Source organism: Bos indicus, chromosome 21 (genome assembly GCF_029378745.1).
Source record: "Bos indicus isolate NIAB-ARS_2022 breed Sahiwal x Tharparkar chromosome 21, NIAB-ARS_B.indTharparkar_mat_pri_1.0, whole genome shotgun sequence".
Classification (NCBI taxonomy): Eukaryota; Metazoa; Chordata; class Mammalia; order Artiodactyla; family Bovidae; genus Bos; species Bos indicus.
This window is the reverse complement of record NC_091780.1, coordinates 26,399,841-26,523,496: the sequence shown is the minus strand read 5'-3', so window position 1 is coordinate 26,523,496 and position 123,656 is coordinate 26,399,841. Positions and strand designations below refer to the sequence as shown.

Sequence of the window (123,656 nt, the reverse complement as noted above, 5' to 3'; positions counted from 1 at the left end):
TCGGAGATGGCAAATGCATTATTAAACTCTTGGAAAGTATCCGCCATGAGGATATGCACTGAAGGTAGAGGAAATTGGTCTCTTGGATGAAAATGAGCAATGATTTCAGAGAGGACCCATAATGTGTTATGTGGTAACAGCCCATTTATCAGGGAAATAAACATTTCATTGGAATGAAAAGCACTGTAGCTCTTCCTTCTGCATTTTCTTCAAATAGTATTAACGTGTGAATTTGGGGACACAAACATTCAGATCACAGCATAAGGCAACCATAGTCCTGGTTTGCTGGTAAATAAATGTGAAATTTGTTTCTGTCTCTGTAAAACTTCAACACTTTAGCTGCTTTCAAAACTGTAGTTTGCATATTGGCCTGTTTATTTGAGTTTGTCTCTGTTGAAATAGAAGTATGTTTGACTACAGCATAATGACTTTTTAAAGAAACATAGTAGAGGAATAATAGAAGGATTTCATAATAGACGAAGTAGACTAGGAAACACAAGTCAGAAAGGCATTACATGGACAAATCAACAACATTCTTATTTATTTTAGCATACACGTATTTTATCCACCTGGAATTAATTCTGATATATATGTCAGAGTTTCTAGCTTTGTTTTTTTTATCTCCTCATTTGCTTACATTACCAAAGGTATCTCTCATTAAAAATACTTCCAAGTTTAATTTATGTTTGTGGTTTTTTGCATTTAAGGGGGAAAACTCTGGCTCCAGACGTAAGTCCTAAGATTGACGATGGAAACAACCCAATTTAAATCAGTATTTCATTGGGACTTCCCAGTGGCTAAGACTCCATGCTCCCAATGCAGCAGGCCCAGGTTCGATCCCTGCTCAGGGAACTAGATCCCACATACCACAACTAAGAGTTTGCATGCTGCAACTAAATATCCTGCATGCTGCAACTAGGAGCCAGTGTAGCCAAATAAATAAAGATATAATCAATCAATCGATATTTCACTGAGCAGCATTTAAGGCTGAAATCCATTTTCATTCATTCCTTTCTTTAGGATGCACTTACTGAGCACCTACTTTGTGTTGGGTACTTTAAAAAAATTTTTTAATTAAACCTTTTTTTAATTGGAGTTGATTTACAACACTGTTAGTTTCGAGTGTTCAGCACAGTGATTCACTTTTACATATGTGTATGTGTGTGTGTGTGTATGTGTGTATACTTTTTCAGATACTTTTCCCTTATAGGTTATTACAAAATATTGAGTAGAGTTCCCTGTTTGTTATCTATTTTTTCCAGGGTGTGTGTGTATGTGTGTGTGTGTGCGCATAGTTGCTTTACAATGCTAGTTTCTTGTTGTCTAGCAAAATGAATGTGCTGGGTACTTCTTGTGCACCTGTTTTGTACAAAAGAATTATCAGAAGCTAAGACATACCTTTAAGGGGCTGAAGGCCAGGGCTCACCAGAGCCCAAGCCTGCCCAGAGCGGACACAACCAGGAGAGCGCATATTGACAGTCAGACTGGAGTCCCCTGCCGAGGCCCCTGAGGCCCCAGACTTGCTTCCGTGGCATGTAACGTCCCTTTGGTGCTTTCCCCAGGTTTAAAGTCTTGGCTGTAGCTTTTTAAAAAAATCTGTTATTTTTCCTTTTTACCTTTAACCCACGTCACTCATTTCTCCCTGCCCCCCAAGCCCCTGCCTCTGGCAACCACCAGTCTATTCTTTGGTTCTATGAGTTTGACTTTTTATTCTTGTTTTACTTTTTAGATTCTTCATAAAGAGAGATCATGCAGTATTTGTCTTTCTCTGTTTGATTTATTTCACTTAACATGATGCCCTCAAGCTTCATCCACATGGTTGAAATGGCAAGATTTCATTCTTTTATGGGTGAATACTATTCCATATACCACATCTTCTTTATCCATTCATTCATTGATGGACACTTAGGTTGCTCCCGTGATTTGCTATTGTAAATAATGCTGCAGTGAAAATGGGTTACTGTTTTCTTTTTCTCCGGATAAATACCCTGAAGTGCGATTGCTGGATCATATGGTAGTTCTATTTTTAATTTTTTGAGGACCCTCCATAGTGGCTGCACCAATTTACATTACTACCAACAGTGGAACTTTTCCTTTTTTAAAAAACTAACATTATTTTGACCACTGCTATGAAATGCCATCTTTCTCAATACTAATTTCCTTGAAGCATTTAGTTTCTTTCTGTTTATCTGCCTATTTCTGAACTATAACCAGACTCATTTAATTATCATAGCTTTCAGCCAATGCTCATAGCACAAGCACTGGCATTTTTATTTCCTCAAGAATGTCTTGGCTCTTTGTGAGCATTTATTCCTTTAAATGAACTTAGATCTACTCGACAAGTTCAGAAATGATCTTGTATTTTCATTAGAATCAACATTAGATTTATAAATTGGTTTTGAGAGAATTAATATCTTGGAATAACTGTTTCACTGCCTAGGCATTTTGCTTCAGTTATTCAAGTTGATTTTTATGTCCCTCAGTGAAAAACACAACATTATTAAAAATGAAGACCCAGCCAATTTCATCCTGTTTCCTCTTAAGCATTTTATAAATTATGTTGTTATTTGCTCAGAGTCCATGATATTTCTTATCTAATTATTACCAGGACAATTATGGATTTTTGAATGTTTATTTTGTAGTCAGCCACTTTAAATTAATTTTTCCAGTTTTTCGATTTCTTCTCTCAGTTTTCTAAGTAGGCAATTGTATTACCTGTAAATAAGTCATGGTAATTTTTCCTTCTCCTTCCTCAAGATCAAGCTTCTTTCACTTCTTGGGACTTCCCTGGTGGTCCAGTGGCTAAGACTCCTCACTTCCAATGCAGAGAGCCTGGGTTCAATTCCTGGTCGGGGAACTAGATCCCACATGCCACAACTAAGATCAAAGATTCTGTGTGTTGCAACCAAGATCCAGGGCACCAAATAAATAATAAATAAAAATTTTTAAAGTTTTTTTTCTTCCTTGATTGTCAGAGAACTTTCAACAGCGGGGTTATATTGAGAGCAGTGTGTTTTTAGTTTTCCTGGTTTTCAGGAGAAAGCCATCACACACTGGCCCTTGTCCTGGGAGTTACTCCCCATCATGGCAGAATTATGTTAGCCCAGGTGAGTCTCACCTTGGCCCAGCTAGCAGAGCTTTCCCATGGAGGCAGCTCTGAAGACAACGTGTCAAGACTGGTCTCCACCCACTGTGCATCCTGTGTCTCCTTGCAGGCATCTGTGGTCACTGGGCCTGGCTGGTCTTGGAGGGATGTGACTGGACAGCACTGATCCTCACTGGAGGTCTGCAGGCCATGGGGAGCTCTGCAGGCCATGGGGAGCTCTGCCACGTCTCCTCCCTGGGACCAGCAGGTGAGCCAGGACCTCTCTTCCCCTGCTGGGGCCCAAGGGGCGAGAGGAGAAGCAGAAGAGGGAAGACTTTTGAAGTCCAAACTCAGAACTGATATTTTTTGCATTTCAGCCACTGTACCGCCAGCCACGACAAGACACACAGCAAAGCCAAGGTCAAGGGAAGGAGAATGACACTCCACCCAGGTGAGCCACAACACAGGTGTGAACATAGGAAGCACCGTGCAGCAGTGCACAATCGATCCACTCCCCACATCCCCTAAAAAGGGTCAGAATGAAGCCCGCAGGCACGGAGGAGACAAATTATAAAAGACATGATGTATGAAAGCTATAAAATGTGTAGTTAAGTTTAAAACCACCCATTAACACGAATATTAACTTAATGCAGACATTATGCTGCTGCTAAGTCACTTCAGTCGTGTGCGACTCTGTGTGACCCCACAGATGGCAGCCCACCAGGCTCCCCCGTCCCTGGGATTCTCCAGGCAAGAACACTGGAGAATGCAGACATTATATACATCCTCAAAAAGTTTTAGGAAAAAAGAGGCTGTTAATAATAACCTGGGGCTAAAAGAGTAGATAGATTATTCCAAGAAAATATCATGTTAAATGTTGGGGGAGATAATGAGACATTTAAAGGCATATCAAATTTCTTATTTTACTTAGAGTTATTTTTCACTGGAGTAAAGACAAGTTCAAATGTGTTTTTTCCTTAAACATAATAACTAGTGTCGTAAATAAGATACATAGCTTCTAATCTGCATAAAGAAAAAAGCAGCAAGAAAAAATATTAGCATTTAACAAATAACAGTTGGAAAAGAGAGGAAAGCATAAAAGAGGAAGTATAAAATAAGACAGTCATGATACAAATGAACTTATTTACAAAACAGAAACAGAATCACAGACTTAGAGAACTAACTTATGGTTACCAAGCAGGGAAGGGTGGGGGAGGGATAGGGAGTTTGGGATGGACGTGCACACTGCTATATTTAAAATGGACAACAATAAGGTCTTACTGTATAGCACAGGGAACTCTGCTCAATATTATGTGGTAGCCTGGATGGAAGGGGAGTTTGAGGGAAATGGATACATATGTATGCATGGCTGAGCCCCTTTGCTGTCCACCTGAAACAATCACAATATTGTTAATTGCCTATACTTTAATAGAAAATAAAAAGTTGAGGGGAAAAAAAGATCGTCACTTTTACCAAATCCCCCTTCTCTCACTTTCCAAGAAGTGAGACTGCTTTGATGTCAAAGACGGGCGTGCAGGGACCAGGGGCTCCCACTCAGACCAGGCCTCCTGCACGTGGAGACTCAAAAACTTCCTTGGCCTTTAAACAACTCAGGCTGGCTGCAATCATGGGGAAGCGAAACAGCACGGTGGGCCAATGACAAGTGCTATCATTTGGTTGAAACTTAAAACAACAGGGCCCATATGGGTAGGAAATTATTTTTAAATGACTGAAATGTCTAATTTGCATAACTTATATTTCTCGCTCATATTTGCACCCAGTGGGTGTTATATGAATATTTGAATACTTGATGACTGATTAATATAATTTGGGAGGACCACTCATTGTTGAGAAGGGTTCAAACCAATTGCTTTTTTATTTTTTAAAGGCTGCCAGTATCTGGAAAAAAGTGAAAAAGTATCAGAATGGATTCAGGGAAATTATAGTCTACCTTAAATGTTTACATTTAATGAAAACATTTTAAAACATGTACACAAAAACACAATGCATCTGTGTACGTATCTCGTTTGGCAAGAATATGCCAAGTCATATTTGAGAAACGTGGTGACCCTGATCCCGTGTGTAGCCCCCACTCATGCTCCACCCCCACGCCCACTCCGTTAGGTCCTGGAATTGACATCACACATGATTCAGTTGATGGGGTCACACTTCCAATGCTAAAAGTCCTCCAGATGAACTATTACTTCTCAGGGTTCTTGGCCTCCTTAATCAATAGAAATTGACTACAGGCAGAGAAGAAACTCGGGCGAGGCTTTATTGGGGTCCCTGCTGCGGCTGAAAGTAGGGACAACAAACAACAGGGTCCTTTGCTTGCTTGCTCCCCAAGAGGAGGGGTGGCGAGCTTGTTTCTTATATAGGGTGAGGGTAGGGGTGTATCCAAGGATCAGGCTGGAGGAGTGACTTAGGTGGTCTGCCCACCTCTTAGGTGGTGCTATGTGTACAGCGGGCATGTGCAGTACCCTGCTTTTGCTCCTGGCTCTTCAGAAGTGACAGTTGGGTTTTTTGGTCTCTTTGTATCTTTGCTGCTGCTACTGCTGCTAAGTCGCTTCAGTCGTGTTCGACTCTGTGTGACCCCACAGACGGCAGCCCACCAGGCTCCCCCGTCCCTGGGATTCTCCAGGCAAGAACACTGGAGTGGGTTGCCATTTCCTTCTCCAATGCATGAAAGTGAAAAGTGAAAGTGAAGTCGCTCAGTCGTTCCCGACTCTTAGCAACCCCATGGACTGCAGCCTACCAGGCTCCTCCATCCATGGGATTCTCCAGGCAAGAGTACTGCAGTGGGTTGCCATTGCCTTCTCCGAGGTGCAGAGTCTGCCCCAACTGCTCATGCACATGGTTATTTTTAGTCCCCTACAATTTCTTTCTATTTTATTGCTGGAAGAGAGGTGTGTCTAGGTGCAAACATTGCAGTGAAGGATCCCAGGTCTTAGGTTTGTCTCAAAACAACTTCCTGGATCAATTAGAAGACCAAGAATCACCCCCGACCACACTTGTCACTCCCTCCAAGTCACTCTGGGCAGCACCTTCCCAGGACCTGGATGAATAACAGAGTAGCCTCTGGGGCCTTTCCGAGCCCTGACAACGTGACTAAGTTCACTTCAGACTCCTGATGGTTTTTTGTGTTTTTTTTTCCCCAAGAATTTTGACTTGTGGCACTCCATAGATCTGGTGCTATTACATCAAACTAAACCTTCAGGCTGATGGTTTATCCCTCTCACCCACATAGATGGCCTCACTGTACCTGGTTCTCTCGCTGCATCTATGGTGGGTCCACTGTGGGTCTCAGCAGCTCTCTACAGATACTGATCTGCAGCGGAGAAGGGGATGCACTTCCTGAACCACAAGAGGGGCGTGCAGGTCTTCTGGACCATAGGCTGACGGGGAGCCAGATGTGGTGCCTTCATAATCACAATCAAGAAATACTAGGTCCTGGACCTCCCTGGTGGTCCAGTGGTTAAGCATTTGCCTTGCAATGCAAGAGACATAGGTTTGATCCCTTGTCCGGGAAGATCCCATGTGTCTCAGAGCAACTAAGCCCATGAGCCACAACTACTGATGCCCAAGCACTCTAGAGCCCGTGCTTTGCAAGAAGAGAAGCCACTGCAGAGAGCAGCCCGAGCACCACAACTAGAGAGGAGCCCCCGCTCCCCACAACTGAAGGTAGCCTGTGCAGCAATGAAGACCCAGCACAACCCAAAATAAGTAAATAAATAAATCTTGAAAAAAAAAAAAAAAGAAGTGCCAAGTCCTTCAGGATGTATCCTGATGGGCCCCAGATGCTAGGCTTAGGGGATTCGAAGACGAAATCACAAAGATGCCCAATTCCAGAACACAGTGGGCACTGGCCTGCTTCGACTGCTTTCCTTTGTGTCTGCATGTTCTCACTTCTCTGATTAAGCTTATTCTTTGGCTAAAGTTTTTCCACGGGCAAAAGGCAGACGTAAGACATAGGAGGAACAAGGACCGCAGGGTCCTACTCTATTTCAAGGCCACATGGGGTCAACTGCCCTGAAGACTTGTCTGGAGGATGACACCTCTCCAGCCCATGGGGGACATTCAGAAGAGGATATCCTGGAAGAGATAGGGTGGCCCCAGGCATCTGTGGGATAGCTGACCCCTCACCCCACCTCTACCCACCGCCCCTCTACCGCCAGGCTTCAGGAAGGGCAGGGCCAGGGCAGTGTCAGAAACCTGAGACCCAGAAATCTGAGATTCATCTCAAGGCCACTGCCACAGACAGACCCCACCTGTATCTCTTTGTGTCTGCGTCCCAGACAGACACTCAAATGCCCCGGCTGGGGTCGGTAGTGACTGCAGACCAATCAGCTCGTGGCCAGGACCCAGGGCCCATGGACCCGCACACTGCTGGGATCCTTTCAGGGAAGAAGAGCTGTGACCCAGGCCACCACCCAGATGGTGTTGACAGTACAAGCAGCTGGGGAATAATCCATCTTCACGAGGACCATGAGCATGGAGAGGAGTGAGTCATTTCTCAGTGCCTGGGACGCCTCTTCAGCTGGGCACATGGCAGAGGGTGCTAAGGTCAGGACCAGGAAGTTCTCCAGTTCACTAAGCATAGAGGTCATATCTTTCATCCTGATAAATATGGTCCCCACCTCCTCCCAGTCCAAACCCAATCCACACATCCTGGCCAAGAACATCCTGCCAGGACACAATCCTACCCCAGCCACCCACATAGTCAGAATGTTCCAGGTCTCCCCACAGACTCCCCCCACATCCTACTCACTCTTCTATGACTTGGTTCAACACTGTCCCAGTCACTCTTTTTATATATATAACTTTGTGTGCATGTGTGTGTGTGTGTGTGTTGGTCGTTTAGTCTTGTCTGACTCTGTGATCCCATGGACTATAGCCCACTGGGCTCCTCTGTTCATGGGATTCTCCAGGCAAGAATACTGGGGTGGGTTGCCATTCCTTTTTCCAGGGGATCTTCCGAACCCAGGGATGGAACCCAGGTCTCTTGCGTTGCAGGCAGATTTTTTTAACACTGCCCCTAGGAGATGTAATTTACATACCACAAAATTCCTCCTTTTTTAAAATTTATAAAATATTCCTTTATTTGGCTGTACCAGGTCTTAATTGCAGCATGTGATCTCTCAGTTGTGGTATGTGGATCTAATTCCCTGATCAGGGATGGAACCTTGGCCCCCTACATTGAGACTATGGGGTCTTAGCCACTGGACCACCAGGGAAGTCCCTCATCCTTTAAAAGTATACAATTCAGTGGGTTTCAGTATGTTCAAAGTTGCGCCACCATCGCTACTTGTTTACTTTCAGTATATTTTCATTATCCCCCCAAGAAACACCATACCCACTAGCGGTCACTCCTGATTTTCTCCTAAGCCATCCCCTAGCTCCTGGAAACTACAGATTTGCCTGTTCTGGACATTTCAGATAAATGGAATCATACAACACGAGGCCATCTGCCACTGGCTTCTCTAACACAGCAAAATGTTTCCAAAGTTCTCCCATGTGCTTCTTGACCATCTTGAACAGAGAAATGGTGATGAAGACTGACAGATAGATAGACAGATAAATATTCTATCTTGCACATATCTTTGCTGAAAAGTCTATTCAGATTCTTTGCCCATTTTTAATTGACTTCATTGTCCTTTTATTGTTGAGTTGCAGGAGTTTTTTAATATGTTCTGGATATAAGTTCCACACTGGCCATAGGATTTGCATCACATTGTGTTATTGAACTTGAACAAGCAATGGCAAGATAAGTGTAAACTTCCTCAGAAAAGGTGTATTTCACATACTACAGCAAACAGAACATGCAACGTTTAAAATTTTCTTTGTGTAGAAATCATGCTTTCTGTTCACTGTCAATCCTAGGACAAAACCCTTCCCACTGAACCCCCTGGTATGAAGTCAGGGAGGCTGACCTCCGATTATCTCATCTTAGATAATCAACGATTTCAGCCTCAGGGGAAGTGATGAAGGAGCTAAAATATCCCCTAGCTTGGGGGCAGTTTTCCAGCTGTAGGCAAGGCCTTCCAGGAGGGACCATCCTCTTTCAAAAAATATATGTGTCCAGAAATTCCCAGATTATAAACAAAAATCCACCAGACTGAAATCAGGGTGAATAACATCTGAATGGTGTTTGATCTTGCTTCTAGTGGAGGGTGAAGAGGTGGCAGGGAAAAAAAAGAAGCTCTTCTCTAGTCTCAAGTCTTCCAGTCTTGAAATCCTCTCCTTACTTCTATGCTGTAAATAAATTGAAATTTCCTCTGGGACCAAGACAGAACTCAATGTGGATTTCAGTAAGGTCCTAAAATACCTCTATAATAATAGATTTTGCTTTACTCCAATGGCAATTGGAGCCATTTAAAGGACTTAAGCAAGAGAGTGAAATGATTTGATTTATGAAAGATTATTTCAACCACATGATGAAGAATGGGAAGGGCCAACCTGAAAATAAAAGTTAGGAGGTTGCTGCAATTATCTGGGAGAGAGAGGATGACGGGCGGACAACAGGGATGGAGGGAAATGAGCAAATACCCAGGCTTGATTGTTGAGAGTGAGGAGTAGAGTTGAGCTCACGAATGACTTCCACATCTTGGATTTGAGAAGTTGGGTGGGTGTGGTGCCACCAACAAAGACAAAACACTTGGGAAGAAGAGAGGAGCTGGGGTAGGGAGGGTAAGTATCAGTTGAGTCTTAGACACGAGGCGATAGAGTGGCCTTATGTGCAGCCAGTGGTGTTTGGAGGAGTGGGTCTGAAGGTCGGGAGAGAGGGTAGCTTGGTTGTTGGGAGCTGTCAGCACGGAGATGGTCATTGGAGCCTTGAGAGTGAGCAGGATGTCTAAGGGATGGTACATGAATGAGGCAAGGACAGGGCCCCGGACTGAGCTCCCGCCCAGGGAGCTTCTGTCCCTAAGAAGGACACACCAACTGGGCAGCCTAGGACAGTTACCGCAGAGGAGGAAAGCCACAGGAGATGGACAACGTGGTCAATGGAAGAAGGAAGGTGCTATGACCTGGACATTTGTGTCCCCTCAAATTCACATGCTGAAGCCCTAACCTTCAGTTTGACTAAGGGCTGGCAGACACCATCTTCTTCCTGTGTCTTTTCTTGGGAGAGGAAAGTGAGCTCTGAGGTCTATTCCTCTAGGTATAAGCGTGCTAATCCCATCCTGGGGACTCTACTTTCATGGCCTCATAAACCTAAATCTCAGACTTCCGTGTAGAATATCAACTTGATAATAGTTTGAGGTGAGGCCTTTGGGAGGTGATTAGGTTTGTTTTTTATTCTTAAGTGCTTTATTTATTAATTTTTATTTTTGGCTGTGCTGGGCCTTCGTTGCTGCGCTCCGGCCGTCTCTAGTTGCGGTGATGGGGAGCTACTCTCTAGTTGCAGAGCAAGGGCTTCCTATCGCGCTGGTTTCCCGTGTGGAGCATGGGCTGTAGAGCACAGGCTTGTAGTTGTCATACACAGGTTTGGTTGCCCCAAGGCATGTGGGATCTTCCAGGACCAGGGATCGAAACTGACCCCTGTATTCGGCAGGCAGATACTTAACCTCTGGACCACCTGAGGAGTCCAGGAATTAGGTTTAGATGAGGCCATGAGAGTAGAACTCCCAGGATGGGATTAGCAGCCTTATAAGAAGAGGAAGAGACCCCAGAGCTCACTCTCCACCAAGGAAGGACACAGGAAGAAGGTGGCGTCTGCCTGCCCAGGAAGAAGACCCTCGCCAGAAAGAGAACCTGCCAGCACCTTCATCTTGGAGTTTCTAGTCCCCAGAACCACGAGAAAGAAACGCATGTTGTTCAAGTGCCCCAATCTACAGCATTTTTTTATAGCAGTCCAAGCTGGGTGAAACAGAGAACATGGAAACTGAGCTAAATGTTGACAGAAGAAAAGAAAGGAAGAGGGAAGGAAAAAAAAACATTAGGGCTGTTGGATTTAGTTATTTAAGGTCATGGACACCATAGGTGAGATAAGCCTTTTGGAGAGTTACGGGTGGGAAGTCAGATTGCAATAAATAGAGGGAAAGGTATAGAGAGAAAGCACAGAGAACACACGAGAATGGAAGCGAGTGATGGAGAGGTGCCTGGAAGACCCAGTAGAGGGTTGGTGATGTAATCTTATGCTCCGTCTTCTCGGTCATCCAGAACTTAACGCCCTGTTGTTGAACATCACTTGATGATGTGTCTGCCTCCCCAATTGGTTCCTTAATTCCAGGGACAGTCTTACTTCTGTCTATTGCCCCAGTGGTGTCTAATACAGAAGAGCTGATCAATAAAACAGGGAGGATTTTAGTTTCTATTTGTCTGTATGACAGGTAGTGTCTTTGTGAGAGGACCCCTGCCCACTCTCCAGGGCAGAGTACACGCTATGTGGCCTGTTTCCATGGCATTTGGAAGGAGGTGGCTATGTTCCTCCACTTAACAGAAAAGCACACTGAACTAGCTCAGCCACACGGGGAATTCACTGTTCTTCCCACCATATGGCCTGGTGCTGACAACAACCGGGGGAGACTCTGCTGGCTCCCACGAGCCCCAGGATGTGTGAGAAGTGATGTAGAGCAAGGGTAATAACACAGCAAGATCGAGAAGGAGCCTAACATTCTTGCTAAGTCCAGACCCCAAAGATCCAATCTTTGCTGCCATGGCAACAACTGTCACAGGCCCTGGGGCTGTCTGTACAACATTCTCTCAAGGATGCAGTTGCCGGAACTTCCTGGCGGTCCAGCAGTTAAGACTCTGCCTACTTTACTTGTTTATTTTTATAAAGAGTCAGACAGGACTGAGCGACTGACAAACAACAGTTAACTGTATTCCGCATGCTATACATCACATCGCGTGACTTCTTTCTTTATTTTACAGCTGGAAATTTGAACCTCTCCGTCCCCTTCACCTATTTTGCCCACCCTCACTGTCCTCCCCTCTGGTAATCATCAGTTTGTATCTCCGAGTCTCAGTCTGTTTTGTTCATTCGTTTTGTTTCTTAAACTCCACCTATATGTGAAATCATACAGCGTTTGTCTTTGTCTAACTTATTTCACGGAGCATAATACCTTCAAGGTTCATAAAACTCTTAGAAGAAAACACAGGCAGTTAGTTCTTTGACATCAGTCTTAGCAATATATATATATTTTTTTGATTATGTCTCCTTGGCAAGGGTGACAAAAGCAAAAATAAACAAATGGAACAGCATCCAACTGAAAAGCTTTTGAATTTATACTTTAAGGCAGGACAAAGAAAAATTAAGCATAAAATTCTCTGTGTGTGCCTGTGGGCCTCTGCCCTCCCTCCCTAATATGCAGTGTGCATCTATGTTACACATTAACCAGACCTCCTCAGAGATGGGAGTGCCTGCTCAAGCTTGAAGATCAATTTTCTTCCTTCCTTCTGATGCCAGCAATGAACTTCTGAAAAGAAAGACATTCTTTCCCAGCTCTGTAGGGGGTCATGGTGACTTGCTGCTCGCTTGAAATACCCATGCTTCCCTGGACTATGAGTCTTTGGTGAACTTTATGTAAATATCAGTATGTCATCTTGATGAATGATCCTTTATCTAGAAAATGAACATTTTGTGCTTTTGACTTTTAACAGGCACAATAGTTCTAAGAGCCTCTTGAGAGTCTGTCTCTGGCTTATCAACCTCAGGCAGGCCTGAACAAATTTCCCTGTTTTTATTCTAAACTTGATTGCTAATTGAGTTTTTGAGAACAGCAAAGGAAACCGTCAACAAAATGAAAAGGTAACCTGCTGAACGGGAGCAGATACTTGCAACCAAAATCTGATGAACTGATACCCAAAATAGACAGGAACTTCCCTGGGGGTCCACTGGTTAAGACTGGAAGACTTTGGACATTGGAAGACTTTGGACATTAGAAGACTTCCCCTGCCAATGCAGGGGTGTGGGTTCAATCCCTGGTTGGGGAGCTAAGATCCCACATGCCTCATGGTCAAAATATAAAACAGAAGCAATATGGTAACAAATTCAATATAGACTTTAAAAATGGTCCACGTCAAAAAAAACTTTAAAAAATTAAAACAAAACAATAATAGAAATATATAAAGAACTCATACAACTCAATATAAAAAAAAAAAAAAACTATTTTTAAAATGGGCAGAGGATCTGAAGGGACATTTTTCCAAAGAAGACATACAGGTGGCCAGCAGGCACATGAAAAGATGCTCAACATCACTTATTATCAGGGAAATGCAAATCGAAACCACAGTGAGGTACCACGTCACCTCTGCCAGCCTGGCTATCATACAAAAGACAAAAAATAACAAGTGCTGGGGAGGATGTGGAGAAAAGGGAACACTGATGCACTGTGCCTAGGAATGTAAACTGTGCAGCCACTATGGAAAACAGTATAGTTTTCAATAAACTAAAAACAGTACTATATGATCCAGCAATTTTACTTCTGGGCATTTATCTAGAGAAAATGAAAACAATGATTGAAAAAGATATACGCACCTCAACATTGATTGCAGCACTATTTACAAAAGCCAAAATATGGAAGCCACTTAAGTACCCATTGATAAATGAATGGATAAAGAAGATGTGGTATATATACACAATGGAATATTGTTGTTTAGTTGCTAAGGCATGTCTGAATCCTTTGCAACTGCATAGACTGTAGCCCGCCAGGTTCCTCTGACCATGGGATTCTCCAGGCAAGGATACTGGAGTGGGTTTTCATTTCCTCCTCCAAGAGATCTTCCTGACTCAGGGATTGAACTCTCATCTCCTGCATTGGCAGGCAAATTTTTTACTGCTGAGCGACCTGGGAAGCCTGGATGGAATATTACCCAGTCATAAAAAATGAAATTTTGCCATTTGTGATAACAGGAGTCCTTTCGTTATCCCTAAACCTTGCTTATGAAAAAGCTGAAACTCACCAGTTTCATACTTTCTTTATTCTTTAAAACCTCTGCCCCCTCCTCTGTCTCCCCCACTCTTTGAGTATCAGCTGGCCTCAGTTTTCACAGAGAAGACAGAAGCCACCAGACAGGAACCTCCTTGGCATCCACAGACTTGCCTTCATCTGCTCTCGGGCTTTTTCCTCTCACCCTGATCCCATAGGGGAGCCCCCTCAACCCCCACCTCCCAGTAGCAATCAGCCCCTCCCCCTGCACCCCACTCCCAGCCTTCTCAGGGTTCTAGAATCCCCCATTATCCTCACCAGCCTCTCCCTCTTTGTTGGATCCAGCCTCCTAACTGCTCAGATGAAAAACACACACACACACACACAAAACAAAAATCCAGCAAGTGAAATGAACAAGAAGCCTTTTTCCTGAAGTCCTTGTGCTCCCCCACCTTCATCACTTCTGGAGAGCTGTCAAGACCTTAGTTCCTCCATCCACACCCTCCTGCTCACTCCTCTGCCAGCTCCAGCCTTTGTTCCCTCCATTACCCCCACCACACTTGTTCTAGCGGAAATTCAAGACTGTTCACAACTCTGACATGCTGAGCCCCAGGCTTGCTTATCCATCTACACTGACTTGCTTTTCCAGGCTCTCGATGGCGTCCAACACATCCTCCTTCTTGAAAGAACTTCCCTTGGTGTGGTTGGCACCTTCCCCAAGATTGCCCTCTGCCACTCTATGCCCCTCTTCTTAGCCAGTTCATCCTCCTCCCTCAGGAAGTAAACCCTGGAGCCCTCTTCTTGAAGTCTCTGCTGTCCCCCAGGCAGTCAGTCTGCTGCAGGACTTCAGTTACCCACATATCCCCACAATTTTGCCTCTCTTCTGAGCGCCTGTTCCGTGGACCTCACAGAAATCCCCACTTGAGTACCCCACAGGCACCCTAACATGTCAAGTCTGAACCAATGATCAATTGTCCCCAGATCCACTCGTGACCTCAGTGAAGGACTTCTCGGCCCGAACCTAACCTGATGGCTCAAGCTAAAACCCTGAGCACTATCCCTGGCAGGCCCCTCTCTCGAAACACCCAAAACTAGTTCCCACCGAGTCCCATTAGCTCTACTCAAGCATGTCTGAATGTCCCTCTTCTCTTCTTCCATCCTCACTGCCACCTTGGTCCCTCTGAATGGACACCTGCGTCTACCTTGCTCTCCTGTAGTTCTCCCCAGGCGGCTTTAAGATGCAAATATGGAGACTTCCCTGGTGGTCCAATCAATGGTAAGGACTTCCTGCTTCCACTGCAGGGGTTCAGGCTCGATCCTTTCTCAGGGAACTAAGATCTCAAATTCAGTGTAGTATGGCCAAAATAATAAAATAATAAATAAATAAATAAATTTTCTTAAAAATATGCAAATCTGACCAAGTGTCCCTCTTCCTAGAACCATGCTCAGGCCACCCACTGTTCTTAGAATGAGGGCAAAATCCTTGTGGGGCCTCCAAGGTCATTCGTGTCTGACCTCTGCTCCCCGTTCTGGCTTTATTTCCTGCCATGCCCACTTCTACCCTAGCCCTCCTTCAGCTGCTTCCCTGCCACGTGGAGCTCATTGATACCTCAGGACCTTCACATATGCTGCTACCTCCCTCTCCCTAATCCTTGTCTTCTATTAATAACTCCTTCTCATTGTAAGTGTCCACACAAATGTCACTGCCTCCAGGAAGCCTCCCCAAGTGCCCACATCCTGTTAAATTCTCTTAGACCTCCCTGTGATGCTCCATGATGACACAATACAATTGCAAACTCGTCAATGGCACCCCACTCTAGTACTCTTGCCTGGAAAATCCCATGGATGGAGGAGCCTGGTGGGCTGCAGTCCATGGGGTCTCAAAGAGTCGGGCACTACTGAGCGACTTCACTTTCACTTTTCACTTTCATGCATTGGAGAAGGAAATGGCAACCCACTCCAGTGTTCTTGCCTGGAGAATCCCAGGGACGGGGGAGCCTGGTGGGCTACTGTCTATGGGGTTGCACAGAGTCGGACACGACTGCAGAGACTTAGCAGCAGCAGTAGCAGCTGCTTGCCGCACAACAGACCAATAATCAAGAGATGAGGTGCTGAGACAAGGAACAGTGACTTTATTTGAAAAGCCAGGCGTCTGAAAAGATGGTGGACTAGTGTCCTAGAGTACCATCTTACCAGGGTCTGGATTTTTTATAGAACAGAGAAGGGCAGGAGGTGAGGTGGTAAAGTAAAATGGTCGTTGAGTCTTACAAAACATGTCCTGGCTTGGCCAGCACTGGGGACAGGATGTGTTAAATGGGGATGTGTTAATTCCGTCTTTCCTGTAGCCACTCACAGATGGGCAGGGTCAGGGTGTCTCCCTGGGGGCTGAACAAAGGCACTTTAGTTTAACATCAGGCAGAGCAGCAGGGTTCCCTGAGGCAGGCCATTATATGTGCTTAGAGCTATAGACAGCATCCTTTCAGTGCTGAGAGGACCAATAGCAACAGGAAGCTAAGGTTAAAGTAGAAGAAACAGACCCAACATGGGGTCAGGTTTTGTTCTTCTCTGTGGCATGTACACATTTCTTTAATGCAACTGTAACCACTGGATTATACATTTTGCGAGAACACAGACTCTGTCTTCTTCATTCACTGAATCTACGATGGCAACCTGGTAGATACTTGTTATATGAGTGTGTGTATGTATGTGTGTGTGAGAGAGAGAGAGACAGACAGAGGCAGAGTCAGAGACAAGAGGGAAGAGGCATATGTGTGTGTGGATAGGGAGGGAGAGACAATGAGAGAAATATTTGTCATTCTTTGGCAGGCTTGCGGGGAATATGAAATTACCAGGCACAGGATACAAGAATAGCAGACACAAACAACTGGGGTCCCCTCCTTCTTCTGTAGCTAGAGACGGCAGGTCATTGCCCTGCATTCTGAATGTTCAGGCTCTCCGGAGGCAGGTCATCGAAGGGACATCGGCAGTGACCATGGTAATAGAAATTACAGTAAAGGGTACCCAGAACTCTCGCTCTACTACTGTCTGGCTGACCCTTTTCAATGACAAATTCATCAGCCTTAGGGGAGAAGATAAGAATTGATGACAGACAGAGATTTGAGTGGCCTTAGATTTCATTTCAGCCTCTCTCCTTTCCTACCTCAAGCTCAAAGCTTTTAAAGTCTTATCTCTCAGTTCTTCCTGTCTTCCGCTGGCTCATACCTTCATGGGGGCACAGCTTACTTGAATTAGAACTGCGCCCCATCTGGCAGAAAATGCTGAGGTTTGGAACCTGGAGTCAGAGGATCTGGGGAGATGCCAGTGGTGCCTGGCACTGAGCCCTCATACCCAGCCCTGAGGGGACCAGGATGCCTGGGGATTATGAGGCAAGTGGTCCATTTGGGAGCGGGGATCCTTATGGCTCTGCAGGAGACTGTGGGCTTTTGAGGGCTTCCTGGGAAGCATCTGTCCAGACCCACTCGCAGGAGAGTCAGGAACCACAGACCTAGGATCCGGACTATAATGAGAACTCTGTGAGTCCCGGAAACTCTGCACTCCACCCACCCCTAGCCATTTGTCATTGCCTTCTGCTTGCCCAGAGCATCCGAGGAGCCCCTTAAAGCAACAGTGTGTGCCTGTCTCTGGGGGTAAAGCAGAAGGGAAGCTGGGGCTCAGTCCCACTTCAAGAGGACTTGAATGGGATGAGGACGCCACGTTCTCAGAGGAGGAGTAGCGCCAGGCTTCAGCAAGGATGGGAAAGAGGGTTCACAGTAGACGGGGCTTTGCAGCACCAACTTCGTCCTAATCTTCTTGGGGGCAGGAACACACCTCAGTACCAGCTCTCAACACACATACATACACACATATACACACACAGACACATATAGTTACATATACACATACACACACATATGCATACATGGGCTTTTCTGGTAGCTCAGCGGTAAACAGTCTGCCTGCCAATGCAGAAGACTCATATTTGGACATTGTATGGGCTGGGTTATGCTGTGCAAAATGTAACTAACAAATGTCAGTTGTTGAATGCTACGAAATCTTTTTCTTGCTGAAGTTGTCCATGACCAGTAGGGGTCAGCAGGGAGCTCTGCTCCACATAGACCTTCAAGGAGCCTGACTGATAAAAGTTCTACCCCATTGTGGCTGTAACCATTTGGAGTCCAGGCTTTTCTTTTTTTCTAATTCCCTTTTATCGGCGAATAGTTGCTTTACACTGTTGTCTTAGTTTCTGCTGTACAGCAAGGTGACTCAGCTATGAAAGAAAGTGAAAGTGAAGTAGCTCAGTCACTTCCAACTCTTTGCAACCCCATGGACTGTAGCCCACAAGGCTCCTCTGTCCATGGAATTTTCCAGGCAAAAGTACTGGAGTGGGTTGCCATTCCCTTCTCCAGGAGATCTTCCCAACCCAGGGATTGAACCCAGGTCTCCTGAATTGTAGGCAGATTTACCGTCTGAGCTACCAGAGAAGTCCAGCTATATGTATACATATATCCGCTCGTTTTTAGATTTCCTTCGCATTTAGGTCATCACAGAACACTGAGTAGAGTTCCCGGTGCTATACAGTTCAGTTCAGTCGCTCAGTCGTGGCTGACTCTTTGCGACTTATGGACTGCAGCACACCGGGCCTCCCTGTGCATCACCAACTCCCAAAGTTTACCCAAACTCATGTCCATTGAGTCGGTGATGTCATCCAACTATCTCATCCTCTGTCATCTCCTTCTCCTCCTGCCCTCAATCTTCCCCAGTACCAGGGTCTTCTCAAATGAGTCAGTTCTTCTCATCAGGTGGCCAAAGGATTGGAGTTTCAGCTTCAGCATCAGTCCTTCCAATGAACACTCAGGACTGACCTCCTTTAGGATGGACTGGTTGGATCTCCTTGCAGTCCAAGGGACTCTCAAGAGTCTTCTCCAACATCACAGTTCAAAAGCATCAATTCTTCAGCACTCAGCTTTCTTTATAGTCCAACTTTCACATCCATATATGACCACTGGAAAAACCATAGCCTTGACTAGACGGACCTTTGTTGGCACAGTAATGTCTCTGCTTTTTAATATACTGTCTAGGTTGGTCATAACTTTCCTTCCAAGGAGTCAGCATCTTCTAATTTCATGGCTGCAATCACCATCTGCAGTGATTTTGGACCCCCAAAAAATAAAGTCTGACACTGTTTCCCCATCTATTTCCCATGAAGTGACGGGACCAGATGCCATGATCTTCGTTTTCTGAATGTTGAGCTTTAAGCCAACTTTTTCACTCTCTTTTTCACTTTCATCAAGAGGCTCTTGAGTTCTTCACTTTCTGACATAAGGGTGGTGTCATCTGCATATCTGAGGTTATTGATATTTCTCCCGGCAATCTTGATTCCAGCTTGTGCTTCACCCAGCCCAGCGTTTTTCACGATGTACTCGGCATAGAAGTTAAATGAGCAGAGTGACAATAACACTACTATACAGTGGTTATCTATTTTATACGTAGAAGTGTATATATGTCAATCCCAATCTCCCAATTCCTCCCAGCCCCCTTTCCCCTTTGGGTATCCATATGTTTGTTCTCTACTATGCGCCTATTTCTTTTTTAAGATTTATTTTTTCTCTGCCTCACCAAGAAGATAACCACAGAGAAAAGTTGGGGCTCCCTAAAATTTCAAGTTGGCTACAAAGGTCTTCTTATCCTTTAGAGCCTCGCTCAGTTCCAGAGGAAGAGAAGCCTGCAGCATCTCCTTGGTTTCTCCCTGCCTTTCACAGGGAAAGCAGGCAGCAGTTGTTCATCCTTAACGGTCTCATTGGGGCTTCCCTGGTGGGTTGGACAGTAAAGAATCCGCCTAATGCAGGAGACCTGGGTTCAATCCCTGGGTCAGGAAGATCCCCTAGAGGAGGAAATAGAAACCCACTGCAGTATTCTTGCCTGGGAAATCCCATGGACAGAGGAGACTGGCGGACTACAGTCCATGGGGTCCCGAAGAGTTGGACACTACACAGCAACTAAATTGCTACTACTAGGGATCTCATTGCTCAGCCAAGACACACATCTATTGCAATGTCGGCGTCTTTCTGTGACTTTCCTCCAATCCAAAGCAAAGAAGAATGAAGAAGTCAGACTATAGAAGAGCAGCATGTCCCTCTTTGGGAGACTTTGGGAACAAGGAACAGTGCCATGGGCTGGCCTGATACCTCCCTCCTGCACTTCCTCCGAACTTTTCTCCCTTCTCTGCGTTTCAGGCCCTGAGTGATGCTGAGCATCAACACCCTTGAGTCTTCCCCTTCAAGCTAAACACCCTGAGTTCTTGACTTGGCAGAACCTAGGGAGGTGGTAGCCCGGGAGGTCTGGTGCCACGTGACCACACATTTGCAATGTCGACTTCAAGAGGAGGAACGTGACACTGGCAGGCCAGGCGGTTGGATGTGGCAGAAAGTGCCTCAGATGAAGACTCAAGAGAGATGCCCTAGTTCTGGGAGTTGAGACTGAAGTCTCAGTACTTTGGACCATGTACTTAACCTCCCTATACTCTCCATTTCGTCATCTGCCAACCAGCTCTCATTTCCTGCCTCCTCCACCCTGCCTGCACAGATTTCGTAGGAAAAAGGGCCCTGCGTGCCTTGAGCTGGTCTGGCTGACAGGACCACCATCTCCTTCCCTGGAGCCTCTTTGTTAAAGATTGGGTCATCCATCAGACCTCCGCAAAATGCAAAGAGGAAGGACGGGCTGGCACCAGAACCTGCTGCCCACTGCCCTTCCAGCTCGTTGAGGGCATGAATCAGCCTGAAGGTCCTGGCCCTGAAGCTCAGGGCTCGGAAAGAGGGCGGGGGAGCTGACCCCACAGGCAAGCCTCACCAGCAGCGGCAGAGCCCAGAACACAGACGGAAAAACTACCGCGATTCAAACAACAGCCAGCAGCTGCAGATTTTCCAAATCTTTCCCTCAAAAGCCGCTTCCTCCGCCCATCCAGGAATGGAACGTAAGAGCTGAAGCTCAGGGTGTTCTAGTCCAGTGGAGAAAAGGTGACCAGAGAGAGCAAAAGGCTGGTTCCAGGTCATGTGCAGAATCCTGCCCGGGAACCCTTTCCAAGCTCCTCCTGAAGTGACCCCTCTGGTCTTCCTGTGGGTCTTTAGGTCTCCTCTTCTCAGGTCTATGAGGCAAGCAGGCTTCCTTTGGGTGGCGACATGGCCAGACCCGGAGAAGCTCACAGCTGAGCTTTCACAGGCAGACCCTCCGCCAGTGCCTAACACCCAGCATGGGAGGCCGGGGCTCCCTCATCCTCACCAAGGCAACAGGCTCACCTCCACACCAGGCACCCCACCTGACCATACATGTCCTCAACTCAGGCCCATTGCTAAAGACACAGAACCTAAGAAAACAGTGTCCTGCCCATGTGAACATGCTCTCAAGTGAAGAGACAGACCACAAACAAATATACAAGTAAGGACAGCAGGGCTTCCCTGGTGGTGCTAGTGGTAAAGAATCTGCCTGCCAATGCAGGAAACCGGGGTTCAATCCCTGAGTAGGGAAGATCCCCTGGAACAGGCAATGGTAACCCACTCCAGTATTCTTACCTGGGGAATCTCACAGACAGAGGAGCCTGGGGGCTATAGTCCATGGGGTGGGAAAGAGTCAGATGTGGCTGAGCAAGCACATCAGGGATAAACGCTACAAATAAACAGAGCAAGGTAAGGGAGACAGTAGAAAGCTCCGAGTTCCTATTTTGCATACAATGGTCACAGGAGTTATCTTACCTTTGAGCAAAGGAAAGAGGGAAGGAGTTATTCTTGATGATCTCTGAAGAAAAAAATGTCCTAGTAGAGAAAGCAGGAAGTGCAGAGGCCCGTGGCGCAGGAAGGATCTGAGGATGCAGAAGAGCTTATTGACTCTCACGCTGAAGAAGCAGGAGCCAGGAAGGGGCTGGAGGTTAGGGTAGAGAAGGACCAGAAGGATCTCCTACATCAAAAGACTTTGACTGGTATGCTGAGTGAAATGGAAAATCCATGGAGATTTTTGCAAAGCAGTGGTAGGTTTTTCATCTGTTTGTTTTTTGTTTTGTTTTGGGTTTTTTTTGGCAGCACTGGGTCTTAGTTGCGGCCTGTGGGATCTAGTTCCCTGATCAGGGTTGAATCCAGGCCCCCTGCATTGGGAACACAGTCTTAACCACTGGACCACCAGCTAAGTCCCTGTTCCTTTGTTTTAAAGAGACCTTTTGTTTTATTTATCTTTAAAATATTTATTTACTTTTGGCTGCATTGAGTCTTAGTTGGGGCATGTGGGATCTTTCCTTGCGCTGCGGGCTTCTCTCTCTACTAAAGGTTCAGTAGTTGCCCCACAGAATGCAGGACCTTAGTTCCCCCACCGGGGATTGAACCCGTGTCCCCAGTATTGGAAGGTGGACTCTTAACCACAGGACCACCAGGGAAGTCCCAGCAGTGGTAGGTTTTTATGGAGGGTAGCTCAGACCGCTGCTTGGAGGGGTGGTCAAATTCTGAATGTATTCTGTAGATAGAACCAGAACTAGTAAGTGGAGAGTAAGAAAACATAATGGAAAATAACTTGAGGATTGAAGGCAGAGAGGAGTCTGTTTTCTGAACCTCCTCACCAACAGCAAAGCTGGTTTCTCTGGCTATGCTCCCTCTGCGGGACTCAAGAGAAGACCACAAGTCTACTGAAACCACCAAGCAGCCAGCCACAGATGGCAGGCTGCCTTGCCCTGGCCCGGGGCATTAAGGAACCTTGGGTAGAGAAGGAGCCTTGGAGACCAACCAGTACAACACTCCCCAGCCCCAAGCCTTTTTCTCCCCCAGGGGATCTTCCCAACCCAGGGATCAGATATGCATCTTCTGCATTGGCAGGCAGATTCTTTACCACTGAGCCACCAAGGAAGACTGCTAACAATGTTACGGGTGATTTCAAGCCACCGATGACTTACACACTGCCTTGAAATTTTCCAAAAATTTAAAATTGGCTCTTGCAAGCTAGTGCAGGCTTGTACTAGCACCTAGGATACCACTTCCCTCCGCTGCCTTGCTGAGCATCTGCTCAGATGGAAAACCTACTGCGTTCAGCCATAATCCATCCCACGCTGGGTTAGAGCCAGAGACTTTGGAAATATTTTCCAACTGTCTGCTTGCGAATCCCACCACTGAAGTTAAAGGATCCCTGGGCCACTGGCAGGAACTGGGAGCCAGGATGCTACATGCCTGCTTCCTGACGAGGCCATAGTGTTTGTCACCTGCTGCAGACAATGCATTGATACCTGTGAATTACTAGGCACCCAAGGAACAGACTCTGGGCTTTCAGTGGCATCACTGGGGACGGGGGGACAAGCTGATGCCAGTGATGACATCTCCAAGCAGGGAAGAGCAGAGTCTGCAGGAGATGGTTGGTGTCACCCTACTTGTCAAAGTTTTAGTTGATCAGTCATGTCTGACTCTTTGTGACCCCATGGACTATAGCCCGTCAGGTTCCTCTGTCCATGGGGATTCTCCAAGCAAGAATGCTGGAGTGGGTTGCCATTTTCTTCTCCAGGGGATCTTTTGCACCCAGGGATCAAACCTGGGTCTCCTGCATTGTAGGCAGATGCTTTCCCATCTGAGCCACTAGGAGGTAATCCTACTTGTAGTCTTTCCAAAGAAGGCAGGCTTCCATGCAAGCCAACTCCAGCACTCAAAGAGCCACCAAGTGATGTCCCTGTTGTTATTCTCTTGATTACTAAAGATAATACAAAACTGGGGCTGTGGGGAAAACACAAACTGTTAGGACTTAGATCGACAATGGTCAGTCAGCCTGACAGCAGATCCATCCTCAGGCTTTTGGAAACTATGATTACACTACAGATTAGCAGTTCCTGTGTCAGAAAGTGAGAACCAGAGGCTACTAGAGGTCAGAATAACACTAGCACTGGAAGAGGTTGTCAGGAGGCACCACTTATCCATTCTAGAAAACATGGAACTTCAGGCAAAATTGTCAGAATAAAAATGACCTGTGAGAGATAAGTGCTTTGGTTTCTTCCAGTATTTTTTCTATGAATTATCTGCGTAAGCATATTCTGTATGTTTTAATAAAACTAAAATTAAGATTGTACGATATATAGCTTATATGCTGCATTTTATCATTTAATATTAAACTAAAAGCATTTTCCATATTATTCAATATTGGCTTATAATGACTAGACTATCTAGCTTTCTCTATATTCTTTTGCTTAGTAATTTTTCAAGTTTAGAATGACATTCAGCTTGGTGAACTTCTAATCAGGTGCAAGTGAGTGACACTTAACTAATTTTGTTGATGACGACCTCTGAATTAAAAACTCAGCAGAAACTTGACATCCTTTTACGAGGAATGCCACTGATTTGCTCCCAGTAGATGGTGAGTAGGGGCAGCTGGGCAAATACCATTTTTGAAAGGTTAATTAGAGGACTGAACCCACTCAGTTACACCCTGCTAAATGGTTTACATTTTTATTATTTATTATTTTTAATGATATTATTATTATTATTATTTTAATTTGGCCATACCATGTGGCGTGTGGGATCTTGTTCCCCAACCAGGAATCAAACCTGTGGCTCCTGAAGCATGGAGTCTTAATCACTGGATCACCAGGGAATTCTGTTATTTGCTTTTTAACTCATTTTATGGTGCATTTTTTAACAAAGACATTTGGATTTTTAAATCACACCTATCAGTCTTTTATGTTTTCATGATATATTTAGAAAGAACTTCACAATCCCAGGTTTACGACAAATATTCACCTATATAGTCATCTAATTATTTTTTGGCTTCATTTTTTCACACTTCGTATTTGATGGATTTGGAATTTATTTGGGGCTAGGGAACTAGGTAGAAAATCGGCTTCCACTAATCCGATATCATTTTTGGAAAAATGTCTCTATTCTAGCAACTTGAAGCGCCACCTTTTAACACCACAGTTTCCTGTGTACTAAATTTAGGCTCTTCAACCTGCTCTACTGAACAGTCATCTCTAGGGCAGTAACATGCTGTTTTAATTACCGTTGCTTTGTGATAAAGGCAGTGTAGTGTGACAGAGGCTTAAACACAGATGCATAGGTTATGGAAGCAGGGTGTCTGCCTCACATCCATAATCCCGCACTTCTAGCTGTGTGATTCTGTTTATCCTACAAAGCCTGCATTTTCTTATCTTGAAGTGGCGGCAATATTAGTATCTGCATCACAGGTATGTTGTGAGCATCAAATTGCATTAATACATGTAAAGCACTTCCTTAAGTGGTAAGGCTTCAGTCAATGCAGCATTTTATTTATTTACTTATGCACATATTTATTTACTTATGCATTCTTTCATTTCAACATCCAACAGGCCTAGTTTCTCTTACTTTCTTTCTTATCAACATTTTGTTGACTGTTCTGTCTTTACACTTCCACAGGAGACCTAGAATCAGTGAAAAAGAAGATTCTACTTGACAAATAGAAGATTCTATTTGAAGACGACTGGATTGAATTTAAAGTAAAGAGAATTCGACAAGGTTACAATATTTGCTTCTTTTCATTCCAGAGTAAGCACTGCTCTTAACAAAGTAAAAGGTGTGTGGGGGGGTGTGTGTGTGGGGGGGGTGTGTGTGGGGGTGGGGGGGTGTGTGTGTGGGGGGGTGTGTGTGGGGGGGTGGGGGGGTGTGTGTGGGGGGGTGGGGGGGTGTGTGTGGGGGGGTGGGGGGGTGTGTGTGGGGGGGTGGGGGGGTGGGTGCGTGCGCGTGCGCACGCACACGCACCCACGCGCTCAGTTGCTCAGTTGTGTCCAACTCTTTTCGACCCCATGCACTGTAGCCCGCCAGGCTCTCTGTCCATGGGATTTTTCAGGCAAGAATACTGGAGTGGGTTGCAATGTCCTCCTTCTCCCCTACCCAGGGATCGAACCCTGCATTAATATTTCCTGTATTAGCCGGCAGATTCTTGACCACTGCACCACCTGGAAAGCCCAAGCAAAAGATATTCTTGTGCATTTATCAATACTAACCAGTTAGAAATGTCAGTGGGGAAAAAATCCCATTCTTACTACTAGCAAAACCATAAAAAGTTAAGAATATAAATTGACCAAGTAGGAGATATTGCCTGGTAAATTTATACTCCTAGCTTTTTACGGTTTTGTTAGTAGTAAAAATGGGATTCCCCACCCCCACCCCCACCCCGCGCCCCCAACCACCACTGGCATTTCTAACTGGTTAGTAAATACAGGAGAAGATTTAATTTGGTATCTTTACTTTGTAATCGGCCAGTTCCTTGGAAAAGGCGTCTATTTCATTCAATCTTCAGTTCAGATTTTTCAGTTAGACAATCACTTCTACTGCATATAGTCACTGTTTTTCCCTACCTCCCAGTATTTAAAAAGCTCCCCCTCCCATTTCTGGCTTGTTTACAAATGCACAACTTCAATGTTTTAACCCCCTTTTCCTTTTCTTGTCTAATTGCATTCACCAGACTTTCCAGCTGGCCTCCTGGTCTTGCTCCTAACTTTGATGCAAACGTTGGTCTCACTAAAAAGCATAATGCAGGAAGGAGGATGCCCTGAGAGAGGTGTTCGCTTTCCCATAAAGGAAAAATCTGAAGGGAGAGCTTGTGAAGAGCGTATCAGAAAAGCCTAGGCTGGTGTGTGCGCCGGCAAGGGGCTCCCGGGCCCCCTCCGCGCGGCCCACGCTCTGCTCTGCCCCAGGGGCTGAAGTTTCTCCCTGCGTTTCCGCTTGAACAGCATCCAGCTGCCTCGCCTTTAAAATGCCAGGACGGCCGCCGCTCCGCTCAGAGCCCCCTCTCGGCGGCTGGCCGGGTCTCGCCCGCGCCGCCGGGGCGCTGACTCAGCCGCAGCCCGCCCAGCCCGGCCTGGGCAGCGCCCCCCGCGCCACCGACCAGCACGCGCCGCAGCGAGCGCACCGGACTGCCTCGCCAGGTAAGCACTGCGGGCGCATCCCGGGTCCCTGCGGGGCCGGAGCGCAGCGCGGTCGCGGGACCGGGGCGTCGCGTGGGGCACGGTGGGGAAGAGGGGTGGTCCCCGGCCACGGAGCCAGCCGGCCGGCCGCGCGCAGAGGATCTGCTGGAGGGGATCCGCCGCCTCGAGGAGACCCGCAGGGCCACCCGGGGCCGGGACCCCTTCCGGTGGCACGGCGCCCTGAGTGCGCCTGGATGCACAGGGGAGGCCGGACGGCGCCGGCAGGTAGCAGCAGCTTGGGGCGGCCGGGGTGGGAGCCGCGCCGGCTCTGCGTTGCAGCAGTCCGTGTTCGGCTGCGGGGCTCGGGTCTGTAAAGCCTGGAAGAGCGCTGGGCTGTGTTCCAAGCACCGTCACTCCCTCGAGCTGTACCCTCTCCCTTCGGGGTCCTCGGCTCTTCTCCAAGGAGGGGTTTAGGGAGTCTGAGTTGAAACTGAATCAAAGTTGAAAATTTGTTCTCCTTAAGTTCATTGCTTAAAATTCAGTCCCTTCTTGTGGCTGACAGTAACCTGGAACAGATCCTTCTCAGTGTAGCTGATGAAGGTCATATTAGATGTAACTTTCTGGGGAAAGTTCTGTTGGCGGCAGCCTGTCTAAAATGTCAAGGCTCCCTCTGATTTTGTCCTCATCTGCAGCCTCATACAGAGTTTCAGATATTTTTTTTCCCACGTCACTGTAAAAGTGGAGAATGTGTCTGGGTGATTTGAGGGGGTGGGAGGCAGAACGCATTAGGGAACTGAATTTTATAATCGTCTCTTGGCCCATAAGGAACGTTCTGGAAAGGAAAACCTGTCAGGAAAGACCAAGGTGATCCACCTTCTCACTAGATGCTCAGTAAGGTCATCGTGTGGCTTTGGATCCAGAAATGAAGTCCCAGGCAGGGTCTCCAGTCTGTTTTCATGTTAGTCCACTTCTGCATTAACTTGCAGCGTCTTCTTCATCACCATGGGGGTTTAGCTGAGCCTCCCCAGAATCCAGTCAGAAAATCATTGTCTAGGATGCAATCTTACTGCTTTCCATGAAGTGTGGATCCAGTCAATTAGGGGTTCGATGCCTTGAGTCTCCTGTCCTTTCCCTCCTTCTCCTTAATCCACCACTTGAGATGAACTGTAATGACCTGATCTGTGGTCTCTGCAAAGCTGCACAGTGGATTTAGGACATCAGAAAGTCCAACATCCAAGGCCTTTGATGTGATTTACAAACTGAATTTGGATTACAGCTACATTTTCAGGGATGGCTCAACCTAAGACATGTAGTAGCTTTGAGGACACACGAGAAGAAGGAAAATTGTCAAGTGCAAACTTACCCTGGAAATCTATTCTAGAAGCTATGACTTCACATTTATCCGAAAGAGATATTGTGAGTAAGCTGTCAGTTGATGCTGTATAATCTTTAATATATTCTTATTCCAAGTGATTAATTTCCCACTTTTTTTTTCCAGTTGTGTTTAATATTTCTGAACGCCATTCAAGTAACGAATGCCTGAAGTATAATGTATCTCTGCACCCAAATATGTTTGGAAATTTACTGCAAATTTTCAGCCATTAGATCATTAAGATGTACATTTTAGATAGACAAGGTTATGGTAAAAGAAAGGGTTTTAAAAGCAGTACAAACCTGAATTAGCCCAAAAATAAATGTTCTATTAACTGCTTGAAAGTTGTGATTTAGAGGACTAGCTATCACTCCGGTGTATTTTCTTACAGAGTTAATGAAAAAGGCAGCCATTCCGAATATAATGCCCTGCTTGTTAATCTTTCTCCAACAAATATTTACACTACCAGGCCACACCATCACAGCACAGACTCAAAAGCTGCAGTCTAAGGTGGTTTGTGTAGTGTCATTTAGATTCGACAGTATTTCTACGATGTAAGTGGAAAATGAAATGGTATCAAGGAAAATGTCCCTAAATTATCCTGTCCAGCCACAATAGAGAGAACAGTGTTTATAAAATTGGCAAGGTTCCAAGACTCTGAGGCTAATGCTATAATAAGTCCTGATGTGGAGAAAGACCGGAAAGGTTCTGAATTTTGGCATCAGAGGCTCTGGAATTGGTCCATGTCAGTGAATTTTTTAGATAACTGAAGTTCGCATTAAAACATCAAACATGGCAACATTTTCAACTATTTGACTTGTTTTGGAAGGAAATATTCCTCAAGTGTGTTCTGTTCTTCTTACGATCAAAAAGCTTGATGGTTCTTGATGACTGGGGAGCAGTCCTGTGAAAATCAATTATCCTGTGTCCACACGGGAGAAGGAGCCCCGAGGTCTGTGTCTGATAGATCAGCATTTAATTCCTGCTCTGCCTCTGGTCAGATGACCTTAATTTCATCCAGATGCCTTTTTGAGCTTCTGTTCTCACATTCATAAAATCCCAGGAGAAGCCATACTTGAAAGTCGTTCCATTTGTTGGGCACTTATTGTATGCTAAGCATTTTCTACATGCTGTCATTTAATTCCCAGAGTAAGGATTACCATCCCCATTTTCCTGATGAGGAAACTTACGATCAGAAAAGCAACTTGAATTACTCAAGGTTAATTCAGGGTAGGAGAGCTGGTCTTCCAAACAGAGATCATTTGATTTTTAAACCTATATTCTTCTCACCTATCCTATGAAGTTGCTAAAAGGAAATCACTCCTGATGTAGAGTCAGCACTCACACACACACACACACACACACACACTATATGTGTATATATATATATATATCTTTATATATATATATAGTTGCACTTAACTCTGGTGACTGGTTCCACATTGTGACGATGTAGTTAAATGAGGTCATTCATGTTTCAGCCTGGGAAGTGGTCCCTCTGTAACCGGTTTCTACTACAGTCAATTATTACTCCAGGGAATCATCTAACTCGTTCTGAGACTCTTTCCCTGTTTCAAACTGAGGAAGCTATTGCCTTCTTTGCTGGGTTGTTGTGGAAATCATATTTGGTGATATATGTGAAAGAGCCTAATACATAGTGCGTGCTCAGTCACTCATTCATGTCCGACTCTTGGGTCTGGCGAGCCCATGGACTATAGCCCACCAGGCTCCTCTGTCCATGGAATGTTCCAGGCAAGAATACTGGAGTGCATTGCCATTTCCTCCTCCAGGGGATCTTCTCAACCCAGGGATCGAACCTGCGTCTCTTTCATCTCCTGCATTGGCAGGCAGATTCTTAACTACTGCACCAGCTGGGAAGCTATGCATCTGCTGCATTGCAGGGAGGTTCTTTTACCACTGAGCCATCAGGGAAGCTTCTCTAACACATAGTAGGTGTTTACAAAGGAAGTCCTTGTGGACCTCCCCTTCTAGAGTCTGCTTCTAGCTTCACCAAGGACTTCAGTGCTCCATGGATTTCCTCTGTGTGTTCTCTTTAAAAAAATTTTTTTTTTCTTTTTTTTTGGCCTCACTGTACAGCATGTGGGATCTAAGTTCCCCAACCAGGAATGGAACCCACACCCCCTGCAGTGGAAGCACAAAGTCCTAACCACTCGACCACCAGGGAAGTCTCTCCTCTGTGTGTTCTTGAACACATGCCCCATGCTGGCCATTCCTGAAGGTGGTCCCTCCAGGAATGATGATGCTTCAAGTCCTCCAGATGGAGCCCCCTCGGAAAACTTATTTCAACGGGAACATAGAGGGACAGCATTCTAGCTGGGAAGAGGTTAGGGTGGGATCCCTGATCCCAGCATCCCCACCCTGCCCCAGCCATCTAAGAGGCCCCTCCTGTAGCATAGCAGGGGCTCCCAGCCAAACAAGCATCCTTCGTGTGCCTGCAGCCTGCCCCCTCTAGTCATGTCCTGCCTGCCTGCTGGCCCAGGGACAGAAGAAGGAATGTGCCCCTATGTCTCAGTAAACAACTGGCCTCAAGGCACACATTTCATGTTCAGTATGTATTCTTGCCTGGGACATCCCCTGGACAGAGGAGCCTGGTGAGCTACTGTCCTGGGGTTGCAAAGAGTTGGACATGACTGAGCAACTAAACCACCGCCACCAAGTAATTTATACTCCGTTCTGGGAATTTTTAAATATTTTGAGATTCTTTTGGTATTTTTTATGGCTAAAGTATTTTTTATTAAAGCTTTCTTTAAAATATTTATTTTTGGGTGTGTCGGGTCTTAGTTGGCTCTGTAGTGTGGCTTGCAGGTGTCACTGGCACCCAGCATGTGAGATCCTAGTTCCCTGACCTGGGATTGAACCCATGTCCCCTACACTGAAAGGTGGAATCATAACCACTGGACCACCAGGGAAGTACCTAGTTTAAAGTACCTAGTTAAATACTTAAAGTTTTTAAGTATTTTATCCTACTACATAATGCAACTCTGTGTTACTATAAAGCAAGACAGCCCACCACCAACACCACGCTGGGAAGAGGTAACCTTCTGTTCTGGGCCACATTCTTACATCCTCTGTGGTGTGCATGCCCCAGGGAGGGAAGCCAGGCTCCAGAAGGGTTTGGACCCTTCCTCTAAAAGATCTCACTCCTAATGCCTCGGCTCATAGAACCCCACAGACTCCAGAACGGCATTTCGTCCTCAACCTTGGGACAGCGTGACACAAAGAAACCCTGAGGTTCCCCTTGCAGACTGAGCAAGATCCAAGAAGCAATCACTCCTTCAGTCCACATCCGTGGCAGACATGGGGCTTGAAATATTATGCTCTTTCCACGAACATGAACGTGGACATGAATTTTCATGCTCAGGTGGCCATAACAGATTGGCCAGAGGTGACATCTATTTGTCATCCAACAGTTGGCATTGACAGCCAACAGGTGTCCTGGAAGTGCATGATCTTCATCATCACAGCCAGCTCTCTTTGGCTACACTGACTTTTCCTTGGCTCAGGTTGAGATCCTTATGTTCTAGAAGCTGCAGATAGATTGGACACTCTGTCATGCCTCCTCTGCTTGCCCGGAGCAGACATTGCTGATCAATCATGACATCCTTTCCCACACAACCAGAATGAGGCCTCAGAATCCTCAACAACTGCCTGGAGTTGGCTCATAAAATGGTATTTCATTGGGCACTGTAGACAAGTAAAAGACCCTGAGGAGTTTTAAGACACAGCAGTAAGACGACGGGGCTTCCCAGGTGGCGCAGTGGTAAAGAATCTGCCTGCCAGTGCAGGAGATATAAGAGACACAGGGTTCGATCACTGGGTTGGGAAGACCCCTGGAGGAGGGATGGCTACCCAGTCCAGTATTCTTGCCTGGAGAATCCCATGGACAGAGGAGCCAGTAGGCTATAGTCCATAGGGTCTCATGATTTGGATGTGACTGAGCACACATACACAAAATAAGATGACAGTCCCCTCACTGTTCCTTAGGCTCCTCCTATATGCCCTGGGAACAGTGACAAAAATCTATCCCTTCGCAGCTCAACCTGTCCCCAGACTTGCTAAGACGGAAGTCCCAGCTCTAGGGGGCAGCCTATCAATCCTACCGATACAGTGTTGGCGGGGGGCCTTGGGGAGGTCACCTGTGCCCACCTTGGGCTGCCTGCATTGAATCAGTTGGTTCTTGTGCAACCAGGACACCTGTGTTAATTTCCTAGGGTGTCATGATAAAGTACCACAGGCTGGGGGTGGGGTTTAAACAACAAGAACTTATTTTCTCTCAAGGCTGGACGTGAGAAGCCTGGGATCCAGGTGTCAACAGGGCTGGTTTCTTCTGAGGCTTCTCTTGTTGGCTTGAAGACAGCTGCCTTCTCCCCGGGTCTTCATTTCGTCTTCCCTCTGTGTCTGTGTCCTAATCTCCTCTTCTTATAAGGACCCCTTTTGTGTGTGTTTGTGTGTGTGCACGCTTAGTTGTGTCCGACTCTTTGCAGCCCCATACACTGTAGCCCGCCAGGCTCCTCTCTCTGTGGGATTTCCCAGAAGAGAATACTGGAGTGGGTTGCCATTTCCCACTTCAAGGGATCTTCCTGACTCAGGGATCGAACCCTCGTCTCCTACACTGAGGCAGATTCTTAAGCACTGAGCCACCTGGGACGCCCTGTAAAGACCCCAGTCATATTGAATTAGGGTCCACCCATATGGCTTCCTCTTACATTGTTACCTCTTGAAAGGCCCGCATCCCCAAATACAGTCGCATTCTGAAGTTCTGGGAGTTAAGGTCTTGAACCTATGAACTGAGGCGAGCAGGGGACACAGTTAAGTTCATAACAACATCTGAGGGAATGATGTTTGAACTTGACCTGTTTGAGAGGGTGTGGTCCAGGCTGGCACAGCAGTGAGGCCCCATGCAGAGGAACAGCCTCTGTACCAAGCCCCAGGAGGGCATGAGTAGACCTGAATCCAGACCTCCATCAATACAACAGTTGCTCAGCTTCCAAGACAGCCCTCCTGGGAATTCCCTGGTGATCCAGTGGTTAAGAATCCACACTTCCAGTGCAGGGGTGTGGGTTTGATCCCTGGTTGGGGAACTAAGATCCTGCATGCCTCACAGCATGGCCAAAAAAATAAAAATATTCTTTCCAAGATGGCCCTCCTGTTGGAAATAGTCTGCTCCTTGTATTGTTTTTAAAGATAGATTTGATATAATTTTTCAAGATTTATTTATTTATTTTTGGCTGTTCTGGGTCTTTGTTGCTGCGTGGGGGCTTTCTCCAGTTGCAGAGAGTGGGGGTTACTCTTTGTTGCGGTACACAGGCTTCTTATTGGAGTGGTTTCTCTGGTTGTGGAACACAGACTCTAGGCAGGCGGGCTTAGTTGCTCTAAGGCCTGTGGGATCTTCCTGGACCAGGAATTGAACGTGTGTCTCCTGCACTGGGAGGCTGAGTCTTAACCACTTGACCACCAGGGAAGCCCTCCCCTGTCTTATTAACTAATGCTCAGGAGAGGTGCTCCTGTCCAGTGGACCAGTGGACTGGCCACATGGACATTCTAGACTCAACTCCCTGGACGAGACCTGGACTCCATCTGTATCAACCACAAGGCAGAATTGTTTGCTGATGATCAAAGCATGTGTCTCCCGTCCCTGGGACCCAGTTAAAACATTAAAATATCCATCTCAGTGTCTATAAAAGAATGGAGAAATGTGGGCACTTTTAGCAAGCCCAGCTTCGAAAATCCTGCCTCTCCCCGGTGGCCACATCTCCAAGCGAGCAAGGACATTATCATTAATCGATCTACATGCTCAGTGGATTCTGGTTCTCCTAAAACCTGTCTTCTTGTTCAGCAATTACTCTGATTTCTGAGAATGCTCCTTAGAAAATGTTGCAGGTTGCCATTTCCTCCTCCACGGGAACTTCCAGATCCAGATATTGAACTCATGTCTCCTGTGACTCCTTCACTGTAGGCAGAATTTTTACCACCTGAGCCATGATTTAAACCATGGACCCCACCAAGCCCCAGCTCATTCTGTCTGGACAGAAGCACAAACGTCCTCTCTTTCCTTCTAGACCCAGAGAGACACGTTCACTCCCACAATGGACATCACTCGAGGCATCTTATGATTTCCTGCTTTCCACTAAAGTCATGACACAGCCGATTGTCAGCACTGCCTGTAGCCAAAGCTTTGCTGTCCAAGCTGACATGGCCTCAATCTCCTCTGCCCCAGCCCTGGAAAAATCACAGAAGGACAAACAGTAGAGGCTGTGTCTGGAAAGAAATCTGTGTTTCTAGGTCTTAGATGACTGTGTCTTTGACCGTTACTTCTTTATCACCAAAGTCCTCTTTCAATCTGTTGCTCCCACATCAATCTATGTGTGTGTGCATGCATACTCAGTCATGTCTGACTTTTTGCAACCCCATGGACTGTAGCCCACCAGGCTCCTCTGTCCATGGGATTCTCCAGGCAAGAATACTAGAGTGGGTTGCCATGTTCTCCTCCAGGGGTTCCTCCCAACCCAGGGGTTGAACCTGAGTATCTTGTGTCTCCTGCACTGACAGGTGGGTTCTTTACCACTAGCACCACCTGGGAAGCCCTCATGATCCTTATTTTTTTCTGAATTAGAGATCCCTTAAGATCCTGCATGTCCTGCTCGGAGAGGCAGGTTTGGCTCTGCCCCACGTCTTACCTGGGGAGCAAACAGCTACAAGCCCAGCCTCTCGTAGTCAACCCTCCCTTTGTCAGGCTGCCCCTCCCTGTGGTTCAGTTTATTGGGACTAAAAAGAGGAGGAACTTTCCTGGTGGTTCAGTGGTTGGGACTCCACACTCCCATTGCAGGGGGCTGCAGGTTTAATGGGCTTCCCTGGTGGCTCAGTTGGTAAAGAATCCACCTGTAAGGCAAGAGACCTGAGTTCGGATCCCTGGGTTGGGAAGATCCCCTGGAGTAGGAAATAGGAACCCATTTCAGTATTCTTGAAGAATCCCCATGTACAGAGGAGCCTGGCGGGTTATAGTCCTTGGGGTCACAAAGAGCTGGACATGACTGACAGACTTTGCACAGCAGGTTCAATCCCTGGTCAGGGAACTCAGATCCCACATGCTGCGTGGCCAAAAAATAAAAATAAAATAAGAATAATTAAATATTTTTAAAAGAAATACTTAGAAAAAGAATAATAAAAAGATGGCTGTAGGGTCTATTGATTTTGACACATCATTCACCAGTGTGTCCCCCACCATCCTGAGCTTGGGTCTCACATAAATTTCACATAAATTCTCAGGCCTCATCTGTTCACTTGACTCTGGCTTGCTGGTCTCAGAGAAGAGAAGGCATTAGTAGGGTATGAGAAGATTGCTTTGTGTTCTGCAATGAACAAGGATTCTAAACAGAGAAAGGTAATTAATAATTAATGGTCTGGACTTATCTTCTCATTTCCCACCCCCTTCGTGACTGGGATGTGAAATTCAACCAGGTGCTGAATGGTGGTCCCTGCATGGACGTGGGGACCCAGAAGATGGACAGTGTGCGGCAATGCGCTCCCTCGAAGCCAGGCTCCTCCCACTCCCCAGATGGTCCGGAGTATCAGACTCCTCCAGCACCTATGGCTCCCCACCAGGAGGGAGGCGGTAAATTGTGCAAAGATGCTCTCCTGTGTTCCTGCTCTGTGTAAGCGGGCAGCTCTGAGAGTTGGGGGTCACCCACCCCATTCTTGTGAGGAAGCACAGAGACCCACCCAGGCTCCCTCACTGGTCACTAGTCGGCAGAGCCCAGTTTGAGACAACCATGTCTACATCCCATCTCATCTCATGGACTCCCAGTTGGGAGGCATTCTTTACCCCAGGGGCACAGGAGAGAGATGCTTTTGCAACTGGAATTTTGCAGGAAAGGAAGGAAAAGAGGTAATGACACTAAGGACTCTCGATTCTCTTTTTTATTAATTTTTAAGTGTATGTATTTGGCTGCTCTGGGTCTTAGCGGCAGCACGAGGGATCTTTGATCTTTGTTGTGGCACGCAGGATCTTTTTGTTGTTGTCGTTGCAGCATGTGGGATCTAGTTCCCTGACTAGGAATTGAACCTGGGTCCCCTGCATTGGGAGTGCAGAGTCTTAGCCACTGGACCACCAGAGAAGTCCTGAGTCTAGATTCTCTTAATATGTCACTGCCTACCTGGCCCTAGAGAATATCCTTGGCCTCTTGTCCAAAGTATTTACTGAAGCTCTTGGGCACTGACCTGTGAAGACTCTGCCATTGCAGGGTCCCACCCAGCCCACTCCTCTTCACTCACCCATCCAATGGCCACCCATGCCATCTCTTCTAGGGCTTCAGAGACATGCCCAGAGAACAAGCCGAGGTGGCAGTGAACCAAGGGAATTCTGTAGGTGGTGAAGTGTCTGCTACCCATCGGGTCGCTGGGACAAATATCAGCAGCCTCAGATATGCAGATGATACCACTTTAATGGCAGAAAGTGAAGAGGAACTGAAGAGCCTCTTCATGAGGATGAAAGAGGAGAGTGAAAAAGCCAGCTTAAAGCTCAATATTAAAAAAAAACTAAGATCATGAATTCTCATCCAATCCCATCACTTCATTGAAAATAGAAGGGTAAAAGGTGGAAGCAGTGACAGATTTTCTCTTCTTGGCCTCTAAAATCACTGTGAATGGTGACCGCAGCCATGAAATTAGAAGATGATTGCTTCTTGGCAAGAAAACTATGACAAACCTAGACAGCGTATTAAAAAGCAAAGACATCGCTTTGCTGACAAAGGTCCATATAGCCAAGGATATGGTCTTTCCAGTAGTCATGTATGGATGTGAGAGCTGGACCATAAAGAAGGCTGAGCGCCGAAGAATTGATGTTTTCAAACTGTGGTACAGCAGAAGACTCTTGAGAGTCCCTTGGACAGCAAAGAGATCAAATCAGTCAATCCTAAAGGAAATCATCCTTGAATATTCATTGGAAGGATTGATGCTGAAGCTGAAGCTCCAATACTTTAGCCACCTTATGCGAATAGCTGACTCATTGGAAAATACCCTCATGGTGGGAAAGACTGAAGGCAAAAGGAAAAGTGGGCAATAGAGGATAGGACGGTTGGATGGCATCACCAATTCAATGTACATGAACTTGGGCAAACTCCGGGAGATGATGAGGGACAGGGGTGCCTGGCTTGCTACAGTCCATGGGGTCACAAAGAGTCAGACATGACTTGGCAATTGAACAAAACCCATTGTATGGCTACTGCCACATGTGTAACTTCTCCAGTGTATGTTGGAGAGATCTAACTTAGTATTTACCAAGCTGGGAGCACCTCCTGCAGCCCTTGATAAACAGGCCACACGGGAGACCCTGGAGGGTCCTGAAGCCAGGCCTTGCTGACTCTGCTGACCCACACCTGTCCAGGGAAATGGGCAAGTGAACTTTACCCAGCCTCCTTCTGGAGTGAAGAGGAGGTGGCTGAAAGGAACTGGAGGATTGGTGGATGGAAGCTGCAGCTCCTGTGGTCACAGATGAAGTCTTTGCCAAGCCCAAGGCTCTTGACCTCACTGTGTAGCAAAGGTTGCATGTTCTGCAGGCTTGTGGACACAGTGGGGGAAGGACAGGGTGGGATGTATGGAGAGAGTAGCATGGAAACATGTGCATTACCATATGTAAAATAGATAGCCCGTGGGCATTTGCTGTATGAGGGACACAGGGAGCTTAACGTGGTGCTCTGTGATGACCTAGAGGGGTGGGATGGGGTTGGATGGGGTTGGGGGTGGGAGGGAGGTTCAAGAGGGAGGAGACATGTGTACACTTATGGCTGATCCATGTTGATGTATGGCAGAAGCCAACACAATATTGTAAAGCAATTAAAAATAAATGTTTAAAAAAGATTGTATGTTCTAACTCACAGTCTACTTCTTTAAGCAGCACGTGCCTCTCAAGAGCAAAATCAAATACCTCCAGAGGTTGGGCAGGAGACGTGATGACTGAGGGAGGCTGGGTCCAAGATGATAGGGAGTGGTGAGGACTATGGAAAATGAGACTCAGGAGCAGTCTGAAGGAGACACTGATGGGGGACTTCCCTGGTGGTCCAGTGGTTAGAATCTGCCTTGCAATGCAGGGGACAAAACTAAGATCCCTTACTCCATGGAGCAACTAAGTGTGCGCATGGCAAAGACCGAGCCTATAAGGAAAGATCTCGCATGACACAGTGAAGATTCTGCATGCCACAATTAAGACTCAAGGCAGCCAAATAAATATATTTTTTTTAAAAGGTGGGGGACACTGGCAACTTAGCTCTGACTACATGTTTGCAAGTTAAGAATCTGCCTGCCAATGCAGGAGCCTCAGGAGACATGGGTTGGGTCCCTAGGTCGAGAAGATCCCCTGAAAGCAGGCATGGTTACCCACTCCAATATTCTTGCCTGGAGAATCCCCATGGACAGAGGAGCATGGTGGGCTATAGTCCATGGGGTCGAAAAGAGTCAGACACAACTGAACAGCTGAGCATGCATCCACACACTGCAAGGCAGAAATATAGGTTTAGGGCAGCAGATCTGACAATCTTCCAAAAACAGAGATTCTGAATCTTATGTAAAATCTCCCAATGGCCAATTCTTTAAAATTAAAATGAAAGTAAACTCACAGCCACGTTGCAGCCCGAGCATAGCATCCGTGTGTGCTCGTCTCCTGCATTGGCAGGCAGATTCTTTACCAACGAGCCACTTGGGAAGCCCTTGAGCGTAACGTGTTTTTGCCCAAGTCTACCAGAGGATGCTATTGTGACCTTGGACTTGGACACTATCTGGCGCTGTCTCATGGAGTGGAATATGAGGCCTGATTTAGAAAACAGACCATTCAGAGCTGTTCTGGAGAGGAGCAGCCAGACGGACCATAGCTTGGCAGCCCTACACTGCCCCGGGGTATCAGCCCTGAGATCTTCTATAATTGACAGATGATTCTTGCCTAGGCTCACAGGAGCCCCTGGTGGCCCAAGGGAGCCTCTGCAGTTTCAAACTTGCCACCAAATCCCTGAAAACACCCATGCCTAGTCACTCAGTTGTGTCTGATTCTTTGTGACCCCAAGGATTGTAGCCTGCCAGGCTCTTCTGTCCATGGGATTTCCCAGGCAAGAATACTGGAGTTGCCATGCCCTCCTCCAGGGGATCTGCCCGACACAGGGATCGAACCTGTGTCTCCTGGATTGGCAGACAGATTCTTTGCTGTGTGAGCCAACAGGGAAGCCCCCTGAAAACACAGTGAAGGGCATCTGGAGAGAAGGAGCTCCTTTCAGGACCCGTCCATCTCTCCTGCCTCTAAACAGAGCCAGTCACTTGGAGTGACCGTGATGCAGTCATAATGCAGCACCTGTCTCTCTTTAGGGTGTCCCCAAGTCTTCTCAACCTATGTCACACATAACGGGCCAAAATACTGGAGTGGGTAGCCTTTCCCTTCTCCAGGGGATCTGTGTGATACCTAAGGAGCCAGTTTCTTTATTTCTAAAGCAGCTGCTAAGCTGCTAAGTCACTTCAGTCGTGTCTGACCTGTGCGACCCCATAGACGGCAGCCCACCAGGCTCCCCCGTCCCTGGGATTATCCAGGCAAGAACACTGGAGTGGGTTGCCATTTCCTTCTCCAATGCATGAAAATGAAAAGTGAAAGTGAAGTCACTCTGTTGTATCCGACTCTTAGCGACCCCATGGACTGCACCTACCAGGCTCCTCCGCCCATGGGATTTTCCAGGCAAGAGTACTGGAGTGGGGTGCCATTGCCTTGAGGTACCATAATTCTCCCTCACTTCCGAGACCTTGACCAGGGGACAGTGCGTGAGCACTAAGTCTTTCTGACGTAGCAGCTGGTACTGGCCAAATTCCAGCACTTCCCCCCGTAGGGCTGGTCTCCCAGGGGCCTGTTAGGAAGCAGGACCAAAAGGAGCAGAAAGTCAGGTTTCTCTTGCGGACTTGCCTACATCCCAGGATGTCCGGTTGACTTCGGAATCACGATGCTGGCTGCTAGAAAGAAAATAACATCCGTCATTAAGGGCTCCTTGAGCATTTACATGCTTGTTTTATTTTCCCTTAAATGTGACAGTTGCCACTGATTTTTATATCTTGTACAAAGTGCTGCCAATAAACAGATGTATTTTTAAAGAGCTCCCATCAGTGAATCAGTGAGATAAATTAGCTTCTAAAATCCTTCTCCCCTTAACAGATGTCTGGAAAGTCCTCAGGACTTCCAGAAGGGAGCCTTCATGGAGAGACGTCTCACTTTACCAGGTGATCAGAAACTGATTCTGCTGCAGAGAGCGTGGCATGATGTGTTCAGAGCTTCATCGCAGCTTCACAAGTGTCAGTATTGCATGCCAGTCCAGTAAGAAATCAACAGGAGCCACATAGATGACTTGGCCAGGCCATTTCAGGCTGGGAAAGCTCCCACACAAGACAGTGGTGTGGAATCCACTTTGGGGAAGTGGGGTGTCCAGGCTGCTCAGGGGCCACAAGACAGGAAAGCACATGGGAAGAGATGGAGAGTGGGAAACGGTGTCTGGCGCTGACCAGGCTTTGGAAACAGGCTAACCAGTGTTTGCTTAAGGAAGCAGGGACTTCCTTGGCGGTCCAAGGGTTAAGACTCCACCTTCCAATGCAGAGAGTGTGGGCTCAACCCTGCTCAGGAAACTAAGATCACACATGGAGCAGTGCAGCTCCATCGCTCCGTCATGTCCGACTCATTGTGACCCTATCCACGAACTACAGCACACCAGGCTTCCCTGTCCAGCACCAATTCCAGGAGCTTGTTCAACTCATGTTCACTGAGTTGGTGATGCCATCCAACTTTCTCATCCTCTGTCGTCCCCTTCTCCTCCTGCCTTCAATCTTTCCCAGCATTAGTGTCTTTTCCAGTGAGTCACTACTTCACACATTTGGCCAAAGTATTGAAGTTTCAGCTTCAGCACCAGTCCTTCCAGTGACTATTCAGGACTGATTTCCTTTAGGATGGACTGGCTGAATCTCCTTGCAGTCCAAGGGACTTTCAAGAGTCTTCTCCAACACCACAGTTCAAAAGCATCAATTCTTCGGTGCTCAGCTTTCTTTATAGTCCAACTCTCACATCCATACATAACTACTGGAAAAACCATGCTTTGACTAGATGGATCTTCATTGGCAAAGTAATGTCTCTGCTTTTTAATATGTTGTCTAGGTTGGTCATAATTTTTCTTCCAAGGAGCAAGCATCTTTTAATTTCATGGCTGCAGTCACATTCTGCAGTGATTTTGGAGCCCAAAAAAAACAAAGTCAGCCACTGTTTCCATTGTTTCCCCATCTATTTGCCATGAAGTGATGGGATCAGATGCCATGACCTTAGTTTTCTGAATGTTGAGTTTTAAGCCAACTTTTTCACTCTCCTCTTTCACTTTCATCAAGAGGCTCTTTAGTTCTTCTTTGTTTTCTGCCATAGGGTGGTGTCATCTGCATATCTGAGGTTATTGATATTTCTCTCGGCAACCTTGATTCCAGTTTGTGCTTCATCCAGCCCAGCTTGTCTCATGATGTACTCTGCATATAAGTTAAATAAGCAGGGTGACAATATACAGCCTTGACGAACTCCTTTCCCAATTTGGAACCAGTCTGTTGTTCCATGTCCAGTTCTACTGTTGCTTCTTGACCTGCATACAGATTTCTCAGGAGGCAGGTAAGGTCATCTGGTATTCCCATCTTTCAGAATTTTCCACAATTTGTTGTGATCTACACAGTCAAAGGCTTTGGCATAGTCAATAAAGCAGAAGTAGGTGTTTTTCTGGTATTCTCTTGCTTTTCGATGATCCAACAGATGTTGGCAGTTTGATCTCTGGTTCCTCTGCCTTTTCTAAATCCAGCTTGAACATCTGGAAGTTCATGGTTCATGTACTGTTGAAGCCTGGCTTGGAGAATTTTGAGCATTACCTTGCTAGCATGTGAGATGAGTGCAATTGTATGGTAGTTTGAGCATTCTTTGGCATTGCCTTTCTTTGGGATTGGAATGAAAATTGACCTTTTCCAGTCCTGTGGCAGCTGCTGAGTTTTCCAAAGTTGCTGGCATATTGAGTGCAACACTTTCACAGCATCATCTTTTATGATTTGAAATAGTTCAACTGGAATTCCATCACCTCCACTAGCTTTGTTCGTAGTGATGCTTCCTAAGGCCCACTTGACTTCTCATTCCAGATGTCTGGCTCTAGGTGAGTGAACACACCATCCTGGTTATCTGGGTCATGAAGATCTTTTTGTATAGTTCTTCTGTGTATTCTTGCCTCCTCTTCTTAATATCTTCTGCTTCTGTTAGGTCCATACCATTTCTGTCCTTTATTGAGCCCATCTTTGCATGAAATATTGCCTTGATATGTCTGATTTTCTTGAAGAGATCTCTAGTCTTTCCCATTCTATTGTTTTCCTCTATTTCTTTGCACTGATTGCTGAGGAAGGCTTTCTTATCTCTCCTTGCTATTCTTTGAAACTCTGCATTCAAATGAGTATATCTTTCCTTCTCTCTTTTGCCTTTAGCTTCTCTTCTTTTGTTAGCTATTTGTAAGGTCTCCTCAGACAACCATGTTGCCTTTTTGTATCTCTTTTTCTTGGGGATGGTCTTGATCACTGCCTCCTGTACAGGGTCACAAACCTCTGTCCATAGTTCTTCAGGCACTCTATCAGATCAGATATCAGCACGTTGGTACAGGGTGTGGTCAAAAATTTAAAAAAAAAAGACTCAAAAGCCTGTCATGACCACCATAAACACATGAAAGCCAATACAGTGGAGTCTAAAGATCAAGTCAGTCAAGCCATGGTTTGAATCTTGCCACTTTATAGCCAGGGAAACCTTGTTATGAGTGGCCTCTTTATACACAAATCATTGTGGACCATGGAAATCCACTCCAGTAATTCAAACTGAATGTGTTTCCAACTGAGCTTCTTCTTGGCCTGATCCCCCAAATGCTGCTGATTCTCAAAGACCTTAGACTGGAGGGGACATGAGGCCAGGGGTAGGGAGTAGAAAGAGGCAGTGTTCTTTAAAAAAAAAAAAAAACAAGTTTATGTATTTATCTATTTATTTATTTGGGTCTGCATGTGTGTGTGCTAAGTCACTCAATCATGTTTTTTCACCCACCTGGGAAGGCCCAAAAGGGTTATGCTCCAGTGAGGCTCAAACTCACAACCTTGGCATTGCTCTGCATGTGCTACCGTATAAGTACCATGTACTAACCTATTGTGCCACTGGAGCTCCTAGTTGTGCTCAAACTGGTCATGAGCATAGTGCCCTCATGAATGAAATTAGCATCCTTATCATAGAGACCCCAGAGAGTTCCCTGGCCCCTTCCACCCTGTGAGGACACAGTGGGAAGTCTGCAACGTGACAAAGGGCCCTTACTTGTCCATGCAGGTACCCCAGTCTCCATCTTCCAGCCTCCAGAAGTGTGAGAAACACATTTGTGTTGTTTACACGCCACCCAGTCTGCAGGGTTTTGTCATAGCAGCCAGAACAGACTGAGGCCTCAGCCAAAGATAAGTCCATATAGACAGCTGGTTGAGGAATGTTATATAGTATTTGCTATGAACCAGACATGTTTCTTTCTTTTTTTAAAATAATTAATTAACTTTGTTGCTCCAGTCTTAGTTGTAGCACAGGGGAAATTTAGTTGTGGCGTGTGGGCTCTAGTTCCCACACCAGGGATTGAATCTGTGCCCCCTGCTTTGGGAACACGGAGTCTTAGCCACTGGACCACCAGGGAAGTCCCCAGATGCTTTTCTAAGTGCTTTGTGTATATATTAATTCTTCTTAGTTCTCATAGCACCCCTTTGGGTAGTTACTTCTGCTGTTCCCATTTTGCAGATGAGCAAACTGAGGCTCAGAAGGGTTCAATAGTTTGCTCCAGGCCATCATCATGAGGGGACAGAGATAGGTTCAAGCCTGTGGGAAGAGGAAGGTGTTGGCAGAGTGGTGCTGCGATGTCGGGGGGGCTGAGGGCTCGGTGGAGGGCTATCTAACCACTGAACTATACCAGGGCACCTCTCTGTGGCCAGGAGCAACAAACCAGGACATCCCAGGGAGGACGTCCAACTGGCTAGATGGGCCCTCAGGACAAAGGTCGAGCTGGAACTAGAAACAGGGACTTGGTTTCCCCTGCAGCCTTCCAGAGTGACGTGATGCCACGCACCCCCACTGCTCCCCACCAGACAAGCTTACAACTAGGTTATGCAGATGAACACGAGTTGGGGCAAGCTCATTCTGAGATGCTGAGCTGAAGAGGTCAGTCAGGCTGGCCAGTTCCTCTCCTTGGGAAACACATGTGCATGCAACATGGCCAAAAGATCGGGGGGTGGGGGGTAGCCTCTGTCCTGAATCTCTTCTCTAACTCACATTGAAATGCACTTCAGATACCCAGAGAGAGAGAGAGCCATTCTCTAGGTTTCTGCTACTCAGGTGTCTTACCGAGTCCCTGGAGGCACTGGGGTAACCCAACAGGACACCCTAAATGGAGGAACACAGGAGCCTGTACACTGGTTCTCCTGCTTGACTAGATGAAGCTTCTCCTGCCTCATCATCTCCCCCAGACTCCACAGGGAAGAACAAACAGCTGAGGGGCAGGGGAAGGGGACGGACTCTGGTTGAAGAGCACAGAGAGGCCATGCAACCTGACCAATGTCACACAGCTATCAACAAGCAGAGCCATTACTCAAACTCCACGGGGATTACCCTTCAGCCTGCTGCTCTTTGCAGCTCACTGTCCCTGCCTCACTGAAGAAGGCCACAGCCAAGCAGCAGCCTTGTGTTCAGAGCTGACCTGGGGTATCCGGAACACTGTGGGGTATTGGGGAGTAGACCCGTGAAGCTGCAGTTGTGAAGAGAGGGGCATTAAAAAATTTTTTATTTATTTATTTTTGGCTGTGCTGGGTCTCTGTTGTTGCACCAGCTTTTCTCTAGTGTTGGAGAGCCATGGCTGTTCGCTAGGTGTGGTGCCCAGGCTTCTCATCATGATGGCTACTGTTGCTGCAGAACATGGGCTCTAGAGTGTGGGCTCAGTAGTTGTGGCACCATGGGCTTAGTTACTACTCCAAGGCACGTAGGATCTTCCTGGATCAAGGATCAAACCTGAGTCCCCTGCCTAGGCAGGTGGATTCTTTACTACTGAGCCATCAGGGGAGTCCGAGAGGGACATTTTGACAGAGGCAATATGACACAGACAAAGCATAGAGTCCTCATTTTGACTTCTAGATGTTGTGCATAATAATAGGTAGCCCATCTTGCTCTGCCCTCTACCCAGCTTCTGCCCAGACTCGCACCCACCCCTGACCCCCATCACCCTCCTCATTTAGCACATTGCCTATTGTTTGTGATTTCTTTTCCAAGTTTCATCCAAGTGCCCCCGGTCAGAGGGTCAGCCTCCAAAAGGTCAAGTTGCCATATTCAATCCTTGTCACCACCCCCACCCCACCAAGAAGTCTGCAAATGCATTGAAGGAAGAAGGCTGGTGCTCCTTGGTTTCTGGCTTCCACATGGTGCCCTGCGCACAAGGATGGAATCCCCCACAACAACCTGCCTGTTTTCCTGGTGAGGATGCCAGGGCTCAGTGACTTGCTCAAGGTCATTTGGACTTTCCATAGCAGTTTGCTCCCACTCTGAAGGATGCCCGAGGGGGCATCATCTGTGCTCACAAACATCTTCACATGTGCAGAGGAGTCTTGCAGCTCCGATGCACACAGCCACTGTGGCTGCCTGCCTTGAAGGGGCCGTCAGTTTCAGGGAGATTAATTACTCCCGGGGACAGCCAAGTCAGTGTCCTGCAGCGTGCCTCTGCTGGTCTGAGTCATTTTGGAGATACTGGCTTGTGCGGCTCCCCTGAACCCCTCGTATCAGCAGGTGCAGCCAGCCCTCTGATCCAGCCTAGGTCACTCAGTCACTGTGAGATATTCCCTTGTCAGAGGACACCAGGTGATCTGCCGTGTGGTCGTCTGTGTCCCGGGGAACCCAGCGCTGAGAGCAGGTGTGCAGGCTGAAGGATGGGATCTGGTTTACTCGGGCAGTCAGCGTGGGGCACGGACACCTGTGGAGTGTATATGTGCTCAGTCACTTCAGTCATGTCTGATTCTTTGTGACCCCATGGACTGTAGCCCACCAGGCTCCTCTGTCCATGGGATTCTCCAGGCAAGAATACTGGAGTGGGTTGCCATTCCGTCCTCCAGGGCATCTTCCCGACCCAGGGATCGAACCAGTATCCCTACATTTTCTGCATTGGCAGGTGGGTTCTTTACCACTAGCACCATCTGGGAAGCCCTGCGACATCTATGGAGGGAAACCATCAAAAATAAGAACAACAGTGACTGTTTTCATAACATGTTTACTCTCTGTTGGACACTCCACTTAGCACTTTTGACATATATCCTCATTTATTCTTCTCAGAGATCCAGTGAGATTTGTGGGCTATCATTATCCCCTGTTTAAAGATAAGAAGATTGATGCTTGAAGAAGTTACATTACTTGTCCAGGGTTACCTCGCCGGCAAGCCAGGTGGCCAGAATCTGAGTCTGGACATCTTGTTCTAGGACCTGAACTTGTAACCACTTCTCTCCCCTCCTAAGAAAGGAACTTCCTACAAGTGTCTGCTGTTTTCCCATGAGAAAGGGCTTTGAGATTTTAACTACAGTGGTGAGAATTAACCAGAGAAGGCAATGGCACCCCACTCCAGTACTCTTGCCTGGAAAATCCCATGGGCGGAGGAGCCTGGTAGGCTGCAGTCCATGGGGTCGCTAAGAGTCGGACACGACTGAGCAGCTTCACTTTCACTTTTCACTTTCATGCATTGGAGAAGGAAATGGCAACCCACTCCAGTGCTCTTGCCTGGAGAATCCCAGGGACGGGGGAGCCTGGTGGGCTGCTGTCTATGGGGTCGCACAGAGTTGGACACGACTGAAGCGACTTAGTAGCAGCAGTAGCAGGTGAGAATTAACATCGGAAACGGCTCAATATACCTGAGTCAGCCTGATTATTTATGAAAAGGACCCCCTGCTGAGGCTTTGGGTGGGGAGGGGGAGAGGAAGACTGAGCAGAGCTGGTTGTATCACTTCCCTCAGGGACTCACTGCTCATCCATGTCGTGCAACCCAATTTCATTATGAGAAGATAAAAGGCCGATTCTCTCCCTTTATTTTTTTTTTAAACAGATTTATTTATACTTATTTTTGGCTGTTCTGGACCTTTATCGCTGCACAGGCTTTCTCTAGTTGCAGGGGCTACTCTCTAGTAGGGGGGCTTCTCACTGCAATCGTTTCTCTTGTTTCGGAGCACAGGCCCAGTAGTTGCAGTAGCTGCTCCTTGGCGTGTGGAATCTACCCAGACCAGGGATCAGATCTGTGTGTCCTGCATTGGCGGCAGATTCTTTACCACTGAGCCACCAGGGAAACTCTGATTCTCTTCCTTTAAAAGAAAAATCTGTTAAAGGCTCTTCGCCAGTGTTGAAAAGGTAAATAATTACATAAGGACGCAAATGAAATGGCACTCAGGTTAGAAATGTAGGTTCAATTTCCTAAACATCTCTTTGGCTACTGGTCTGTTGTAAGACAATTAAATCGCTCCAAATGAGTGAGATTTGTAAATGAGTTCTCTGTGCTTCAGGAAAAGAAGGGAGGGACAGAAAAGCCAAGCGTTTTCCCTTTTTCACTGACCCCTTTGTCCACACTTTGCTGGCCCTCACTGCCACTGCCCTGGTTCACAATCCTCAGCATCGCTCCGCTTGTTGACAGCATGTCTTTAGGTGTTCAGTGTTCCAGGCAAACCGCACCCCATTCTAGCCTGGCTGTCCCCATGCCCACCCTTCAAACACAGGAAGGTAGGAACTCCTCAGAGTCACTGTGGATCCTCACTTCCAATCCCACTCTGGTCCCAGAAGCATCGCACCATCTACGTGCCCAAGACTGGGACATAATCTCATGAACCTGCTTAGCTCAGTAACCAAAGCAGTCCATTGTTATTGCTTTAACAACAACCGTGAATGGAAACCGTGTTCCAAAATAGAAACTCTGTACAGGTATTGACCATGGCTGCTCTCAGTGTGCACAGACCCTTCCCTGGTTGCAAGAAGGGAAGTATTTTTACCAAGTTAATGGGATTTTCTCTTTCACCTTCACCTGATTCATCCTGGACAACAATCTGCTGGGGAAGAGATTAGAATGCTACTGGCGGGATGCAGAAAGGAAGGCCACACTCATATTCAGTTCCTGACACAATCAAAAATATGATTATGCAGCAGAATAATAGCCTTGCAAGCCAGGCTATTTTCCTGAGAAGAAAATTTCCAAACTCCCTTATTTTCTTCTTTATTTAGTGTCTCACAAACCAATTTAGAGGACTTGGCTCATAAATTTCTCCTGTGGTTTAGAGCCTTGTCCATATTCTTAATGAGATATTAGCTGCATTCAAGAAGGAGAATTAGACCCAGAGGAAGTAAAATTAAAAAAAAAAAAAAAAAGAAGGCAGGACAAAAAAATGGCAGACAAAATGGGAAAGAGAGATTGAAGGTGATGAGATGTACCCCCAACTTCTCTTCTCACTTGGACTTGGAGGGGCAAGGTGCATTAGACAAGTTGAGGGCTGACTGAGGACTGGGGGTCCCCGCCCCTTTAGGACAGTGGGATGGACACAGAGAAGTAGTGGTGGATTTCAAAGCAGCGTTAAACTCGATATCAATAATGAGAAGGCAACCAGAAAATCTCTAAATGCTTGGAAAGTAAGCAACACACTTTTAAATACCTATATGTCCAAGAAGGAATTGCAGTGTAGATTTAAAAATATTTTGAGGACTTCTCTGGTAGTACAGTAAATAGGAATCCATCTGCCAATGCAGGGGACATGGGTTTGATTCCTGGTCTAGGAACATCCCACATGTCTCAAAGCAGCTAAGCCGGTGCAACACAGCTACTGAGCTTATGCTCTGGAATCCAGGAGCTACAACTACTGAAGTCCATGTGCCCTAGAGCCTGTGCTCCTCACAAGAGAAGCCATCATGATAAGAAGTCCTCACACCACAATGAGGAGCAGCTCAGGCTGTCCACAACTCGAGAAAGCCTGCGTGTAGCAGCAAAGATCCAGCACTGCAGAAGTAGATAGATAAATCTCTAAGTAAATACAAACTTAAAAAAATATTTTGAGCTTGTGGGTTACAGCTAAGCACTACTTATGGGAAAATGTATAGCCCTAAACGCACAGGTTGGAAAAGAAGAAAGGCCCAGCATCAGTGATACATGCTTCCAGCTGAAGGAGGTGGAAGATGAGTGGCAATGTCAAAGGAAGGATGTAGGAAAGTCAAGGTAGATCTCAGTTATAGGTAGCAAGCACGCATCCAAACCATCAAACCCAAACACGCATTTTGAAGGGATTCATAGATGGATAAACTGGTAAAGAAACAGAAAGAAAACGCTCATTACTGATAACAAGAATGAATGTGGAATCTAGAAAAATAGTATAGATGATCTTATTTGCAAAGCAGAAATAGAGACACAGACATTGAAAACGTATGGATACTAAGGGTGGCTGGGAGTGGGTGGGATGAACTGGGAGATTGGGAATGATATTATTGACTGATACTACTGACCCATCATGTGAATACTGCTGACCCGTAGTATCAATACACACTATGTATATAATACATATGTATATATACACACATATATATGTATATAATAGATATGTATATATACACATATATATGTATACATGTATTCCCAACCCAGGGATCGAACCCAGGTCTCCCACATTGCAAGCGGATTCTTTACCAGCTGAGCCACAAGGGAAGCCCTGCATTTTTATACTACGTATAAAATAGATAACTAATGAGAACCTACTGTATAGCACAGGGAACTCTTCTCAGTGCTCTGTGGTGACCTAAATGGGAAGGAGCTCCAAAAAAGAGGAAGTGTATGTATTTGTGTGATTGATTCACTCTGCTGAGTAGCAGAAAGTAACACAACATTGTAAAGCGACTCCAATACACATTAGTTAAAAACAGGGCGGGGTGGGATTAAAGGGCTGCATTACTATAGATCCTACAGATATTACAGAATAGTAAGAGAGGGGTATAAACAAACAACTTGTGGTCAGTTTAACAATTTGGATGAAGTGGACTTGTTTAAAAACACAGCTTACTGAATGTAGTGGTCCCAGTGAGGTGGCTGTGGAGTTTGGCTTTTTCCAGCTCCTTGGGTTTTGTGTGTCCTTGGAGCCAGTGCTGAGGCTCACCACCCTCTTCTGGAGCTGCACAGCCGTCAGGCAGATGGAGTAGAGAAGAGGGCTCAGAGATTCTTCAGCCTAGGCAAGCTGGTGAGAAGCTATGTCAACCAAAGCATTGAAACACCAGCCTCAAGTTACCAAGCCGACAGCTTGAACAGAGAAGAGCTGGGGGTCACAGAAACCAGGATGACCAGGAGACACAGAATCCACACCCTCTACCTCTCTGGAACCCAGGTACCACCTTCTGTGTGTGCTCATTAGCTCAGTCCTGTCCAACTCTTTTGCAACCCCATGGACTACAATCTGCCAGACTCCTCTCTCTGTGGGATTCTCCAGGCAAGAATACTGGAGTGGGTTACCATTTCCTCTTCCAGGGGAATCTTCCTGACCCACTGATTGAACCTGCATCTCCTATATTGGCAGGTGGATTCTTTACCACTGAACCACCTGGGAATCCCAGTATATAAAGTGAGCAATGATTTATTCAATTCATTAATGAAGGGGCTATCAGGCTGGTAAGGCTGACTCCAAGATAATTGGAAAAAGTAAATTGTTCCAAGTCCCTGAAAGCAAGACTGCTTGAATACAATTGCTGATTTACAGGCAAAATTTCTAACATGCTACAGAGCAATAAACTGTAACCTTTGGGGTGATTTTTCTTCCAGGCAAAATTCTTTGCCTTGCTACCGGGCAAGAATCATCTGCATTGCTATCAGTTTTCCACAAGTTACATCCACTCTTCAGATCTGTAAAATAGTCTAATCAATAATAGTAAGAAGTGGACCCAACAGAGGCCCACTGGCTGAGGTGGTGCTCCTGGCTTCCCACTGCCTGTGCACAATGGGCAGGGCACCCAGACATCACTAAACATCCTGGGGTGTAACATGTGAGAGGGGCAAGAACCCAGGGGTGGGAGGAAGTAAGACCATGGAGGACGACCTGAGCATCACCGACTCAATGGTAATGAATTTGAACAAACGCCAGGAGATAGTGAAGGGCAGGAGAGCCTAGCATGCTGCAGTCCATGGGGTTGCAAAGAGTTGGACACGACTGAGCGACTGAACAACATCAATAACAACAGACCATTGAAGTCAGCCTCCGTGTGAAGCAGGCAGTTGAATGACAGATAAAGAATGAATAAAGGAAACCAAAAAGCTGAAGTAGAAGACTGTGATATTTACAGTGGAAGACTGTGATATTGTTGATGAGTCAGTGCCTCGACTGCTCGCCAAGGTGGGTGCCTGTGAAGGACATTCCATCTGCTGTAGGAAACACAGGGACATTTTTTTTGCATGTCAAGTTTACTGTGTTTGATTTGTTTCTCTTTGTAACATTAAGGAAGGAGCTGGAATTCAAGATTTGGGGGAAGCACGAAGGAGATTATGTATTTCACGGAACAGAGGTAAAATTTAAATAGAGTGTGCTATGCTCACTCAATAAAACTCAGTAAACCATGATCCCCAGAAATAAGATACGAAGACTAGACTGGTTAATAGACAAAAGAGCAAAGATATGGGTGAAAGTGAAAGTGTTAGTCACTCAGTTGTGTCTCTTTGCGACCCCATGGGCTGTAGCCCGCCAGGCTGTTCTGACCATGGGATTTTTCAGGCAAGAATACTGGAATGGGTAGCCATTCCCTTCTCCAGGGGATCTTCCCAACCAGGAATTGAACGTGGGTCTCCCATATTGCAGGCAGATTCTTTACTACCTGAGCCACCAGGGAACTCTCAAAAAAGATATGGGTGGGAGGGGGACAAATCTTGCTCATTTCAAAATGAAGAACTGATTATGTTTTGCCTTCTCTTGGTGCTTTACATCCACTAAAATTACCAAAGAAATAAAATGTAGACCAAACAGGTACTTCTCTTGTGGTCCACTGGTTAAGAATCTGCCTTGCAATACAGGGGACACAGGTTTGATCCCTGGTCGGGGAACTAAAATCCCACATGTTGTGCTACCACTAAGACCCGATGCAACCAAATAAACAAATTAATTTTTTTTTTAAAAAGCTGACAAAATGTAGACACAGACATCTGTACCAGTGCTGAAAAGGGGTTAGGGTGTCCTCAGTGGAGCAGAAGGGTATAAAAATTTCTGGAAGCTATGAAGCAGACAGAATCAGGTTGACATCAACGACTGAATGCTCAACTCTTATGTCAGAGGCTGACTCCCACAAGACAGGAGTGGGGTCTGTGTCCCGCAGCAGCAGAAGGCGCAGGGCCAGAGCAGCAGGCACGGGCAGCAGGAGCGCTGGAGCACTCAGCCGCAGGGAGCCGGAGAAACTGAAAAACTCCAATCTGAGAACCATGCCAGAGCCTCCTGCAGGAGAAGCTTGCCATTTGCCCCCAGGGCCTGGTGCATGGACTGCTTCCTAAATGAAGCAGAGAATATGCTCTTGGAGACTTGCTAACCCAAGCGGGAAAGCCAGGGAGAAAAGCAGGGGGAGGGGACACTTGGCGCCCTACCCTCACCCCACCCCCAGCAAATACTGAGTGGGAGGAGAACTCTCAGGAAGGACCTCACAGCAGGGAGTGCAGTGTTAAGACTTCACCTTCCAGTCCCCGGGTGGGTTCGGGTTCAATGCCTGGACGGCAAACTGAAATCCCACACGCCTTGGGGCCAAAAACCAAAACATAAAAACGGAAGTAATGCTGTAACAAATTTTCATAAAGACTTTTAAAATGATCCATATCAAAAAAAAATCTTAAAAAAAAAAGACCTCACTTCAGGAGTTGGAGGAGAAACCAGGTTAGGCGGATGGATGTTAGAGAAACACGGTCTTATAAAGCTCTGCCCTCAACCCATCACAGGGGTTTTTTAAACTTTTTGTTTTACATTGGGGTCTACCCGATTAACAATGTTGTGATAATTTCAGGTGGACAGTGAAGGGACTCCGCCGTACATACACACGTTCCCATTTTCCCCCAAACTCCCCTCCCATCCAGGCTGCCACATGACATTGAGCAGAGTTCCCTGTGCTGTACAGTAGGTCCTTGTTGGTTATTTGCCCTATTCTTTCTTTATTGGCTGTGATTGGGATTTGCTTCTCAGAGTCGCTTTTGAGCTGCCACCTTCCCCAGGGAGGAGGGAAGGACTAAACTCTTCCCTCTGGGTCTGGCCCAAGTTCTCCGAAATAAAACTCGCCCACTGCTCTCCGCTTCAGTTACTGTGCCCAGGGTGGAACCCCGCAGCTCTTAGAGCAGATGACTGGGGGCGTCAAACCCAAGTAATTGCTGAAGGAGCCACGGTGGCTTCCAATATCATTTCTACAGCTCCTTTTGTAGAAGTGAGCAGACAGAAATATGAGGATATCCAACATCCCAACAAGCTGAGCACGACTTAGGATAAAGCTAGCACAAGAAAATGTGGTTTTGGTAAAAAGAAAGACAACAGAACCAGGATAAAGAAGTCCAGAAATAGACGGTTCTGGTCATCTATTACTGTGTAATCAATTACCCAAATCTTGACTTAATAGTAACTATTTAACCTAGGGGAGTGGGCTGGGGTGGGTGGGAGGGAGGCTTCAGAGGGAGGGGATATACGTATACATATAGCTGATTCACTTTGTTGTATAGCAGAAACCAGCACTACATTGTAAAGCAATTATCTGCCAATTAAAAATAATTTTCAAAAATAGCAATCATTTATTTTGATCACATATCTGGGAGCTGAAGTAGGCTCCACTAGGCAGTTCTGCATCTCTCAGGTCATGGCAGCCAGATGCTGGTTGGGAGTGGGGTCTCCAAGTCTCCTCACTCACTTGTCTGGCACGTGGGTTGGGAAGACTCACACAACTGGAACAGGAACAGCCTCGCCCATGGGTGGTCTCAGGCAGTCTCTCCAGGTGGCAGCCCCAGGCAGTTCCTGGCATGATGGCAAAAGGCTCCTAGAGCCAGTTCCGAGAGAGACCACAAAGGTTATGTGACCCTTAACTCAGCCAGCCCTGGAATTCCACCTCATTTTATTCCTTGAGGCAGCCACAGAGGCCCATCCACATTCAGGGGGCGGGACCATGGACTGCCCCTTTTGGAAGGATTTGGGGATGTATTTTTAAATCATTACATCAACCCACTTATATGGATCACTTGACTTGTAATACAATAAGAGAAAACATGGTGTTATCAATAAATGGTGCAAGAGAGATCAATGTCTGGGGAAAAAATGTGAACTTTACTTAATACCAAACATGGACATTCATTTGCTCCTAGAAATTATATATTTTCTAATTCTGGGATATAATATATAATTTTAGGGAGCAAACATAGGAGATCTTCATGATTTTGGGGTAGGAAAAAAATTCTTACATAGGATGTAGAAAGCACTAACCATAAAAGGAAAAATTAATGATCTGTATTTTATTAAAATGTAGACCTTCTGTTCACTAAAGACATCAGTAAGGGAAGGGAAAGGAAATACAAAGACTGAGAGAAGATATTTGCAATACATGGATCTGACAAAAGATTCTTATCTAGAATATATTCATGCCTACGAATCAAAAGGACACATAGCCCAATAAGTAAATGCTCAAAAGACATGAATAGGCATTTCATAGAGGAGGCTAGCAAAATAGCTAAAAAAAAAAAAAACACCCTTCTCATTTCACATTAAGGAAATGACCCACAATATAACCCATCAGAATGGCTGAAATGTAAAAGTCTAAAAATACCAGATGCTGATGAGGACACATAGGAACTAGAATTGCTGAAAGGCATGCCAGTGTGCATCTAACTTGGAAAACTCTTTGGCGATATCTGCAGAAGTTGAGCGTACAGCTACTATATAGTCCAGCCACTTGACCTCAAGGAATACAACCAATCGTAATGAGTACATATATTCACCAAAAGATAAGCAAAGAAGTACAACAATTTCTTAGCAGTACAGTTCATAAGAGGCCCAAGCTGGAAATAACCCAAATGGCCAACAGCTATGGAGTGAATAAATAAATTGTGCTGTGGTCACACAATGGAATACTTCACAGCAATAAAAAAGATCTATTGATAGATGTGGAAATGTGGTTAAAAAGTCATAGACCATAATTTGAGCAAAAGAAGTTAGACACAAAAAAGTACACACTTGGTTTCATTTATATGAAGTTTATAAACAGATAAAACTAATGCATGGTGATATCAGAATACTGATTTCTTCTGAGGAACAGGATACATGCATGTGTGTGTGTGTGTTGTGTGTATGTGTAACAAATAGGCCTAAGAAGTTACATTATATAGTCATAACTGCAATACCTCTATCATAACCAACAAAAAAATACGGAATGAAACAGGGCAAAGACTAATAGAGTTTTGCCAAGAAAATGCACTGGTCATAACAAACACCCTCTTCCAACAACACAAGAGAAGACTCTATACATGGACATCACCAGATGGTCAACACCGAAATCAGATGGATTATATTTTTGCAGCCAAAGATGGAGAAGCTCTACACAGTCAGCAAAAACAAGACCAGGAGCTGACTGTGACTCAGATCATGAACTCCTTATTGCCAAATTCAGACTTAAATTGAAGAAAGTAGGGAAAACCACTAGACCATTCAGGTATGACCTAAATCAAATCCCTTATGATTATACAGTGGAAATGAGAAATAGATTTAAGGGCCTAGATCTGATAGATAGAGTGCCTGATGAGCTATGGAATGAGGTTCGTGACATTGTACAGGAGACAGGGATCAAGACCATTCCCATAGAAAAGAAATGCAAAAAAGCAAAATGGCTGTCTGGGGAGGCCTTACAAATAGCTGTGAAAAGAAGAGAAGCGAAAAGCAAAGGAGAAAAGGAAAGATACAAACATCTGAATGCAGAGTTCCAAAGAATAGCAAGAAGAGATAAGAAAGCCTTCTTCAGCGATCAATGCAAAGAAATAGAGGAAAACAACAGAATGAGAAAGACTAGGGATCTCTTCAAGAAAATCAGAGATACCAAAGGAACATTTCATGCAAAGATGAGCTCGATAAAGGACAGAAATGGTATGGACCTAACAGAAGCAGAAGATATTGAGAAGAGATGGCAAGAATACACAGAAGAACTGTACAAAAAAGATCTTCACGACCCAGATAATCACAATGGTGTGATCACTGACCTAGAGCCAGACATCCTGGAATGTGAAGTCAAGTGGGCCTTAGAAAGCATCACTACGAAAAAAAAAAAAAAAAACAAAACAAAAAAAAAAAAAGAAAGCATCACTACGAACAAAGCTAGTGGAGGTGATGGAATTCCAGTTGAGCTACTCCAAATCCTGAAAGATGATACTGTGAAAGTGCTGCACTCAATATGCCAGCAAATTTGGAAAACTCAGCAGTGGCCACAGGACTGGAAAAGGTCAGTTTTCATTCCAATCCCAAAGAAAGGCAATGCCAAAGAATGCTCAAACTACCGCACAATTGCAATCATCTCACACGCTAGTAAAGTAATGCTCAAAATTCTCCAAGCCAGGCTTCAGCAATATGTGAACCGTGAACTTCCTGATGTTCAAGCTGGTTTTAGAAAAGGCAGAGGAACCAGAGATCAAATTGCCAACATCTGCTGGACCATCGAAAAAGCAAGAGAGTTCAAGAAAAACATCTATTTCTGCTTTATTGACTACGCCAAAGCCTTTGACTGTGTGGATCACAATAAACTGTGGAAAATTCTGAAAGAGATGGGAATACCAGACCACTTGATCTGCCTCTTGAGAAATTTGTATGCAGGTCAGGAAGCAACAGAACTGGACATGGAACAACAGACTGGTTCCAAATAGGAAAAGGAGTTCGTCAGGGCTGTATATTGTTATCCTGTTTATTTAACTTCTATGCAGAGTATATCATGAGAAACGCTGTACTGGAAGAAACACAAGCTGGAATCAAGATTGCCGGGAGAAATATCAATAACCTCAGATATGCAGATGACACCACCCTTATGGCAGAAAGTGAAGAGGAACTCAAAAGCCTCTTGATGAAAGTGAAAGTGGAGAGTGAAAAAGTTGGCTTAAAGCTCAACATTCAGAAAACGAAGATCATGGCATCCAGTCCCACCACTTCATGGGAAATAGATGGGGAAACAGTGGAAACAGTGTCAGACTTTATTTTTATGGGCTCCAAAATCACTGCAGATGGTGACTGCAACCATGAAATTAAAAGACGCTTACTCCTTGGAAGGAAAGTTATGACCAACCTAGATAGCATATTCAAAAGCAGAGACATTACTTTGCCAACAAAGGTCCGTCTAGTCAAGGCTATGGTTTTTTCCTGTGGTCATGTATGGATGTGAGAGTTGGACTGTGAAAAAGGCTGAGCACCGAAGAATTGATGCTTTTGGGCTGTGGTGTTGGAGAAGACTCTTGAGAGTCCCTTGGACTGCAAGGAGATCCAACCAGTCCATTCTGAAGGAGATCAGCCCTGGGATTTCTTTGGAAGGAATGATGCTAAAGCTGAAACTCCAATACTTTGGCCACCTCATGTGAAGAGTTGACTCATTGGAAAAGACTCTGATGCTGAGAGGGATTGGGGGCAGGAGGAGAAGGGGACACCAGAGGATGAGATGGCTGGATGGCATCACTGACTCGATGGACATGAGTCTCAGTGAACTCCGGGAGTTGGTGATGGACAGGGAGGCCTGGTGTGCTGGGATTCATGGGGTAGCAAAGAGTCGGACACGACTGAGCAACTGATCTGATCTGATCTACTTAACCCTAATATCATACAATATTCAATCTATGTTCAGTTTTCCCCAATTATGACAAAGAAAATCATAACATATATATTAAGTACTCAGAAATAAGCAGAAAATAAGCATTTTCACATAGAGAAAATGATGAAAGTTGATCTATGAACATGTATGAGAGCCTGAGTACATTTGTCACGAGTAGAAAGACTCCATGCCATCAAGATGGCAGTTCATTACTAATTTATGAATTCATTGGATTGCCAGTCAACATCCCAGCAAAATGATTCTAACATATATGAGGAGCCAAGGGGCTCTTGAATAAAATTACAAGATGGAGGTCTTGGACTAGTATATATCAAGATGTACTATAAAGTTTTTATAATGGAATCGAAGACAGCATGTACTGGCACAAGGAGAAACAGTAAACAAATTTTAAAAGGATAGACAGCCCAGAAGTGTGTAGATGGAGGCTTAAGGTTGTGTTACAATCACTGGGGAAAGGACAGACTAGTCAATACATGGGGATAAGATGATACTTTATCCATAGGGGGAGACATAGCTCTAAACTCCATATCAGATAATATGAAAATCAGTTTCAGATGGATGAAACTCTAAGAAAAACAGAATTTCAAACTTCTAGAAAATATATATAGGAGAATATATCCAAGACATCAGGATAGGAAAGGATTTAAGAAGTCACAAATGGGACTTGCCTGGTGATCCAGTGGTTAAAGGTCCACACTTCCAATGCAGGGGACAAGAGTTCGATCCCTGGTTGGGGAACTAAGATCTCACATGCTGTATCAGTTTAGTTCAGTTGCTCAGTTGTGCCCGACTCATTGCGACCCCATGGACTGCAGCACGCCAGGCTTCCCTGTCCATCACCAACTCCAGGAGCTTGCCCAAACTCATGTCCATCGAGTCCTTTTCCAATGAGTCAGTTCTTTGCATCAGGTGGCCGAAGTATTTGAGTTTCAGCTTCAGCGTCAGTCCTTCCAATGAATATTCAGGGATGATTTCCTTTAGGATGGACCTGATTGATCTCCTGCAGTCCAAGGGAATCTCAAGTGTTTTCTCCAACACCACAATTCAAAAGCATCAATTTTTTGGTGCTCAGCTTTCTTTATAGTCCAACTCTCATATCCATATCCATCATATCCATCACATCACATCCATCATATCCATCACATCACATCTCACATACTGTATAGCACGGCCTTAAAAAAAAGTTACAGAAAGTATAAATTATAAAGGAAAAGATGAATGAGGCTGACTATATTAAAATTTAAAACAATTTGAGCAAGTACAAATAAGATTCTCTGAACAAATTTAAAGGACAAGCCACAGATGAAGCGTGGGGAGATTTTGCAAAGCACAGGACCAATAAAGGAATGATATCTAAAATGAAGAAACAAACAAGAAAAAGAAAAGTAACCCAACAATTCAAAAAGAGAAAAATGAAATGGCCAGTAAATGTAAAAAATATACCCAATGTCATTAGAAATAAGGGGAATGCAAGTTAAATCCACAATGACATACATTCACGCCACCAGAACAGCAGTAATGCAAGTCTGACAATTCCAAGTCCTACAAAGGATATGAATGGTAGCAGCTTCTAAAGAATGCTGGAGAAAGTGGGGATTGGAACAACCACTTTGGAGGAAAAATCAGCAATATACAAGGGGCTTCCCTGGTGGCTCAGAAGGTAAAGAATATGCCTGCAGTGCGGGAAACCTGGGTTTAATCCCTGGGTTGGGAAGATCCCCTGGAGAAGGGCATGGCAACCCACTCCAGCATTCTTGCCTGGAGAATCCCATGGACAGAGACGGAGTCACAAAGAGTCGGACACTACTGAACAACTAAGCACAGCACAAGGGGTTTTCCAATTGCTCATTAGGTAAAGAATCTGCCTGCAACGCAGGGACACAGAAGATATGGGTTTGATCCCTGGGTTGGGAAGATCCCCTGGATTTGGAAATGGCAACCTACTCCAATATTCTGGCCTGAAAAATCCCATGGACAGAGACGCTTGGCAGGCTGCAGTCCAAAGGGTCACAGAGAGTCAGACACCACTGAGCTACTGAGCACAAGAAAGTTCAGTTCAGTTCAGTTCAGTCGCTCAGTCATGTCTGAGTCTTTGCTACCCCATGAATCGCAGCACGCCAGGCCTCCCTGTCTATCACCAACTCCTGGAGTTCACTCAGACTCATGTCCATCGAGTCAGTGATGCCATCCAGCCATCTCATCCTCTGTTGTCCCCTTCTCCTCCTGCCCCCAATCCTTCCCAGCATCAGAGTCTTTTTAGAGATAGTCTAATTATAGGACTAAAGAATTGCAGTCCAGTTAACACCCCGTAACTTCACTTTCACTTTTCACTTTCATGCATTGGAGAGGGAAATGGCAACCCAGTCCAGTATTCTTGCCTGGAGAATCCCAGGGACAGAGGAGCCTAGTGGGCTGCCGTCTATGGGGTCGCAAGAGTCAGACATGACTGAAGTGACTTAGCAGCAGCAGCAGCAGCAAAAAAAAAAAAAACCTGGCCTAATGGTATATGCATAAGAAAGTTCATTGAAACATTATTTTCATCATTAAAAATTTGAAATAATAAAGTGTTCATCATTTGGAGGGGAAATGAACAAATCGTGGTCCAACCACAGAATTCTATGCAACGGAGAAAAGGTATGAACTAGCATGTATCAATATAGGAAATGAAAAGTGTGAGTGGCTCAGTCATGTCTGACTCCTTGTGACCCCGGGGACTGTAGCTCTCCAGACTCCCTTGTCCATGGGATTTTCCAGGCAAGAATACTGAAATGGGTTGCTATTTTCTTCTCCAGGGTGTCTTCCCAACCCAAGGATAGAACCCAGGTCTCCTGCATTGCAGGCAGATTCCTTACTGTCTGAGCCACCACGGAAACCCCAGTAAGAGCAGACCATTACAATTTTATGTCACTGAAGTTGAATATTTACATAATATGGACAATTTCTTCCTGCAGAAAATTGTTTCCCTAATTGCTATAAGAAGAAGAAGAAAATCTAAATACGCCAACATCCATTAAAAAATTGAAAGAGAGGCTTGCTCAGTGGTCTCGTGGTTAAGAATCCCCATGTCAATGCAGAGGACATGGGTTTGATTCCTGGTTTGGCAAGATTCCCATAAGCCCCTGCACCACAACTACTGAAGCTTTTGTGCCCTAGAGTCTGTGCTGCACAAAAAGAAGCCACTGCAATCTGCAACTAGAGAGTAGCCCCTGTTCGCTTCAATTAGAGAAAGCCTGCATGCAGCAACGAAGACCCAGCACAGCCAACATAAATAAACATTTTTTTTTAATTGAAAAGTATTCTTCATCACACATTTCCAAAAAAGATCACACAAGTTGAGCTCAAGAAACTTCTAAGGAACAGATATGAACTACTGGAGACAGAATTATACAGAAATCTTCCTTTTGTGCTTAGAAATTAGCATAACCTTGATACAAAAATCTAGCAGAATAGCACACAAAAGAATCAATAGATCCATTTTACTTAGTCATGGTAGTAATATCCCCTAGATAAAATATTAATATTTTAATCCAGCAGTGTTTTAAAAATGGTACACCAAGTAGAATTTATTCCAGGATGTAAATTTGGTTCAACATTAAGGTATTTATTCATAGACAGTGAAAAATCCACATGTTCATCTAGAAAGGGAAGTCCCATGAAAATTGTTAGAATACTAGAATTAATAGGAACAGCTAGCATTTATTCAGCATTTACTAGGTGCCAGTTTCTGTGTTGAGAATTTCCCATGTTTTATTTAATCCTCACAATAATCCTATCATCCCCTTTTTTTCTATGTAAGCGAATTAAAACTTAGAGAAATAAAACTTGCTTAACTTGGTGGAAATCACTTACCAGGAACCAATAGCCAACACCGTAGTCTTTTTTTTTAAGTTTTTATTTTGTATGGCAGTGTAGCTGATTAACTATGTTGTGATAGTTTCAGGTTCACAGCAAAGGGCCTCAGCCATAGGTACACATGTATCCATTCTCCCCCCTCCCGCCCAAATTCCCTTCCCATCCAGACCGCCACATAACACTGAGCAGAGTTCCCTGTGCTATACAGTAGGTCCTTTGTTGGTTATCCATTTTAAATACAGTAGTGAGCAAATACCATAATCATTGAAATAGGACTCCAACCCCTTGCCTGCTTGAATCTCCAGCAGCCCTCATCTTTGGCAGTTTTGTCTCAATTTCCTAGATTTTTCTTTTTAGAGCTGTGTTGCTTTGCAATCCATAGTAAGACAGAGGCCCAGCTTATCACTGGCACAGACAAAAAACACAGGATGAATTTTCTGCCTCTGGTCCTGGCACTCGCACCTACCTTCTGTCATTGGAAGGAATTCAGGAAAACCAGAGATGTTTGTTGGAGAGATCATGGAAAGTGTCACATCACTGTCCTCTCCAGCAACCAGCATTCCCACGGAGGTCTGGTGGTTAAGACTCTACGCTTCCACTACAAGGGGCATGAGTTTGATCCTTGGTTGGGGAACTAAGATCCCACATGCTGCATGGTATGGTCAAAAAAAAGAAAGAGTGCTGGTCCTATAAAGGGATCATTAGTCCCATCATTTGCCCTCTCTAAGCCTGTCTCCCTAACTCTAAAATAATGGCACTAGGTTGGATGATGTCCAAGTTCATTGCTTCTGACTTTACACTGAAAGACTGATTACCCAAAACAAGGCTCAAATTACTTTTGAGAATTGCAGCATAGGAAATGTCAGCTTGTTGGCCCCCCTGCTGCTAGATAACACTTGTAAAATTTGTAAGAAGGAAGTGAGAACATCTCAACTCATGGCTGGAAATGAATTATGTTCTTCAGAAGAGAAACATCTCTTGCCAGTTTGCAAAACTTTGGGCTCTTGCTAGTTTACCCTTCAAATGCAGGAAGGCAATTTGTGGAGCTCTGCAGAGGGGATTTGCGTGAATTTGGGGGAAATACTGTCAACAGAAAGTGTTCTCTTTTGCCATATGTGTGACACAAGTAGAGGCAGAAAACATATGTGCCGTGCAGTTTACGGAGCCCCAGCCCTCTCAAACAGGAAGACGGTCTTCAAAGTTTTCTATCGCTAGAGGAGATACAGACAGACATTTTTAAAATATCATGTTGGTTCTGTGTGGCAGAATATTCAAAGAGGTGGAACTCTGACATTTCTTTCTGGGAGATAAACTGCTGATGCACAGATCTAGAGAAATGCTGGGAGAGGCGGGCGTATTTGCATGAGTCGTCTGAGAGCCTCATGAATGGATACTGATTGAGACTCTAACCCTTTGCCCCTGAGATTCACGTTCTGGAAATCTGCCTCAGTAGCTCACGCCTTGCCTAAACAGTATCTGGAGGGAGGAAAGAGCAACACAGCCTCTAGAATAAAGTCATCATGAGGATAAAAACATTAGACTTTGGGGCAGGTCCTTGCCTGGAATTGGGGGTCTCTTAAGAAAGGAATGGGTTGGTTTTTGTTTTTTTATTTTTATTTTTTAATTGGATAATAATTGTTATGTTGGTTTCCGTTGTGCAAGAGGAATGCTTTTTTTTTTTTTTGCTTTTGCTTTTCTTTTTAAATTTGGATGGTAATTGTTCTGTTGGTTTCTGCAATACCAACAAAGTGAATCAGCCATAGGTATACATATATCCCCTCCCTCTTGAAGGGGAAGGAGAGAGTGGGATGAATTGAGAGAGTAGCATTTTAGTATTTATTTGGCTGCATCAGATCTTAGTTGAGGCACATGGGATCTTCGTTATGGTGCTTGGGTCCTCTAGTTGTGGCACATGAGCTTAGCTGCTCCAAGCCATGTAGGATCTTAGTTCCCCAACCAGGGATTAAACCTGCATCCCCTGCATTGCAAGGTGGATTCTTAACCACTGGACCAGAAGGGAAGTCCCAGGAGAGGAGTGGTTTGAACCTCTGGGGCTGTGGATCCTGGGATGGCAATCAGCCATCCTGGAGGTTAACTAGAGGCCCAGGAATATGGTTGGTGTATAGCAGCAAAGCGAAGAATCTAGGTCTCTTCCCAGGGTCTCTTGACAGAGCTCTTGGGAAGGCTGGAAGAGCCCACACCTGGGAGAACCACCCATGCTGTAAAGTAAAAACTTCCTAGCTGTTAATATCAACCATCTTCCCCAGGTGATGTGGCATCCTTCGGATACTAAGAGGACACTCCATCTGGAAGGCATGAGCCAACTCGCCCTTTGGTCATAAATAAGCACCTTCGGGACTTCTGAGTCCCAGGAAATGTATTCAAACTTGGTGACATTGGAGCTTGAGCTGTTCAGTAGAAATATTGGCAAGGAGTGTGTTCTTGTTGTTTTGTAATCTCAGAGTGGCAAAGGGGAGCACAGATGTGCGAGAGGAGAGGAATCCTAGTGGTGGCTCCCAGGCTGTCCCCAGTTCTCAGAACAAAGAGGGGTGCCCTTCCGCCCAGGGGCACTGCAGGTAGACCAGATGGCCTGGAGGACTTTGTGCAGCTTCACAGACTTGGCCCTGGTCTGGCTGCTGTACGCCAGCCCAACTTGGATTGCTTAGACCCTCTTGACAAACACCTCATGGAGATTGCTTAATTTTATGTTCCAGTACATTTTTAGTCCATTTTGACCATTTACATTCTAGAAAACACCCATATCATTGAGTTTTTCAAATGTACTGATGGGTTTTACACAGCACCACCCCTTATGTTTTTGATCTCCTTAGTATCCGTGGTTATAGCCTCTTTCTCACTCCTGCTGTTGTTCAGTCGCTCAGTCGTGTCTGACTCTTGGCGACCCCATGAACTGCAGCACGCCAGGCTTCTCTGTCCTTCACCATCTCCCAGAGTTTGCTCAAACTCACGCTGATTGAGTCAGTGATACCATCCAACCATCTCATCCTCCACCCCCTTCATCTCCTGCCCTCAATCTTTCCCAGCGTCTGGTTCTTTTCCAGTCAGTTGGCTCTTCTCATTCTTAAAGGTGTATACTTGTCTTTCCTCTTTCTTTCTACATTAATTTTGCCAGAGGTTTATCCAGGTTCAAACTATTATAAAGACCTTTCTCTGTGGTTTATTTTTAATTCTACTGGTGCTCTGTTTTGTGAATTGTTAAATTCTGCTTTTAATTCTTATTTCATCTTCCAGATTTCCTTGATGCTGTTTTTATAATGGTCTCAGTTTATTTCTTCTTTCCCTGCATTTAATTCTTCTTGTTCAATCATGAAAGCTATGGTTTTGGCCCTGAATATAATAAACAGATGTCACTCACCTCACTCCATAACTTCTAATATGTAGAATACTCATTAGAGTGATTTTCTAAATATTCTGTAATTATGCTTAATTTTCTCATTAGCTCAATCATTATTTTTTAACGTTATTAAAATCAAATAGCTTGTTGCTCTGTTAGTTGGCTTAATCTTTTGTGGTCAGAAAATACAGCCTGTAAAATTTCTACTTTTTAAAATGTATAGGTGTTTTCTTTGTAAATAAACACCAAATCAATTTTTGTAACTATTCTGTAAACATTTAAAATCAGTGTATACTCCCTATAGGCAATAAAAATGTCTATTCAGCTAACTAATTTAATAGTCAATTATTTTATATCATTCTCCTAGTGTTATCTTTTTTTTTTTCTCCTTTATTTTTTTTTCTCCTAGTGTTATCTTTAAATGTTCAAACATGTATCTTAATCTACACTGTTCTATCAGTATTAAACTAAAATTTACATTAAATTATTGAATTAATTAAAAATATTAAAATATTTACACTACCCAAATGATATAAAAATTTTATTACATTTTGATTTAGTTCCATCTTCCCTCTACTAGTTTTTATTGAAATAATGCAGAATTTTAGATACAAGTTATCTTTATGAAGTTTTTCTGTTATGTAACTTTTATTTTTTAATTCTTTTTTTAACATTTACATTGTTTTATAGCTATATTTGGGCTTCCCAGGTGGCTCAGTGGTAAAGAATCCACCTGCCAATGCAGAAGACACAGGTTCCATCCCTGGGTGGGGAAGATCCCCTGGAGAAGGAAATGGCAGCTCACTCCAGTATTCTTACCTGGAAGATCCTATGGACAGAGGAGCCTGGTGAGCTATAGTCCATAAGGTCACAAAAGACTGGGATACAATTTAGGACTCAATTAAGTTAGTTGCTCAGTCGTGTCCAGCTCTTTGCCATCCGATGGACTGCAGCACGCCAGGCCTCCCTGTCCATCACCAACTCCGGGAGTTTACTCAAACTCATGTCCATTGAGTCCGTGATGCCAGCCAGCCATCTCATCCTCTGTCATCCCCTTCTCCTCCCGCCCTCAATCTTTCCCAGCATCAGGGTCTTTTCAAATGAGTCAGCTCTTCGCATCAGGTGGCCAAAGGATTGGAGTTACAGCTTTAACATCAGTCCTTCCAATGAACATTCAGGACTGATTTCTTTTAGGATGGACTGGTTGGATCTCCTTGCAGTCCAGGGGACTCTCAAGAGTCTTCTCCAACACCACGGTTCAAAAGCATCAGTTCTTCGGCGCTCAGCTTTCTTTATAGTCCAACTCTTACATCCATACATGACTACTGGAAAAACCATAGTCTTGACTAGACTGACCTTTGTTGGCACAGTAATGTCTTTGCTTTTTAATATGCTGTCTGAGTGAAGTCGCTCAGTCGTGTCCGACTCTTTGAGACCCCATGGACTGTAGCCTACAACGCTCCTCCGTCCATGGGATTTTCCAGGCAAGAGTACTGGAGTGGGTTGCCATTTCCTTCTCCAGAGGATCTTCCCAACCCAGGGATCGAACCTGGGTCTCCTGCATTGTAAGCAGATGCTTTACCATCTGAGCCACCAGGGAAGTCTATGCTGTCTAGGTTGGTCATACTTTCCTTCCAAGGAGTAAGTGTCTTTTTATTTCATAAAAAATTTAGGACTAACAAGCAACGTATACACTTTAACAATGTAGCGTTATCTTTTTTTTTTAACCTGCTCCTCATAACCAGTAGAAAGCTAGTGCCCTTTTTGGTACTATTCAATTTACTGCCTTTCAGAAATGAAGATTTCTTTTTGAGAATCATCTAGAGTCACTAGAAAGTCGTGTTTTCTATTTGAGAGTGATTCTATAAGGAACAGAAGTTCACTAAGGTTACCACAAATAACGGATCTTTTAGTGTAAGGACAAGAAGAGCCTTGATCCCGTTCTCCTCTCATTGCCTCTCATGGTCTCTCAGTGATGCCCTTCCTCTGACTGTTCTTGTCATTTTTCCACCACCAAGGCTATGACTGCCACACCTGGTGGATCAGCAGACTGGGAAGGGCACCGGACTTTCTTCTTTTATTTTTTCTGCCATACCACACCACATGCAGAACTTCCCCAGTCAGGGATCGAACCTGTGCCCCCTGCATCGGAAGAACAGAGGCTTAACCGTTGGACCACCAGGGAAGTCCCATGCCTCAGATCTTGATGTTACAGTGTCAGCAAGACTGCTGATGAAACCCTCCATATCTTTGTGCAGTTTCTTTCCCCTCCCTATATGGCTACTTTTGTCCATGGAATTCTCCAGGCAAGGATACTGCAGTGGGTACCCATTCCCTTTTCCAGGGGATCTTCCCGACCTCGGGATCAAACCCAGGTCTCCTGCATTGCAGGCAGATTCTTTACCATCTGAGCCACCTGGGAAGCCCTGTCTGACTGCAAAAGTGCCCAAAGCTGGTATACTCTTGTTCCACCTTCATTTTAGTTTTCCTTTCCCTTCTAAGATGCATTTTTCCAACAGCCTCCCAGTGAGTTGCTTCTTCTCTAGTAGCTGGACAGTGTGTTCTTATGCACCTTTGACTGATTTGTTTGCATTTTTCCATACCTGGGGAAATAGAACAAAAATAGCCAATGTTTTTTATAAATCAAATGTAAGAATCAAAATATTTAAATATTAGAAAATAACAAATTCTCTCCACAATATTGCATGAAGTCCATCCCCTCCATGTATCTTTCCAGCCCTAGTAGTAGTTATGGTATGTATTTATGGATATACCATTTTATTAATATTTAAATTTCACCAAGAGTTCAAGTATATGCTAGCTTTATGTTCAGATTTTGAAATGAAGATAAAATGAACAAACAGCTTAAGGGTGCAGTGTGTTTAACACTGCACAATATATTCACTTGGGATTCTCAGGTGGCTCAGTGGTAAAGAATCCGCCTTCCAATGTAGGAGACTCAGGACACGTGGGTTTGATCCCTGGGTCAGAAAGATCCCCTGGAGGATGAAATGGCAACTCACTCTCATATTCTTACCTGGAGAATCCCATGAACGAGGAGCCTGGAGGGCTACAGTCCATGGAGTCCCGAAAAAGTCAGACACGACTGAACACACATTCCCAGTATATTTAGCAACTAGACGATGCAGGGGGTGGTTAACTGTCTACTTACGAACACAAGTATAGGGACAAGGCCTGCCAGTGGAGGAAATACCCACCATTCAGGTCTGAACAGAAGTCCTTGGTTGCTGGCAGAGTCTCCCCTCAACTTCAAACTTGAGACAAACCACAGAACATACAAAACTTGATTGAGACATACCACTCAGTATACCAAAATCGACTTCAGAACAGTAACAGGATAGATTGGGCAGAGCCAGTTCGGGTTGTGGGGCCCAGTCTGAAGCAAGCAGGGTTGCCCAGAGGCTGGAAAGGTGGCAGCTGAAGCCTAGAATAGGGAGATGAGAGCAGCCGTCTTCTAAAAATCGCTGATTTCCAAACAAATTCCTAAGTTGTTTTTGGTCTTAATCATCTCTTAGCACAGACTCATCATCTCCCTCTGGCAAGCCTGTTAACTGCTCTGATGAAGGAGTGGGGCCACCAAGTGCACTCCCACAGGACAACACAATCAGTGTCGGGTTATGACACTGGGCCTCTTCTGTGTCCTGAGCAAACGCCTTCCACTTAACCCATCTGTCATCTGGGGAAGTGATTCTGATGGGTCACCTTTCATAATGACTCCGCCACTATTTATAGAACCAGCAGATTACTGCACGTGATCAGCTCTGGTCTTTGTTACCTGATTGAATTCACACTGTCGATACAGCCGGTTGTTTAGCCCCGAAGTAATAAGTGATGTGCTTTTTCAGTCTCCTTGCCTTCCTACCGTTAGTGTCCGGAGGGCAGAAGCTAAGCAAGTTTGCATCTTCTCTGGCATTTCCTGTGAACCCACAAGGCAGGGGCCTGTCCTGGGTCCAGGTTGGTAGTGGCCCTTGGTCAGTCTTGGACCCTGCCCTTGAGAAACTGACATGCTGCTCTGACTGCATTCTGTACCCCCAAATCCATATGCTGAAGTCCTGACACTCAACAGGATTGTAGTTGGAGATAAGGCATTTAGGAGAGTACGTGCTCAGTCTCATGTCCAACTCTTTGCAACCCCATGGACTGCAGCCCACCAGGCTCCTCTGTCTTTGGGTTCTCCAGGCAAGAATACTGGAGTGGGTTGCCATGCCCTCCTCCAGGGGATCATCCCTACTCAGGAATCGAATCCATGTCTCCTGCATTTCCTGCATTGGATTCATTACCACTAGCGCCACCTGGGAAGCCCCCATTTGGATCTGCTACACCCAAACCCTAAAACTGCTTGCTTTCACAATTGTGCCAGGTCAGCCCACCAGCTGTTCCCTTCAGGGTTGCTCACTGGCCCAGATCAGAAACCCTGACTCGAGAGCAAGTTCCCCTCCAGCCACCCTGAGAAGGTGGCAGATGGAGTGTCTGGCCTGTGCAGGCTCCATGCTGAAGGACAGTTACATTCTGCTGGGGACCACTGAGCTGACCCCTGGGAAGGCCGGCCCCTCAGCTCCCAGGAACGGCAGCTGGGTTCAGCTGCATCACTGCTGGGCGTCAGGTCCTCACTGGGAAGCGGGGCTGGAGGGGATGTGTGTCCGCCCTGTAATTAACGTTAATCAACACACACCATCTGGAGGGTGGAAGAATCTGTTCTTTGCATCCACGCTCTTGGCTTTCATCCCAGCTTAAGGATCCAGAAAATGCCGATAACCTTCCTCTGGGGCACGTTGCCAGGTTATAGGGCCCAGTTCTGGCCCCAGACAAGACAGGGGAGAATCACCAGACAATTTTTCCAAGGTCTGACTTTTATAATCGGTGTGGGGTCTCTGATATTAACTTAGGGCAGACGCTGAGCTGAGGATTTCAGTCTGTGTTTGAGAGGCCAGACTGAGTCCAGCTGTGAAACACAGCCCTAAAGCCACTGAACTGTCCACCTCACCATGGTCACTTTGGTAAATTTTATAATATGTATACTTTACAACAATTTTTTACAGTTGTATTTTTATTTTACCTTTAATTTTTATTGGAATATAGTTCTACAATGTTGTATTAGTTTCTGCTATACAGCTAAGAGAATCAGACTTACATATACATATATCCCCTCTGTTCTGTATTTCCTTCCCATTCAGGTCACCACGGAGCATTGAGTAGAGTTCCTTGTGCTGTACAGTAGGTTCTCAGTAGTTATCTATTTTATACACAGTATCAATAGTGTATGTATGTCAATCCCAATCTTCCAGTTCATCCCAATGGTTTCATGGGCACAGTTTCAGTTTTGCAAGTTGAAGAGAGCTCTGGAGACGGATGGTGGTGATGGCTGCACAACGATTTGAACGTCCTAAAGCCACCAAACTGTGCACTTAACCATGGTCACCATGGTAAATTTTATGTTATGTCTATTTTATCACAATTTTTAATGTTATATTTTTTAAAAGAGAGAAGGAAAGGAAAAAAGCTTTGGTGTAAAGTGTGACTGCTCCCACCACGATGCCCAGGCAGGAACTCTCCAGGCCAGACTTTCCTGCCAGTCCAGCTCAAGTCTGGGTGTCATGGGAAGTAACCAGCCTTGTTCTGTCATATTCTGTTTCAGCTGCTGCCAGTTTGGGTCCCTGCTTTCTAAAGGAAAGGCCACTGCTCTCTCTGGCTTCCAGCTGTGATGTCTGGTCACCCCCGCCTCCCTCCTGAAGCAGCCGCACCCAGGGTGCCTGCCCACCCAGTGGCCCTTATGAAGTGGTGATCACTCTGACCAGCAGGTGAGTGCCCTCTGGGAAGAGACCTCAGTGGGCATCTGAAAACGAGGTCTCAGCTCTCACGTGCAGGAGGGAAGGGGAAGGAGCCAACTTCCACTCCAGGAGGGCATATAAGAACCCAGGGTTGTGCTCTGCCCCCACCTCTACCCCCACCGCAGGCAAGTGGGCATGACCCTCTGATCTGCACTGCCCTGGCTTTCTGCAGGGGTGGAAGATGGTACCAGTCAACCCTGTGCCGGAGGAGGAGCCAGAAGCTGCCACTGAGAGATGGAGGACCCCACGCCTGAGCCCGTCTACGTGGACGTGGACAAAGGACTGACCTTGGCCTGCTTCGTCTTCCTCTGCCTGTTCCTCGTCGTGATGATCATCCGCTGCGCCAAGGTCATCATGGACCCTTACAGCGCCATCCCCACGTCCACCTGGGAGGAGCAGCACCTGGACGACTGAGGCGCGGGCGGGCAGAGGCAGTGGGGAGGGACCAAGACCCTGGCGCTCTCTGGACGAGGTTGCCCCGGGACACACCTCCGTCCCCTGGCCACCAGCCTGCTAGCGCCTGGGGGCAGGCGGGAACAGATTCGGCTACTAGGGATGGAGGTGGCTCACCTTAGCCTTGTCCACTCCCACACGAGCAGCAGGTTGAGATGCGTGGGATGCTGTGGGCGGTGCCATGGCCAGCCAGTCTGGGGATGAGAGGTCTGCAAGTCAGTAGGCCCGGGTTCCAGGCTGAGGACTCAGTGTGAGACTATGGGCGGTCACCTTCCCTGGCTCCCAAACCCCATTTGGCATTGGATACAGGACATATCATATAACAGTGGTCCAGTTTTGAGGAGACCCTTGCCCTGATCATGCCAAGAAGCACACGTACTAGCCCCAGGGTTGCACAGCACAGACATCCACCTGAAACCCAGCCCCTTCCCAATGGGCTGGCAGTGGAGCCAGGGTGGTGACCCAGGGAAGCAGATGGATTCAAATTCACAAAAGGCACAGGGGCTGCTTCCCAGCAATATTTTTTTAAACTAAAATATAGAAGGGTATATTTTTTCCTGTTATAAATGAAATGTGTATTTTAGAAGTTTGGAAAAATACAGAAAAATAATAGAAGGAAAGGGGGAAAATAATACTTATAATTCCACTTCCCCAAAGCCGCCATCTTGATATATTTTCTCTCAGTATTTTTACATATATTTTTCAATAGTCAAACTGTGTGCATGGTGTTGCATCACTTCATATTAGAGCATGAACACTTTCTCATGTGATCAAACTCTTCAGTTCAGTTCAGTTCAGTTCAGTTGCTCAGTCACGTCCGACTCTTTGTGACCCCATGAACCACAGCACGCCAGGCCTCCCTGTCTATCACCAACTCCTGGAGTCTACCCAAATCCATGTCCATCGAGTAGGTGATGCCATCCAGCCATCTCATCCTCTATCATCGCCTTCTCCTCTTGCCCTCAATTTTTCCCAGCATCAGTCTTTTCAAATGAGTCAGTTCTTCGCATCAGGTGGCCAAAATATTGGAGTTTCAGCTTCAACATCAGTCCTTCCAGTGAACACCCAAGACTTATCTCCTTTGGGCTGTACTAGTTGGATCTCCTTGCAGTCCAAGAGACTCTCAAGAGTCTTCTCCAACATCACAGTTAGAAAGCATCAATTCTTCGGCGCTCAGCTTTCTTTATAGTCCAACTCTCACATCCATACATGACTACTGGAAAAACCATAGCCTTGACTAGATGGACCTTTGTTGGCAAAGTAATGTTCTGCTTTTTAATATGCTGTCTAGGCTGGTTATAGCCATCATTTTTACTGGCTACAGAGTATTCCATTGGTGGATAGGTCATGGTGTAATAATTATCTCTGTTGGTCATATGTTTCTTTTTTTCCCCCACTATTCTTCATGAAAAATTATTTCACCCAGTGACCTCTTGAGAGCACACAGTATATGAGATGAATATCAGACAGGAAGACCTGGGTTCTACTCATGTCTGTCACTCTAAGGCTGTGTGACCTTGAGTAAGTCACTTTACCTCTCTGTACCTCCATCCCCTCGTTGTATAAAGGAGGAGGAAAAACCTTGCCCTTTTTGTTTTGTGTAAGCCTCATGTGAATGAAAGGGCAGGAGGGGAGTGCTTTGAATGTAAATGTGCCGTGGGGGGAGACAAGGAATAAGTTGTTGATTATAATGACTCCTTTCCCTCTTTTCCCACCCTTCTCGCCCCTCACACTCCATCACCTAAATCTACGACCTTGCAGCAAGAATAGTGGACCAGAGTCCACAAACCTGGTCCCGAGTCCCAGCTCCTCTACTTTCTTGCCCTATGATCCCAAATAACTCAGCCTCTCTGATCCCCAATTTCTTCATCTGTAAAATGAGGGAATAACATCTACCTCACAAGGTTGTTGTGAGGATGAAATGAGAGAACATGTTTTTTTTTGATTTTTACCACCCCCAGGAGAAGCCAGAGGTCTGAACTGGGAGAATGAGGGGTCTGGATTCCCCTCTCTCAGAGGAACCTGGAACCCTGGGTTTTCCTTGGTTCCCAGGGCCCTTCTGAAAGACCAGACCTCCTGGCCAGGACCTGGTCAGAGGAATGCTCTCAGCAACCTCTCCCACCCAGCACCTGACCTCAAGAAATATGGTGTTTATTAATTTACATAATCATCATTATCATCAGTAATCCTGCAAACACAATATGCAGTTAAATGAGACCTCCTGAACACCCCCTGATTCTGAAGGTATTTATTCTATCCCTCTAAGGCATGCCTGCCATCTCCCTCAGAAGTGACCTGCAGCTGGGAAGAAGCTCAAGGCTCCCTTCGCATCACCCACATCCCCGCCATCAGTACCACCCCATCCCGGGTCACCTGGGAAATAGCTTTCCAAAGCACCATCACCACTAGGTGACCACCTTGAAAGTGAACAAGGGCACCGCTGTTCAGGCGGCATTCCAGGGCATTTCCAGCTGTTCCCCATGCCACCTTCCACGCTGTGGGATGCAGTAAGGGACAGCTGGCAAAGGCAGTGGGCTAAAATGCATTGGAGGCTCCGTCTGAGGGGACGGACCAGAGCAAGGACCCTGCACATTGCCTCAGGCCCAGCAGCAGCAGCCTTCACTCTGCAGACTACCTCAGAGATACCAAGCACTTCTGTGAACAGCTCATCAGCATGGATTTACAGTGCCAGTCAGAACCAACTCCCAATCAGCAAAGATCCTGAGGAACAAGAGATCTTGAAGACCTCACTTGGAGATATTTTAGAGCTCTAAGGAGTGAACAACAGGTGCCCGAGGGCTGTACTACTCAAACCCTGATGAAGGACAAATAGCACCTGCAGCATTGAGGAACTTTCTAGAAATCCAAAATCATGGACCCCCACTCCAGACCTCCAGAACTCTAATCTCTGCAGGTGGGGCCCAGAAATCTCTTAGCAAGATCCACCGAGTGATTTCTATGCAGGAACATGAGCTTCCCAGGTGGCTCAGTGGTAAAGCATCCTCCTGCCAATGCAGGAAACTCAAGTTCTATCCCTGAATTGGGAAGATCCCCTGGAGGAGGAAATGGCAACCCACTCCAGTGTTCTTGCCTGGAAAATCCCATGGACAGAGGAGCCTCGCAGACTACAGTCCAGGGTGGTCACAAAAAGTCAGATGTGACTGAGCATGCATACACATTAATTAAATGCATCAATATGTTTTTAGAGAAGGATCAATAGTATGGATCATATCAATAGATCATAGAAGGATCATATCAATAATATGATCAATTAGTTTGAGAAGCACTGCCTTGAGGGTCCTCTGGTCTCACTTATTTCTTTCCCACACCTAGAGTTGTTAATATTTCCCACCCTATCTCTTTTGACTTTTTTGGTGGCAAAGGGAAATAATAACATTTCAGCAAAAGATGGAAAATTTCAAAATCACTCCTATTATAAGCCTCCAGATAATAGTGATTTCCATTGTGCGTCCATGTGTTCCCTTCTCATCTTTGTCCACATGCAAAATATATTTTTTCATAAAAGCCTTCTGTTACAGTATTTTAATCAGTATCTCATAACATTTCTTCATAAGCATGTTTCTGCTACAGTCTTCCTATTTATCATTTTAGTGGCTATAAACCATACCATCTAGTGCATGTGCATAGTTATCCAGAATCCTATTATTAAGCATTTGGATTGCTTTCATTTTTCCCTAGTATATATGTTGCAAAATAAAAATAAAGAAAGCTTAAGACAGATATGATGAACCCTGGGGCTTGCTCAGGATGGTGGATAATAAATATTTAAATAACACCCGCTGCACCTTAGAGACACATGGGGGAGGGAGAGCCATCTAAATATTTGATCATAATAAGGGAAAACCCAACTGAAATTTCAAGCTTTTGTTGTTGCTTTAGCTACTAAAGGATGGAGGAGATGGTCCTTTGTCATCAGAGCATCTTAGCCAGTTTGTAGCTGGCTGAGATGAAGTTAGGGCTTGGGATGGAGAGGTAAACTGTTCAGCAAAAGAAATGGAGAGAATTTTTGAAGACTGGAAGCTGGCAGAAAGAAAATGAAAAACATCAGAGAGAAAGAGGTGTTGACCTCCTCAACCCAGGATTTAAGGCAAAATATGATCAGAGAAAAAGTCCCCCTGCAGGGTACGGGTGACGGGGTCTCCAGACAGTGGTGTTTGGTGGTTGATTTTAAGTTGTTGCCTGTTCTGTGCTCTACTCCAGTCCCTTCCTGTTACCCCAAACCCTCAGTAAAGTCTGATACACAATCCACCTTCTGGCCGTGGTGTTTGTGGGGCAATAAAGACATCTGGTTGGGGGGAAGATATCTGGGAAGTGGGTGATGTGAAGAAATGTTATCTGGAAAGGGATGTCATTCTAGGGACAGGTGAGGTGGAGAAAAACAGCAGAAGCAAGAAATCAGTGACGGTCCCTAGCAGAAACATGAGCCCTGAGAATGCTCGGACAGGCTGGTATGACTAATAGAGGACACCAGTTTTACCTGCCTGGTCTATCAATTTCCATCAACTCTGTTTCATTTTTTCCAGTTAGTTGCTCTAATCTACATGTTCTTATTGAATTGCTACTCTTTTTTTGGCGGGGAGTTCTGCCATGCTGCATGCAGGATCTTAGTTCCCTGATCGGGGATGGAACCTTCCCCACTGCATTGGATGCGCAGTCTTAGCCACGGGACCACCAGGGAAGTCCCTTCTTATTGAATTGAAACATCCATGCTTCCCTCTCCTATAAAATTGCTACAGAATTTGAGGCTAACTCAATCCAAAAGGAGCTGGTTCTGCTTCAAAATATCAGGTGGGGAGAATTTCAAAGCCTGGCGTATCCACAAGTGTGTTTCCACGTCCACAGTCCTGCGTGTGTGAAGGAGGACAGCCTGCAGTGCCCTCTTTGTTTATGGCCCAGTCTGCTGAGAGGCACTTGAGCCGAGCTCCCTGGTCCACGTTCACATACCCAGTCATTCCGTCCAAACAGTACACCAGGCTGGCTGTGTCCAAAGGGACAGACAGCCTCAGCCATGCCAGCCCTGAATCCATAGGTCCTTGGTCATCGTCAGCTAAGACAACCCAATATAACATTGCAAAACAATTATCCTCTAGCCAAAAAAATAAAAATTAAATTAAATTATAAGAAAACATAGCAACCCTAGGATGCACCCAGTACATGCAGCAGAGTGGTACACACGAAGATACTACACATTGCCTCAAAAACCCAAAGAGGTTCATAAACCACTGAGCCTCGTTCTTCATAGTGGATGGCACAAGGAAAAGCGAGGTTTCTCACCTACCAGGGGATATCCCAATATGCCCCCAGCCGCTGGAACCCAAGAAATTTCTGCAATGTGGAGGGCACATGCAGAGGCCCCACACTGACCTTGGAGGGTGCCTGCTACCCATCAGGTCTTCCAGACACAGGGTGATGGCAGAAACTAGAGACAGGGCTGCCATCCTTACTGCCCAGCCACTGAGCAGCCCCTCTGCACCAGAACAGAGAAGAGAGGTGCCTGGGGGTCCCTGCCTTCAAACAGTGGGTGGAGAGAAAGATGGACACATGGCTGCTGAAGACTTTCCACGTTAGACCAGAGCACACACTTAAAGCCAAGTCGTAAGAAACCCGAAAGGAGATCTTCTATTCAGATCAGAAGGGCTAGTGTTGAGCTTGGCCAGAAAGATTGCTCCAGAGAGTGGGCTTTAAGAGACAGCAGGATCTGCGTGAACAAATCATTTCCCCATGGAAATGGGGAAAGCGAATTTTATTTGGAACGAAGATTTTCATTTTAAGAAGTAAGAGATATATTCACTTGTTCATTTTGATTGGCGTTAGTATACATTGATGATGGGCTTCCCAGGGGGCTCAGTGGTAGAGAATCCTCCTGCCAGTCCATAGGGGTTTGCTCTCACCTTCTGGCAAGCCCGTGCCATTTGCGGTCCTTGCTACACTCCACTCAGCAGAGATAGTTAGCACCATGTCATCAGTACAGCACGACTGAGCGACTGAGCACAAGCATCAATATAGCAGCCATCCGTGAGCTGCTGTGGGTTGACAAGATGATCAGGGTCCCACACAATACAACAAAGAGAAGAGCGGGCGAACCCTGGAGGGAATACAATTAAGGTGTGCCACCACCTCCTGCCTGATGAAGGTGAACTCTTTTTATTGTCTTTATTGATCGGGATGCAGCAGAATGTACTTTCTGGTACAGTGGTTCTCAAACTTTAGCATGCATCAGAATCACTTGGAAAGTTTGTTTTAACACAATTTCTGGACTCCCACCCCAGAATGTTTAATTCAGTTGATCTTGTTGTCTGTCCTTTAATTTGTCAATCAAAGTACTATAAATTTTTTTTTTTTGGGGGGGAGGTTGTTTACTTTTTAAAGTATAGTTGATTTGCAATGTTGTGTTCATTTCTGCTGTACAGCAAAATAGAAGTCCTATAATTTGTATTTTTAACAAGTTTCAAGGTCCTTGCCTCAGCTAAGAGACTTTATTGACACACACAATTACCTGGCATTGCACGGTTCCCTGGCACTGCAACTCTGCAAGCCAGACCTTCGTCTGTCCTACAGCTGAGGAAAGTCACTTTACCACTGCATGCATGCCTTCTGCTTCTCCATCTGACACTTCAGTTATGAATTCAAGATTTGGAGTTTATCTTGCTCTTTACGTAAACTCTCCAGGGCAATCAAGAGCAGCCCACCCATCCTAGAATCCGTGTAATCAGCAATATTCCCCTAGCAACTAAGTGCCAATGATTTTTTAAAAAATATTTGTTCTTTCATTCATTTATTTAGCTGTGCCAGGTCTTATTGCTGCACACGAGATCTTCAATCTTCACTGTGGCATGTGGAATTTTTAGCTGTGGCTTGTGTGATCTAGTTCCCTGACCAGGGATCGAACGTGGGCTCCCTGCATTTGGAGCACAGAGCCTTAGCCACAGGACCACTAGGGAAGCCCCACCAGTAACTCTCCTCCTAGTGCTTTACTCTCAACCTGCACTCCATCCTGTGCCAACACTGATAATATTCCAATAACTGTGATAGCATTACACAGTACAGACTACTCATGTCCTGCCTCCCCCAGTCAGGAGGTTACTCTGTGCTCATCTAATATGCAAGAAACCCAATCCCAGCATTTATTTGGAGAGCCTGTTTCCTGATGCCACTCCTGGTACCAATGGCTTTATTAGTCAGGAAGCAACTGAAGAGGGTTTGATTGATTGAAGAGGGTCTAATTTAGGGACTATTTTCAAAAATGTAGGCAGGGTTTAAAAATGCAACACAAATGAACTTATCTACTAAACAGAAACAGACTTGCAGACATAGAGAGCAGGCTGTGGTTGCCAAGCGGGGAGAGGCGACAGGGGAGGGAAGAACTGGGAGCTCGGGATGAGCAGGTGCAAACTGATATCTGTAAGATGGATAAGCAAAAAGGTCCTGCTGTATAGCACAGGGAACTATACTCAGTAGACTGTAATAAATCAGAATGAAAAACAATATATATATATATATACACACCTATATGTGTAACAGTCACTTTGCTGTACAACAGAAATTAAACACAACATGTAAATCAACTATTTTTCAATAAAATATGTTGAAAATATTTTTAAAAAGAGAGAGAGAGAAAAGGATGGTGGCTAGTTCAGGATTGATGACCACAAGAAGCCACTGGCAGCCCTTGCTTAGGGAGGGAATGGTGGAATCAGAAACAAGCAAGTGTTATTGAGCCATAGGTAGGCAGGGAGATGCTACAGAGCCGCCCAAACCCTAGCCCAGCAGGGAAGGGGTGAGCAGCGTGGATACCCCGCCTTCTTTCTCCTCTTAAATTCCACCCTCAGCTTGTGCCTCTACTGAAGCCCAGGCAGAAGCCAGAGGGCGGGAGCCTGGGTGACGTCATCCATGGAGGTCTTCCTCCTCCCAAGACACGGCAGGACAGGGAAGGATGACCAGCAGTTCTGGAGGAACAGAGGGAGAGGAACCTGCATGGAGCCCCGGATGCTCTTCCTGCCAGCAGATCTTACGCATGGCCCAGCGAGAGCTTCTAAACCGGCTTTCAAACTGTGACTATCTGAGAGAGGGGATTAGTGTCAGTCATTGATGCCTCTCAGGCTTCTTATGAAGTTTGGTACACTCTCTCTCCTCCCTTCTGCACCAAGAACAGGGTGACCTCACTAGGTTCTGTTGTGCTCACTTCTCCAAGAAAAAGGGTGTCCTCTGGCCTAATACAGTCATTAAGAGGGACCGGGGAACTCAGACTCCTTCAGCCGGTCTACACAGAGAAGCAGCTGATTAATCTACAACTCCTCCCAGTAATTATACTCCTCCCCTAGGGGTCATGTATCATATTGTTTGATAGCATGTAGAATCTCCAGCTACCTTCTACTGTCGTAAAATATTGTAGTGCTAAATCTGGTTTTTGCATTCTTGTATTGTTTCTGTGGGGGTTTCCCAGCTGGTTCAGTGGTAGAGAGAGAGGATTTGCTCAGTCGTGTCCGACTCTTTGCGACCCCATGGACTGTAGCCCACCAGGGTCCTCCGTCCATGGGACTCTCCAGGCAAGAGTACTGGAGTGGGTTGCCATTTCCTTCTCCACAGTGGTAAAGAATCCACCTGCAAATGCAGGAGATGAGTGTTTGATCCCTGGGTCAGGAAGATCCCCTGGAAAAGGGAATGGCTACCCACTCCAGTATTTTTGCTTGGGAAATCCCATGGACAGGGGAGCCTGGCAGGCTACAGTTTATGGCATCACAAATGAGTCAGCCATGACTGAGCAACTAAACAACAACAAATATTACAAGTCAGCCCCATTTCATATCAGTCAGTCCATTAAGTGGGGAAATATTGGGTGTCACCTTGAAGATGGAATGGGGGCTCTAGCTTCCTATGAATAGACACTAAGGAAGGAATGACTCCAGAGGGCTGTGATGGGATGACACCCACAGGGCTGAAACTTGGGCTACATCAGGAGTGCTGCAATGACCATCCTTAAACACATGATTTTTTTCTTTCTCTGCTCTGCTCAGATACTCAGTTGTGTCCAGCTGTCTGTGACCTCATGGACTGTAGCCCACCAGGCTCCTCTGTCCATGGGATTTCCCAGGCAAGAATACTGGAGTGAGTTGCCATTCCCTTCTCCAGAAGATCTTCTTGACCCAGAGATCGAACCTGAATCTTATCTCCTGCATTGGCAGCTGGATTCTTTACCACTGCACCACCTAGGAAGCCCTTTTCCTTCTCTTGGATTACCAAATGCAGCTCTAATATAATTTGGAAGAGCTTCATATTGAGCTCATAGTGATGAGATAGGCAACTCTGTGATGCAATGCCACACACGTTTATGAGCAGCTACTGTGCTGGGTTTCCCTGGTGGCTCAGTGATAAAGAACCTGCCTGCCAATGCAGAAGATGCAGGTTTGAATCCTGGGTCAGGAAGATCCCCTGGAGGAGGGCATGACAACCCATTCCAGTATTCTTGCCTGGGAAATCCCATCAACAGAGGAGCGGTGGGCTCCAGTCCATGGGGCTGCAGAGTCTGACATGACTGAAGTGATTAAATAGCAACCTGTGTAAAGGGGTTTGGACACAAAGATAAGTCAAGCACAACCCTGCCTTGAGAAGCTCACTTCCAAGGATCAAAATCAAGGTTCCAACCACTGTTTCACAATTAGCCCTAGAAGTCCAAGGCTGTGGAGTCCAGGCTCCGTTCTACCACTCTCTAGTTATGTGAAATGAACAAGTCTCTTCATCTATTCTTTTTAAGATTTTTTTTGATGTGGACCATTTTCAAGGTCTTTGTTGAACTTGCTGCAATATTGCTTCTGTTTCATGTTTTTGTGTTTTTTGGCCAAAAGGCATGTGAGATCCTAGCTCCCTGACCAGGGATCAAACCCACACCCCTGCATTGGAAGAAGTCTTAACCATGGACCACCAGGGAAGTCCTCAAGTGTCTTCATTTATACAAAAAGATGTCTGAGACAGTGTGGGGGTCCAGAGAGAGAGGTAAAGGCGCAGGACTGCCTGTAGGCCTGGGGAGGAGGTAGGCTTTCCCTGGGATCCATGCTCCAGAGGGCCCAGCCCATCACAAACACACACACACACAAATGAATGTATTCAAGAGCACATGGGGGGACTTCACTGGTGGTCCAGTGGTTAAGGCTCTGAGCTTTCACCGCAGGGGGCAATAGTTCGATCCCTGGTCAGGGAACTAAAGTTTCACATGCCAAGCGGTGTGGCCAAAAAGTGAGAAAAAATAAATAAATAAAGAACACATGGGCCCTTATCTCCTTGGGACTCAAGCCCCAGGGACTCTTCACACCTCTGGGTTGTGCCCTCAAAACAAAATGCCATGTGAATGCCACACAGCTGTGTGGTGGGTCAGTGCCAACACTCTCGATGGACACTTCCTCCCTCCTCCAGGGGGCGCAGGGCAGCAGAAGCACTGTGGTAAGAGAACCTGATGGTCATTAACTACTTCCTACAGCATGAATGCAGCAGATGATTGCCCCAGTGTCATTTCTCAGTCCTACCCTAAATTCATTTCCTTGTTTTTCAATGTGTGGTTCTGGCATGGCATTCACAACAGCTGCACATGGCAACTAGGGCCCATTTTGCAATGTCAACTAATTTATATTAATTTATACTTACATAAAATAAACAGAGTGATATTAATTCTTTACTTTGCAACTAGGTGACACTGAACACTAGGATTGCAAATAGTTTTATTTTTATAACAAGTATTTAGTAGAATTTAATTGAATTAAAATAAATTTAAACATTTCAACTTGATTTAAATAAATTTGATGTTAATGTTCTTTAATTATAATTTGTATCTTACCTTTTAATTTTAATAGATAATTTTGAATGTCAAAGAAAAATTATTGAGGACTTCCCTGGTGGTCCACTGGTTAAGACTTCTCCTTCCAATGCAGGAGCTGTGGGTTCAATCCCTGGTCAGGGAGCTAAGATTCCACATGCCTCGGCCAAAAAACCAAAACATGAAACACATGCAATATTGTAACAAATTCAATAAAGACTTTAAAAATGGTCCCCATCAAAAAATCTTTTTAAAAAAGAATAACTGGAAATGAATATAAATTTTTCAATTTTTAACATTTAAGGTGTTGAAAATATTTACATTTCATACATTTTGAGTGTAACTCAATTTACTTTATCATCATTTACATTAGTCTGTCAATAAAACCCAAATTATGTGAATAGCTTAAGAGAGTATAATTAGTGATTCTAATGAAATTAAGGCAAGAAAAACTAACTTAAATAATAAAATTTTATTTTAAAAATATTGATATAGCAATTCATGAATTTGTACATCTTTAGTGCTCATCCCACAATCACCACCCCATTAACATTCTTCAAAGGCAATGATAATTATATTCATTTATAGTTGATATTTGGTGAATTTTCAATCATATAAAAACCATAGCTTTGCAAATATTTTTTGTTTTGTAATTATGAAAACATGTAGGCCAAGAGAGAAGAATAAAGAGTATTTAATAGTTTGTTGGCTTCGCTCATTTCTCTTAAATATTGAGACATAAGTGAATCTCCATGTATATTCTTGGCTAGGCAGAGGTGGACCTATGAATACAATCTGTCTAAGCACAAGTTAGAAAAGAATTTCCAGACACAGAGCATTGCAGAAAGAAGCGAGTTTATTAAGAACAAAGAGCAGAGATGATGTGAGCTCTGCAAGCACAGCAGGCTGACCTCCTGACAGACCAGGGAGACCCCACGGGATGCTGTTAGAACAGCGGGCTGGCTCAAGGGAGAGCCAACCGTTTTCATGGGTCAATAGCCAACTTTTATAGTCTCAAGACGGAAATTCCTGCTGGAAGGGTGGCATTAGATGGTTGGTTAGGGTGGGTATTTTTACTGGTCAGGGAGCTAACCACTAAGGATCAGGGTGACTCACGGCAACCTTGGCTAGGGGGCTCAGTCAGTTCCAGAGGTGACCTTGGTGCTGGGCTCTGCATCTGTGGCCTTGGTACAAGACCTCACACCTGTGACCTTGGGATAGGACTCCACAAATGTGAGAGGTACTGCAATGGGTAAATCTGTGTGTCAACTTGGCTGAGCCACAGTACCCAGAAATTTGGTCCAATATTAGTCTAGATGTGGCTGTGAAAGTATTTTTCATATGAGATTAACACTGAAGTGGTGACTTTTGAGTAAAGCAGATTATCCTCTCTAATATGGGTGGGCCTCATCTAGTCAGCTGAAGCCCTAAGAGAAAAAGGCCTGCTCTCCCTGGAAGAGGAGGGGACTCTGCAGGGGATACCTTCAGACTCACACTGCAGCTCTTCCCTGAGGCTCGGGCTGCCCAGCCCACCCTACCCTGCAGATTTTGGACTTTCCACAATCACACATGTGCACGCTAAGTTGCTTCAGTTGTGCCCAACTCTTTGCTACCCTATGGACCCACTAGGCTTCTCTGTCCATGGGATTCTCCAGGCAAGAATCCTGGAGTGGGTTGTCATGCCCTCCTCCAGGACATCTTCACGACCCAGGGATCAAACCCATGTCTCTTATGTCTCCTGCATTGGCAGGCAGGTTCTTTACCAATAGTGCCACCTGAGAAGCCCAATCACCTGAGCCAGTTTCTTGAAACAAACCTCTCTCCCTATAAATCTCCTATAGGTTCTGTTTCTTTGGAGAACTCTTCACTAATACAAGTGTCATTCTTTTCCCATATTCCGGAAAATACCAGGAGGCCCAGGATGTCTGATGAAAAGCATCAGACCCTCACCCTCACTAATAAAAACCGAAAAACAAGTTAAAGAATGCCTCTCAAGGAAGCAGTACACACCTTGACCCACCAAGTCAAACCAAGAACACAAGGACTTCCTGGTAGTCCAGTGGTTAAGACTCCAAGCTTCCAATGCAGGGGGCATGGGTTCAGTCCCTGGGATGGGAAATTCTGCATGTCTATGGTGTGGCCATGAAAAAAAAAAAAGCAAACTAACAAAATAACAGAACAAAAACAAACCAAGAACATGAGTAGCCATTGTGCACAGCCGTGCCAGGTTCAGAGCATGAAGACAGAGCACAGCAGCTTTATTATTATTATTATTATTTTTAGCAGCTTTATTATTGAATGAAGAACTAGGCCCACAGCCACAGTGGGGGCCCCTGGTCCCCCCAGGGAGGTGGAGAGGGTGGCGTGCCAGTCTGGTGTTTCTGGGAGAGCAGAGAGGACCTCAGGCGAGCGAGAGGGCAGGCAGCACTTTTCCCGCACACTGGCCGAAGCCAATGCGGTACCCATCCCCCTGGCAGTGCCCTGCAACAGAGAGAGGACAGGGGGTCAGCCACAGAGCCGCCAAGCTCAGGGAACCAACGCCCAGGCAGCCACAGCACTGGTCAGCACATGGCTGGGCTCGGGGCAGAAAGGCACCATCAGGATGACAAATAGGTATATTCGACAGAAAACTACCCTCCCCAGGTCCTGGGCAGAGCACCAAAATGGAACTCCAGGCCCATCCCACTGTCAGGGACCCCAGAAAGTAGTGCAAGGATGGAGCGATGGCTCTCCTGAGAGGCAAAGGAAGAGACAGAGGTCAACTCTCCCTCTGTGAGTCTGAGTTCAAATCCTAATTACGTCTGCTAATTAGCCTGAGGCCAGGGTTCAAAGTCTGGCTCCTGCACCCACTTGGGTCTCCTGGGAACTCAGTTTCCTCATCTGTGAAATGGATCTAATGATAGTACCCACTGAGCAAGACTATAACAAAGATGACGTGAGTTAATACACAGAGAACTCCCAGAAGTGCTTGGCCCAGGGCAAATGTTCAGTGTCAGCTATTAGGAGAATTATAAGCTGGGGGTCTGGGGGCAGCTTGTTTAACCTCTGAGCTCAGCTACTCCCTTGTCTACAAATGGGAATAGCAATCCTTTCCTCTTGGGGTGGCGAGGATTTAATGACACACTTGGGTGAAGTCCCAGCATGACACCTCCCCCAGAGCAGATGTTAACAAATTCAATCAATTCCAGAAAGGCAGACAGCAGGAGGCCCTTGTCCCTGTACCTGAGAAGGGTCTGTTCACCAGGAGCTGCCCAACTAATATGAATTAGAGTAGAAAAGTCTATGAGGTGCTGGGAGAGCAGTGTGGAGGAGACAGGAGAAGAAAGGAGGGAACTTGCTGCTGATGGGAACCCCACCTGAGTGGGGATTTGATGGGTGGGTAGGAGTTTGCCAGGAGGGGGACAATGAAAAGGGCATGCCCAACAGAGGAAATAGCATGAGACTGAAGGCAGCCTTGGGAGATGGGTCAACTCAGTCGAGTTCAGTTGCTCAGTCATGTCCGACTCTTTGCGACCCCATGAACCGCAGCATGCCAGGCCTCCCTGTCCATCACTAACTCCCGGAATCCACCCAAACCCATGTCCACTGAGTGGGTGATGCCATCCAACCATCTCATCCTCTGTCGTCCCCTTCTCCTCCTGCCCTCAATCTTCCCCATCATCAGCATCTTTTCCAATGAGTCAGTTCTTCACATCAGGTGGCCAAAGGATTGGAGTTTCAGCTTCAACATCAGTCCTTCCAATGAACACCCAGGACTGATCTCCTTTAGGATGGACTGGTTGGATCTCCTTGCAGTCCAAGGGACTCTCAAGAGTCTTCTCCAACACTACAGTTCAAAAGCATCAATTCTTCTGCACTCAGCTTTCTTTATAGTCCAACTCTCACATCCATACATGACCACTGGAAAAACCATAGCCTTGACTAGACAGAATTTTTTTGGCAAAGTAATGTCTCTGCTTTTTAATATGCTGTCTAGGTTGGTTATAACTTTCCTTCCAAGGAGTAAGCGTCTTTTAATTTCATGGCTGCAGTCACCATCTGTAGTAATTTTGGAGCCCAGCCACCTCATTCTCCCTGTGTGGGCTACTCCAACTACACCCCCAAACCTGCCCCTCACTGTCCCTGGCATCCCTGAGGACATGCTGGCCACCCCAGCACTAACCCCTAACACTCAGGGTCACCTTTGGTCCAGAGCAATATCCTTGCCTATTCTGTTGCTCAGTTTGATTATTGTTCTATCAGTCACTTTTGAATCTTGATGCTCAGAAACATTTGTGTCCCCGGGGCGGGGGTGGGGGGGAAGCCTATAAAAGCAAAACCTGGCAGAAATGCATCAATCATCTATCAAGACAAGTCACTCCAAAAGGCAGTATTTTTTAAGAGCCTTCTTCCTGGAGAGCTGCAAACACTGATGGAGTGTCTTTCTCCTCCCCACCCCCAACGCTGGGCACTGTCAGTCACATGGCTCCTTCCTGCCCCGGGAACAACAGCACCAACCCTCCCAGCAAACGGCACTGCCTGCTTCCTTAAGCACAAATACACAATGACATCCTGGTAGGAGAGCCAGCCACTTCCTCCCCATTTTACAGCTGGAGGGCAGATGCTGAACAGGGTTTCTGAACCTTAGTGACTAGTGACAGTTAGAGCTGGATGGATGATTCTCAAGACAGGCTGTCCTGTGCACTTGGGACATCTAGCAGCATCCCTGGCTGCCCTTCAGATTTGGCAAAACTGGCTCCAGTTGATGCCAAATGTCCCCCAAAGACCATGGCCCTGAGGATGGAAGTGATGCTCTGCACCCAGGACCGTCTTTCTGGGCCCTCAGGCTGCTGCTCTCCAGGCCAGGGAGGAGAAGCTGGGGGCAGGTGTATCCAGGCAGGGCCCAGGGGCCCAGAGAGGCCAGAGAGTGAGGAAAGTCCACACCCAAGTCAGAGCATGTCACCGAGACCTGGGCAGAACGGGAAGGCAGCTCCCTGGCCTCACTGAGTTAGGTTCCATCAACTGTGGACACGGAAGGGAAAAGCGTGCTCATCTCCTCTGGGATGTCAGCCCAGTCACTGGCTTTTTCCTGGAGACTGACCCTCTGCTTGGGGCTTCCCTGGTGGCCCAGATGGTAAAGAATCCACCTGCAATGTAGGAGACCTGGGTTTGGCCCCTGGGTTGGGAAGATCCCTTGGAGAAGGAAATGGCAACCCACTCCAGCATTCTTACCTGAAGAATCCCATGGACAGAGGAGCCTGGTGGGCTATAGTCCACAGGGTTGCAAAGAGTTGGATACAACTGAGTGGCTAAGCACAGCATAGACCCTCTGCCTGCTCCCCACTGCATCCCAAGGGGAACGAGTGTCCATAGTGACAGTTCAGTTTTCCAGCTTCCCAAAATGCCCCACCTGCCAAAGTATCATTTTTATTCTTGTTCCTGAGACTTCCATCCATCTATCTCCATTTTCCTCTTTTCTTTTTAAAAATTAAAAAAAATTTTATTTATTTATTTTTGGCTGCACTGGATCTTTGCTGCTGCACGAGGGCTTCCTCTAGTTGTGGTGAGCAGGGACTACTCTCTAGTTGGGGTGCCAGGGAGTCCATTGCAGGGGCTTCTCTTTCGTGGAGTACAGAGTACTGCCATTAGGGAGTAGCTCCAGTTTGCAGAAACTAGAGAAAGCTTGTGCACAGCAGCAAAGACCCAGTGCAGCCATTAAAACAAGTAAATAAATAAAATTTTAAAAATAATATGCATTTTAAAAAAAGAAGAAGAAGAAGGGGTCAGGATGCTGGGCCTTCTCAAGAGTGGGTTCTGGAAAAAACATCAATAATGATGAGGACAGCGGTGACAACCGTTGCCAATTTTAAGTGCTCACAAAGTAACACGTGCCTTGTGAGGCTCTTTAGATGTTATCAAAGGGCTGAAGAATCCGGGTTCTGAAAATGGGGATGGGAAATCTCTTCCTGACTTACTGGTTGCAAGATCCAAGGCAAGTCATTTACCCACTGCTGGGCCTTTGTTTTCACGTCTGTAAAAGAGCGCTGCAGTGGTGGTGGAGCACAACCCAGACGTGGGCCCTGCACCTCCTAGTTCACCATGGGAACCCCAGGGGAATCCACAGCCCCTGCCCCTGAGGGATTAAACTGGATCATGCCAGCAAATATGGAAAACTCAGCAGTGGCCACAGGACTGGAAAAGGTCAGTTTTCATTCCAATCCCAAAGAAAGGCAATGCCAAAGAATGCTCAACTACCACACAATTGCATTCATCTCACACGCTAGTAAAGTGATGCTCAAAATTCTCCAAGCCAGGCTTCAGCAATATGTTAACCGTGAACTTCCTGATGTTCAAGCTGGTTTTAGAAAAGGCAGAGGAACCAGAGATCAAATTGCCAACATCTGCTGGATCATCAAAAAAGCAAGGGAGTTTCAGAAAAACATCTATTTCTGCTTTATTGACTATGCCAAAGCCTTTGTGTGGATCACAATAAACTGTGGAAAATTCTGAAGGAGATGGGAATACCAGACCACCTGACCTGCCTCTTGAGAAACCTGTATGCAGGTCAGGAAGCAACAGTTAGAACTGGACATGGAACAACAGACTGGTTCTAGATAGGAAAAGGAGTACGTCAAGGCTATATATTGTCACCCTGCTTATTTAACTTATATGCAGAGTACATTATGAGAAATGCTGGGCTGGAGGAAGCACAAGCTGGAATCAAGATTGCTGGGAGAAATATCAATAACCTCAGATATGCAGATGACACCACCCTTATGGCAGAAAGTGAAGAAGAACTAAAGAGCCTCTTGATGAAAGTTAAAGGGGAGAGTGAAAAAGTTGGCTTAAAGCTCAACATCCAGAAGACTTTAAGACATGGCATCCAGTCCCATCACTTCATGGCAAATAGATGGGGAAACAGTGGAAACAGTGGCTGACTTTATTTTTCTGGGCTCCAAAATCACTGCAGATTGTGATTGCAGCCATGAAATTAAAAGACACTTACTCCTTGAAAGGAAAGTTATTACCAACCTAGATGGCATATTCAGAGAAGGCAATTGCACCCCACTCCAGTGCTCCAGCCTGGAAAGTCCCATGCACAGAGGGGCCTGGTGGGCTGCAGTCCATGGGGTCGCTAGGAGTCGGACACGACTGAGCGACTTCACTTTCACTTTCATGCATTGGAGAAGGAAATGGCAACCCACTCCAGTGTTCTTGCCTGGAGAATCCCGGGGACGGGGGAGCCTGGTGGGCTGCTGTCTCTGGGGTCGCACAGAGTCAGACACGACTGAAGTGACTTAGCAGCAGCAGATGGCATATTAAAAAGCAGAGACATTACTTTGCCAACAAAGGTCCGTCTAGTCAAGGCTATGGTTTTTCCAGTGGTCATGTATGGATGTGAGAGTTGGACTATAAAGAAAGCTGAGTGCCGAAGAATTGATGCTTTTGAACTGTGGTGTTGGAGAAGACTCTTGAGAGTCCCTTGGACTGCAAGGAGATCCAACCAGTCCATCCTGAAGGAGATCAGTCCTGGATGTTCGTTGGAAGGACTGACATTGAAACTGAAACTCCAATACTTTGGTCACCTGATGCAAAGAGCCGACTCATTGGAAAAGACCCTGATGCTGGGAAAGATTGAGGGCAGGAGGAGAAGGGGATGGCAGAGGATGAGATGGTTGCATGGCATCATCGACTCGATGGACATGGGTTTGGGTGGACTCTGGGAGTTGGTGATGGACAGGGAGGCCTGGCATGCTGCAGTTCATGGGGTCGCAGAGTCGGACACAACTGAGCAACTGAACCGAACTCATCCTTACAACCACGCTGTGAGACTAGGCACTGTATCCTTAGCTCCATTTTAAAGATAAGGAAACTGAGTCTCAGAAAGATTCAATAACCTGAGGAAGGTCCCAGGGCTACTGGCGATGTGGGAGTCCAACCTGAATCTGTGTGACTCTGACCACGGTGGCGCCTTCCTCTCCAGCAATATTAAATGATAGGCATAATGGCCCCTCAAGGGGTAAGGGTGCCCTAACCTGCTTGGAATGTGCGTGCTCATACGCTCATCATGTCCAGCTCTTTTGTGACTCCGTTGACTGTAGCCCTCCAGGTTCCTCTCTCCTTGGGGATTCTCCAGGCAAGAATACTGGCATGGGTTGCCATGCCCTCCTCCAGGGCATCTTCCCAACCAAGGGATCGAACCTGCATCTCTTACATCTCCTGCATTAGCAGGCAGGTTCTTCACTACTAACAGCACCTGGGAAGCCCCTCAGAATGGGCCGCTAGAAATCTTGTCACTAACTCAGTCAGGTAATAGGCACAGGGTCAAAGGGCACAAGGTCAGAAGGCACAGGGTCTCTGCACTGCAAAGTTCAAAACGTGAAACCTGCTATTATTTTATCAATTTGATCTGGGGGGAAGGAGACACTGAGCTGGACTTCCTTGGTCTTTTTGCTCCAGGAAGACTCTGATTTAAAGTTCTTGGCGGGGACTTCCCTGGTGGACCAGTGGTTAAGATTTTGCGCTTTTACTGCAGGGGACACGGGTGTGATTCCTGGTCGGGGAACTAAGATCCCACATGCAACACAGCTTGATTAAAAGATTAAAAGTAAATAAAGCCAGTCCCTGGCAGGCAGGGCTGGGGTGAAGGCCAGAACAAGCAGACACAGAGCTGGGACTTCCCTGGTAGTTCAGCGGGTAAAGAATCCACCTTCAATGCAAAAGACCCCAGTTCGAGTTCTGAGTCACAAAGATCCCCTGGAGAAGGGTATTCCCAGGGAATACCCACTCCAGTATTCTTGGGCTTCCCTGGTGGCTCAGCTGGTAAAGAATCTGCCTGCAATGAGGGAGCCCTGGGTTTGATCCCTGGGTTGGGAAGATCCCTTGGAGAAGGGAATGGCTACTCACTCCAGTATTCTGGCCTACAAAATTCCATGGGCTGTATGTATAGTCCATGGGGTTGCAAAGAGTCGGACACGACTGAGCGACTTTCACTTCACTTCATTTCAGTCCCTGTCAGGCAGGGCTTGGGTGAAGGCCAGAAGCAGCAGACACAGAGCCAGGAAGGCTGGAGTGGGGACAGTTGGGACAGATGGCTTCCTGGCAGACGGTGAGGACGGCGAGGAGGAGATGCCGCCCGTGGGCCTGGCGCCCTCCCTCACCTGTCATGATGACTTCATCCCCATCCAGCAGGAACTTCCTGGTCTGGCCATTCCCCAGCTCTACGGCCCTTGTGCCCTTCCACGACAGCTCCAGCATGCAGCCGAAGCTCTCTGGCTCCTTCATAGCAAGAAGGGGAATAAGTTGTCACAGGCATTTACATCATGGCATTTCCATCATGGTGGGTGGGTCGGATCTGGTGTGGACAGTGGTTAGCAAGGCGAGGGGTAGGGGTGAGGCCTGGGAAGGAGCAAGGGACCCCACAGCCCCCAGAGACCCTGCCTTGGTGGGAATCACCCTGGAAATGTCCTCAAGTCCAGGTACCTTACGTGCCCTGCTTACTTCATTCAGGACTTGGGCGTTGGGGGGATGCTGGGCCAACCTGCCCAGGCCCATCCTGCCAGGCCCCTGCCAGGCCCCTGCCCACTCTGGAGGCTGGGGCTTACCCAGATGCTGTTATGCTTGGCACCCCCCCCACCCCACCCCCCTGCTAGGAAGAGACTTTCCATCAAAAAGAGCCTGAGGTCTGGCCTTGCAGGAAGTGGCTAGTCCGTGCACCAACCAAAGTCATCACCAAAGGTTCATGGTGGGGGCGGTTAGCAGTGGGGCCACCTCATCCTGGAAGGATGTGCTGTGAGGTGGTGACAACCAGATACAACAGTGGCCCCCTGTGTCATTCTCACTCCCCCCAGTAGACAGAGGCAGCCTCTCTCCCCTATCCCGATCTCTTCTGCATTTGAAAAAGGAGCCCCTTCTGCACCCAGAGATGGATGAAGCTATGAGGTGGACAGGGTCGTAAGATATGCATGCTCAGGCTGGACTCCCCTCTCAAGGGAGAACCTTCCAGTCTGTACAGGGAATAGGGATGCTCCATGCAGGCAGCTCCCAGGGGAACCAATCACATACTCACCGGCCCGCTGATGGTTCCAGAAGCCAAGAGGTCGCCCGGCTGCAGGTTGCAGCCATTGACAGAGTGGTGGGTGAGCTGCTGCAGCATTGTCCAGTACATGTACTGCGGGCGAGGACACAGAGACGGGGACGGGCAGGACAGGCTTCTCCTGAGCTGCCCGGAGCAGCCAGCCCCACTCACAGCAGCCCGCCCCAGGCTCTCTCCCAGTCCCTAGAGCAAGGACAAGCTGTCCTCCTGCACTTACCCTGTGACCTACCCCAGTTCTCTCCCTGCCCCTTCACCAGCTAGAGCCCTAGCTCCTGGGATCCTTTTAGCCCAACCCTAACCCACCTTCTCCAAGAAGCACTCCTGGAGTTGCAAACCTCACTGCTCAGACCCTCAATGTGCAGCATGCTCAGGAGTCCATAATCCCACTTTGTCCTGAAATCACCCCAGAGTCCTGAGTTGACAAGGTCTAGGTCCTCACTAGAGCAAAAGTGTCTCGTGAGCAAAGACCTCAGGCCTTGGAACAGACACTGGGCAACAGAGCTGAACAACTCAAACAGAACCTCAGAGCAGCCTAAAGGATGAGGGAGCACTACGGGAGGTCAGGCCTGGTGGGAAGTGACCAAGGACCATGTGCCCGCTGAGCATCTCAGGGGCTGCACTCCTGCGCCTCAAGCCCACAGCTCCTCAGGTCTGCCCCTCCTGAAGCTACACACCCAGGAAAAGGAAACCTCAGAAATGGATTTTTGCACAGAAGCCCCCTTAAGCAGGCTCCCCCATTCCTTCTTAGCAGCCTAAGGAGCCCAGAATAAAGTTAAATTAAGAGGGAGACTAGAAGAAACAGGAATACATTGAATCAGAGGATGTTCAGTGGTCAGCAAACATATGACAGGATGCCCAGCTGCATTCGTCCTTGTCACTGTTGTTCAGTCACTCAGTCATGTCCGATTCTTTGCAACCCCAGGGACTGCAGCACGCCAAGGCTTCCCTGTCCTTCACTATCTCCTGGTGTTTGCTCAGACTCATGTGCTTTGAGTCGGTGATGCCATCCAACCATCTCATCCTCTGCCGCCCCCTTCTCCTCCTGCCCTTGGTCTTTCCCAGCATTCATCTTTAGGGAGATGCAAAGCGAAATCACAATCCCCAGAACAGCTGAAATGAAAATGCCAGTGGCTCACCTGTTGACCAGGATGTGGAGCAGCCGAAATGTCAGATGCTGCCCGTGGTGAGTGCAAATTGTAACAAGCCCTTTGGCAAAGTCTCTGGAAGGACTCCTCAGCCAAGTATGGATATACACCCTCTATGACCCAGCACTTCTATCCCTGGATATCCAGACATACGCACATTCATGCACACAGAGACATCGACTAGACTGTTCACGGTAGCTCTACCAAAAAAATGGAAACAACCCACCACACGCTGACCCATCATCACATCCCGACATGGATGCTTTTCTCCTGGTCCTGCCAGGAAGAAAGGTCTCCCCGGTCTCCAAAAGCAGTCTGCCCAGCCTTAAAGCTTACCTTAAAATTAGACCTGCATATGGTAGCTGCCTGGCTCATTCCTTCTCCTGTTAGGAAGACAAGTAACATTGACCAGAAAACTTAATTCCATTAATCAAGGAGTGGGGATCCCACCTTGCAAGGGGAACCCTTTTGTGGCTTAGGCTTTCCATTGTCTAATATGACTCCACCTAAAGAGTCTATGAACCAATAAGCTCATAGGCTAGGGTCTCAGAGCTGGCGGACTTCCACAGAGAAGTCAATACCATCATTATCCCACTGCCAGGTGACAAACCAGACAGATTTAGTAACAGACAGATTCAGTAATATGCCCAAAGTCCCAGAGCTGGTCAGGGGAAGAACCAAGACTTGAACTTCAGCTGTAGCCTTCAAAGCTGGGCTCTCTCACTACTGATCCACTGGCCTTTAACTCAGCCCAGCCGAGCAGCCTCAGGGGTCCACCCAGTTTGACACAGCCTCCGACCCCCAGGCAGTACCTTTCAGGGCAACAGAGAGGTTGATGTCGAATGTGTAGGGCTGGTCATGGCAGAGATACGGCAGGGGCTTGGGGTCCTGTGAGGGCAGAGGAACACAGAGGGGCTGGGTTGGCTGGCCGAGCTGGCCAGGCTGGCCCCACAGCAGAGCAGCTGGCCAGGACGACCTGAGAAGAAGGGGCATCCCCTCTTTCCAGGACAGTGCTGTGTCCCTGGACACTGGGGGGTGAGGGTGGCAGAAGACAGGGTGATCAACAAAGGGTGCACAGTCCCCCTGGTGCTCCTGGACTCAGCGATACAGGCCACTTTGACAGCCAGGCCAGAAGGTCTGTACTTTGTCCAAAAGCAATGTCTCCCCCAAGAGCCATCTGTGACTCCCTAGTGATCCATGAGCTAATGTGGGGTGACTTTATTTTCATGATTATGTGTTTCTTTTCATGATTGACTTGGTGGCTAGTTACATGGATAGGGACCTAGAAGTTCCTTTTCTAAATATACTATGTTTTCAAATGGAAGCTGCTTTAAAGAAAAGCATTCAGCCTGCATCCTTTGCAGATGTTTGCATACATTTATATCTAAGACAATTCTGTGGCTATTTTTGCAGTGTATGGATTTATTCTTTTTTAGCACTATTTGGGTTGTAACCATAAAATCTCAATATAAAGAACCCTTGTTGTTGTTTAATTGCTAAGTCATGACCAACTCTTTTGCAACCCCATGGACTGTAGCCCACCAGGTTCATCTGTCCATGGAATATTCCAGGTAAGAATACTGGAGTGGGTTGCCATTTCCTTCTCCAAGGGATCTTCCCAACCCAGAGATTGAACCCACTTCTCTTGCATTGGCAGAGAGATTCACCACTGAGCCACCAGGGAAGCCCAAAGAACCAGTGTAGGGATGGGAAAATAAAAAGAAAGAAAAAGAAAAGCATTCAGTAAGTCATCATTCACAAGTGGCAAGAATCCTGAAGGTTGCACTTTAACAGTATTTGGGAAGGATTGGTATATAAGGAGATAGAGCCCAAAGGTCTTTGGTGAGGGTGAGCAGTGCCTGTGAGCAAAGAGCTGGACCAGGGATAAAGCCTGGAGGGGACAAGCCAGGGATGTGACTGCGGGCCAGGCAGTCCTCGGAGAGTGGGACTCACCGAGGAGGGAGGAGACAAATCTCAGAGACTGAAAAAGATGGGGAGGGAGATGCTGGCAGGAGTGGTGGAGGACGGAGCCTCACGAGGAACTGGTCTACAGGGGAAGACTCCCAGTGTTTCGGTACAGCTCCATGAGAAGACAGCAGGCTGAGACATGTCCAGGGAGCCACATGTGAGGTGGGGGCAGAGGCCATGAGCAAGCAGGGTCAGATGTTCAGGGGAGCAGGATTGGGAATGAGGGAAGAGCAAGGCTGAGAGCTCAGCCCGGGCTGCCCCCACATGGAGAATAGAGTCCACTGGAGCATTGCAGAAGATACAGGACTGAGACTGGTCACATGCCAGAAGCCAGGGGCAGAGTGTCTAGGAACAGTAGGGGGCTGCCAAAAGGTCAAAAGAAGTTCAAACCAGTCGATCCTAAGGGAAATCAACCCTGGGAATATTCACTGGAAGGACCGATGCCAGAGCTGAAGCTCCAACACTTTGGCCACCTGATGCGAAGAACTGACTCATTGAAAAAGACCCTGATGCTGGGAAAGATTGAAGGCAAGAGGAGAAGGGGATGACAGAGGATGAGATGGTTGGGTGGCATTACAGACTCGATGGACATGAGTTTGAGCAAACTCCGGGAGATGGTGAAGGACAGGGAAGTCCATGGGGTCGCAGAGTCAGATACAACTGAGCGACTGGACAACAGCAAAGAGGTCCATACTGAAGAGGGCACAAGACCATGGCGTCAGTCAAGGTCAAGTGCACTTTGGTGGAGGTCACTGGGGGTGATGGGATGGAGGCAGCAGCAGACTGTGACAGCCTGAGGAGTGAGGACCAAGATCCGGAGTCAGGCCAGGACAGTGGTACAGGGACCAGGAGGCTCGGCAGCAGGATGCCCTGTGGTCTGACTCCACACTGCAGTCTGTCAGTCGGCCTCCAGGGGGCGCCATCACACAGAACACAACTTGGCAACCCGGGAGGTTGTGCAATGTGATACTGGAAGGGACCCCTTCTCCTGCCAACTGGCCAGTTCCTGTAGCCTCAGAGGATTCTAAAGGTTACAAAATTCCATGTTTTTTTCCCAGAACTGTGCAAGGAACAGGGAAAACAAGGCAGAATGACTGGCGCCATGCTTGCCTAGAGGTCCCTGCAGTCAAGACCCCCAAGCACGTGGGCATGCTGGGGACACAGCACTTACCCTCCAGACCCTCTCCAAACTGGATGGGTAAACAGCTGGAAGGCAGAGGGGCCCGGGTTTGGGACTTCTCATAGAGGACGTCTTACCTGCTCCGGGTTGGACACAGCAAAGGGCATGAGGGCATCCATGGGCACCACCCACGGAGAGATGGTGGTTCCAAAACTCTTCCCAAGGAACGGCCCAAGTGGGACGTACTCCCATTTCTGGATGTCTCGAGCTACAGGAGAAGGGACAAGGAGGGCTGACAGAAGCCGACGGGGCCACCGGCCAAGTCTCCCCTCTCCCCTTGACGAAGGACCAGACGCTTGGCTCAGCCTTGCTGACCCCTGGTGCTCCAACCCCAATGAACTGGTTGCCCCGGGATCAAGGACAGAGGTCCTCTGAGGTCACCGTGCCAGGCTGCGGCCAAGAGTGAAATGACCAAAGGGCAGGAAAAAGAAAAGTACTCTTCCAGTACCAGGAGGGAGAGAGACATATTTGTCACAAAAGACAGGAATTCAAGGCCAAGAAGAGACTGCAAACAAATCTTGTTACTTCTTCAATAATTTAGCACCCCAGACCCAAAATCCTGTGTTTTGTCTGTTGTTTACAAATTTATTATTTGTTTGTAAAAAGGTATAAAATCTGCCTGCTTTGTTCACTTCCTTAATTCTCTTCTGTGCACTCCTGTATTTACAAATTATATTTGTTTTCCTGCTGTTTAACTAAAAGGGAGGTGCAGGCAGGATATTTCCTCATGAAGGGTCTGGAATCTCAACCTCATAGTTCCTGGGATACCTGGCACCAGTTTCCTCCTATATAAGGCAGAGGGGTTGAGACGAACTCAGTAATGGAGCTGTTTGGTTTGAAATCTTAGCTCAGCAACCAGCTGAAATCACTCTGTGCCTCATTCCTCACCTCTGTAAAATGGGAATAGTAATATTATCATTGGGCTTCCCAGCTGGCACTAGTGGTAAAGTGCCTGCCAATGCAGCAGTCATAAGAGACGTAGATTCAATCCCTGGGTTGGGAAGATCCCTTGGAGAAGGGCATGGCAACCCACTCCAGTATCCTTGCCTGGAGAATCCCATGGAGGACCCTAGTGGGCTACAGTCCAACGGGTCTCAAGAGTCAGACATGACTTAGTGACTAAACAACAAAAATATTATTAGTGCCCAACTGGGATCTGGCAGGAGAGTCCACAGGAGGAGTTCAGCCCTGGGGCCTGGCACAAAATTGCTCAAACATATTGGTCATGTCCCTCCGTTCAACTTACAAGAACACTGGAGCTCAGAGAGGTCAAGTGACTGGCCAAGAGCTCAGAGCCGAGAGGTCTGTTGGATACCCAAGCCTGCGCTCTCAACCACTGACCACCTGCTGCCTCTGACCAAACCAGAGCCAGGAGACCACCTTGGCTTCTGCAAAAAGTGTCCCAAACACCCAGCCTTCCCCCAGACCCAAGAGTGCACAGGATGCTCAATACCAGGATGCCCGGCTCCCCATAATTACCACTCCAGTCGTTCATAAGGACCATTCCAAAAATGTGCTCGTGGGCCTTGGAAATGGGGATTGGCTCTCCGAGTTTGTTCCCAGGGCCTACAAAGAAAGCCTGACATGGGAAAGCTGATGAGAATCTGGCTCTGACCTGCTGCCCTTGCCTGGAAGGCAAAGGTCAGGCATTTCCAAACCCTGGCTGATACCTGGACTGCTACGTACAAATCCACCATACTTCTACACTGCACCTGAGTTGACAGCCAGCCACAGCCCTGTTCACACCCCTGCTCACAGCCCTGCTCACAGCCGGGGCCATAGTGAGCAGCAGCGGGCCAGTGCCCACCCAAGACCCCTGCACGTGGTCCCTGATCACCACGGCAGCCCTCTTCATCTCCTTCAGCCCACACCTCTGCCCTTTCCCACACTGCATTTCACAAGCCTTGTGAAAAGTGAAAATACCAGGGTTTGTATTCATGTCATAAAAAATCAGAAGGCTGACTCCATGATGTGGCAAAGAGAGCCCATGGGGGCAAACTCCACCCCTTAACCCATCGTACAATTCCAAGTAGATGAGAGATCTAAATTTTTGCAGAGTAAGGTTCTATCTAACAAGTACTAGAAAAACAAAACACCCCTCAAATCTTCAAATTCTTCAGGTGGAGAGAGTCTGCTGCTGCTGCTGCTGCTAAGTCGCTTTAGTCGTGTCCGACTCTGTGCAACCCCAGAGACGGCAGCCCACCAGGCTTCCCTGTCCCTGGGATTCTCCAGGCAAGAACACTGGAGTGGGTTGCCATTTCCTTCTCCAATAATGAAAGTGAAAAGTGAAAGTGAAGTCGCTCAGTCGTGTCCGACTCTTAGTGACCCCTAAGATGACATAAAAGGAAATGCCATAAAGGAAGTGATTGACATGTTTGACTTTATAAAACTGTAAAATTTCTGCATAAAGAAAGACAACAAATAAAGGCAAAATGATACCACATTGGGAGTAACATATTTACAATGTATTACAGTGAAGTGTTAATTTCTATTAAATACAAAAGTGTATTAGTCGCTCAGTCGTTTCTGACTCTTTGTGACCCCATAATCTATAGCCCACCAGGCTCCCTTGTCCACGGGGTTCTACAGGCAAGAATAGTGGAATGGATAGCCATTCCCTTCTCCAAGGGATCTTCCTGACCCAGGGATCAAACCCACATCTCTTATACCTCCTGCACTGGCAGGCGGGTTCTTGTCCATCTGAGCCCCCGGGGAAGCACTTCAATACAAAACAGACTTTCAAACTGATAAGAGAGCACTGTGCAGAAAACTGGGAGATAGTAGCTGAGAATATCTGTGAAAGGAGAGCATCGCTAACACAACATCCAGGAAACAAGAGAGCGTCTAGACATCACTGCAGGAACATGTTGGGAAAATAACTACCAGAATCGCACAGAATCAACTATGACGCTTGCAAGACCCAAGTCCCAGTTATATTCATTCTATGATGGTGTTTAAACATTGCACATTTTTCGTCAAGATTATAAAAAGAAAGATGCCATCTTATAGAGAATCTCACCACCATCGTCAAGATGATCTGTGCTCGCTACCCACCCAATACACCGTTTCTTCACACTCCGACTTTCCATTTACCTTCTGCCCACCCCTTCTGCCCCCCGACAGGAACCAACATAGTTAAGCATCTGCCTGCAAAGTCCTCCATACTCCCAGAGAGAAGACCCTGGTCCCATTTAAACTGGGGCTCTGCGCCCTGCTCTGGGGCATCCGGCTTGGGGAGACCGTCTCTTAGGGGCCACGTGGCAGCCTCACAAAGGCAGTGAGAGGCAGAGGGCTGGCTCGGCACGCCCTCCTGGGACTAGTGACTATTTGTCTCCCCTGGATGGAATCCAAAGATATCACCAGGCAGGATTGGAAATACACGGAGATCCAGCCTGCCTCCAATCAACCTAGAGGCCCACGCTCACAGTCCAACCAGGGGACCCCAAAGCGTACACCAGGGAACCCACACCAGGAGACACTCTGAGGACCACCTAAACCTGAGATTCAAATTTTCTGCCACCCTGTGTGTGTCCTCAGGTGACCCCTCAAAACCTCTCCGACTACTGATTTGGAGGTTACAAATGAACTGTTAATGAACTTACACATACAGAATCAGTGAGTAATGAGGCTGGACGGTACTTCTGATGGCCAGGTGGGGACCCAGAACTGCCATTAACATGGTTGAGATGAGGGAACGGCCCATTGTCCAGGGCAGCCACTGGGAGAGCCCTCTTGCCCTAGCGTATATACAGACCCCACGCCAGTAAAACACCGAGACAAGGCTTACCATCTCCAACTCGAAGTCCAGGAGTTTGCAGGCACCATAAACAGGAGGCTTAGCTGGAATAACAGCAGAAAGAGAGGTTAGTGGGTGCCAGGCATGGACTTGGGCGTGTGGGGACAAAGAGCGGAGCCCCGCAAGGCCTGGGCACTGGGGGCACTTACAGTCGTCGGGTCGCATCTGCCCCAGGGGCCTGCGGATCGGGGTGCCAGACACCACCACGGAGGAAGCGCGCCCGTGGTAGCCCACGGGCAGGTGCAGCCTGAGGAAGGAAGGCAAGAGGAAGCTTTGATGCTGTTACATGTACAAATGAAATTTCAAAATGTTTTCAGATGAAATGAAAGGGAGTCAACATATATATACATGAGCTTCCCTGGTGGCTGATGGTAAAGAATGTGGGAGATCTGGGAAGATCACCTGGAGAAGGGAATGGCTACCTACTCCAGTATTCTTGCCTGGAGAATCCCTTGGACAGAGCAGCTTGGTGGGCTACAGTCCAAGGGGTCACAGTGAGTCTGAAATAACTGAAGCAACTTAGCACGCACGCACATATATAAAATAGATAAGTAATAAGGACCTGGGGCTTCCCAGGTGGCATAGTGGTAAAGAATCCATCTGCCAATGCAGGAGATGCAAGAGATGCAGGTTCAATCCCTGGGGTGGGAAGATCCCCTGGAGTAGAAAATGGCAACCCACTCCAGTATTCTTGCTTGAGAAATCCCATGGGCAGAGGAGCTTGGTGGGCTACAGCCTATGGGGTGGCAAAAAGTCGGACACGACTGAGTGACTAAATTTCAAGATGCTTTCAAAATAAAAATGAAAGTGAGTCAACACATATATGGTTCAAATATCGAAAAGAACTCCCAAGTGTCCAGAAACAAATAAATGGATGAGCAAGAATGTGGTCTCGATAAGACAATGGAATATTTTCTGTTGTTGTTCAGTCTGTCAGGCTTTCCTGTCCTTCACCATCTCCTGGATTTTGCTCAAACTCATGTCCATTGAGTCAATGATGCCATCCAACCATCTCATTCTCTGCCATCCCCTTCTCCTCCTGCCTTCAATCTTTCCCAGCATCAGGGTCTTTTCCAATGAGTCAGCTCTTTGCCTCAGGTGGCCATTGCTCAACATTAAAAAGAAAGGATTTCCTTTGTGGTCCAGTGCTTAAGAAACTGCCTGCCAATGCAGGAGACACAGGTTCAATCCCTCCTCCAGGAAGATACCACATGCCAGATACCAGATACCATGTGGCAACTAAGCCCATGTGCCCTAAAAGCCTGTGCTCCACAACAAGAAGCCACCACAATGAGAAGCCTGTATGTATGTAGGTATATGTATGTATGTATGTGTGTACATGTATGAGTGTGCATGTATGTGTGTGAGGCTAAATAATAGCCCCTGCAAAGACATCCATGTCCAGCACAGGGACTTCTGCTCAGTGCTATGTGACAACCTGGATGAGAGGGGAGTTTGGGGAAGAATGGATCCATGTGTATATATGGCTGAGTCCCTTCGCTGTCCACCTGAAACCATCACACCATTGTAAGTCGACTATACTCCAACATTAAAAAAAATAAGATATCCAGGTCTTAAACTCTGGAAGCTGTGAATATCACCTTCTGAGGTAAAAGAGACTTGTAGATGTGACTTAAGTCAATGATCATGAGATTATGGAGATTACTCTGAATTATCAGGTGGTCCCTACATGTAACCATGTGTGTGTGTGTGACTGCTCAGTCATATCCAACTCTTTGCGACCCTTTGGACTACAGCCCGTCAGGCTCCTCTGTCCATGGGATTTTCCAGGCAAGAATACTGGAGTGGGTTGCCACTTCCTACTCTAGGGGATCTTCCCAGCCCAGGGATTGAACCTGAGTCTCTTATGTCTCCTACATTGGCAGGTGGGTTCTTTACCACTGAGCCACCTGGAAGGATCCTTATAAAGGGAAGAAGGTCAAAGGAGGAATTAGCACTGTTGCAGATGGAACCGAGAGGCTGCAGTCATCTGAGGAAGGGGTCCCAAGCTAAGCAGTGCAAGCAGTCTCTGGAAGCCAGAATAGATAAGGAAATGGATTCTTCCCCTAGAGCCTCCCAGAGGAACCAGCACTAGAATTCACCAATAGAACTATAATTCACAGCTTACAAATCAAAGGAGCTGGAAGGATGTTGGTGACTCAGTATCTAATTCCAACCCATGTTCTCTAGATCAAGCCTCAAGGGACTGCCCCGCGATTCCACAGCAGGTCCAGGGCTGAGCCGAGAGGAGAACCAGAAGCTGGGGTCACTGTTTCCAGATGTGGTGATGTCATGACCCTTGTGGGCTTTCCTCCCTGGTTCCTTTAACCTGAGAGGACCTGGCGGCTCCCAGAACCACAGGCTGCTGGACACAGAAAGACAGACTTGGAGCTCAGCCACACCAGGGTACAGGACATACCAGTTTGGCATCAGTGCATTCTCCTTGCCCCTGAACATAACCCCGACATTGGTGGCATGATGCCGAGAGGAATAGAAGTCCGTGTAGTCACCTGCAGGGGAAAGGACGGAGATGCTGTCAGCAACCTGGATGCTGAAGGACGGGGAAGGGCCGCTTCCAAGGGTCAGGGTCCGGGCGGTTGAGCCAGGAAGGCTAGCCAACAGGGGTTGGAGGCGCATGCCCGGCAACACTGGAACATCCAAAAGCTATTCACACCACAGAAAATTTGTTTTGAGAACTCCCAATTGAAAAATCAGAAACAAATTAGGGGATTTCCCTGGAGGTCCAGTGGTTAAGACTTCAAGCTTCCCACTGCAGGGGCACGGGTTTGATCCCTGGTCCAGGAACTAAGATCCTATAACCAGCACTTCATGGCCTAATAATAATAAATAAATAAAGGGTATCAAAAATAGTTCCAAGTTAATAATAAAAAATAAGTGCTTAAATTTGTAAAGATAATAATAAAAATAAAATAGATTTCCTGAAACAATGAAATTTGCGAATGAATAGCTGATACCCCTCCCACCCACCAGCTCTGTTTACCAGGCCTTTGCTCAAGCTGTGACTACCCCTGGGGGGACTGGCGTCTTCCTCGTGTCTGCCTGTCCAGATCCTGGCAGCTCAGTTTAGGCCCCGCCCCCTAGAGCATGAAGCCACACCCACTCTCCCTAGCTGGATCACCCCTCCTCCAAGACCACTCAGCATCCAAGCCAGCCCTTCTCCCGGCCGGAGGGTTCCATGTCCCACTTGTGCCCCAGTCATGTGTGTGCAGGTCTTATCCCTCTGCAAGACTGAAGTCATTTCAGAGCAGCCTAGCCCAGGCCGCATTTTGTTTGACTCTCTCTCAGTGACAAGAACAAAGGGGCTTCCTTGGTGGCTCAGATAGTAAAGAACCCGCCTGCAATGCAGGAGACCCAGGTTCAATCCCTGGATCAAGAAGATCTCCTAGAGAAGGGAATGGCAACCCACTCCAGTATTCTTGCCTGGAGAATCCAATGGACAGAGGAGCCTGCTGGGCTGCAGTCTATTGGGGTCGCAAAGTTGGACATGACTGAGCAACTAACACACACGTAGTGCCAAGAGCAAGGCCTCAGTGGGGCCTGGTGATGAAGACTGGAGCAGACGAGGTGGGCTGCACGCTATAGGCACAGGCTCCCATAGACAGGGCACTGCTCAAATATGCACAAATAGTAAGTCGGGGCAGTTTGCCTGTTTATCCTCCACAACCTCTCTTCAAAAAAAAATTTATTTCTAGTAGATAAATAAAAAGTTGGACAGGGCCAGTACCAACAGCCTAGACTAGAAAAGGCAGTGGTGAGGGATGCATGCTTAGTGTGTGCTTAGTCACTCAGTCGTGTCCGACTCCTTTACGACCCCACGGACTGTAGCCTGCCAGGCTCCTCTGCCCATGGGATTTTCCAGGAAAGAATACTGGAGTGGGTTACCATTTCCTCCTCCAGGAGATCTTCCTGACCCAGGGATCGAACCCAGGTCTCCTGAGTCTCCTGCATTGCAGGCAGATCCTTTACCACTGAGCCACCTGATGAAGGATGAGAAGAGAGAAAAGTCTACGAGGGTCTGTTAGAGCAGGGGAACCCTGAGCTTTCATGGCTGCTTTCCATCTTCAGTCCCAAAGCACAGACAGAACAGCTGAGATATTTGTTAGAAGCATAAATCCATAACAAGAAGGCACCACTGGCCAACTGGAAATCGTAAGGGATCCTGGAAGTCAAGCAGTGAGCCAAAATCCAGCGGCTGCCAGAGAGATGGGAAGGCAGGGTGGGGCTGAAGAGACTGCCTGGGATTGAGTCCCTGCTGGCCATCCCCATCTTTACCCAGCTTCGCCCAAGCAGCCAATAGCAGGAGACTGTGCCTGGGCTAAAGGGTGGGTCCAGGGAGCCGAGGTCATGCCCCAAGAGACTTCAGCCCTAGGGAGAAGCAGGGCAGTCTCCCCACAACCACAAAACAAAACCAGAGCTCCACATCAGAAGTAGACCACGCCCCTTTCCTTGGGGCTGGTTATAGGAAGAGCTGCATTCACCAGCACCTGACGGAGGAGAGTTTCCTAACCAAATAAAGATGAGCACAAGGGACTTCCCTGGTGGTCCAGTGGTTAAGAATTTGCCTTCCAATGCAGAGGATGTGGGTTCAATCCTTGGTCAAAGAACTAAGATCTCACATGCTACAGGGCAACTAAGCCTGCATGTTGCAAAGAAGACCCAGTGCAACCCCAAAAGAGATGAGCACAAAAAAACCCAGACTCATCAAACATCCGGAAGAATCCTCACCATGAGAGAGGTACTAATTCAACTCACAAAAGAAATGAAAGAGAGGAAGCAGGATTAATAGAGACACCAGAAGGAGACTGAAAAAGAAGCATCCTTTAGGGGACCTCCCTGGTGGTCCAATGGTTAAGACTCCATGCTTCCAATGCAGGGGGTGCAGGTTTGATCCCTGGCCAGGGAACTAAGATCCCATATGCCTTATGACGGGGCAGGAAAAAAAAAAGAAGAATCCTTTAATATATCTAATAAAAAAGGATGTTGCATCCACAAATCAAGAAGGGGTCTTTGGGGGACTTCCCTGGCAGTCCAGTGGTTAAGACTCCGTGCCCCCAATGCAGGGGGTGCACTGGGTACAGGTTCAAACCCTGGTCAGGGAACTAAGATCCCACATGTGTGGCCAAAAATTAACAAAAAAATTATTTTTAAAGAAGAGGTCTTTGGGGGAAAAAAATAATCTGGGATCTTAAAAATGAAAAGTGGCTGGACTGCGCCCACCTGAGTCAGGGAGGGGGTCCTGGGCTCCTGCCTGTCCTCCTCCCTCCCTGGGGAAGCCTGGCTGGGTTCCTACCATTTGTCGCTGGACATGTGGAATTCTCTTGCATGATGGAAAGCATGTGGGACACAGAAAATCACTTACAGAAAAACAAAACTCCACATTATAGCTCTTCTCTTAGTAACAGAAACATGGAAATAAGTGCCTTTTATTTCATAAAATCATAGGTCTCAGGGCCAGAAGGAACCTGCTTTAAAACGATGCCTTCAGGTAGATCATTCTATTGTTAGTTCACAGATAAGCAAGGCCCACACAGTAGACAACATGCCCAAACCTCCCTGTGAATTCTGATTCTGCTGTTTCTTGGCTATGTGTGGCCTTGAGATAGTCCCTTTGATGCTTTAGAACTCAGTTTCTCCATTGGGAGTAATGATGCCAATCACAGGCACATCGATACAGTAAAGGAAATAATACATCTATATAATATATCTTATCATAGTGCTTGGCACAATGTTGCTCTTGCTGTGCTCAGTCACGTCCAACTCTTTGCAACCCCATCGACTACAGCACACCAGGCTCCTCTTTCCATGAGATTCTCCAGGCAAGAATACCGGAGTGGGTTGCCATTTCCTTCTCCAGAGGATCTTCCCAACCCAGGCAAAGTCTTGACCACTGAGCCATCAGGGAAGCCCATGCCTGGCACATAGCAGGCCCTAAATAAAATCCCTTCCCTTCCCCCACTGGGAGTCACTGCTGCCATGGTTATTCCACTTTCAATTTCTCCTTTGAGAGAATCCAGGCAGACTCAAAGACTGAATCTTTTTTTAAATCATAGTCTTTCCAAACAATTATAAAAACTTGTCTGACACACTATAAAGCGTAGAAGTGTATGTCGCTCCAGCATTTACTTTAGAACAACACGGTGCTGAATTTTGCAGTAAGACCTGCCCAGGTAGGAACCCAGGGTAGAACCAGCACACATTTCAGAGCATTCCTGCCAAAGAAAATTAACAGCTTCTACTTCCTTGTTGGTTTTCAGTATCTATACACAAAGTCCATTTCATGATCACTTAAAAAGGATGGGAAAAGATGGTGTCCAGGCCAGGCTATAAGACAGTGAGAGAGGAAGAACCCCAGCCACTCACCCACTCACTCCACACCCCAGCCAGTGGTGCTCGCAGCCCAGTTTAGCGGGCAGGACCTCCTGTTCCAAAAAGCTAAAAATAATATGGGGGACAATGTCATGTACTGGATACCAGTGATACACTTAAAAATCATGAAGATGGTAAACGTTGTATAATGTGTATTTTACCACAATTTTAGAACATTTTTTTAAAGACCTCTTAGACTACAAAGCTGAGTGGTTTGTTCTATGTGGGTGTGCGCCACATGCATGTGAGATTCTAGTTCCCTGACCAGGGATCGAACCCGTGCCCCCTGCATTGGAAGCGTCAAGTCCTAAGCACTGAACAACCTGGGAAGTCTCTGATTTTCATTTAATAAAAGAATACACGTTATGAAAAAATAATAAGAGGGGAAGAATAATGAGGGTGAATACCAGCTGAGATAGACACAGTAGACCTGCATATGGGGTAATGCTATTTATATGAAATTACTAGAGGTAAAACTGGGGACAGGCCATGGTTGCCTGGAGGGACAGCAGGGACCGACTACAAACAGAGGCTTTGTGCTGACTGAGTGTTTTCCAATGTGATGGTGGGAATGACTGCACAGCGGTATATATTGTCTAAAACTCATTAAACTGCACACTGACAATGGGAGAATTGTGGGCTGTGTAAATCACACCTCAGGAAAGCTGCTGCAAAGGCGGAGCATTTAGAAAGAAGTCGAAAAAGAAAAGAACCAAGAGAAAGGACATGAAGGGGGTATGGGAGGAGAAGCAGGGAGCCCAGGGGTGATGATTAGAAGGGAAACAATTCCATTCTCACTCCACTCAGGTTTGAGCTATGAGCTTCTGAGCACAGCAGCTCAACTGCCTTTCATCCTCAAACCCTTAGATGAGGGGCAGCAAATATACTGAACCCGTGTGCGCCTGTCTTCTGGAAGATTATCTTCAAGGCAGGCCTTGGGGTGCTGCTCCAGGATGTGGCCCACAGAAACGAGGGCAGAGGCAGAAGTCACATCTTCCCAGAAGGACTGGCAGGACCACCTGGCCTCTCAGCACCCAGGAGCCCAGGCTGACACAGCAGGCAGGTGCCCACCCCCTGGGCTGGTGGACAAGGAGGAAGGGCTCAGCCCTCTGCCTGATCGGGCCAAGAGGGTTTGGACAACTGTACTTTTATGTGTGTGTGTGTGTGTGTGTGTGTGTGTGTGTGTGTGTGTGTGTGTGTATGTGTAGGAATTCTCCAGAATGGCTCAGTGGGTAAAGAATCTGCCCGCAGTATAGGAGATGCAGGTTTGATCCCTGGGTCAGGAAGATCCCCTGGAAGAGGAATTGGCAACCCACTCCGGTATTCTGGCCTGGAGAATTCCACAGACAGAGGAGCCTGTAGAGTCAGACATGACTAAGTATCAGCAGCAGCAGCAGCAGCATCATATATATATAATTTATTTGGCTGTGCCTGGTCTTATGGCATGTGGGACCTAGTTCCTTGATCAGGGATGGAACCTGGGCCCCCTGCATTGGGAGCATGGACTCCTAGCCACTGGACCCCCAGGAAAGTCCCTGGACAACTGCAAATTTCAGACTGAAACTCCAATCAGACATCCAACACACGGCTCAACCTGGGGCCCTCCAGGACCCTCCGGCCTCTCTCCTCAAAGCTGCTGACTCATGGACTGAGCTCTGAGCACCCCCACCACAGCCCTTTGGGAAAGGAGAGTGAGTTCCTGCACACACAGGGAGCCAGGGAGCCAGGGAGCCAGCTACAAATCTAAGCAGTGAGCAACTACCCTTGGTGAAAGTGCTGGCTTTTAGAGACGCCTGGGTCAACGCTGGGCCTGGGTCCCTGATGGGGAGGCGCTGACAGCCCCAGAGTCCCTCCTCCGTGACCTTCCCCACTGGAAGCAGGGACAGGGCCCTGGGCAGGCAGCTGCTCCAAACACATCCTGTTAAAGAGACTAGACTCACCTATGGTGGCCGGAAGATACATCGTAGCGGAAGCCTGGGATGTGAAGGCACTGAAACACCAAAGAAGGGGCATCAAGGTCAAGCATGCAGCAAAGCAGGGTCCCTGCTCTGGCCATCCACAGACTCAGCCTGGATCAAACCCTGCTCATGCTCTGCAGCGAGCACTTCCAGGCAGGCCTGGCGCCTCACCAGGATGGACGTCCACCCGCTAAAGGCAAGGTGCCTCCCTCCTGCTTCTATGTTCCACTCTAGGAAACAAACCAAACTTCCCCTAGTTTAGAGACCAGACAAGCACACGGATGATGCTGATGAGGAATAGCTGAGTGAAAAGGGAGGGGGCCGGGGGTGGGGGGCGGGGGGCCAGACATAGCCTGGACACCCCAGTCCAGCCAGAGAAGTAATTCCTGTTGGCCCAGAGCCTTCCCACCAAAATGTACCCCAGGTGGGAGCCAGATGAGGCCAAAGCAGCCAGGCCATGACTCAGAATGTCCCTGATGACCACACTGTCCCCCTCTGCCCAGGCAGATCTCCTCATCCCTGCCCACCAAGGACCACGGACTCCTCACCGCTGCCGAAGCTCCACGTCATCTCTGAGCCTGGCTTGGCTGGCAGACAGCAGATTCTGCAAGAATGCTCTAGCCTCCTTCCAGGCAGCCTGACCCAGGCCCATGAAGCTGTTGAGAGTTGGCTAGGACCAAGATGGGGAAGAAGAAAAGGAGATCACCGGTGCGAAAGCACCTTGCGCTACCCCTCCTGTTGACAGGAGCCAGCCTAGCAGCTCTCTGGGGCCCCTGTCACTTATCTCCAGTTCATTCAAATCCTCAGGACTTTAGTTCTTAGTTCCATCATTTGTTCATCAAGTGGAGGAGATGTGTCATTGTTCCTATTGGGGTTTCATCCCCACATGGCCTTATAGGCAATTGGCTAAGCCCAAGAGCTGCTTTCTGGAATGGCTGCCCCGTTAAGCTCGGCCCAGCCTGCAATGAAAATGGCCCGTTCCTCCAGCGGAGGCCTTAAGTCTGCAGGGGTCTTGCACCAACTCCCTTCACATAAGCTAAGAAGAGGTTTCTGAGCCACTGAGGTGCAGCCTAAAAAGCACTTGTGGATTTTCAAGGCCAGAGTTCCAGTCCTGGCTCCAATCCTTGCAGCCATGTGACCTGGGAAAATTGTGTCTTGTTTCAAGTTAGACCCTCATCAAATCTAATGAGGATGCCAGTCCTATGTCAGAGGGTCATTGTGAGCATTGAATGAGAGGTATGTGTAAAACTCCTGACGCATAGGGAGGTACTCAATAAATATCACCTTCCTTCCGTGGAAGGAGAGGATGCACATCAAAGCACTTAGACAGGGACTTCCCTGGTGTTCCAGTGGCTAAGATTCTGCACTTCCAGTGCAGGGGGCTTGAGTTTGATCCCTGGTCAGGGAACTAGATCCCACATGCTCCAAAGACTCTACACAGAGCAACAAAGATACCCTGTGCTGCAACTAAGACCTGTGCAAATAAGTAAATAAATATTCTTTTAAAAAGAGCATGTGACCGTTCACAGGGAAGTACATTCACATCCATTGCCCATGTGCTTGTCCTTCAGGCTGACTTCTAAAGTGGTGGCAACACAGAGGGCACTTGAGGCCAGCTGTTCATTCCTCCTAGGCTGTATTTAAGCCTAGAGAGCGGAGCTCCTGGCTCCCTCCCTCAGAGGGCCCGGCACTAGCCTGGAACAAGCAGAGACTCAAGCGTCTTAAAATGAGGATTGGAGAGCTTCACGTCAGAGACAACTGGGGAGCGCCCAGGCCTGTGGAGAGACTGACAGTCATCTCACCTCAGAACTCACCCTACAGGGTCCCAAGGCTGCCTCCTGCCAAACTGTCCATCTCATAACAATCTCAAACTTATCCAAGGAGTCTACCTGCAACGCAGGACACCCAGGTTTGATCCCTGGGCCAGGAAGATCCCCTGTAGGATGGCATGGCAACCCATTCCAGTATTCTTGCCTGGAGAATCCCATGGACAAAGGAGCCTGGCCAGCTATAGTCCATGGGATTGAAAAGAGCTGGACACAACTGAATTACTGACTATCCAAGGAAAATCCCTGAGATCTCAAGGCACCACCGCTGTCAGAAATGCAAGGCAGGGACCTCTCTGGTGGTCCAAGACTACACACTGCCAATACAGGGGGCCTGGATTTGATCTCTGGTCAGGGAACTAGATCCCCATTATGCAACAAAGATCCTGCCTGCCATATCTAAGACCTGGCACAGCTAAATAGATTTTTAAAAAGAAAAGAAATGGAAGGTAAAGACCATTTTCTTAGTGGCATTTGCAACAAATGGCCACTGAGATCCAGTGCAAGCCACATCCCAATGTTCTACCTTATTGAAGACATCCTGGTGTCCGGAGAGGATCGGCCCAGTGAAGAGGTGCTTGATGACACTGAGGTCCAGGATCTGGTCCCCAATGGCCACGCCAATCCTCGGTCTTGGCTGGAAGGAAGATGGCACGGTCATCACTGGGAGCAGTTGGCCAGGCTGGGCTCACTTACCCAGCAAATCTGTCTATCTAAGAGCCCAAGGGCCCTGCTTTATAGATGACCCTCTGTGGAGAGGAAGGGCTTTCCAGGTGGCTCAGTGGATAAAGAATCTGCTTGCAATATAGCAGATACAGGAGACTTGGGTTCTACTGCCGGGTCAGGAAGATCCCCTGGAGGAGGGCATGGCAACCTACTCCAGTATTCTTGCCTGGAGAATCCCATGGACAGAGAAACCTGGGGGGCTCAATCATGGGGTTGCAAAGAGTCCAACACAACTGAAACGACTATGCATGGATGCACACTGTAGAGAGGGGCTGAGGAATTGGATCCTTAGCACCATACCCCAGCTGCTTTTGCCTCTCAGAGGGCTGAAATTGACCTTGTCATCTCTGTCTGGGCAGAGTCTGGCACCATCTCTGCCTCGAGGACACAGAGGAAAGAATCTGTTTCCTGCATAGTCCAAGACCCTTATCCAGGCCAAGTCCCCAACAAAGTTTCTCAGGTGTCACTTAAATGCCTCTGGTGACAGAGAGCTCACCACCTCACCAGGCAACTGGATTATTTCTTAGGTTAAACCTAGGCTTTTTCTTAGGGCAATTCCTCCGCACAGCAGAGCAGACAGTGTCCCAGGCACAGAGGAGGGTCAGGGGCTTGGGCTAATGTACTCTGTTATGGCTCAATCAGAGCAGAGTTCAGGTCATGAGGAAGCAGGAAGCCAGACTGTTCAGAACATTCAAGGGAAGTTCCTTTCTGCACCATCAGATCCAGGCTTCAAGCCTGAATATGAAGATGTCTCAAGTATTTGGCAAAGCCTGGCCTTTGTCCTCACAGTGCTGAACTTGGTTTATCAACGAGGAATTCAAGAAGGACTTCCCTGGTGGTCCCGTGGTTAAGAATCTGCCTTGCAACACAGGGGACATAGGTTTGATCCCTAGACAGGGAACTAGGATCCCTCATGCCATGGAGCATCTAAGCCCACATGCCACAAATACTGAGCCCACATGCCAGTGTGCAGCAACTGAAGACCTCGTATGACACAATGAAGATCCTACGAGCCACAACTAAGATCTGGCACAGCCAAATAAATAAACAGAAAGTGTATGACTCTTGGTAAAGCTTTAAAAAAACAAACAAACAAACAAACAAAGAAGGAACCTGAGAGCATGTCTACAGACTCAACCAGCTGGGCTTGTCCTAAGCTGAGCTTCCAGTTCTCCTGAACTACCAGCTTTGCCATCTCATGTCCAGTGAGTTTAAGAGGTAGGGCTAACGGCTGGCTTTATCTCCACTGGCTGCTCATTTTCGGGGACTAAGAGAAGATGGTTATTTCTCCATGCACGTCAGCCCCTGGGACAGGTGTAGACCAGAACCACACCCTTACCCAGGCCTGAGGCCCCAGGCCAACTGGGAAGAGGCTGATCTGCTGGTAGACCCTTGGGCCATTTCTCTGACCCTGGCACCCACACTCTGCTGGAGGAAGAAGGGAGCTGAGGCCACTAGCAGCAGCCAAGACCTAATCATAAGGGTGGCTGCCTGCTTCCTCGGCTGCAAATAAAGGTGAGAAGCAGCCCGTGTGTCCGACCAACCCTGACCCTAGGACTCGAGATAGCGAGTCCTTCCATTAATTGTTGGGACTTCTCTTTTTTTTATGGCAGTATACTTGCTCTACAGTTTTGTTTAGCTTCTGCTATACAGCAAAGTGAATCAGCCGTATGTACATATATCTCCATCCCACCCCTCTAAGTCATCACAGGGCACCAAGCTGAGCTTCCTATGCTATACAACAGCTTTCCACTAGTAGTGTACATATGTCAAGAATACTGGAGTGGGTTGCCATTTCCTCCTCCAGGGATCTTCCCAACCCAGAGATCAAACCCACGCCTCTTAACATCTCCTGCATTGGCAGGAGGGTTCTTTACCACTATCGCCACCTGGGAACCCTTGTTCACTACTGTTCCACCCAAATGATGCATGGTTGGCCTCTGGCATAGAGGAGAGGGAGGACTCTGCCTTGGCGACCTGACCAGTCTGGAGAGGTGGTCACCACCTCTGGAATGTCCAGCGCCTGCAGCCAGAGCTTCAACACAGCCAGTTCCACTTGAAGGGCCTCAGCCTTCTGGAATGCCAAGGGAGCCAACTCACAACCCTCAGCATTCTTTTCAGAAGGCAGTGAACCTCTGTACAGTGGCTGTCCTTGCACAGTCTAATATGAAAACAGCTGGGGTATGGAGTCTGCAAGCCACTGGCCACACTCTAAGGAGCATTCATTCTAGAGTTCTCTGGGATAAGTCAGAGTACGCCCCCTGCCTCTTGCAAAGGCTTCAGCCTATGCGATTTGTCCTCCAGATGTGCACCCTGAGGAGAAGTGCGGACCCTTGGCTGAGAGCAGAATGTCAGAGGAGTGCAGAGGGAGGGCTGGCCAACAGAGTGTGCTTGGCCAACACAGGTTAAGGTTTAACATGCCTCAGGCCCTTCAGGGGACTGTTAACCTTTGGCATCCTTGCGAAATCTAGTCAGGCTTGGCAGTTGTGAAACCACACGCTGACTCTTCTAGATCCAAGCTTTTGCTGCACATGGGGACAAGGATCAGTCATGGGGGTAGGAAACCACTTTCCAGAAGGTGCTAACTGCCACAGGCTCCGTTTAGCAAATGGTTCCTGAACATTGTTGGGTGCAAGCAGGTTTGGGAGTTCGAGGCTTCTCAGAGCTAATCAGGAGCTTACCATGAAAGTTGGGAGCAGAAAGCTAAGCCAAAAATACCATGAATAAATCCAAGGGAATCTGCTTTTCCCACCCACGGAAATTCTTGTATATTTGATGATAAACCCCACAGTTTTCTTTCTGCCCATCAGACTACACTAAGTGAAATTTCATTTCCCTACCCCGTAAAGGGCTTCTTTTGATTGCCAAGAAGCCCAAGAAGCTGAAAGAAAGCCAGTTGGAGGTAAAGAAATTAACCTCTTGGATCCCAGGGCTCTTATGTGAATGAATTCATTCCTCTGAGTTACTAAATATACCGGTTCAATGGATATTTCTAGGGTTAGGGGCTAACATGGAGGATGAACAACCCGCCATAATGTGGTGTCTCCAGGGAAGAAAACAGAGCGAAATGACTTCGGAGTAGGCAGTATGACTGCGTTTCAACTTCTCTGTAATAATAATATTTAATATAACTTGCTCTGCTTGCCTGAGAGGGAGAGCCATGCTTCGTTTCATTTTGCATTTAATTTTCTTGCAAATGTGCAGAAACAGGCTGACGGTTTCAACAACTCACATCTGGAAAGCTACCAGGAGGGATCTGAACCAACAGCAGGAACCAACAGCTCGGCGATCAGCCCCAGCCTCCAGCCCCCTCCCAGGAGAAGGAGAGGCACCGCTCATGGGGCCCAAGAGACCCCGGGGGTCTTCACGAGGGGCGACGACCCGGGCCCCACATCCAGCTCGGTCGGGTGCCGGCAAGAGGGGGCAAGGCTGGACTGAGGCCAGGGGCGGGGCAGGAGGGTGGGGGTCCCGAGCGGAGGGGACGCCCTCCCTCCCCGCGCCCGGAAGCGAGCGCTGCAGCTCACGTTGCCTCGGGTGGAGAAGACGCCGTAGGGCAGGTTGTGGATGGGGAAGTCAGAATCCTCGGCCACCGGGACGAAGGACATGCTGGCGAGCACGGAACAGGGAGGCAGTGTGCGCGCGGCCTGCGGGACAGGACTCGCAGAGATTGGCAGGCAGGGCCACGCCCCCTGCGGACTCCGCCCCCTCAGACCCCCCCGCCTCCCGCCAGAGCTGACCCGGTGACACACCAGGGCCCGGCCCGCCCCTTTCGAGGGCTCCGCCCCTTCCCGATCCCCTCCCACAAGAGACGCCCCTCACGAAGCCCCGCCCACCAAGGGCCCCCCTTCTCGACCCCTCCCACAAGAGACGTCCCTCACGGAGCCCCGCCCACTAAGGGGGACCGCGCCTTCCCGGGCCCCGCCCACCAGGAGAACGCCCCTCCCGGGGCCCCCGCCCACCACAAGACCTCCCCTTCTCAGGCCCCGCCTCTCCTGGAGCCCCGCCCCTCCACAAGGCCTGTTCCTCAGTAAATTCCAGCCCCTCAATATCCATCCTGTCCCTCCCACTACAGCTTTACCTCTGCGCAGCCCAGCTTCCTCTTTGAGGGCCCTCCGACCTCGGTCCAGCTGCCGGGGACAGGGCCCTTGTTCCTACCGAGAGCAACACCCATCTTGGCATTTAAGGATCTGCCCCGGGTGACTTCAGCCTCATCCCGCACTCCCCGCACCCACCCCACCCCGCCCCCTGCTGCATGGCCCGATCTTCAGCTCAGCACGAGTTCAACACGAGTCTTGTCGGGTGTCCTGGTCACAGCAGACACTCAGAAGCCAGACGGCGCTTCCGGGGCTGGAGCTATGTTTCCAGTCGCATCTTTTCTGCCTTCATCAGCTATGCTCATCTGTCAACTATGGCATTTCCACTTTATCGGTGAAAGGAACAGGCATGCCTGTTTGGAAGGCCTAAACTAATGAAAATTAATATTCTAGAAAATATGTCACCTGTTTATTTCACATTCCGGTGTTTAAATGACATTGATAAGCTGTTTGACCTTGGACAAGTTACTGAACCCCTTTCTGTCTCAGCTCTCTTCTCTGAATGAGGTTGATGATAATGGTTCCTATTTCAGAGTTGATAGAATTGAATGAATCGTGGAGCACCTGTGGAGCTTCTGGCATACAGTAGCTCTACGTGTTTGTGTGTAAAGGTTGAAAAGAGAGACTGAGGGGGAAAAATACAGAAAGAAAAGGAAGAGAAGGAAAGGGAATGAGGGAGGAAAAAAGAAGGGAGGGAGGGAGAGAGGAAGAACAAATTTACACAGTAACACTCTTTCCAGTTCTGGAAAGGATGAAGCTGAAAGGATGAAGCTAAAAGTATGAAGATTTGAGAGCCACCTCTGACAGTACCCTCTCCAATCATGAGTTTCCTCATCTGTTAAAGAACTGTTGTTCAGTTGCTCACTCGTCTGACTCTGCAGCACACCAAGCTTCCCTATCCTTCACTATCTCCCAGAATTTGCTCAAACTCCTGTCCATTGAGTTGGTGATGACATCCAACCATCTCATCCTCTGTCACTCCCTTCTCCTTCCTTCAGTCTTTCCCAACATTACGGTCATTTCCAATGAACAGATTCTTTGCATCAGATGGTCATGGTATTGGAGCTTCACCTTCAGCATCAGTCCTTCCAATGAATATTCAGGGTTGATTTCCCTTAGGATTGACTGGCTTGATCTCCTTGTTGTCCAAGGGACTCTCAAGAGTCTTCTCCAAAAAGAGATTGGATTTCTGTGATAGTCAAATAAAGCCTGGCACAGACTTGGTTATCAATTAACTACTTCTTCCTCCCAAGGGACATCCAACCAGAAAGGTAACCATTTCTTAGTACTTGAGTTTTGCTTTTCTTCTTTAGAAGACAATCAAAAAAGGAGAGAATACAGCTGTTAAGGTAAAGTGGTCAGCACTGACGTTTATAATAGGAATGCAAATTTCTCACAAACCTCACAAAGTATTTTTTAAGTGAGTTAAAATTATTAAAGTATAGGCTGCACAATACATATCAACACACAAACCAGTATTTGAAACACCGGCTTTTGATTAATTTGCTTGGAAATTCTCACAACCCTAGAGGCAAAAGTTAATGAATTAATTGATATGCAAGCAGAGCTGACTGAATACATTTGAAAACAAATTTAAGCCAAAATCCTACAAACTATTATTTGAAAAAAATTTTTTTATTATTTATTTATTTGGCTGTGCCCAGTGTTAGTTGCGGCATACGGAATCTTTAGTTGTAGCATTCGAACTCTTAGTTCCAGCATGTGGGATCTAGTCCTACTACCAGGGATCAAACCTGGGCTCTCTGCTTTGGGAGCGCAGAGTTTTAGCCACTGGGCCACCAGGGAAGTCCCCTAGAAATTATTTTAAAAGAGCATTTTAAAGATTGAAGAATCATCCTAAGGTTTGTAAATATAACCCTTTCCCTTCAAAAACATTTCATAATGAATAATAGAAAGATCAGAAAGTAAATAAGAAGTTGCACCTCCTTTTCCCACAACATCTTGCCCTATATCTCCTGTCATCCACTGTCCAGCTCCCTAAATCGGATTCAGTTATCTTAATTCTTGAAGCACGCTTTTGTCAACAGCCAGTCCCAAATCCCCCAGCAGTTCTTCCCTGTCTTCCTGCCTCTGTCCTCATCTCTAAAACAATGCTGCCATTTCAATAAGATCAGCAGTAATGTGCATACCAAGTATCTTGCTGTTAAAATCAAGTACTAAAATTGTGAGTAACAGGTAAAGAGGGAAGCTGGGAGGGGATCAAAGGGAAGGGGAGGAAAGGAAAGGGGAGAGGAGGGAGGGAGAAAAGAATGTTAGGGAGAGTTCAAGGTTTTGTTTGTCATCACTCTTGTCCAGTCAGCTAGAACTTTTCAGAAACAAAGTTACATCCAGGGCTCTGAGAACACAACATGAGAAGGTTATCTGTGTGGGCGCTTCAGACACACTTTTTTAAAATTGGGGTTTAGTTGCTTTACAATGTTGCCTTGGCTTCTGCTGTACAAGGAAAGTGAATCAGCTATTGTTGTTCAGTTGCTCAGTCCACGGACTCTTTGCGATCCCCTGGACTGCAGCATGCCATGCTGTCCTTCACTAATCTCCTGGAGTTTGCTCAAATTCATGTTGGAGCTATATGTATACACATATCCCGCCCTTCTTGAGCCTCCCTCCCACGCCCCCATCCCACCCCTCTACGTCATCACAGAGCATTGACCTGAGCTCCCTGTGCTATACAGCAGCTTCCCGCTAGCTATCTGTTTTACAAACAGCTCATGAAACTCAATATCAAAAAATCCAAACAATCCAATCCACAAATGCACAAAAGACCTAAATAGACATTTCTGCAAAGAAGACATATAGATGGCCAAAAGGTACACAAAAAAATGTTCAGGCACACTTAACCATCCAGGATGCTGTCAGATCCTAGCACAGTTAAAAAAAAGGAGTCAGTAGTCAGGCAAAGGTAAACTCTGCAGAGTTAGATGGGGAATATAGCCAATATTTTATAATAACTATAAATGGAATATAAGCTTTAAAACTGTATCATTATATCATACACTTATAACATATTGTATATAACTATACTTCAATTTTTAAAAATTAAAACAAAAGTTTTCAGAGTTCGGAAGGCTGTCCTGCAGGTTGGCTTGGAAGGAGGAGGGGCTGGGTCGGTGGGAACATGTGAGATAAGATGGCCTGGAATCAGAAGGCCTGGGATGATGGGGCATTACAAGAGTGGCTGGCTGCTGACCCCCTTCCGTAGGCCCAGCGATGATTGAGGCTGACCAGTGATTACCCTGTAAGAGGCTCAGTCTGGCTCAGCCTCTTCTTGTTCTTGTTCTCATCTCCTGTTCTGAGTACCTCTGCCAAGGCTGGACCTTGGTTTTAGTTAAGTCTGCCCTGGGAAAGAAGGCATGAAGGGCAGTCTCTGGCAATGGTAGGTGGTCTGACTCATTTTCTGTCGTGGTTCTGTCGTGGTCCCTGTGCAGGTTGGAAAAGAATTTTCAGACATAAGGTGGAATGAGAGGAGAACACTTTTTTAGAGTAGAGCCCCTGTTGGAACAACAGGCAGGCTCAAGGGAGAGCCGACGCTTTTCATGGGCTAGTAACCAATTTTTATAGCCTCAAGATAAAGAAAATTCCTGCTGGGAGGGTGGCATTAAGTAGGTGATTTGTTAGGATGCTACAGCGTGGGTGCATGCGTGCGTGCCAAATCATTTCAGTCGTGTCTGACTCTTTGAGACCCTATGGACTGTAAACCGCCAGGTTCCTCTGTCCATACGGATTCTCCAGGCAAGAATACTGGGGTGGGTTGCCATGCCCTCCTCCAGGAGATCTTCCCGATCAGGGATTGAACCCATGTCTCCTGTGGCTCCTGCATTGCAGGCAGATTCTTTACTACTGAGCCACTGGGGAAACCCTATAGAGTTGGTATTTTACCTAATTTGGAGTCAGGGAGCTGGAGGGACTTAGGTCAGCTTAGGTCAGGGGGACTCATGGCAACAAGTGCTATGGGGGTCAGTCAGTTCTGAGAGGACCCTGGCACAGGGCTCTGGATCTGGAACCTCTCCACAGGTTCCAGAAAGGGGGAAAAGAAAGAGGAAAGGGTCCCAGCTCTGTTCTGTGGCTTTATTGTCAGAGGCCTTCTGCAATGGAGTAACAGAGCAGAAGGCCTCTTCCCCTCCACTCCCCTGTCCGCAGCCTGCCTTTTCTCTCTTTTAAAATCAGAGAAGTGAGAAAATGCAGAAGCAAAGAAAAGGAGTCAAATAGGACAAAACAATAGTAGTTTAAGCAGTAGACAAAGTCAAGGACCTTTCATGCCTTCTCAAGGGCTACAGATAATATTCTGAGCCATATTGTTTGAGCTCTCTTGTATTGATAGATACTGAAACCGGTACCAGGTGGAAGAAGTTAGCTACATGATGATCAGACTGTAGCCACACACTTCCAAGAATTGGCCTCAAAGAAATGGAAACAAATTGACCCTGGAAATGAAAATTAACTGTACCTAAAACAATCAAGATGACTCTGGTCAGACCACCCATGACCAATTTGAAGATGACTGCGGAGCTGACTGTGTTGTTTCTGCATGGAGCCCCCTCCCTTGGGCTATAAGAGGCCCTGCCCACTGACTGTCAGTGGGGGACAGCCAGCCTTTGGACAGGAATCTGCCTACCCCACCCCACTCCCTGCTGGCATCCAAAATAAAGCAGACTTTCCTTTCCACCAACCTGGCCTCTTCACTGGCTTTTGAGTGAGGAGCAGCGAGACTCTTTATTTTTGGTTCCCCTTCCAGGTACCACCTAATATCTACCGAATTCTAGTGACTCTTCAGCTACAAGGCAATGAACTATTTGGGGTTCCTAGGATGGCTCAGCAGAGAAGGCAATGGCACCCCACTCCAGTACTCTTGCCTGGAGAATCCCATGGACGGAGGAGCCTGGAAGGCTGCAGTCCATGGGGTCGCTGAGGGTCGGACACGACTGAGCGACTTCACTTTCACTTTTCACTTTCCTGTATTGGAGAAGGAAATGGCAACCCACTCGTGTTCTTGCCTGCAGAATCCCAGGGACGGGGGAGCCTGGTGGGCTGCTGTCTATGGGGTCACACAGAGTCGGACACGACTGAAGTGACTTAGCAGCAGCAGCAGCAGCAGCAGCAGGATGGCTCAGTGGTAAAGATTTCGCCTGCCAATGCAAGAGACACAGGAGACTTGGGTTATATCCCTGTGTTGGGACGATTCCCTGGAGGAGGGCATGGCAACCCACTCCAGTAGTCTTGCCTGGAGAATCCCATGGACAGAGGAGCCTCGTGGGCTATAGTCCATAGAGTGGCCAAGAGTTGGACACGACTACGTGACTAAGCACACACAGTGAACTATTTGTTTGTTCCATACTGGCCTGGTCTCTCCCCTTAGAGACAGGAACTGTCTTACTCTTTCTGTAGCTTTGTTATTGCCCAGCAAAAATGTCTGGCACAGAATAGGTGCTCCATAAATACTTAAGTAAATAATACAAAACTGTTGACTAATGGCAATTAATCAATAACCAATGAGCACCCCCACCTCATCCAGGCACTATTGGGAATAGTGCACAACTGCTTCCTTATTTACTGAGTGTGTGCTGTGTGAGCGACGGGCCAGGAACTTCCACTGAACACACAACCTAGTGAAAGCCTAGATTACAAAAGCTTCAGTTGTGTTAGACTCTTTGTGACCCCATGGACTGTAGTCCACCAGGGCTCCTCTGTCCATGAGATTCTCCAGGCAAGAACACTGGAGTGGATTGCCATTTCCTTCTCTGATAAAAGCCATGTAGAGAGAAAATCAACCTTTTGGGGGAAGGGCATAGGGCTGATGTGTGTGTGAGAAGGGGTGTGGGCGTGAGATGGCTGTAGGGAGAGTAAGATTTCATAGTTTTAAAATAGACTTGCCAACCCACTAATTATATATAGTGTCTGAAAAGTACCAAAGCTGTTCTCTGTTTGGAAAAAAATTGAAGTAAATAACTTGGAAGTACACTATATTTTCTTTCTCCTCTTCTGGGAGGGAGTGTGTTGAGCATGTACAACAATCATAAAAAAGAATTTTAAGGAAAAACATGTCTGTAATCCCACCATCCTGCAGTTTTCACGTTATTTGCTCATTCTATTTGTATGTGCATGATTTTTTCCACCTTTACAGCAAAGCTAATTTTCAGTCTTTCCTTAGACTTTTCTCCTGAACATTTTTCCTTGTGCCCAAATAAGCTTCGTTATTATTTTCATCGGCTGAAGAAATTGCAGTGCTTGAGACTGTTGTAGTACTGGAGCCATGGAGATCTGCACGCACAAAATGTTTTTCCTTTTCCTACTCTGCTGCTGGAGTGTAAATTCCTGGGTGGCAGGGTCTGGATGCTTTCAGGACTGGAGGCGAGTCTGGCACCTCCATCATGAAGGGCTGGTTTGAGCCTCTGTAGCACCAAGCTCAATGCCTCCCTCGGATGTGAAAATGCAGCACAGGAGACTCCAGCAGCTGCCCCTGACTCTGAGAACTGGAGAGGGCTTTCTGAATACAGAGTGAAAAAGTCTTGCCAGAGGCTGGCCCCTGCCATTCAGATTTGTAGGATGTGGAGCTGCCTGCACTGGGAGCAGGGGAGTAGCCTTTTTGGGCAACACTCAGGAGTCCATCCATTCCCCTTCTCCCCACCCTACAAATTTCACTTGCACACGAATTACCTGAGCTCATTTCCAAGGTTCTCTAAATGTTGAACTCCTTGCAAAGAACCAAATGTCACTCACGTTTGCACAATGTATCTTTCTGATGCTAAAGTGTATGGTATACATGCCAAATACATGGTGTGCCCTTGAAAACGTGTACTGCTCTGCTCAGTTGTGTCCGACTCTTTGGGATCCCATGGACTGTAGCCCACCAGGATCCTCTGTCCACGGAATTTTCCATGCAAGAATACGGGAGTCGGTTAACATTTCCTTCTCCAGATCTCTTGGCATCTCCTGCACTGGCAGCTGGACTCTTAACCACTAGCGCCACCTGGGAAGCCCGACCCACACAGTGTGCCCTCTAAAATATGGACTATAAGCATTTCTGAGCTTGAGCCTTAAGAAAAGACATTTGCTTCATTGAAGTGCTTTGTCTTTTATCATAGTTCCCTCTTTTTCTCGACTGTTCTGAACAGAGCTAAATGAACCAGGTCAACAAGGGCTGGGTTTTCTGCAAATTTTCTTCTTTCCTGCCTTTTTTTTTTTTTTGTCTTTGAATGTGAACGTGAAGTTGCTCAGTCCTGTCCGACTCTTTGCAACCCCATGGGCTGTAGCCTACCAGGTTCTTCTGTCCATGGGATTTTCCAGGCAATAGTACTGGAGTGGATTGCCATTTCTTTCTCCAAGGGATCTTCCCAACCCAGGGATCGAACCCACGTCTCCCGCATCGTAGACAGACACTTTACCGTCTGAGCCAATGTTGCAGATACTGTTCATCCATGTTTTAATGGAATACTGCCTCAAAGCTATTTCTCATTGTTTTTTAAACATATGCCAGCTGAGTTGGCCTTTTTTAACTGGACCATTTTTAAAGTCTTTATTGCATTTGTTACAATATTACTTCTGATTTGCTTTGGTTTTTAGGCCTGGAGGCACCATGGGATTAGCTCCCTGACCAGGAATCAAACCTGCACTCTCTGTGTTGAAAGGTGGTCTAAACCCCTGACCGCCAGGTTAAGTCCCAGGGTTTTTGCTTTTTGTGTTGTAGGATTCTACAAGTTTGGACAGATGCATAGTTATGTATCCACCATTACAGTGTCATGGAAGCTGTTTCCCTGCCTTAAAACCCCCTGTGCTTCATCTTTTCATCCCTTCCTTTTTCTACCTGAACGCAGAGCACCTCTTGACTGTAGTTTTGCCTTTTCCAGAATGTCATATATTAGCAAGTCTTTTTGGACTGCTTCACTGAGCAATATGTATTTAAGGTTCCTTCACGTCTTCTTGTGCCTTGATGGCTCATTTTTTTTTTATTGCTAAATACCATTTCATTATACAGATGTACCACCGTTTATCGGTACATATGA

The 123,656-nt window shown here is 46.9% G+C and overlaps 2 protein-coding genes and 2 non-coding genes across 6 annotated transcripts; 1 reads left to right on the top strand and 3 right to left on the bottom strand.

Annotated features, from left to right (window-relative positions):
• Positions 1–3,234: 3,234 nt before the first annotated feature.
• CTXND1 (cortexin domain containing 1) lies at positions 3,235–75,927 on the top strand. Its single transcript, XM_070775249.1, has 6 exons — positions 3,235–3,353; positions 3,463–3,536; positions 25,356–25,484; positions 26,404–26,866; positions 71,013–71,175; positions 71,378–75,927. Exon 6 carries the CDS (start codon positions 71,440–71,442, stop codon positions 71,617–71,619), a length of 180 nt encoding a protein of 59 aa, XP_070631350.1. The 5' UTR covers positions 3,235–3,353; positions 3,463–3,536; positions 25,356–25,484; positions 26,404–26,866; positions 71,013–71,175; positions 71,378–71,439; the 3' UTR covers positions 71,620–75,927.
• Positions 36,280–36,352, bottom strand: TRNAG-CCC (transfer RNA glycine (anticodon CCC)). Its single transcript has one exon. It is a non-coding gene; the product is annotated as a tRNA-Gly (tRNA).
• TRNAC-ACA (transfer RNA cysteine (anticodon ACA)) lies at positions 66,885–66,956 on the bottom strand. The gene has a single exon. It is a non-coding gene; the product is annotated as a tRNA-Cys (tRNA).
• A 7,009-nt stretch (positions 75,928–82,936) lies between the features above and the next one.
• On the bottom strand, positions 82,937–115,227 carry FAH (fumarylacetoacetate hydrolase). 3 transcript variants are annotated; one of them, XR_011562587.1, is made up of 15 exons: positions 115,069–115,227; positions 111,345–111,455; positions 109,541–109,662; positions 108,975–109,024; positions 103,067–103,157; positions 100,797–100,894; positions 100,639–100,691; positions 98,331–98,430; positions 96,929–97,059; positions 94,516–94,591; positions 94,040–94,086; positions 92,532–92,633; positions 91,624–91,741; positions 84,780–84,964; positions 82,937–84,749 (listed from the first exon to the last, which is right to left on the bottom strand). XR_011562587.1 is itself a non-coding variant. In XM_019983824.2 (14 exons), the coding sequence occupies exons 1-14, from the start codon at positions 115,147–115,149 to the stop codon at positions 84,885–84,887; spliced, it is 1,260 nt and encodes a 419-aa protein (XP_019839383.1). In that variant the 5' UTR covers positions 115,150–115,227; the 3' UTR covers positions 84,686–84,884. The 3 variants fall into 3 exon arrangements, 2 of the variants coding, with proteins under 2 accessions (XP_019839383.1, XP_070631349.1); XM_019983824.2 differs by having other exon boundaries at positions 84,686–84,964; XM_070775248.1 differs by lacking the exons at positions 82,937–84,749; positions 84,780–84,964; positions 91,624–91,741; positions 92,532–92,633 and adding an exon at positions 92,640–93,903.
• Positions 115,228–123,656: the final 8,429 nt, after the last annotated feature.

Excerpts from the sequence above, each read along its gene's own strand:
- FAH (XM_019983824.2), bottom strand. The coding sequence starts at position 115,149 with ATGTCCTTCGTCCCGGTGGCCGAGGATTCTGACTTCCCCATCCACAAC. Across the intron at positions 103,158-108,974 it reads GTATCTTCCGGCCACCATAG|GTGACTACACGGACTTCTAT; the intron begins GTGAGTCTAGTC and ends TTTCCCCTGCAG. Across the intron at positions 98,431-100,638 it reads TGGACTTCGAGTTGGAGATG|GCTTTCTTTGTAGGCCCTGG; the intron begins GTAAGCCTTGTC and ends TTCCCATGTCAG.
- CTXND1 (XM_070775249.1), top strand. The coding sequence starts at position 71,440 with ATGGAGGACCCCACGCCTGAGCCCGTCTACGTGGACGTGGACAAAGGA.